This window comes from Monodelphis domestica, chromosome 7 (assembly GCF_027887165.1).
Source record: "Monodelphis domestica isolate mMonDom1 chromosome 7, mMonDom1.pri, whole genome shotgun sequence".
In the NCBI taxonomy this organism is placed as follows: domain Eukaryota; kingdom Metazoa; phylum Chordata; class Mammalia; order Didelphimorphia; family Didelphidae; genus Monodelphis; species Monodelphis domestica.
In genome coordinates this window covers 237,675,638-237,819,816 of record NC_077233.1, presented here as the reverse complement: position 1 = coordinate 237,819,816, position 144,179 = coordinate 237,675,638, and the positions used below count along the sequence as shown (strand labels likewise).

General features: G+C 35.5%; 1 protein-coding gene and 2 long non-coding RNA genes across 20 annotated transcripts; 1 reads left to right on the top strand and 2 right to left on the bottom strand.

Annotated features, from left to right (window-relative positions):
- Positions 1 to 30,282: 30,282 nt before the first annotated feature.
- Positions 30,283 to 36,606, bottom strand: LOC130455634 (uncharacterized). The gene is made up of 2 exons (XR_008913733.1): positions 36,438 to 36,606; positions 30,283 to 35,157 (listed from the first exon to the last, which is right to left on the bottom strand). It is a non-coding gene; the product is annotated as an uncharacterized LOC130455634 (long non-coding RNA).
- Positions 36,607 to 36,687: 81 nt separating this feature from the next.
- PTBP3 (polypyrimidine tract binding protein 3) lies at positions 36,688 to 141,858 on the top strand. 18 transcript variants are annotated; one of them, XM_056806605.1, is made up of 18 exons: positions 37,882 to 38,228; positions 77,447 to 77,522; positions 85,334 to 85,520; positions 85,623 to 85,714; positions 93,048 to 93,078; positions 94,102 to 94,339; positions 102,251 to 102,420; positions 106,875 to 107,021; positions 111,146 to 111,310; positions 114,748 to 114,858; positions 116,873 to 117,047; positions 125,818 to 125,895; positions 128,166 to 128,305; positions 129,761 to 129,794; positions 130,293 to 130,385; positions 133,595 to 133,811; positions 135,398 to 135,475; positions 135,632 to 141,858. In XM_056806605.1, the coding sequence occupies exons 7-18, from the start codon at positions 102,400 to 102,402 to the stop codon at positions 135,762 to 135,764; spliced, it is 1,392 nt and encodes a 463-aa protein (XP_056662583.1). In that variant the 5' UTR covers positions 37,882 to 38,228; positions 77,447 to 77,522; positions 85,334 to 85,520; positions 85,623 to 85,714; positions 93,048 to 93,078; positions 94,102 to 94,339; positions 102,251 to 102,399; the 3' UTR covers positions 135,765 to 141,858. The 18 variants fall into 18 exon arrangements, with proteins under 18 accessions (XP_007498218.1, XP_007498220.1, XP_056662583.1 ...); XM_056806609.1 differs by lacking the exon at positions 37,882 to 38,228 and adding an exon at positions 42,178 to 42,200; XM_056806608.1 differs by lacking the exon at positions 37,882 to 38,228 and adding an exon at positions 42,181 to 42,200 and having other exon boundaries at positions 85,313 to 85,520; positions 85,629 to 85,714.
- LOC103094539 (uncharacterized) lies at positions 44,866 to 60,621 on the bottom strand. Its single transcript, XR_008913732.1, has 4 exons — positions 60,381 to 60,621; positions 52,894 to 53,056; positions 46,081 to 46,141; positions 44,866 to 45,064 (listed from the first exon to the last, which is right to left on the bottom strand). It is a non-coding gene; the product is annotated as an uncharacterized LOC103094539 (long non-coding RNA).
- Positions 141,859 to 144,179: the final 2,321 nt, after the last annotated feature.

Sequence of the window (144,179 nt, the reverse complement as noted above, 5' to 3'; positions counted from 1 at the left end):
TATATGTGGCAGAGAAAGAAAATGACAGTTTCATAAATGATTGGATATGTTGGATATACAAGAAAGAAGAGCTGAGAATGGCACTGTAGTTGTATTCTTGGGTAATTAGAAGAATATTATTTGCCTTGACAGTAAGAGGGAAGTTATGTAGGCAATAGGGCTTTTGTAAGAAAGATAGTGAGTTCTATTTTGAACATAATGAATTTAATTTTCCTTTGGTCCATCCACTTTGAAATGTCTGTAGGCAGTTGGCTATTCAGGACTAGCCTCAGAAGAAAGGTAAAGACTGTATTAAAAATACCTGGGAATCATTTATAGTAGCAGAAATCAGAAATACAAACTAAAAAAATAAAATCAAAATCCAGAAAATCAAATTAGCCACTATATTTGTTATAGGGATTCATAAATGTAAGTGTCAAATATGAATTAAGTAAATCAATGAAGTTATCTCACCTGACTTCAAGTGGTAAGGTGCCCTGATATCAAGAGGGAACTTCTCAATCAAAGACATTAGATTAAGTATGAAATATTCTTGGGTGAACTGGAGTGATGGAGGCAGAAAGAGTATTTGGGATAGCATGAGAAAACTTGATCAAGCTATAGAATCATGATGGTGAACCTATGGCTCGCATGCCATAGATGGCACACATACACCTCTCTGTGGGCACATATGCCAAAGACCCATGGCACCCATCCCTGTGGCACAGAGTTCACCAGAGTTCCAAACCAGAAAGCCGAAAGGAGGAACAGCTGGGCTGCTCCCCTCCCTTTCTCCCTAGTAAGAGTTAGTAAGCAGGTCTCTTCAAGACAATATCCCTTGTAGGACAAGACTGCCCTGTGCCATTCAGAATGAAATGGCCTCTTAATTATCTTTGGACTGAGTGAGACAGAAACAACTTATGTCTTTATCAACAGAAGCAACCAATGTCTTTACTATACAAGGTATTTTGGGGATTTGGGGATGTATCTTTTGAGTTTGTACTTTAAAAATGTTCAAAACTGTAGTCTAGTGATTTAGGAATAAGTTTTATGAACCCAAGGCTAGGCTAATAGCCTCTTCAGCTCCCTTCCCCAGTTTCTTTCACAAGTAACCTATGGTTGTTTTAATTTGGATTCTTCTTCCCCCTCCGCTCTTATTAACACAGCCTGTTCAATTTGCATTCAAAGGGGTGGCTGCCTGAAGGAGAACAGGTAGGCTTGAAGCTGGAAAACACAATAGTGGCTTGTCAATCTCCCAAACAGCCCTGCATCCAGATTAAAACTTGACTTCAATCTTTGACCATTTGCTAAAAAGGTTAATTTGGAGGATACCTACTTCAGGAAGGCTGGAACATGATGGAGCGAATGTGTCATTTAACCTGAAAGTTATATTTTCCTATAAATAAGGGGTTTTCCTATAAGCTGTGGCCTTTTTGCTTTTTATTCTAGGTTTGTGGAGATCATAGCAGGAAGCAGAGTGCTTGTGCCCCTCACCTCTGCCTCTCCCCAAGCCTGACTTCATCACCCACCCTCCTGCCCAGCAGTCCAATGGGAATGCTTTCTGCCTTCCCTGGGTGGAGTAAGGGGAGGAAGCAGTTCACCTGGCACTTGGTGAATGAATAGCAAGGCACAGAATGCTGTGAGAGTGGGGGCACAGCACTTAGCCTGGGGGGTGGAATGGGGGCAAAGTCTGCCATTCCATCTCTAAAAGGTTCCCCATCACTGTTATAGAGTCTTCTATAAGATATTAAGCTAGTTGAGAATTAAGTTATTCATAGATTTATAAGGAGAAATCATTCTATCTACCTTCTCACCAAAAGGAATCCTTTGGAGATAGGGAGAACTAGGGGGGTTGAGGGAGAATGAAAGCACATTGAATATATCCTTGGTTTCTTCCCATTCCTACCTTAGCCAGTGGAGGACCTTTCAAATTTTGAAGTTCTATAGAATTTCCCATCAGTATTTTAGCATTGCTCCCAGAATAGCAATAACTGGTAGTAATGTCTGTATCAGGAGTCAAAGACAGACTATACATATATTCACAGATCTACAAAAAATCAAGCCAAAACAAAATAAAAACAGCAAAGAAACTATATGATCCACCAATTCTAGGTATCCACAAAGTTTCTGTCTTAGATTATTTTCTCTTTTTTCTTTTACTGTTATGCTAAGTGATATCATAAGCTGCTATGATTTAATTATTATCTCTGCAAATGATTCTTAAATCTATTTATTCAGCTCTAACCTCTCAACTGACCAAGGCTTGCTTCTCCAATTGTCTATTGAACATCTCAAATTGGATGTCTTTAATATATCTTAAACTGGGGGCAGTTGGGTGGCTCAATGGATTGAGAGTCAGGTCCAGAGACTGGGGGATCCTGGGTTCAAACCTGACCTCAGATACTTCCTAGCTATGTGACCCTGGGCAAGTCACTTGATCCCTATTGCCTAGCCTTTACCACTCTTCTGCCTTAGAACCAATACACAGCATTGATTCTAAGGTGGAAGGTAAGGGTTTAAAAAAAAAAAAATATATATATATGTATTTATTATTTATATTATGTTATATTATATATATATATACATATATATTAAACTGCACAATCTGAAAACAAAACTTATCTTTCTCCCAAAACTCTTCCTGCTTCCTAATTTTCCTATAACCATGAAAGTCATGACTATCCTCCTAGTCGCCAAGGTTCCCAACTTCTATTTCATCCTTGACTCCCCATTCTCTCACCCCACTCCATATCCAATAGTTGCCAGATCTATTCTTCCTTTGAAATCTCTCTCATATATGCTGCTGCCACCACCCTACTGAAGTCCCTCATCAGTTCATGCCTAGACTATTACAATAGCCTCTTGGTTGGTCCCTTGCTTCAAGTCTCTCCCCATTCCAGTCCACCTTCTGCCTTCAGTTATCAAAGTGATCTACTTATAGCTCAGGTCTAACCATCTCATCTCCCTAGTCAATAAATCCCAAGCTTTCCCTGTTATTTTTGTGATCAAATATAAAAGTCCTCTATTTGGTTTTTAAAGCCCTTTATCTACCTTCCCAGAAAAAGGAGTCCTTCACAGATAGGGTGGACTAGGGGGGTTGAGGGAGAGTGAGAACACATTGGCTGTATCGTGGGTTTTCTCCCATTCCTGCCTTGGCCAGAGGAGGACCTTACAAACTTTGGAGTTCTATAGAATTTCCCATCAGCATTGTAGTATTGCTCTTTTAACATTTGGCATAACTCTAGTCTCTTTCTACCCTTCCATTCATGTCCTGGACACCCCAGTGACCCAGCCTCCTTGCTGTTCTTCTCACAAGACCCTCTGTTTCCCAGCTCTAGTCATTTTACCAGCTGCCTCCTTCTTCCTGGAATTCTCTCCCCCTTTTATCTCCATTTCCTGACTTCTCTGGCTTCCTTCAAGTTTCCATAAAATCCTTCTTCCTTAAGAAACCTTTCCCATTCCTCTTGAATGCGAGGGCCTTCTCTGTGAAATTATTTCCCTATCTACCCTATATCCTGTATCCCATCTACCCTATAGCTATTTCATTTATATACACTTGTACAGAGCACAGGATGTCTTCTATGCATGGTTCAGTGGCAGAATTCTCTCCTGCCACTCCAGAGGCCCTGGTTTGTTTCACAGCCCATGTATAAGTCAATTTTGGGGTAGTGAGGCGGCCCAGTGGAAAGTGCCTGGCCAGAAGTTTAGAAAGACTCTTCTTTCTGAGTTCGAATGTAGCCTCAGGCGCTTGCTATGTGACATTAACTATGTAACCCTTTCCCTCAATTTCCTTGTACATAAACTGAGCTGGAGAAGGAAGTATCTTTGCCAAGAAATCCCCAAATGGTGTTATGAAGGGTCAAATTCTGCTGAAATGACTGAACAACAAGGAGTGGAGAACAGGGACTGGTTTTGCTTTTCTTTGTTTCCTCAGCATTTAGCAAAGTGCTCAGCACACAGTAGACCCACAATAAGTGCTTATTGACTGACTGACTGACCAACATTATGCCTAAGGGGAACTTTTTGAGCATTCCAGGAAGGGGAGAAAAGGACTTCCAAGGAACTAGGTAACATCTCTGTTGCTCAAGTGCTCTTTAAGATCAAGCCCCCTTTCTCCTAGACTCTTTAGGTACTGACAGGAGAGTACATCATAGACTTTGGGCCCTTTTCTAAAATTTACTTTTCTGGTGATTAAATGATTCTCAGTTGATAATCATGGCAAGCAACACACTGGTGGGAGCTCATGAAAACTGCACATCAAAACCACCTCCCAACCCCTCTGGGATAGCCCTAGAGGCCTCGGGAGATGTAATAGCTCCGCTCTGGGGACCTGACTCATCAAGGCAAGTGGGAGGTTGGGGAGTTGCTTCAAAGCATGTGCTATATAAGTACTGTTATTTATTAAAATAATTTAAAATTTTGTCATTTTGCACTTAACATGCATCAATTAACATAAACATTTCCACATAAAAGGAACACGAAACAGGCAAACTTGACTACAAACAGCTTGTCTCTTTTCAAAATATGCATAATAAATTCAGCATGTTCCTTTCAAAGTTGTACCGCTTGTTTATGTGCCTTCCTTTCTCTGAAACGCTTTTGAACGTTTCATTATTATCACTCACCACCCTGTCCCTCTATAGTCCTCCCCTGAACTAGAAAACAAAACAAAGTTCCCCTGTATCAAATAATCTCCACCAATGTATTCACTAGCCATGTCCGGGCATGTATATCTCATTCTTTCCCTATTATTCTTTTTCTCCACCAGAAGGGAGGCAGTAGTTTTGTTGTCAGTTCGCTATAGTTACAGTTAGTCATTGCATTTATTGTAGCCACTCTATAAATTGGGCTCCCAGTTCTGCTTTTTTCATTCTGCCAACAAGTATATATCAAGAAGACTGATAGAGAAGAATGACCACTGTGTTTATACAAATGCTGTAGCTGCAGATAACGGGCAACCCAATAAATTAAAATGAAATCTGAAAAATGTAGAAGATGTCAATAAGGCAAGATCTTTTTCCAGTGAAAATGAGATGCTTTTAATAAGCAAAAGCAAATGTAAAAAAAATCTGTGACAACCAAAGTGTTTCTTATATTGCATATGGCTGGGTACAGAATTACCAAGTGTAAAAGGCCTCATTCAATAACCTAAATGATGCTACTTACAGTTATTATTGTGGTCAAAATATTTGGTGAATTGTACATAAAGAAGCTTCAAAAAGCTTGCATAAAAAATAGAACTGTCCATATGTCAGAAGACCTTTGAAATCATCTAAATGAGAAACGAAAATCTTCCTATTTCTGTACCACAAGCAGATGAAGCAACAGATGCTCTGAAAGAAACTCGTTCTATTAGATTACGTGGTAGGAACAGCATGTTTAGGGTAGTCTGGGCTGGCCCTTCCAGGGCAGTGGCCATTTGGCTTTTTTGCTGCCTGAAGCTTAGAGAAGACCAGCTTTTTGAGAAGTCAATAGTAGATGTATTAGTGAAATTCTAATCGCTCTATGAAGATACTTTTCTGACTTAGGAGGGTCAGTTGCTGATGTAAATAGAGAGATAGAGCATTGTTACTCTTTTATCTGAATTTTACTACTTGTTTAAACCTTAGAGACTTTCTTTTTTATATATATTGTCAACATGGTTTTAGTTATTTTTGAAGGCTCCATAAATGGCTCACTTCTCTTGAACCCTGAACCAGAATCATAGGACAGGCTGGAGTTGGACCAGATCCAGAATATAACATACATACCTACAAACAACTGGAAGTATTCTCTTAGTTTAGGTTCAATATTGGGTTGAAACAAGGCTTTCGAAAGTCATTGAGCAGTGTACTGTGCTCTAATTTGGCAAGGATTTGGTGACACTAAGCTTCTCTGTTCCTCTGGTCATCAGAGCAGGATGTGGTTAAGAATATGATGACTCACATAGTCTTCAGAAATCCACCAAGTCAGAGGGGCTCTGCCACATGTGGGGAGATTTTTATACCCTTTGGTGAAACTAAATCAGGAAAACAAGGGTCAATCAGATCTAGGAACTGCTTTGTCTCCTTTTAGATAAGCCTAGTCCCTGTTATTAGAGGGAAGGGTTATAACCATTTTTCCTCCTCCTTGGTTTTCCTCAAATAGTTTCCCACATACATTTGTTAAAATCATAAGTAATTTTGTGATAAATATAATGTGTGGGCCTAACCCATATTGTGGAGAAATTTTGATGGACAGGTCCTATCATAATAAAAGATAGGTGAATATTTACATATGTATGTATATAAATGTATATATGAATGTAATAGTTGTTGAAATTGATATTAAGGAAACTTACTTTGTAAAATGATTATAGCAATGCCCCACCAAAAGAAATTTTCATTAGACAGTTTAAAAAACGAAAATGATATCACATGGGATGATTTTATTGGACTTGGCACTGACAGAGCTCAGTAGATGTTGGGCATTCTAATTATAAGCGGATAAAGGGCTCATTTGTCATGGACAAATATGATTCATTGGGTGTTAATCCATCCAAAGAAGAATAGTTAATAGATTTATTTTTGAGTATGTTGAAACAAACATTTGAACCTGAAAATCTTATTATGTTTTGCCTTTGGGTAAATTAAGCAGTCTCTGTTCTATCACAGTGATACAAATGTAACAACCATTTGTAATTTTTTGTGTGAAATGGAATTTTTCTACTGTATAAGACAAAATATCCATCTAAATTATCAGTAGAAAAAGAATTATGAGTAGCAGTATTATCAATGGCAGCTTGTTTTGAGAATTTTTCCCAGAAAAGCAAGCCTGTTTATCACATTAATATTATAATGGCTATTTTGTATTATGAATGTAAACATTATTAAGAAATTTGCCAACAAAATATATTTTTTATTTTAGATTTTAGATTTTTGTGCTGTTATAAAATTACAATAAATTCTTTAATTGAATTGAATAAAATATGAGCTAAGAAAATTATTTGAATAGATTGTTCTATAAAAAGAGTAAAGTTATAGTCATTTTCTTCCCCTACTCCCCCAAAAGGTCTATAGCTACTCCTAGGCTGTCCTTATATAACGTTTCGCACATACAGTTGTTAAAATCAGGTGATATTTTGTGATAGTTTTCATTGTGGATATGAGTATGGATCTCAAGTGAGATATAAAACAGAGAAAGGTATGTTTAACTAAGGTTTGCCAGTGTTACAGAGGCTTTCTTCCCAAGAGTCCAAAGAGATCCATTGTCTATTAATGGTTATGTCATTTAAAGTATTTGTCCCAAAATATTTATATTGGGATGCTGATGGTACAAAGATCTGTTTTATTCAATGGCTTTTATACATTTTTAACACAAAATCTTTAATGGGAGGTATAGTGGAAAGAGACCATTGGAATCAGGAGAGATCTAGCCCCTGACCCTTAGAAGTCATTCAGTCTCTCAGCCTCAGTTTCCTCATCTTAAAGCAATTATAATAATAGCTGTATGGGGTGGCTAGATGGGTCAGTGGATAGAGAAGTGAGTCCCGGAGACAGGAGGTCCTGGGTTCAACTCCCTAGCTGTGTGACCCTGAGCAAATCACTTAACGCAACACTGCCTAGCCCTTATCAAGCCTTGGAACCCATACTTAGTATGAAGTCTAAGACAGAAAGTAAGGCTTGAAAAAAAAAACATCTGCAGCACATACCTCATGGAGTTGAGATCTTCATAATCACAATTATTATTATATATCATCATATATTATATTATTCAAATTATTATTATAATTAGTATTTACGTTGTGCTTTAGGGTTTGCAAATAAGGTAATGCTTTTGATCCGGTGTTGTTTTTCTTCCCATTTTTTTTTTGTGTGTGATGAGGAAACTGAGGCAAATAGAGGTTAAGTGATTTCTTCAGGGTCACATAGCTAGTAGGCTTCTGAGACAGGATGTGAACTCAGGTTTTCTTGACTGACAACTCTTATCCTTGGCTGACTACTTAGCTGCTTCATAAATTATGTATGTAAAATACTTCACAAACATTAAAACAAACAAAAAAAATCCCAGCTATTGTTATTATATTTAATCCTAACAATTAAGACCTTGACAACTTTTAAGGTTTTAAGACACTTTATTCATCCTAAAAAAAATTATGGTATGTTTTCTCAAAATTCACCAATAGGTAAAAATAAAAATTTTTAAATTCACATAAAGCTAATTCTTAATTTAACAGCCTGCTCCTCAACAGATGTAACCTAATGATGGACACTTATAATAAGCATTTGAAATTATGTGTATGTTAACAAAGGCTATAGGTTGTTTTTTATAATAGTTTAAAAATAAGTGGGGCATCTGGGTTGCTCAGTGGATTGATCCAGGTCTAGAGATGGGAGGTCCTGCGTTCAAATCTGGCCTCAGATACTTCCTAGCTGTGTGACCCTGGGCAAGTCACTTCACCCCTATTGCCTAGCCCTTACCACTCTTCTGCCTAGGAACCAATACACAGTATTGATTCCAAGATGGAAGGTAAGGTTTTTTTTAAAAAAAGTGGAAAATAATTGTTAACTATCATTTTTAGAATATAATCTTTAATTTATCATATTTTAATGAAATACTTATAATAAATATATAATATTAACATAAGTACTGATTGTTTAATTGTTTTAATAATGGATTAATAATATAATATAAATAATAGAAAATAATAAAACTGTGCAAATGTTTACTCTGCTGATGGATACTAAAAGCAGTTAGGTGGCATGGACTGAGTGCTGCTCCTGGAGTCAGGAAGAACTCAAATTGAAATACAGCCTCAGATCCTTACTAGCTATGTGACTTTTGGAAAGTCACTTAACCTGTTTACCTCAGTTTCCTCAGTTATAAAATGGGGATAATAATAACATCTGCCATTCAGGGTTATTGTTAGGATCAAATGAGATAATATTTGTACAATAAAGTATAATATCTGAGACACAATAGATTATTTTTTCCCCTTTAATAATTCTTACCTTTTGTCTTACAATTAATACTATGCATTAGTTCTAAGGCAGAAGAGAAGTAAGGGCTAGGCAATGGGGGTTAAGTGACTTGCCCAAGGTCACATAGTTGGGAAGTGCCTGAGGCCACATTTGAACCCAGGACCTCCCATCTCTAGGCCTGGCTCTCAATCCACTGTGTCACCTAGTTGCCCTGACATAGGTTCTTAATAAATATTTATTCCCTCATTCCCTCCCTTCCTTCCTCCCTTCAACCCCATTTTTGCCCAGGGCATGGCCATTCTTCCAGTCACCTAGATTTGCAATTCCCAGTGATCAGTTACTCTCTCCTTCACTCCTCATATCCAATCAGTTGTTAAGATGCTTCCCTTCTCCCACCAAGACAGCTCTTGAATGCACCCCCTCCTCTAATTACAAGATTACCATTCTGGTTCAGACCCTTATCCCCTCTCTCCTGCACTTTTGTAATAACCTGATTAGTGTCTCTCCCTCAGTTTTTTCCTTCTCTCTACTTCATCCTTTACCCGGCTTCTATGGAGATATCCTTAACACTAAGATAAGCACCACCACCCTTTCTCGGTACTTGGATCAAATACAAACTCCTTTGTTTGCTATTTAAAGTTCTTCATGAGTGATGCCAGGAACGAGAAAAGTCATATCATTTAAAAAAAAATCAAACGACAGAAGGATATTCAGAAGGAGATACAGATAAACAGGACAGTTTTGAAATTGTGTGGAATTCATAATATGACATAAAGAAAAGCGAGCTAGCTGTAATTGAGGTGCAGTTTCACATGCATTTATCTTTTTCTATCCTTTGTATGTGCAAATGTTCATGCTTGCCAATAACAACAATGAACAAACAGGTAAATAAATGTAGCTAGTAGTCTCTAGATTCACTATTCCGGTGCTAGGCCGGCTGCACGACTCTCTCAGGATTCTAGGGGTCTTCTTGAAGAGTTGGGGTATCTGTTTTCTTCTGTTAGCAGCTCAAGCTTCCAATGGATAGTGGATGCCATTTAACCAATTAACATCACTTAGCTTTCACAAAGGAATGTTTGCTTTGAAGACAGCAAATTCAGGAGTACAAACATTTTCTCTAGCCCTTTAGGAGCGCCCTTTTCCTTGACTCTAGGAAGAGTGGGCTCAGACTTAGCACCGTTTCTACAAATTCACATCAACATGTGGCATTGCGATGGCTGGATTGTGATGATTGATCCTCTTTCCTTTGCATCAGTGGCTTGTTAAACTTTGTATAATTGGAAATCTGTTACCCTAAAAAACTACATTTCCCCAGAGCCCACTGACTTCCTGTCATGAAGTTCTTCCACTTCCTGTCGTGAAGTACTTCCTCTAGACAGGGGATATAATGCAGTGGCATTGCTGGGATGGGCCTCTTTACTTCCAATTGGCGACTGTGGTGGGAAGTGGGGATTTTGAACAGGCTGATTAACCATGGGCATGTGGTGTTTTTTTTTTTGGTTACGTTTTCATTCCTTTGCTTCTAATGATCATTAATAAATCTCTTAAAATATGTTATTTTTATAATTTGAGATTAATTTTTAATTTTTGCAACTTGGAAAAGACTTGACTCCCAGACAGTTTGTTCTCCTCATCTTTCCAAACCTACCACATCATAGTCTTCAGATCCAACCTTTTTTCACCCAAAATTAGAGAACAAATTCCAAGGCAAGTAAGAGAACAGAGACTCACATTCACATAGGAAAGATGCCAATGTTGTTGTTTGGCCCTGTCTGATGATTCATGCCCATTTGGGGTTTTCTTAGCAAAGATATTGGAATGCTTTGCCGTTTCTTTCTCCAGCTCATAATTACAGACCAGGAACTGAGGCAAACAAGGTTAAATGACTTGCCCAGGGTTACACAGCTATAAGTACCTGAGGCTGAATTTGAGCCTTTCTCACTCCAGGCTCTGCACTCTATTCCAACTTCACAGAGATAAGGCTTTGGGCCTCTCCTCTTTACACCTTTGTCTCTAACTGGTTACTGTCCATGAAAGAGTCAAACCAAGAGCAGAGGAGAGACCAACTGAGAAGATACGATGAAGCCTCCCTGCCTCCTCCACATCCCCCAGGTCTGATTCCACATCGGTAGCCCACCAAAGGCTGCTGCCTACCAAGTGGTTAGCGGACATGGAACTACCATCTACTTATGCTCCGGAGTTTCTTCAGACCATTTCCATTACATGCTATCTATCATCCTGACTCTCCCAAAGTAGAATCCTCAAAGGACCAGGCGGATGCATGCTGGCCAGACCCATGAGAATTGAGCCTATTGATTAGTCCTTTTTTACATAAAAATTACTATTAAAAAAAAAGCCCTTCCCTTTCATCTTAGAATCCATCTAAGGCAGAAGAGCAGTCAGCAATGGGGGTTAAGTGACTTGCCCAGGGACACACAGCTAGGAAATGTCTGAGGCCACTTTTGTACCCAGGATCTCCCATCTTTGAGCCTGGCTCTCTAAGCACTGAGCCACCCAGCTACCCCATATCCCTTGCTTCACTCTTCATCAGCTCATAAAAATATTCCTGTAACTTCTCTCTGCTATCCAGCTTAGTAGGTATGCAGAGACAGACTCCTCCCTATTTCTTTCCTTTCAACTTCAAGCCTTTTTGGTTAGGTTTGCAATATTTCAGGCAAATACATTTTTTACAGCCCTCCTCAGCTACATAATTCGGCCCCCCTGGGTCAAGACTAGCTCTTTAACCTACTGGGCAGCATTCTGAATCCCAGTCTTGGGCAGCACTTTCTTAACCAGCTAGCTATACCCTTCCCAGTATCTTTCTCTTCTGAAGTCCTTTGATCACCAACAGTAAAGAAAATACTAGTTAGGTCTCCCACGTCTTTAGTTTCTTTTTTTTTTTAAACCCATACCTTCCATCTTGGAATTGACTCCAAGGCAGAAGAGTGGTAAGGGCTAGGCAATGGGGGTTAAGTGACTTGCCCAGGGTCACACAGCTGGGAAGTGTCTGAGGCCAGATTAGAACCTAGGACCTCCTGTCTCTGGGTCTGACTCTCAATCCACTGAGCCACCCAGCTGCCCCAGGTCTTTAGTTTCTTACCCAAGATTTCATAACCCTTAGGATCTGGGAAGCACTGCTGCTTAGAAACAAATCTATCACCAGAAAGTTTGTTTTTAAAAAATGAAAAGAAACAATCATTCAACCGGAGAAGCAGATTGGAAAGTTCAGTTGCTGGTGTTACAAAGGCCTGGCATACTAACATTCACCAAAAGCATCAGACAAAAGCATTCCACATCTGTTATCTCTTCTTTAAATGCTGTGCATAGCTCTCTCACCTACAGTCATATAACACTTGCATTTGGCAAGCAAAAATCCTACCATTGTTTTGTATTCATTTGTTCAAAAAGCATTTATCAACAACCTCCCCCTTCAGTGTCCAAGACCCCATCTGGAGTTTTCTTGGCAAAGCTGTGGTAGGGCTTTGCAATTTCCTTCTCCAGCTCATTTCATAGATAAGGAAACTGAGGCAAACAGGATGAAGTGGTGTTCCCAGGGTCAAACAGCTAGTAAGTGTCTCAGGTAAGAGTTGAACTAGAAAGAAGAGATCAGGCACTCTATTTACTGGGCCACCCAGCTGCCCTTATTCAACCCTTACTATGCATCAAAACCTTTGCTAGGTCCTGAGGATACAAAGAAAAAAATGATATAATCCTTGCCTCAAGGAACTTGTTTTCTGTTGACCCAGAATATGAATACAAATTCGTTATTACAAAATATAAACAAAGCAATTTGGAGAATGGAAATGGTATTTTTTTTTCACCCTTACATTCCATCTTAGAACTAATTCTGTGTATTGGTTCTAAGGGAGAAGAGTGCTGAGGGCTTAGGCAATGAGGTTACACAGCTAGGAAGTACCAGAAGTCATATTGGAACCCAGAAACTCCCATCTCTAGGCTGGGCTCTCAATCCTTTGAGCCACCCAGCTGCCCCCTGGAACGGGAATGCAATTAACCAAAGAAGGGATCAGGAGCTGCCTTAAGTGAGAGGTAGCATTTGAGCTCTAAAGGACTCTAGCGATGATTCCAAGGCAGAGGGGAGGAAGAATGGCATAGGAGGAGGTAGAGATAATCCCGAATCTCACGGGAGATAAAGCCAAGAAATAGCCAGCAATAAAGCCCATGGTCTGAGACACCAATAAACAAGTGTATTCAGTATGGGTAACAAGAAAAGGGAACTAGAATTCCTTATGCAAGAAGGCAGATTATATTTAAATACAAAATTCTCTATATACAATAAAATTATTCATGTGTGGAAATCTAGGAACTTGGTAGAAATCAATCTGGGTTAAAGTCAATGGAGGTAAAAACAGAAATTACATTGTCCTCCTTTGAAATAAATATTTACTCTTTTGAAAATTGTCTTTTTGTGTCCTTTATTTAAACATTTCCCCATTTGGGAATTGGTACTAACCAGATTTATATCAGTTGATCATAGATTCTGGGTGTCAGGAATTTCTCCTAGTTGTTTGCTTTATTTTGAAAGAAATGCTTTTTGTTGCACAGAATCCTTTTATTTTGTGTAATCAAATTCACTGTCCAGTCATTTCTTCTATTTATTTGAGATAAATATATTCTTCAATCTACAAGTAAAAAAATTACAATTCTCCCTTTCTTCCATTAAAGATATTTAGGTCATGGATGCACTTGGAGTTTATTTTAGTATGGGGAGCTATGACTAACTCATTTTTCAACACATCCATTTTTCACCATGAATTTTATTGAATAATGATTTTTCCTAATTCCTAATATTAGGATCTTGAGTTTATCAAGTATATCTTTATATTCACTAGGTTCTAGTCTTGATTTTCTATTCTTTTCCTATTAATCTTTGCTTTAGTTAATTAGCTCTATTTAATCATATTATTTTAATCTAGTTCCAGATAAATTTTTAAATCACCACTTTATTATAGTATGTAAGGTATGTGTGTATATATGTACACACACACATACACAAGCACATACATATATAAAACTCTTATTGTCTAGCCTAGAATCAATACTATGTATTGATTTCAAGGGTAAAAATGGTAAGGATTAGGCTATGGGGATTAAGTGACTTACTCGGGATCACACAGCTAGAAAGCGTCTAAATCTAGATTTGAACCCAGGACTTCCCATCTATAGGCCTGGCTCTCAATCCACTGAGCTACTGAGCTACCCCCCTTATAGGATATTTTTAAATCTTCCAGGGTAAATCCTATTTCACTATGTTTTTCCTTAGGTCCTCTTTATGGGACGAGGGGAAATTAGGTGGCCCAATGGATAGTGACAGCTGTAGGATCAGGAGGACCTGAATTCAAATCTATCTTCAGATACTTTCTAGCTGTGTGACTCTAGTCAAGTCACTTAACCCTGTTTGCTTCAGTTTCTTCTTTTGTAAAATAAACTGGAGAAAGAAATGGCAAACCAGTCTAGTATCTTTGCTAAGAGAACCACAAATGGAGTCAAGAAGAATCAGACGTGACTAACATCAATTCATTTCCATTTTTCCCATGTGAATTTTGTTAGTTTTATTTGTGTAAAATGATCTATTACTTATCCTTCACTTATGCTTTCACCAGGAAAACCAGTCCTCTAATCCTACTGGTGTTACAATAGACTGGGGATGACAAAGAATAAAAATAAAACTAAGCTGAAAATAAAAGCAACAGCAAAACAAACAAACAGGGGGAAGCTGGGTAGCTCAATGGATTGAGATCCAGGCCTAGAGATGGGAGGTCCTGGATTCAAATCTGGCCTCAGACACTTCCCACCTGTGTGACCCTGGGCAAGTCACTTAACCCCCATTACCTAGCCCTTACCACTCTTCTGCCTTGGAACCAATACACTGTATTGATTCCAAGATGGAAAGTAAGGGTTTAAAAAAAAAAACAAAACAAAACAACAAAGAAATAAAATGCTACTTTAGTTTGCTGATTGGTATTGTATTAACCTAGACGTGCCTCAGTATCTTTGCCTGTAAAATGGTGATAATAATATCGCCTACCCATGGCTTGTAATGAGGATAAAATGAGATAAAACTTTATAAGCATTCTGCAATTCTTAAAGCCCTATATAAACATATAAATGCTAGTTATTATTATTTTTCCTACAAATCAATTTGGGAAACATTGACATTTTTACTCTATTATCTCAACCAAATAAAGTTCAAAGAACTGTCATGGGAGTGCTGTAGTGGATAGACATGCACCCACAACACTCCCAGGGAAGACAATGGGAAAATCCCAACACACCCTTGCAAACATCTCTGAGGTCTCTGTGGTCTGTTTGCCCATCTCCTGGGCCAAGGCTGAGAAATTCCCAAGGATCATGACGATCGAGCCTTGAGTCCAGCGAGCCCTGGAAGCAGAGCAGACTGGCTCAGGTACCTCCTGGCCCTGTTTCTGATGCTCCCTTCCGGGCCTGATGTTTATCTACAAGGTGCAGCCACAGCTGGCTTCCTCTACCCCATGCTTTCTGGCTCTCTCTTCCTTCGGTCAAAATCCTTTTGGATTTGTTTTCATATACTTCTCTTGTGGGCCTTAGTAAGTTAATGCCTCTATATTTAATATGATTGATTGTTACCGTAACTAGCTCTTTTTTCCTAGTAGTTTTGCCCTTATTTTGTTTGGGGATACATAAAAATACAGATGATTTTTGTGGGTTTATCTTCAACCTTTATCCCTTGCGAAAGTAATGTGTTTCTGTGCCACAATTTTCTTGTTCAATTTCAGATTTTCAAGTTATACAATAATGTTCTCTAAAATAGAAATATTTTAATCTTTTTTTGTTGTTGTTGCTATTGCTTATCTAGAGGACACAGTGGCTAGAATGCTAGGCCAGTAATCAGGAAGCCTGGAGTTCAAATCCAGCCTGACACATCCTTGCTGTGTGACCCTGGAATAAGTCACTTAACCTCTGTTTATCTCAGTTTTTTCATCTGTAAAACAGGGATGATAATAGCACCAATAATAGTGTTGTTGTAAGGAATAAATGAGATAATAATTGTAAAGTGCTTAGCAGAAAGTTTGGCATATTATTACATATTAGCTATTATTACCCTATTGTCATTTCTAGGATTATGAAAAATGGAAATGTCAGTAACAAGTCTGCTTTGCAGCCTACTTTGAATCAGAATACCTCTAATATTTCTTCTTTGTATATGATGTCTGTTGTTGTTCCGTTGTAGCCAACTCTTGGTGGCCCCCTCTGGGGTTTTCTTGGCAAAGATACTGGAATAGTTTGACTTTTTCCTTCTCAAGTTCATTTTACAGATAAGGAAACTGAGATAGAATGAAGTGACTTGCCCAGGGTCACACAGCCAGTAAGTGTCTGAGGCCACATTTGAACTCAGGAAAACGAGTCTTCTTCATTCCAGAGCCCAGCACTCTGTTCACTGTATCCCCTAGCTCTTAGGTTTCAATAATTTAAAACTGTGAATCTATTAATATCGATAACTCCCCAGTGGGAAACTCCCTCTTCTGAAGGAAATCAACAGCTTATATATGTAAATTTCTTGGTTAAGTGCCAGGAATCACAGAGGTCATTCTATGATTTTAGAAGATTCAAAGATATTATAGAAAAAACAAAACAGGCATATTTTGCATGATTAATAGTTTGACTTTAAGATCATTGATCTGATCTTTTCCATTATTTCATAAATCTCTAAAATCTTAAAAATGAATCTTGGAGAGACATTAAAATTGTCACTTCCACCCCCAGCATAGATTTCTTTGGTATTTTTCTGGTGCGATCCAATTGTTCTTCCTGACTTCCTCATGTTACATGGTAATGTGAAGCTTTCAATTTCTATATGGGTAGTGAGGTTGTGAAATAATTGTTGTTCCACACTATGTTTGCAGATGATAATTTAACTCTAAGGAAAGACCAGAAGATATGTTCTGATTCACATGTATTTATTGTCCTTCTACTGTCAACCACAAATGTTTTTAGGATTATCTGACTTAGTTAAGCTCTCTGCAGGATGATTTCCCCCTCTACTTTTTGGCATTTTATTAGACTATATTGCTCCAATCTTTTTCTTAACATTTTCCAGATAGTTATTGTTGTTCAGCCATTTTTCCCCAGTTGTTTCTGACTTTTCTGAGGAAACCTATCTGAGGTGTCCTTGGCATGGATAGTGGAGTGGTTTGCCATTTCCTTCTTTACCCTATTTTACAGTTGTGAAAACTGAAGCAAAGTGGGTTAAATGACTTGCCCAAGGTCACACATCTAGTAAGTATCTGAAGCCAGATTTTAACTCAGGAAGATGAATTTTCCTGACTTCTACCCCAGCACTCTAAACACTACAATCACTTAGCTGCCTTTCTAGGTGATTCTGTATTCTAAACCAGTGTTTCTCTTTCCTGGTATATCTTTCCACTTGGCAAGGCAATTAAATGTTTGTGGCTCTTTCAGCCTCTTTTTCATGGTCAACATTTTGATCACTTCAACTTTTCTAGAAATGATGCTAACTAGAGGTAATGTCTTTTAGTTTTGCCCACTTCCCATTTTGGGAGAGCCAATTTGGGTTAGAGCTATAGTACTCCTGGTTTCTTCTCATCTTATTTTTTCTTTTCATTGATTTTTTATGAGCTCTAGCAAGTCAATGATTTAACTTCAACTAGATAGCTAATTCTGATATGAATGACACAAGAGTAACCTGCTGTTTTTTAACTGTTAGGATGTAGTGATCCTTATTTTTTGGTAATATTTGGAGCTCACCATGTCCCATTGCCTTCTGAATCTTCTTTTTAAATGTATAAAACAGATGTAGTATGAACTAGCCTTTTTATACCAGAAACATATCAGTTACTTTTTCTTTTCAAGGAGATTAGAAGAGCAAAATGGCAGTGGAGTGCCAATAGCTCATTTACTCATTCCCAGACCATCCTGTTTGACTTTGAAGGGATTCTGATACCTGAATCTATCTACCTCCTTGGGGACAAACCCAACACATTTTGTTTTAGAATAGAGACTAACATGAAGCAAGAGCATTTAAACGGGGTACTCTGTAGCATTCAAGGTCTTATTTCTGGGTGTATTTTGTTTTGATGCAATGGGTATTTCCCAATATACACATAAATAACCACTGGCCTGATGTATAGTCCTCCTCAATTATGACTAAAAACTAAATACTACGATTATGACTAATAGTCTACTTTTAAGACTAACAGTATTACTTTTATTCTTTTGGAGATTACTAGTTGCTACTAGTTGTTGTGAGCTTTGTCTTTGATGAAATAGTATTAATATTGTTTTTTTGCATTTTACCTGAGTTTTATTGCTTCTTAACATGGACTTAATTTACATTGGTTACTAATATTTTAGTTGTTATAAGAGTAATCAGGAGAAGTTCCCCTTACCTGATGGCTTGGCACCTGTGGGAGGGCAGGGTGGGTAGTAATCAGTGTAATCAGTGATTTTTGGGACTGGGATCTGCTGTGGGGTCATTCCATGGAGCATGTGTGGAGCTGAGCCATTCTGGAGGTATTCCTTTACTGTTTGCCACCAGTGCCCAGTGCCCTAGGCTCATTTAAACAATCAACATTGATTAGTTTTTAAATAGTAACCAATAGGCTGCAAATGCTTTGGTGATTTAGGGAGATGTCTACCCCAGGCATGTGAAGACTTCCCCTGGTGGAATGAGCAAAGGAGAACATGTTCCAGTGGCCATGAAAGGGGCTGAAGCAGGCCCTCTACAGCACTTAGAACTTGGTCACACATCCAAGATGCCAAGGTGATCCACTGCGTAATGGGCTATCGCCAGTCATCTTAACTTTTGACTTGCCCCTGCATTTGGATGACCACTTCTTGCAACGCTGCCTCACTTAAATCCAGGTCACATGCAAGTCATGACATTACCCATGATGTTATTTGGTCCTCTTTAAAAAAGGACAAATAACAGAGAGAGCTATTTACTTTGAAGATACAGAAAGAACACACATACATATGCATATATACACACACACATAAATATATATAAACATCTCCACCTCAACACCTCCAAGACACTCTCTTATGACTTCAGTTTCTGGGAAAAGAAGGCTCAGATTCAGCACAGATTCTACATAGGATTGGTCCCATCAAGTTCATTTCCCAATATAACATATCTCTGTGTGAATTATTGTCCCAGTTACCACTGGGCTGGGTGCCAAAGGATCAAATAATATTTGTTAAGTTCTTAGCAAAGTGCCTGGCACATAGTAGACTCTGTTTTTCTTTCTATGGGCTTTAACATTACGCCAAAGGGGTCTATCACACACACACACACACACACACACACACACACATTAAGAAATCTTGACTAGATCTAACTCATTGAGTGCTCAGATTAAGAAACAAATTACCACCCCTACCACCTCCCAAGCAGTGACACTGCTTGCAAATGATTATTACATCTTCCCCCACTCCCAATTTAGGCTGATTGCAAGTCCTAGCATAGACTCAGGCCAGAGAAATCAGATGGCTCACCCTCCTGACCTTTCAAAATGGACAAGTTTGTAGCCTCCAGATTAATCTCCTTTACCTAGAATGAAAGGAAATATCAAGGCAAAGAAAGGAGACCTGTATTCACAAGTCACATGTTGGCAAAGGTGCCTGAGGGGGCTGCTCTCCTCTTCTCCACTTTGCCTGAGGGCATTTCTCACATGACCCGCCCTTCTGCCCAGCAGCCCAATGAGAGTACTTTCTCCGGGGTAAGGCAGAGGGGTGGGGTGGGGTGCTCACATGCAGTTTGGGCACTCAGTCTCTAGAAGGTTTGCCATCACTGGCTTAGTCTCTCTTCTCTCAACAGTATGCAATCAGGAAGGAGTCAAAACCAAAAAAGGGATCAAAATTAAGAGTGACAGAACTAGGTTTAATAATGCCTTTCAAGTGGATCACTAGTTCTTGCTATATGGCCAATCAAAGAGGCTTCTCTTCATCATGTGATAAGCAACCTACATCCAGTTTCTAGAATGTCCATACATGTTCTAAAGTTAGTCTCAGGAGGAGGAGGAAGAGGAAGAAGAGGAGGAAGAAGGCAGGAGGAGAAGAAGAAAAGGAAAAGGAGAAGGAAAAGGAGAAGTTGGAGAAGAAAGAAGAGGAAAAAGGAGAAGGGAAAGAAGGAGGAGGAGTAGGTCTGGCATGTACCTTCTAGATTTTGGGAAATGTAAGGAAAATAGAAGCATGGGCAAATAGTTGAAGGTAGGTATGAGTGCTGCCTGGCCCTTTAAAAATAATTCCAGAAGACTTAAATTTTAGAATGAGTTGGGGCTGTCATGGCAAGCTAAGAAGAACAACAACAACAACAAATGGCTTTTAAAAGCCATATTGGGAGAATAAAGGGATTGAAGGATAGATAAGCATCTTTCTTTGGGTGGATAGCCTCATAATTGACAAAAAAGAGAAGATATAGCTGCTTACTTCTCATTTTCCTTTCTGTCAAGCTCCATGAGGGAAGTTAGATGGTTCAGTGGATAGGTTCAGTCAGGCCTGAAGTCAGGAAGACTCATCTTCCTGAGTTCAAATCCAGCCTCAGCTTACTAACTAGGCGACCCTGGGCAAGACACTTAACCATGTTTGCCTCTGTTTCCTTATCTGTAAAATGAGCTGGAGAAGGAAAAGGCAAGCCACTCCAGTATCTCTGTCCAGAAAATCCCAAAAGAGGTCATGAAGAGTCAGAAACAACTGAAAAAATGTCTAAACCACAAGGACAAATGAAGATTGTTTGCCTTGGGAATGACAGGACAAAAGAGTTAATAGAGAGTCGATAACCAAGGCAAGTAACAGACGGTGACTGTAGCCATGAAATTAAAAAACGTTTGCTCCTAGGAAGGAATGATCTGGCAAATCTGCACAGTACACTAAAAAGCAGAGATATCACTCATCAACAAAGATTCATACATCTAAAACTGATTTTTTCCAGTAGCAATATATGGCTTTAAGAGTTGGACTATAAGGAAAGCTGAGGGCTACAGAATTGATGCTTTTAATTTTTCATGCTGGGGAAGACTTTTGGGAATCAAAAGAAATCAAATTGGTCAATACTTAAATTAATTCAGGATATTCATGGAATGGTCAAATACTGAAGCTGAAACAAATATTTTGGCCACCTAATGAAAAGTCAGGGTCAGGAAAAGACCCTGATGTTGAGAAAGATTGAAGGTAAAAAGAGAAGGCAACTGCAGAGAATGAGATGCATAGATAGTGTCATGGAAGTGATGAACATGAGCTTGGAGAGATTTGGGGAGATAGTATTAGACAGAAGGGCCTGATGTGCTATGGTCCATATGGGTCATGAAGAGTTGGACATGACTGAACAAGAACAATAGCAAGAGAGCATCTGGTTTGATGAACTCAAGTCACCCGACATAGATGAACTGGCAGATATGGTTGCTGAGACATTGTCAGTATTTATAGGTGTGTATCACCATGCACAGTGGAAGGTTCTTTCAAGAAATACTTTTCTTATTCATTGTTCAAACATTATCATCATCTGATATCCAAGATATCAGGGAAATAATCCAGACATTTAATACCAAAAACCATTTACCAAGGCGTCAGTGGATATTAAGGAAAAATTCTCAAAAGAATTGCATACTATTAATAACCATAAAAAAGAATGCTCAAAAATGATAACTAAGAGCAATATAAATTAAAACAACTCTGAGCTTTTACCTCACACCCCTAAATTGTCAAGGATTCTAAGAGATGGGAATAATCAGTGTTGGAGAGGCTACAGAAGGATAGACACACTAATACATGACTGGTAAGCAAATGAATTAATCAGTCATTCTGGAAAATCAGTTGGAATTAGACTAAGACAGTGATTAAAATACTATTGTTCTATGATTCTGAGATTCTACTAGTAAGTATAGAACCCAAGGAGGTCATCTATAAAAAGACTAGACCCCATATACATCAAAATATTTATAGCTGTGCTCTTTATATTAGAAACAAAGCAGATGCTCATCACCGGGAAATGGCTAAGTAGATTTTGGAATGTCATGGAATATTACTGAGCCATCCTTGACACCGCCCATCACCAATGGCTAATGAACTACCATCAATGGACAGGCAAGCCCAAGAGGTTTGGGAATAGTAGCTGGTCCCATTTCCAGCCTGGCCTCCACAACCAGCCAGGGAATCAGCCCCTATGGAGGGGAGTCTTGGCAACTGCTTCTGCAGGTGTTAGTCCCTGCCTCCTTAGCAGTCCTTAACAATTACTGAAGACCTGGAAAAGAAAAGAGAGTTCTTGCTATCAAAGTCTGACACTGTCAAATGATCCAGCATCAGAAATGGTCATGGTTTTTATCAGTGGAAGGAATAGTTTTTAAAAGATGCATTAGGGGCAACTAGGCAGCTCAGCAGATAGAGTGCCAAGTCTGGCATTGGGAGGACCTGGGTTCAAATATGTCCTCATACACTTACTTACTCTATAAAAGAAGGTAAAGATTAAAAAAAAAAAGACACTACCATTTTCTTTGCCTTGTCATCCCAAGGTCCATGAGGCCTTTTCATCTGACTTACAATTAAAACCTACACTGTAGAGTTCCTGCAGGTCAGGGACTGCTTTGCTTTTGTATTATTATATGTATGTATATTGGAGGTAGCTGGTGGTGAAATAGGCAGATCTCAGGATTTGGAGGTAGGAAAACCCGAATTCAAATTTGGCCTCAGACATTTTCTAGCTATTTGACCCTCTGTCTGCCTCAGTTTCCTCAACTATAAAATGGGGATTATAATAGTATCTATCTTGCAGAGATGTGAGGATCAAATGAGATATTTGTAGGAAGTACCTAGCATATAGTAAGTTTTTTATTCATCTTATTCCTTATTCCCTCCCACCTCCCCATTTGTATCCCCTGTGCTTAGCAGAGGAAGTACTGCTTGGCACATAGTAAGTCCTTCAAAGCCCATTCATTCACTTACTCATACAAGAGGGCATGAGAAGACTTATATAATGCCAAGTGAAGCAAGCAGAACCAGGAACAACATACATAATGACTACAGTGATGTGTAAGGATGCTGAAGCTTAAGATCTCTTTCCATTTAAGAAGAAATAGAGTGGCCACTTGGGAGAATAAAAAAATTCTCTGAAAAGACACTTCTACATTTAACTTAGAGAAACATGTAGAAAGAGATGCCTATGAAGGGATGTAAGTTAAGAGAGTGATGTGTGATGGACTGAGGAGACTCCTTCACTCTGTAAATATCCTCATTCCTTGGGAAACAACAGAAAAGAGGGGTAGATATAGGAGAGCAAAAATAAAGTGTACCCCAACAAATGAATGCCAAAGAAATTCACATAGTGCTTCACAGGTAGCCTCCTTCTTTCTCCTTTCAAGCTGAACTGATTTGTATTTGCCCTAAAGGGTTTCTCTCTCTCTCTTTTTAAGACTAAAAGATGTTTTGATTCACTTCAGTTTATTTTAATCTCTTCCTTTTTATACTCTTTCCTGTAAATCAACTTTGAGCAACAATGAGCTGGCTAATGAATAAGAACCAAGAGTGATAGAAAAGGTTCGTGAACTTCTGGGGGAAAGACATTAACACTTTGTCACCTTTCCTTTACTTATTCTACTTAGAGACCAAGTGTCTCCCCACTTTTCCTCATACTGAACAGTTTTCCCACACTCAATCTAAGGCTCTAGCATGGATTATGCAACAAGGACTAGAGCAATTCTGTTCCTGACAGTAAAAGCACAAAATGGCTTTCTGCTTAGTTTCATTTCTTCCTCATGGGAAGAAGAGCTAGGCCTGAGAATAGTTGTTCAGTTAGAAGAATAGTAGCTTTCCCAACTTTGAGGTATGGGGGACAGGAAAGATTTCTGCAGATGACTTAGTCGTTATTTATTGTCCTTATTCCCAAAGCAACACCCCCTCATCAGATTCAGCAGTGATAATATAGGAGCTGGTCACAGACTCTTTGAAAAGAAAAGTTGTGGGGTGAGGATGAGGCAGAATGTAACACAAAGTGTATAATGCCAAGATGGAAGATGTCACACGATAAACTTCCTTGCTAACTTCTATTTCCAGTGTCTTTCTCCCAGATTTCTCTGCGACAAAGACCCTAAATCTTACCTTTCTACAACGCCAAAATAGATCCTGCTACAACAAACTTCTTTGCTAACTTCTATTTCCAGTATCTTTCTCTCAAATTCTCTACGACAAAGATCCCAAGTTCCACTTTTCTACAGTGCCAAGATGGAGGATGCCACACAACAAACTTTCTCCCTAACTTATATTTTCAATATCTTTCTCTCAAAATTCTCTACGACAAAGATCCTAAATCCCACCTTTCTATAATACCAAGATGAAGGATGCCACATAATAAACTTCCTTCCTTCCTTCTATTTCTGGTGTCTTTCTCCCAGAATTCTCTGTAACAATCCTGCCTTTCTATAATGCCAAACAGGTGGATTCTAGAATTATAGTATGTTGAGGCAAGTCTGGAGAGTTTGAAAAGCCAAAAAGAACATTTTATGGCTCATTCTTGAGTCAATAGAATAGGAAAATGACATTTTCAGTCTTATGTTGGCGAAAAATAATTTTTTATTAGTTGTGTGGGACTTGTCATAAGGTATGCTCTGTTGGTACAGCTTTCAAAAAATCACAATTGATTATAACAAGCATTTAGAACCTCATAATAAAGCATGCATTTATTAAATGTCCCTCTTGTTTCACTGACTTATTTAGATGTCTGATATCAAAAGTAACAAATTAGAGGTGGGGAAATATTAGAATCCTAAAAGTTTTTTTGTTAGGGGCCTGAGAAGAAAAACATATGGGCTCATAATTAAACAATAAGTATTTGGTCTAGGTGGTATTGATGTTATTAGTAGCAAAAATATGGTGACAATAGAACTACAAGTATGTTGCCTTGTGATGTTGAAAGGATATTATTTATGTGGCATTGTGAGGAAGATTCTCTCAATTTGGGCTGATGTTGCTTCTCTTGGACTGTTCATCTCAAGCTATCATATTGTTGTATATTCAGTTTTAGGAGGAAGCATTACAATCAGGCTCCAAGGCCAGGCATCACTTTTTTTTTTTAGTTAATACTATTAGTTTTCTCATCTGTAAAATGAACTGGAAAAGGAAATGGCAAACTACTCCAGTCTCTTTGCCAAGAAAATCCCAAATGGGGTCAGGAAGAGTTGGGCATGACTAAAAATGACTCAACAGTTACTACTTGAGAGGCAGCTAGGGAAACACGTACAGTGCTAGATTTGGAATCGGGAAGCCATGATTTTGAATCTTCCCTCAAACACCTATTAGCTGAGTTACTAATTACTCAAACTCTCTCAAGGTTAGTTCCTTCATCTATAAAATAGGGCTAATAATAGCACCAATGTCCCAGGATTATTGTAATGATAAAATGAGATAATGGATGTAAAGCATTTTGTAAATACTAAAGTGCTCCACAAATTGTTATAATGACTATTCTTTAACTTTTCTCCTCATCCAAAGTCTTTCCTTGTAACATAGAAGTAAAAAATACATTGGCCTCTGTCTGGGAATGTATGTCTCATGTTGTACTTCTAGTCCATAACCTCTTTGCCAAGAGGTCAGAAACAGTCTTTTGGATGCATGATTGGTGTTTCTCTTGATCATAGTATTAAATCATTCACAGTTATTTTATTCTATAGTTGTAAATACTGTATAAATTGTTCCATTGGTTCTGTTCATTTCCTTTTACATCTATTCATATAAAAGTCCTTTTAGGTTTCTCTGAATTCATCCCTTTGATAATTTTTTATGGTATAATATTTCATTATGTTCATATACTATAATTTTAAAAATCATTGCTCAATGCATGAAAGCCACTATTTCCAGGTCTTTTAACAGCACAAAGCAGTGTTGTACATGTTCTTGCCCATATAAGTTTTTTCCTTCTTTCTTTGACATAGGTTAAAGGGTATGAACAGTTTGGTGTCTTTGGGGGAATAGTTCCAATACATTTCAGAGTGGTGTATAATTTTCATAAAATCCAAGATTTAAAAAAATTTTTGAGAAAACATTTTAGGAAACAAAGCTTGATAACTCCTTGAATCAAGAAAATGAACTGTTTGGAGAAAGTGCCATGAAGAAACCTCCGCTGCATCAAGAAGATCCAGAATGCACTTTGGGGTGTAATTGATTGAACTGAAGGGGGTTGAACACATTTATTCTGAGTATAAACTCTTAAGCCAAAGGGGACTGCCCCTTAATTGGATTTTTTGTCAATGTGCCTAGCAAACATTGGTTTTATTCTCTCTCTCTTCTATTTCCCTCTTATCTCTATCTCTGTAGTTTCCTCTTAGAAAAGTGCAATACAGTATGCACTTGTAGCTAGAAGATCTTTAGAAGTATAAACTGGTTATATTTAATGATTCATTGGGGAAACTAGTATCCCAAAGAATCACAGGGGGAAATTGTGAAGTGAGAATTACACTTTCTTTGTCTAGCATCAGCAACTTTTAAATTGATCAACCAAAACTGAAAACACCCCAACTCTACACATTGTAAGCCACAAGTCACTTACTTGGAGAGCTCCACCCTTTTAACCCAATCAATAAAAAACTTGTGAATCCTATGATAAAAAGTTGACATCTTCTGAGGCCTATGATGAGAGTTGGCCCCTTCAGAGGATGAGAGGGATGAATCCCGGAGACACTGCCCCCCAGGGGAGTGCTAGGCAATTTGGAAGCTGTGATTGGCCCCTGTGAAGAGGGGAAGGGACAAAAAGGTCTATAAAAGTCCTGATATTCTTAGGCTAGAGGTCATGGTCATCTTTGGTAGTCATCTTCAACTGGTGACCTGCCTCTTGAAGACTGCCTCTTGGGTGAGTAAGTAGCTGGCCTTCTTTTCCTGGTGTCTGAAAAGAGATTAGTTTCAGAGAGGCCTTCCCTTCTTGGAGGAGGCCATGTGGATGGAACTCTGGGCTGAGCCAAGCAATGGAGCCATATTTAGTGTGATAGGGTAGACATCTTCTCTACCCTCTTTTTGTATTTTTCTACTTTTATTCTTTCCACCCTTTTGTAATTAAAAGCTATTAAAAATTATTTTGACTTAAGCTATACTATTTTAAATTGGTGACCACCATATTATTTTAGAATTCTCACATATTTTAGTCAAACTTTTTATTTAATTCCTTACATTTTGTGAATTCTCTTACTTGATGGCTTACAAAGTGTTAAGTAGGAGTGTTTTCAGTTTTGGTTGCTCAATTTAAAATGTGAATATTAAATTTAACTCTACCCTGATTGTGAAGATTAAATTGTAACCCCTGACTATTTTTAGAACACCTTACTTAAAAGTTGAATATAGAGATCTGCCCATTTTTAGATCTAATCCCCAAAAGTATAAATATCCCATTTAATCATTTTAGTGGGAGGTCTGTGACCCATGTGGGTGATGAATCAGAATTGACTGACTGCCTTCTGGGCAGTCCTAGAGCAGAGAGTCAACTGTGATTGGTAGACCTAAAATTAGGGGAAGACACAGGAAGTGACACAATAGAAAATATATTTAAAAGGGAGTGACAACTTCCTGAAGAAATTCAATTCTTCATGCTTTTGAGTTGAGGCTGGTGAAGAGAGGCAGAAGGATCTGCTGACTAGACCTGAGATCCTGTTCTTTTAGACTGACACATGGTGAATGAAAAGCTGACTCTTAATAGCTGGATATTCAGAGGAGACTAACCTCAGGAGAGACCTATCCTCTTGAGAGAGATTCCCTGCATCCCCAGGGCTTCGGGCTGAGGTCCCTTCAGTTAAGAACTAACTCTCCCTGCCCTGTAAATTACTTAGTGTTAAGGCTAGATATCTTACCTTATCCTCTCTCTGATTTCTTACTTTACTCTTTCTATATTTTGTAGATAAATTGTAAATAAAATCTCTTTGGAATTAATTAAATCCCTGGTGACCATACTCTTAAATAATCAAATCCAACCATTCTAAAATTAACCCCATTTCCCCCATACATTTTAATTGGCAGACCATGTTGGTTGTGACGAAATACCCTCAATCTTCTTAACTTTCCTAAACTTTTCCTTTACTTTTGTGACTATCCCTAAGTCAGCTTTTATTAGCTTATTTTGAGTCTACACAAATCATTTACGGAAGGTAAATTCAATTTTTTTCCCCTTTTTTCTCTTAAAAACAAATATAGCACAACTGCCTTTAATTTTCCCGGCTGGACCCTGAGGCCTCACCTGGGGAAACTAATTCCACCCCCCAAACAATCCAATTAGCAGAACCTCAAGTTCTCACCTTGAGAAAGATTCTATCTTTTAGCTATGTTGTCTTGTCTCTTAATTAGCTGTGAGGACAAAAACCTGTGAGGAAAAGCTTTCACTCTTCTTAAGAGGGGTAAAATAGTCCTCTATTTGCCCCAACAGAAAATCTGTTTTCTTTTTTCCAAATCCCACAGTCTATAGAGTTTAACTTAAGTGAGAAGTAAAACCTGGAGAGATCAGTGAGGAAGAGTAGTGTTAAAGTAACAACAACAAAAAACTGGTCCTCTTTACCCTAAGAGGCTTTCACAGCCCAAATAAGGTAAAAATAATTTATAAAAACCTTTTTGACATGTGACCAACTCAAGAAAGCTGCCCAGAAACTGCTTCCTGTAAGCAGGAGGTAGAAGCACATGATTCTAGTGTTTTTCACCCTGAGGGGGAAGTCAGCTGCTTCTAGCTGCCCCTTCTATACTTAGCCTACAACAAAAGGAGTTAATTCTCTCCCACCCTCCAATCAAGAAGTTAATCAAATCAAGGTGTGACATTCTTAAAGGGACTACACCCTTACCTTTAATTTTCACACCTTGACTTTAATCCCTAGCCATAGCTCCATCTACTGACTAAAACCAGAATTATAAGCAATTTAAGAAATAAAAAATATATATATAATAAATAAATTTAAAAAATGGATGCTATATTACATGAAAGTTTTCTGGATTTTGAACAATTAGGAACCTTAAAGGTTTCAGAATGCCTCCTATTCCTTATGTTCTTAGGTAATTTTATTTTTCTATTCCTAAATGTTGTGACAAGAAATGCTACCATACTAAAAATTAAAGCTGTGATGTAGGCAGACACGCAAATCCAATTAGACAATTTCAGATGCTTTTTACGTGGTCAAATGGCAAATACTGACCATACCCAAAACATGTCTGATTTTTACAAGCCTGTTCCTGAACCTCTAAATGAGTAAAGCCCTTCCTCTGAAATAAAGATGGAAGACCCCTCTCCTATAGCTCAGCTGCAGAACTACCTCTTTTGTGCTGTGCAATTCTTGATTGACCTTACTTCCCAAGATCCTTCTCCTGAAATCCCATCTTCTCCTGTTTCTTCTCCCACCCCAAGACCAATTCCAGCCCTGAGGAAATCTTATCCTTCTAACAAAACTGTTCCTCCCCAAGCTGACTGCCATTACCTAATTCAAATAAATACCTTTTCCCCTTAAGGGAAGTGCCTGAAATAGGATACAATGGGGATGTGATGACACTAAGACATCATATTCCTTTTACTCCCCAAGACATAAATGAATTGGCAAGCAATGTATCCACTTTTGAAGCAGATCCCTTTGTGATAACGAAAAAGACAACTGACATATTTTTTTTTGTTATGATCCATCTTACACAGATGTTGAAAATCTACTCCAGGATTTCCTAATGGGAGGTGAAAAAAAAATGAAATAATTTCTCATGTTAATAAAATCAGGGGGCACAATGCAGCACACTGGCCATCACAAGATCCCAGATGGGGCTATAACATCTCTGAAGCTTATTTACAACTATATTGTTATAGGGAGGCCTTTCTAACTGTAATAAGAGAGAGTGCTCTGAAAACCACAGATAAATGGACAGAATTTGAAAAAAAACTTAAGTAAAATGATAGAGACACCCTCTAGATTCATCGATAGGCTCATTGAGTTTGGGAGTTAATACCTAGACTTTGATCTTTCTAAAGAAAATTACACAAGACAAATTAGAAAATGCTTTGTCAATAAGTCTTGCAAAATGATCAGGGATTATTTTAGAACTCATTGCCCAAAGTGGCCTGAAATGGATCTTGATGAATTGAGAAAAACTGCTGTTTATGTTTCAAAAGGCTGATGCTACACAAAGAAATTCTGATTCATACTTCACAGTGGTTAAGATCATTTCACTGAATCTTCAACAATGTAGTAATGTGTTTTTACTCTAAAAGAATCTCCAACAATTGTAATTTTCCTCTTTTGTTATCCTTAGTATCATAGGTATATGGTAGAACCTCAGGCTTGTTTTAATTTGCACCTCTCTTTTTCTTAGAAATTTGGAGCATTTTTTGTATACTTGTTGACAGCTTGCCTTTTTTCCCCCTCCTTCCCTTTCTCCCTCCTTCTTTTCCTTTCTCCTCCTTTTTTCTTTTCTTTCATTATATTTATGTCCTTTGACTATTGATCTATTTGTAAGTGAATGGCCTTAAGAATTTTTATACTGACATTTATTTCCAATATCTATATATGTCATGCCTTTAGCAGAATAATTTTCTATGAAGAGTTTTCCCAGTTAACTATCTCCCTTCTAATTCCTACTGCATTGATTTTGTTTGTGCAAAAACTTTTATGTAATCAAAATAGTTCATTCATCTCAAGTGATTTTCTCTAACCCTTCTGTAAGTAAGAATTCTTTCCCTATTCATAGTTATGAAAGGTACATTCTTTTCTGCTTTTCCATTAGTTTATGACAATATTAAATATCCAGGGCATGTCTCAATTTAGAATTTAATGGTATTTGGTATGAGTGGTTTATCTAAATTTCATTTCTGCCAATCTGCATTTGAGTTTTCTCAGCAATTTTTGTTTAATAAGAATTTCTCAACCCAATAGCTAGAGTTTGTGGGTTTACTGAACACTATGCTACTCAATTTGATTGCTTTTGTGACTTGTTTACTTAATCTCTTCCATTGATAAACTCTTGTGTTTTTTAACCACTACTAAATAATTTTGACATTTATTGCTATGTAGTATAGCTTGAGAGCTATTCCTTTTATAGCCATCTTTTTTTGTTATTTCCCTTAAAAATTCTTTGACTTAAAAAAAAGATTTACCCTAAGAATCTTGACCTTTTGTTCTAGATGAATTTTGTTGCTATTTTTTTCTATCTCTTTAAAGTAAGGTTTTTTTAGCCAAGAGTTTATAAACTTTTAAAAATCTTTCAATAGCTATATTTCAATATAATCATAGATTTTCAGTCATTCAGCCTTGGTAAATATCCCAAGGTGTCTGAGTCACCACACTCTACCTTGCTGACCAAAGTTTCATTAACTAGAGCTAAGTTCTACATCCTTGTTGAATATCTTTTTTTCTATGCTATGGCTAAATAAACCAGTAAACCTCCTTTTATTAACTGTTGAAATGACCTATAAGTGTTTCATTCCAGTATGAGACTCAAATAACTCAGGGAACTAGTCTGAGTCAGGTTGAGCACACAATATTCCCCCCTCCCCCCTGCCTATTTTTTGACAAATAAATTATGTAATATTAGAATTAAATTTTTTTGAACATTTGATAGAATTTATATGTAAATTCATCAAGTCCTAGAGACTTTTCCTTCCTGACTTGTTAAATTTATTTTTCTGAGAGCAGGGTATATAAAATTTCTATTTCTTGTTCTGTAAAATTTTGTATTTTATAAATATGTATCCATTTGATTTATCAGCTTTGTTGGCATATAACTGGATAAGAGTCTTGCTTATTTCCTTTTCACTGTGAATTCTTCATTTTCATTTTTGACACTTTCAGTTTCATTTTTCCTCTTTAAAAAAAAGAAATCAAATTAGCTAGCAGTTTATTTTATATTTGTTTTCCCTCCAAATTCAGCATATTGGCTTTTTTGCTTCCACATCATGCTGTTAATTCATATTAAGTCTGCAGTCCACACTACCCACCTAAAATTTTTTCAGATCAACTGTTGTCTATTTATACCTCTCCCATCTTATACCTAAGAAGCTGATTTTTTGTGCCCAAGTGTGACTTTACATTTATCTTTCTTGAATTTCATTTTAATAGATTCAGCCCAATGGTTGGCCCTATGAAGTTAATTTTGGATCCTGACCTATCTTTTGTGTCATCTGCAAACTTGATAAAAATATTAAATAGCACAGAACCCTGAAGTATTCCACTGTAGACATTTATTTTATATCAATCCATTAATAATTATTTTTTTAGTTACATCGTCTAACCTGATCTGAAAATATGATTGTAAAATTATTCTATAACTTAATTTCCTCCACAAGAATAGTAGGAAATATTTTATTTGTAAAGAGCTTTTAAAATTTTAAATATAAATGTCAAGTATTTTTATTATTTGTAATACCCGGATAAATTAAGAATGGCTGGTTTCCATTCATTTTTTAAAAATGCTGGGGGTAGCTGGGTAGCTCAGTGGATTAAGAGCCAGGCCTAGAGATGGGAGGTCCTAGGTTCAAATTTGGCCTCAGACACTTTGCAGCTGTGTGACTCTGGGCAAGTCACTTGACCCCCATTGCCTAGCCCTTACCCCTCTCTTCTGCCCTGGAGCATTGACTCCAACTCAGAAGGTAAGGGTTTTAAACAAACAAAAAACAAAAAATGCTTACCAAACGTTTTAGAATCAATACTATGTATTAGTTCCAAGGCAGAAGAATGGTAAAGGTGAGGCAACAAGACTTAAGTAACTTGCCCAGGGTCACACAGCTAGAAAGAGTCTGAGGCCAGATTTGCCAACTAGCTGCCCTGTTTCCATCCTTTTTTGAACTTGATCTTATAAGATTACATATGTTTTTCACAAATCTGCTTTGATATAAATATGTGAGTATTCTATAATCGATGGAGTTTTTCAGATGAGCTCCCTATACTCAAATAATTATACTGCTTCTTCTTTTTACAGGTCATAGAAGGGCAATCCTGCCTCTAAACTAGAATTGTTGTGGTCCCAGAACCCCATGGGGTCCCGGAGACCCTTTCAGGGGATCCTCAAAGTCAAAACAATTTTCATAATAATTCTAAGACATTACTTGCCTATTAAAATATTCTCCCCCTTTCCAACTACATAGCTCTATGGGGCCATATTTTCTTTATATGCTTTAAAACAACATATCCTAACATACTGAATGCAGAAGCAGAGAAGAGAATACAGCTGACTTCTATTAAGGCAGATATTAGAATTGCAAAAAAATATGTAAGACAATGCCACTCTTTTAACTAATTTTTTGTTTTGGAAAATATAGTTATTTTTCATAGAAATGTTATTTGTGTTAATAAGTAACAGGTTTATTGTCATTTTAAATGAATCAGTCAAATTATTTTAATGGATCAATTTAAATGTCTAATATGATAAATATCATTCACATAAACAAAAGCTTTTTGAGATATGAATAATTTTTGATGGTATAAAGAAGTTCTGAGAACAAATAGTTTGAGAGCTATTTATCTAGAGGTCAGACAAACTGTCTTCATATTTTCCTTGAATATATGCTTGCAGATATCAACTCTTTTTTCTTGTTACATGAATCTGTATATGCTATTGCAGGGTCAGGGAAGGCATTCTGTGGGAAAACTTAAAAGGTGGCAACTGAACTTCTTTCTCTTTGTTAAAAATGTCTAGCAAATAAAGGAAAGGGATCCTGGGCCCCTTGCCCCTTAACTGTTGCTAGTTCTAGGGGAGGGTCCTGAGGTGACCCTGACCCTAGCTGAGCTGGTCCTAGCTCCAGGAAACTACACTGATGCAAGTTCCATTCATTGTGGGAAGTGTGCCATTGTAACCATAGCAACCCAGACTACCCCAGCCACCTCTATATCAATTACTCCCAGAATGATTTGTCTTCCACTGCCATCTGCTTGCCACATGAGAGGAATGGTTTCCCAGCACATTAGCCTTTCCTTTAAAGGTCTTCCTATTTTAATCACCACGTATTCTGGTGATGTCTCACCTCTGGAGGGCCACTCTCCAGTTTCTCAACAAATTCTAGGCAATCTATTACCAAGATGTTCCAAAAATATAGTTTATTATGGGGAGCCTGGTTCTTCATATTGTATTAAACCAGATGCTTCCCATATCTAAAACAAAGCCTACGACTTTTTCAATGCTCCTGACACTGGAAAAACTGGATTTCTTCCTGTCTTTCGCTACTATGGATTTCCTTGGTGACCATTTAGTTCAGCCTTCCCACATTTCTTTTCCCATTTACTGGTTTATTGGGGAAACCTATAACCCTTTTTTAATGCTTCTCATTTATCCCTAGGTATTACAGGGAGGTAGATAAGTTCTGTTAAGTCCTATGGTTCTACTTACATTGCATTGACCATGAGATGATCAACCCTCTCCTGAAAATATCAATTAGTAGCCACTCTTCTCCGTCCAGGATAAAGTGGTCTCCAAAATAAGTTGTCTGTCTAGTTAACAGTCTCTTCTTTTTAAATCCCAACCATTAAGATCATAGCATTACTCTTTCTGTCCTCCTATCCAGAATAGCAGTTCATTAATGATGAGCTCTCCTTTCTTAGTCAGACTGTCCAAGCAAGCATGGATCCCTCTCTGCCAATGACAAATATCATTTGTGTTTGACTAGTAGCAAAGGTTCAGAGCTCCATCTTAAAGTCAGCATACTGTAGTGGGCTCTGGCAGAAGGGGAACCATTCCCAGGTGAGAGGCAGTCACAGTCTGCCTATCCCTTCATTGGCAATTCCTGTCTGAGGTCTGCTCCCCACTCTCCCCACTTTTATGGCCTTTTTTTCAGGTAAAGGGGAGATGGGCAAATAACTGCCTTCATGATCAATGAAGATGTCAATGGCAGGGCACACTTTCCCTAGCCATGGAGTATGGAACTCAATGGTGAAGAATCACACACATGGCTCTGACCCACCATCTGCAGGGCCTCTTGACACTCCTCGGCTTTCCTTTTGCTATTTGTTCTGTGACCTGGCTTCTGAGTGGGACAGGAACCCACCATGGATCTGATATCTGCAAACTTCTTGGATCCTTGCTTTCAGCTTTTCCATTCTCTCTAAATGGAAAGAGTCAGGTTCGGCTGAGCAGGGTGTACTAGTACCCCAATGAAGGAACTGCCAGGGCGACTTAATGCCTGTTGAGTCAGGGTCGAATCTCTGATGTCATTTCTTATGTCCAGAAACAGTTGAGCTTCTTCATCTTGTGCTTATTACCAGTTTAAAAATCTTCAAGAGAAATATGCCCTTTTTTAACCCGGACTCTCCTTTTGAAGAAAGACAACAAACAAAAAACAGTGCATTTGAACAGTGCCTTGCTGGAAAAAATGGCTCTGATGATCTATAATAGGAGGTGACTATGATATATCCCGGTTATGTAGCTGTGAACGACTAGTGCAGAATGTATGTCTTAAGAATAGATTGTCCACTTCTTATCCGTCCGCTTCTTATCCATTCAATTAATAAAAATAATTCAAAAGGATGAAACTCAGTTTTAGCAGAGTCCTGAAGAAAAAACTAACTTCATTACTGGTGGAATTTTAAAGTTTGTAGAAATGTTTTGGATAGCAGTTTCGTTTTACCCAATAAAAGTTACAAAAATTCTTTTTTAATACAAAAGTTTACCACTTACAAAAGTTTCTTTTTATTTTTTAATCCCACTATTGGACCCTGAAAGTATAATAAAAAACAAAAAAAAATTTTCCTGGCAATGTTATTTTGTAAATGCAAAAAACTGGAATCAAGCTAAATTTCCTCCAGTAGTAGGTTTATTGTATATTATCTAATTTAAAATTAAAATGCAATTAAGACTGATAAGCATGAGAACTATAAAAAAAATCTAAAAAGGACTTTATAAAATAAACATCTCAATATGTGGCTACTATGTGAATTACATTATTTTACTACTTTATTGCCTTATTCCATATGAGGGATATACAAAGATAAATTGTCCCTAACTTCCAGGAGTCAAAAATTAAGTGTTTGATCAAAGTTAAAACTCTTTAGCCTGGCATTCAAAGCCCTAGAGTCTGGTTATAATAGTATACAGCACTACTTTCCTTTATATGCAATCTAGCCAAATTGAAATATTGTGATTCCCCAATACAAACTATTCTCCCACCTCAAACCTTTACTACTCTTTTCCCTATACCAGAAATCCCCTACTCCCTCCTCTTTTTACCTAGCCCATATCAATTTTTAAAAAATCTTAACCATAATAATAATAATATCGACCTCACGGGGTTGTGGTAAGGTTCAATTGAGAGGTATGTAAAGCACTTTGCAAACCTAAAAGGATTATATAAATATGAGCTATTAGTTTCCACTTAGCTAGCTAGACACAGCAAGGTGTAGTGGTTAAAGAATTGGCCCCAAGTCTTTGGTACCTCCGACACAAACTGGCTGTACTTTGGTTAGTGGGTCAGATAAAAGTGGGAGCCAGCGAAGATTTGAGAGTAGTAGTGTGACGAGACACCTTTATAGTGTGAAGACTACAGAATCTCAGCCATATAAAAGAACCTTAAAGGATATCTAGTTCAAACCTTACCTGACCAAGTATCCCTTCTGTAACATCCTCAACAGAGATCATCCAGCCCTTCTGGGAAAGGGGGAGCCCGCCATTTCTCTAGGCAGGCCATTCCACTTGTGCACCGCCCCAGTGGTTAGAACTTTCCCCTGAAGTCCACCCTAAATCTGCCTCTGAGCAATTCCTACCACCTGGTCCGGATCTCTGGGACTAAGCCCACGAAGTCTATTCTGCCTCTTCCTTCACGGTATTTTCTAGGCTGAGCAGGGTGGGAAGCTATCGGGGATGGGCGAGTTGGGGAGATTCAAGCATTGCCTATCTTCAACCCAAGCTTCTAGAGTCGATCTCCCATTTCATGACGCATCCTTAACTCGGATAGTTTCTCCATCTTACATTTTAATTCAAGCTTAGGCAGTAAGTAATAGGAGAGCAAGCACGAGGCTAAAAATAGGCTCAAATGTTCTCGTGTTCTGCACCCAATCTTTCTGTCATTCTATGATTTTAAGCCGCGCACATTGATTTGAACTGCCAGAATCCACGGCTAACCGTCTGATTCCAGCTTAGTTTAAGCTTCTTGTGCTCGTTTGCTTTCTTGCCCTTCTTAGGTGCCTGATTGATGCCTGTTGAATTTTACAACCGAAACTGCGTTTCCTTTCGAGAAAGCTACATGGATATGGTGACGCTTCAGTCCTGGGAACCTCAAAAATGGGGCATTTTCTTCGGACAGGAGCGGTTTGGGGTAAGTACCAAACCCATCGGGGTGTGTTAGCTGTTTATCCGCGGTTTGACTGCCCCTCCCTTCCTGGTGGTGCCTGACTACAGACTTTAGAACGTATAACTGAAATGAAGGGCTATTAGGAGCCCCAGATTGTTCTGAGCCGACACTGCTCGTTCTTTACCAAGAGAAACCCTTAGACATGGGGCGTGGGTGTGTGTGCGTGTGCAGGGGGGAATTTTCCAAGGCACCGCTCCTGCCCGGCCAGGAGTACCTCCTTCCAGAATCACGGGTAGTGGGGGGAAGGAGGGGGTTGCAATTTCTCCAGGTGGTAGGGACACCAAACTCATCGCCCTTTTCTCTTTAGGTTTAGGTAGTTGGGTGAAGTAGAGTTGAATGTTCTTCCTGGAGTGGGAGTTGGGAGAAAAGGGAAAGACGGAAGGAAGGAAAGAAAGAAGGAAGAACAGAGGCAGAAGCTTGCTCGCTCGTTTCTCCACGAATCTAAGAAACAGGAAAGGAGGTGGGGCGCGGCGGGGGAGAAGGGAGGTTGGGGTGGGGCGAGCTAGGTTGCACAAGGATGCGCGCACGCGCGCGCCGGCTGGGGCTGGGAGGGGTTGTGGGGAGAGGCGCGAGTACGCGCTGAGCGTCTGGAAACTGGGCGGAGGAGGGAACCTGAAAGGCTCGCGCTCGCGCAGCCAGGCGGGGGTGCAGAGTCTGTTCTCGTGGGCGGGGACGCGCGCGGGCGCGCCTGGCAGCCTCGTGACGGGCGGAGGAGCTGCCGGTCCCGAGGCGGTGACGGGGGCGCGCTCCCTTCTCCGCTCCTCCTTCTTTAGCTCTCTCCTTCCCCGGCTGGCTAGGGGGCTGGGTGCTCTGGAGAGAGACACCGCTCCCCTCCACCCCGGAGCGGCCTGATCTAGAGTCCGGCTGCCTTTTCCTCCCAAGGCTCCCTCCCCTCTCCCGCCGCCTACGGCGTCCACGCCCTCGAATCCCTGGGCTGCTGCTCATTGTGCTGCGCCAGGCCCGCCGGCCCGAGGACTTCCCCCGTGGCCTCTCTCCCTCCCGCCCGAGCTATCCTGATCTTCCTGGGCCATGGATGGGTAAGTGCAGGCGGGCTCCCTGCTCCCGAGTGGAGCCGGCTGGGGGAATGCGGCTGAGCCCCGCTCCCTTCTTGAACCTTTCGCCCCCCCAACCCCCCAGCTCCCGCCATCCCAGCGCCAGCCCCGGCGCTTTGCCGGATGGAAGCTGGGGAGAGGGCACTGGAGTCCCCTCATCTTCTCGAGACTGGGCGCGGCGCCGTGTGTGCGGGGGAGGGGGCGTGGGGCGATGGGGGTGGTAATTCTCCCGCTTCCCCTTTGGTCTCGCTCGGCTTCCTCTCCGCGCTCTGTTGTCTCCTCCCTCCCCCATACACCCCCTCTTGGTAGTGCGGGGCGCCGAGGCTGAGAGGGGGCGCCGCTGAGCTGGGGGCGGGGGCGGGGTGGGGTGGTTGGGACTGAGGAAGGGAAGGAAGAAGGGAAGGGGGTGTGTGTGCGCGGGTGACTGAGGTGGAGCTGCTGCTGGCGGCTGGGCCCGGGCGGGTGGGGTGATTGCTGTGCAGCTCTCTAGGGAAAAGAGCTAATCCCCGTGGAGCTTTTCGTTTGGGACTGAAGAGGATTCGGACTGTATCGGGACTTCTTAAACACACTTTCCCTTTTTGCTCTCCCTTCTCTCCTCTCTCTTCTATTCCTTCTTTCTCCTTTTCTCCCTTCCACCCTTTTTTCGCCCTTCCTTCCTCCTCGTCTCCATTTCCCTATACCCTTCCATTCCTTCCTCATCTTTTTTCCCCTTCCTTTTCTCCATCTCGCCTTCCTGCTTTTCTCCCTCTTCTTTCCCTTTTCCCCTCCCCCCACTTCCCCGTCTTTCCTCCTCCCACTCCCTCTCCCTCTTCGCTACCCTCCCATTCCACGCCCCCTCCAGTCCCCTCCCCTCCTCGCCCGCTCCAGGTTGGGCACGGAACTTCTGTGATTAGAGTAAGTGGAGTGGTTGAAGGCGAGTCCTCCAGGTCCTGTTCTCTCCCCCTCCCCCTCTTCCCTTTCCCCCTCGGCTGACTAACCAGAGTCACGTCTTGCTGTGTTGAGACATCTGGAAAGCCAGAGATCCGGAGTTGGAGTTGGTGTTCCTTCCCCACTGCCCCCAGATCACTTCCGCTTAGAAAATGGTGTGTATGTGTACGGTGTTTGGAGAGCTGGGGAGGAGGAGGAGGAGCCGCTGAGCCGCGGCTGCTCTTGCTGCTGCTTGGGGTTGTGTCTTGGGGGTGGATGCGACTTTCACTTTTCTTTGGGAGTTGCTCTTTCCTGGGTAGATGAAGGAAGCTCGCAGGTTTGGCTCTCCCGGGCCCAGCAAACTAAAGCAAATTATGCGGAAAGAGGAGTTTGTGTAGATCTCTTTTTGGAGGGGAGGGGGCGTATGCTTTTAAATATTGGGAATAGATTTCGAATCCATAGAAAGGCACCCCTTTTAACTGGGAAACAAAAGAGAAACGCTTTTGGCCTTGAAATGTGCTTAAGTCATGGACTCGGAATATTTATGGAGAAGGTTCTTGGGGGAAATGGGGAAGTTAAGAGGGAAGTGAAGATTTTTGTCCTGGATTGGGATGTTAGGCCATTGGTGAAAGGGTGAGTAGGCTGCAACGCGTTATATATATATTTTAAACCCTTACCTTCCGTCTTGGAGTCAACACTGTATTGGCTCCAAGGCAGAAGAGTGGTAAGGGCTAGGCAATGGGGGTCAAGTGACTTGCCCAGGGTCACACAACTGGGAAGTGTCTGAGGTCCGATTTGAACACCGGACCTCCCATCTCTAGGCCTGGCTCCCAATCTACTGAGCTACCCAGCTGCCCCCTATATTTTTTTACGTAATAAGAACTGCAATGATAATAACGGCTGCTACTCTTACAGGAACGATAAAATCATTTCACTCTGGTGTTGAGTTTTGTTCAGCATTCCCACAGGTGGTCAATTTCTGGTGAAAAATTTTTGAAAAGTCTTAGACGTATAAAGAAAATAAAATTTTGGTGGTTTTACAGTAAAGAGATAAAACAGTAATTAATACACTGCTAATTAAATCTTGTGTCTAGTGTTTACTATATGGTTGTGATGGTAGTTACAATGCCATGTAAAAAGTTGTCTCTTTTCTATAATGTATACTCATTTGATGTTTCCTGTAGGTTTAGTATGCTAAGCCCTTCTTTTACTATTTCTGATTAGCTCAGTTGACTGCAGAGTGAATATGGATACAGGATATCACACAAGTAATTTGAAGATTTAAAAAAAAAACATTTTTACAATGCTACGACTAGTTTCATGACTTAATAAGTTTAGCAAGTGTCTTCAAATCATACTGAAATGACTTAGAATTTTGTAGACTTGTTTGCTTTACTTGAAGTGCTTCGACTTGAAGGTTGTTTTTTTACTAGGAGCAAAGTAATGGGGATTCTGTTCAATTAGATGAGTGGTTGATGTAAGTTAACTAGTTTTTATAACTTGTCAGTGCTGAGACAGGAGGGCTGGCTCTCCCTTTGGTTTAAAAAAAAAAAAAGATGAACTAATGTCCTAGCCATAATTGAAGAAGCACCACAGCTGTGTTAGAAAGTGGGTAGGTAAAAGCAACTGGTATATTGGGATCTTTTAATTGTGAATGTGAATTGTTAAATTATAATTCAGATAATTTGACTGACCTTTAATGAAAACTACTGACTTCTTAATTGTAGTATTGGGGCTCGTCCAGCAGGAGGTGATACTTAAATACTAGTACATTTTTTTTAAAGCTTGGTATGAGTTTTTTTAAAGACTTTAAGAGTGGGGCATTTGATAGGTACATACTGAAAAGTGTTCATTGTGTAATCAAAGTAAATATATATACTTTAATTCATATTAGACAAAAAGTAATTATACAAAAACTTGTCATATTAGTGTAAAGTAAGCCAAAGTTGAGGTTATTTAGTAAAAATAATTTTTTTGGTCAGTGAATTTTAAGATTCAAAATCAGGTGTGACTTTTTTGTTTTCAAACAAACCCTTTTATGTTGTAGGGCCTTAGAATTTCAGGTGTGATGCTCACTCAATATGTGGAATTTTCAGTTTGTGCAGTTACAGTTTTCTCTTAAGAGTATATGGAGATATGTTTTAATTGATGGTACTCTGCTTATGGTTCAATAGATTAATTTTGTTGGTATGTCACAGAACATTAATTATAAAGGTCCTGCCCCACCTTGAAAAGGTGTGGTTCTAGACCTTTCATGATTTTGTCCTGGGGGTTTAATTAAAATTTTAGGGTTTCCCACAGCCTGAAAAAAGCTCTGACTATTTGATTTAAAATGTTGGACCATTAATTCAAATTTTGAGTTACCCTTTTTTTTTTTAAGTCACTATGTATTGCCCAAGTCCCAGCTGAATTACCTGAAATTCAGAATTGCCTTTTTTCCCTTTCCTTCTTGGAGCTGTTTGGAGTTTAGGACTTTATTAATTTGTATACTTTTGAAAATAATGTGTTTTGGAATCATTTGTGAAATTTGATGTTTTATTGATTTAAATAATGACAGTATCTTGTTACTATTCTAGTGAGACAAGGGAATTCTAAGTCTTTTGAGTTATTGTTAAACCTTCAAAAATAACATATCAATTTGACTTTGAAGATAAAAAATTTGGGCAGTTTTTATTTTGAAGGCCAGGTTGAAGAATAAAGGCAAATGGCTAAAAATTTTAACTAATATTTCTACATAGGTAACAATTGTGGTTTTTTTTTTTTGTAGAAATGATTGCAAGGAATTTGATTTACATATTTCTTATCTATCTCTTTAGAGCTTTGCTTTGTTCTTGTGTGTTACTAGTCTGTCAGTCGAATTTCCTTTGCAAAAACATTCCACTACTCATCACATTTTCACTTTTATTTACATTATAACAATGTTTTTCTTTCTTCCTTTAACCTTATTTACCTCTGCCCTTGTAATACTTGCTCTCTAACTTTGTTTTCCATTTTCTCTTCATTTTTTCCCCATACAGTGTTGTTACAGATCTTATAGCAGTCGGTTTAAAGGTAGGAATCTTTTTCTCATCTTTCATATGCACTTAATTTGTGGCATTTTTCCATTCAGCAAAACTGTACCACTCACATATCATTTGTGTGCTTTTTCCATATCACCGGTGTTCTTTTTTTGTCTTTGATTTAGCTATTAACAATTTATTATGATATGTGTTTACAGCCAATTTTTGATTATACATATTCATTATGGGGGGAGACTTAGTCTTATTTTTAATATATGCAGACATAAGTGAAAGCAAAAGATTATAATATAAAGTCATGAACCAAATGAAACTACTAAGAAATATAGCAAAGAAAAGGATTTTCCTACATCCTCCCTTTGATGGACAATAAAATTAGTGGTAAGAAATAAAGGAAATTTGTCCATTAATAAATCATGGTTTTAAAAAACCTTAAAGAGTTTACAAATTGTTTTCTGTTTAGCTTTTAAACAGTATGTAAAAGAGTTAAGACTTATAAAAGCCAGCTGTTTTTTTATTTCACATAATTGTCTAAAATAATGCTTATTAATGTCAAGTTTTAAAAACATAATCTTTAGGTTAATTTAGAATAATAAATCTCATTTATATAGTGCTTTAAGGTTTACAAGTTCTTTTCCTCCCAACTACAATGAAGTAGAATGGAAATGTAATTAGCATTAACTGAGGCTGTGACTGATTATGGCCATACAGTCAGAGAATGTTAAAGCAAGGATTTGAACAGCAAGTCTAGTATGCTTTCTATTATGTTTCTTAAAAGTTCTGAAGTTTCATTAATATTCCAGTAGATTATTTTGAATCTTGAAAATTTCTATTTACCAAAATGGAAAAGTAGACAAAAAATTTTTATATCCTTTCCATCTTAGAACCAATGTATAGGTTCCAAGGCAGAAGAGTAGTAAGGGCTAGGCAATGGGGGTTAAGTGATTGCTCAGATTACACAGCTTGAATGTGTCTGAGACTAGAATTTGAACCCAGGACCTAGGCCTGACTCTCAATCTACTGAGCCACATAACTGTCCCTCAAATTAATTTTTGATGTACTACTTAAAAAAAAATATGTTGTAGACTGATGATTATTAGGGTAGTATTGTTTTTTATGGTTGTACTTTTTCTCCCTTGGTTTAAATATTTATATAAACATTTAAGTTTGAAAATGGTAAATATTCAGTGGACATAAACTGCAGTTTTTATTTCCACCCCCCTGGATCAGTATTTAGAACATTTAATTGATTTAGGCAGAATTATGGAATTGGGACTGGGGATGAAATTTATGCCCAAGGTTCCTTTACTTTTATTTGAAAACTTCTCTAAGTCTAGAATTACATCTTTAGAAATTGTATAATTATAGTAAAAAAAACTACTTCGGCATTGATTGTTCATCTTTTACAGATAAATATCCTTATTTACATTGTCTGTTGCAAAAAGTTAAGCATAAATAAATGGCTTTAGAAATTAGACAATAAGAGATATTTTTAGGCATGAGAACCATGTTTTGGTGCTTAGAATTTTAATTGTGTAACAGACTTTTAAAACCATAGAAAGGAGAAATACAACAAACATTAATGTATTTGCTCTGAGGAGAGTGTACATTAGTCAGTGGGGACACAAAGCCAAAAAATTTAAGCATTCCCTGGCCTTCCCAAGCTTGCTTTCTAATAGATGGTACCACAGATAATCAAAGTATTTTGAGGAAAGAGTAAGTGCTAGCAATTAATTACATGTGGCAAGGCTTTGAGTGGAGGGCTAAATTCAGCAAGCTCTGAATCAAGCTAAGAATTCCAAGAGGTGGAGGGGTAGGGGAGTACATGAAATGAGTGATGGAATGTTGAGTTTGGAGTAACTAGTCCACTTTGTCTTAAAATAGAGAGGAGGGGGAAGTACTGTGAAATAAATCTGGAAATGCAACCTGGAGCTAGATTTTTTTTTTAACTGGAAAATTTTATTTAATTAATTTAGAATATTTTTCCATGGTTACATGATTCATGTTCTTCCCCCCCCCCCCCCCCCCCCCCAATGTAGCCAATGAGCAATTCTGGAGCTAGATTTTGAAAGGCTTTATATGCCAGGTTGTGTATGTTATCTTACAGACAATGGATAACCTGAATATTTTTTGAGTTCAGGGAGTAACCTGCTCCTACTTGAGCTTTTTAGGAGGATTAATTTGGCTACAGTGGGCAAGGGAGAAAATGGAAATAAGAAGACAAATCTGGAGGCTTTTGTAGTAGTTATTGAGAGGTGATATAAAAGCTTGATTTATTTAGGGCTGTGTCAATGGGAGAGAAGGGAACTGAGGGAAGAAAAGTTGTGAAATTATCACAGACTAGACTTATCTATAGATTGAATATGGGGTGGGAAGGAAAGTCAGAGATATCTCCTTTTTGTGAGTCTGGACTATTGGAAGTCTCTTGGTACCCTCAACAGAAATTGAGGCATTTGGCGGAAAGGTAGATTTAGAGGGGGTTGAGTAGTTCTGTTTCAGGCATATTATTTGAAATGTCTTAAAGATATCATGGTGGAGATGTCTAGATGTCAGTTGGTAATATAGGAATGGAGCCTGTCAGGAGAGAGACTTGGGCTACAAAGAATAGCATGAGATTATTTTCACTTGATTAAGCAGGCCATTTTGGCAGGAATGTAGAGGGCATAAAAAAAGAATATGTAATTAGCTTGAAAAGATAGTCTGGAGCCAGAGAAGTTTTACATTTAATCCTTGAGAAAAGGGAGCCACTGAATCTTCTTGAGCATGAGGAGTAATTTGGTCATACATCAGCTTCCCCCCTCTCCACCCACTTTGACAGATGTTGCAGAGGGTAGAGACTGGTTGCAGAGAGAACAATTAGGCCATTGCAGTACTCCAAGTGAGAGGTAATGAGGCTCTCTGTAAGTAGAGAGAAGGGGTTAGTTCAAGATACTTTGTAGAGGTAGAATTAATAAGACTTGGCAATTAATTAGATGTGTGAGGGTATGGGAAAGAGGATAGTGTGAACTGAAGTGGTAAACCCAGGGGATTGGAAGGATGGCAGTGCCCTTAACTGGAAGAGATCAATTAAACACTTAGTAATGTTAGCTACATTTTTGACACAAAGATGAGTAAGTTCTCATCCTAGGCAATACAGAATTTTAGAATCAAAAAGGGACTTTACCTTCAAGCCATTTGTAAACTGCTGCACAAGGTAAAAAAATAGACAAATAACTATGATACAAATTAGAAGTATATAGCTCTGTGTATAAAAAACCAGTAATGCATCTATCTCTACACTGAGATAGTGTAGAGAGAATAAGGCCTCAGGCAAAATCTTGGTGGACACAGTCTTAGGATCATAGATTTAGAGGTAAAAGGACCCTAAAGACCATTTACTCCATCTCTTCCCTCATTCATTTATTTATTCATTCATTCATTCATTCATTCATTCATTCATTTATTTATTTATTTATTCATTCATTTATTCATTCATTCATTTATTTATTTTCATAGATTGAGGTCTTTTATTTCACATTAAATAATTATAGTCTGGTTTTATATACAAATATATAGGTGCATATGCATGTACCTATATAGACATAATACACACATATCACATATCATATTATTACAGACAAAAGAGTGGTAGCCATAAATTGTGACCGCGAAAATATGGTTTCAAGACTTTGAATTGCCCAAACTGTAAAGATAATTTTTTGTGTCTTGATTTTTATATTAAAAATAAAGTGGTCGCCATGGGAAAAATTCCCAAATACGAAATACCCAAGTCAGCTGGGTTTTATGGAGATTTTAATTAATACAAATAAAAATTAAGGAAAAGGAGAGAGAATAAGAGAAATACAGTAGGAAGGGTATAGTATGAAATATAGTATGAGCCTTAAGAGAGACTAGTCAGTCTTTTATTAACTCACCACAAGATCCTTCCAAGCAAAACTCTAGTGTTCAGAGAGACCCTCCAGTTTAGCTTTCCAGCTACAGAGAGAGAGAGAGAGAGAGAGAGAGAGAGAGAGAGAGAGAGAGAGAGAGAGAGAGAGTGTGTGTGTGTGCAAGTGCGCGCGAGAGCGCTTCAGCAGCCTCCTCTAACTCCTGACCTGCAATTCAGCTTTCAAGGCTGAATTTTTCTTTCAGAGCCCTCCACTCCTTTCTTTTAAAAAAAAAAATTCTCCTATGTCATCTCCCCTAAATTTCTACATCTATCTATCACAGTAGAGGTTTTCCAAAGGACTGACCATTCTTAATTCACACCTGAGTAGACTAAAACTTTTGGGTAATTCACACCTGAGTAGACTAATCTTGTCCTTTGCAAGTTGCCTGATTAATTTGATCTTCATAGGTACTTAGCACCCCTTTGTATTAGATCTAAAAATAGACCTAGCTTAAGGGTTCTTGATTCACTTTAAGTATGGGGTTGGGGACTTTTCATTGTTCAATCAGGAGTTTACAACTTTATCTTCCCCTAAAGTATGCCTAAGTATGGGTGGAGTAATGTTAGAGTTCCCATCTATATTCCTGACCAGAGTCCCTTCATTGTTTTAAAATGGGGAATGGTCCTAACCAAATGTTCTAAGGTAGAGTCTGAGAAATTTTAAGATTCACAATATATATAAACATGTAGCATAGTAACGTTAACACTACACTTAATCCATTATATATACATTTACATATATGCACACACACATATATATAACACTAGTAATAATACATATTCTGGTATTTATTACATACTTTGTGACTTTTGACAAATCACTTTATCTTTTTGAACTTCCCATTCCCCACTGTAAAATAAGGGGTTTGGACTACATGGTTTCTGAGGTCCTTTTAAGCATTAGCTATTGTGATTGTGCTCATTTGCTAGGAGCCATCACATCCACGCTGTCTGACATGGTCTTGGTGGGATCTGGGGGATTGCAAAGATTCCCCAGGAAGGATGGAAACATCCACTCAGACCACCCCCATGTGACTTCTCTCTCACTAACACCCCCTATTATTGGAATTGTTACAAATTACTATTCTCACTCAGCTCCAGAAAAACTCTACCCTTATATGTAATGATATAGAAATTCCCCTTAGAATATTGCCAAGAGATTCTACTTACAAAATCAGACCTAAGGACTCCTGTGTACCCATTTAGATAAGGGATTATACATGGGACCCCTTTTAGGAATAAGCCCCCCAAAAACGGTACTGTATATTAATTGTCTTTCATTCACCCTAACCTCACCTCACTGGATTGTTTTGTTAACTCTGTAGGCAAGGCAATATGTAAAATATTGGAGAATGAAAAGTTATTACTAGAATAATATTCAAACTGGTTTCTGTTGATTATATCCTTTGACCCTGAAGACTAGGCTTCAGTTGTGTTAATTGTATCTTTTAAAGTCCGATTGATTATGTAGTTGATTAGTGTAACAAATAATTATTCTTAGCTTAACTGCATGTCTGGTATCTCTTGGGTTAATGAAAAACTGACCTCTAGTTGAGCTACACCAGTGACGAACACATATATCTTTTAAGCTTTGGGTTTGTTAGTTCTTATTAGTATCTATAAGAACAAAGAATGTAGGATATAGAATGTCAAATGATTTGTTAAAAGTTAATGTATGACTTATTCCATTACCTGTAAGGAAGCATGTATGTTGAAGAAAAATGAAACTGTGTGCCAAGTAGATATGTACTCCTTGAGTGTATAAATAAAAAAAGTCACCCCTAGCCAATTGTAACAGTTTTCTTGTGACCCCTGGCTGCAGGTGAAAACTGTCTCCTATCTCTTCTTCATTCACTGACACAGTCACACCACCAAGGACCCCTGGCCCATGACATTCATTTGACAAATGTTCTCCCTTATTTTAGAGATAAGGAAAGAAGAAATGACTTATTCAAGGTCACAATAGTAAATAGGGTCAGGATTCAAATACAGTTAACCTTTCTGCCGATTTCTATAAATTAAAGGAATAAGACAACACTAATAGCCCTGACACACCACATTTTAAAAGCAACAAAAAGTAAGAGTGACAAAAATTGATGGAACCAGTCATTTGGGGCTCAGGTAGGAGAAGGTAATAGGGGAAGACCTTATGGAGCACGAGATTTGGACTTAAGACATGTAGAACTTCAGGCAAAAGGAAAGGAGGGAGGGTATTTCTGGCATAGGGAACATTGTCAGCAAAGTTAAAATGGCATAGGAGCATAGTACATTAATCAAACATTATTAAGCACTTACTATATATGTCAGGCTCTGAGTTTTAAGTGCATTGAAAAATAAAATAATCATTTATACTTTTGCTGTTGGGGAATTTACATTTTAAGGGAGAGACAACATTTATAAAAATGGGTACATTCAAAATATACTGAGATAAATCTTCTAGGAAGTAACCTTTGAGGGGAAACCTTAATAATTGGAGGCACCAGGAAAGTCATTCTGCAGATTGAGTTAAAGGTTACATCTTTAAGAAAGCAAAGCATTCCATGAGGCAGAGATGAGGATGAGATGATTCCCCTTATAAGGAAACAATCGGTACAAAGGCAGAGAGGTGTGAGCCCTATAGCAATTAGGCCATAGAATAGAGTTATGTGGAGGGTAGTTAAAATGGAAAGATAAGAAGAAGCCAGGTCATGATTAATTTTGAATGCCAAAAGTTTATATTTCATTCTGTAGGTAATAAGGAAATGGGATAAAATAGTCCTACCTTTAGGGAAGTCACTTAGGCAGCTCTGCAGAATTATCAATTGATTGTAGTAAGAGACATTGAGGTAGGTGTTATTGGGAATCAGAAATATCACAGAAAATAGAGACAAAAATAGGGATGTGCAGGAAGAATTTTAGCAAGTAGTCTCTATGGACAAAAATTAATGTATGCAAGACAATTCTAAGCTTTATCTGCATTATTAATACTTAAGTTCAGGATTAATGAAACTAATAAATCAAATTTGTAGTGATTGCCTATTTCTAAGTTGTAAATGCTCATACTGAAATTTTAATAGTGGCCTCTAGAAAGCTGTAACTGGCTCCAGTACCACCTTGGAACAGTGTATGATATAAGCATCTAATTTTATGGTACATATATTTTTGAACTAAATGAAGTATACAGAATTAACTCCTATCTTGATAGGCTCTATAGAGTGACCTTAACTATGTGCCCTATGAATAAACACTTTTTGACAATGTTTCTCTGATACATATATTTGCAAGTTACATACAGTTTATTGAAATGACACTGTATACATTATAGAGTGTGCAGCCAAGTGTCAATGGATAGAGTGCTGGCCTGGAATCTGGAAGGCACATCTTTATGAGTTTAAATCTGTCCTCAGACACTAGTGTGTGACACTAGGAAAGTCACTTTACCCTGCTTGTCCATTTCCTCATCTGTAAAATGATCTGGAGAAGGAAATGACAAACCACTCTTATCTTTTCCAAGAAAACCCCCAATGGAGTCAGGAAGAGTCAGACAACTGAAAAATGACTGAACAACCAATATTATAGAGAATATACAGAAATAAGAAATAAAAGATAAGATAAAGATTGACACTTTTAAAATAAATTTTCATTTTAAGTAATTAAAAATATTTTCTTGCTATAAAAATAGCAATAGTTGTTTATTTTAAACTCTTTCTGTCTTATTAACAACTCTTAAGACAGGAGAGCAAGGGCTAGTCAAATGGGATTAAGTGACTTGCCCAGGATCACATAGCTTGGAAGTGTCTGAGATGAGATTTGAAACCAGGTCTTCTTGAAAGCCAGGCTTGGCATTATGCTATCAGGCTGCCTTCAATCTTTTTTTTTTTTAATGCAAATAATGGGATTAAATATGTATGTTTCATTACCTCTGAAAATCTTGACTTAATCTTTTGTGATTCAGTATCATGTTATTTTGTCAGGAAAATTCATATACATTTTTTGTCCTTCTGTTCAAGTACCAGAGAAGAAGTCTGAATTTTTTCTTTTTATCAAGTGTTTACAGTACCTTATTATAAAATTTGGGTTAACTATTTGATCATATATAGGCCAATGTTAAGATAGCTACACTTCTAGCCTTTGTGTGTTGTCTGCTGACTTTCATGTTCTTTTCTTAAACTTTAGCTTTTTACTTTAATCTTAAAAAGTAATTTGTGTATATTTATATTATTAAATATTATGTAATACTGTACATATATTTTATGTATTTTTGAATTTTTCAACTTTTCTTTGGCTTCTTCAAAACTTCTCCCAAAATTTGTCTTTTCTTTCTTATGTTGTGACCTATGATAAATTGAAACTGATGTATGGGAAGGGATACCTGTAACAGATTTGATTTACATAGTGTTTTACTCCTGGAGAGATAAGAGAGCTTAATTAAGATTTCTGACATTTACTCTGTCAATTAATAAGATGCTTGTTTTAATTTGTTAGGTACTGTGTTAAGTCCTGTGGGGATATTGAGAAAGGGAGAAAATCTTCCCTGTTCTCCAAGAGCTCCTAAACTAATGGGTGAGATGACATGAAACACAACTATGTACAAAAAGATATATGCGAGATAAATAGGAGATAATGAATAGAATGAAGGTGTACTAGCAATTAAGGGGGATCAGGGAAGACTTCTTGTAGTAGTTTGGTATTTTAGCTGGGACTTGAAGGAAGCCAGGGGGTGTAGGTGTAGGTGAGGAGGAATAACATTCCAGGGATGGGAGACAGCCAATGAAAAATGTCAACAGTCTTGGTAGATGGTTTGTCTTTGGTGAGGAACATCAAGGGAAAGGTAGGAAGGGGACAGGTTTCGAAGGCCCTGGAATGTCAAATAGAATTTTATATTTGCTCCTAGATGAGAAGGAGACATTGCAGTTAAATAGGATGGAATGACATGTACAGATCTAAGATTTAATTTAATTTGACTACTTGAATAGAGGATAATTTCACAACTTAGTGGAGGATGAACTGGAATGGAGTTAGACTTCAGGTTGGAAGACCAACTTCTAGGCTATTCCAGCAGTCCAGGTGTGAGGTAGTGAGCTGCTGCACCTAAATGATGGTGTCAGAGAAGGAGCTATGCAGTATTATCAATGGCAGCTTATTTTGAAAAATTTTCCCAGAAGAGCAAGCCAGTTTATCACATTAATATTATAATGGCTATTTTGTATTATGAATGTAAACATTATTAAGAAATTTGCCAACAAAATATATAAGTATTTTTATTTTATGTTTTAGATTTTTGTGTTGTTATAAAATTACAATAAATTCTCAAATTTAATTGAATAAAATATGAGCTAAGAAAATTGAGTAGATTGTTTTACAAAAAGAGTGAAGTTACTAGAGACTTTATAAAGATAAAATCTACCAAAGTTGTAACAGATTGGATATAGGAGGGATCAGAGGGGAGAAATTAAGACTTGATTTAAGGCTGGTAGCCTGGGAGGATGGTGATGCCCTTGAAAATAAATAGGGACATTTGAAAGGGAGAAGGGTTCCGGTGGGAAAATGATCTCATTTGTGGACATTTTGAGTTCAATTAAGTAAACATTTATTAAGCTCCTATTATCTCAGGCACTGAGACTACAAATAAAAAAAAAGACATTTCCTATCCTCAAGGAGCTTACTGTCTAGCAGGAGAAATCAACACTTATAGATGGAAGCTGAAATGGGAGGAAGCAAGATGGGAGGAGGAGAGGATCTCCAGGAGTATGATGTTCCTTGGAATAGAAACCAAGCAGAGGCACTGATGGAAAGTGGATCATTATCTGCAAAATCTGAGCCCTCTGTAAAGGAAAGTTTTTGAAGGAGTTTCTATTGCTCTGCCTTCCAGCCTCCAATCAGATGGGAGATGCAAGTGAGGGAACTGAAAAGGTATTGAATATCATAAACTCAGACAGTCAATTTGAGGTGTCTAATAGATAGAGATGTGAGTTTGGAGGTCAGGACTTGCATAAGAAGCTGACATTTAATGTGATTAAAAAAATTTTTTTTTAGCAGCTTTTTACATTTTATAGCTAAGGAAATGGAGACTCAGAGGTTAAGTGACTTACACTAGGACAAACAGGTCCTGAGTGGCAGGACTAAGCCAAAATATGAATGTAGGTTTTCTGACTCCCAGCCTAACACTATACATTTGATCCAGAGTATATGGAATATGGAAGCAACATGTTTAGAAAATCATTTTGCAAATTGTGTAAAGAATTGACTTAGAGATGAAATTTTAGATAGGGAGACCAATTAGGCTATTGTAATACAGGTCTGGGATCATGAAATGGGGTGGCAGTGTGAAGAGAGAAAAAAGTCAGTCATGAATATGAAGGTAGAAATGACAAGATTCAGAAACTTATTAGATATGTGGAGATGGGAAGACTGGACTCCTAGGTAGTGAATCCTTGTTGATTGTAGTTGATGCATTTTCAAGAGTAATAGGAAGTTTGAAGACAAGTGGCTTTTTTGTTGGAGGAAATGTGATGAGATTTGTCAGTTGACTCAATCTGTGTCCCACTCAAAACAATGCTGAGGAAGGGTTGTAAAGTTGCCTACCTTAGCTATGAAGTGGTGGTGGTGCTGGTGGTGGTGGTGCTGCTGCTGCAGTTAGAACCTAATTAATTGTCCCCAAATCCTCTGCAAAATTGTTGCTGTGGGTACTTTATTAGCAGTTGGGTTCTAACTCTGTGAGGGGCCCATATCTAGCTCTTATGAGGGAGGTTGTACAATTACTTTTTTCCATCATACTTTTGAAGGAAAAATGTAAGACAAAGAAGTTTTAGACAAATACCTCAGAATGCTTCAGATATTTCAGAAGACCAGATTCCCATGGTATTATTAGCTAGGAAGATAGAGATCCCCTTAGTTCCCTGAGGCAACCCCAGTCTGTTTTTTCATGGTTCAGTGGCAAGGAGAGAAGCAGCTTGGCATAGTAGCCAGAAGGCCAGGTCAGTCTGAAGAAAAGAAAAGAAAAAGAGTAAAGGTCCAGCCTCTGTGGAGGTCAGAGCTGGTTTTTTGACCCTGGGTAAGTTAGTTCTTAGTAGTTCCCTAACTAGCAAGTCTTAAGAATTATGTTAGAAACAAATTGAGTTGACCAGAGGAGATTGATTAATGTAAAGTTCTCTGTTGCCTTAAAATTGTAGTTCTAGACTTAGCTAAAGTGTTCATTTTCCCATACATCAGGTCTAAATCTACCTCTGGAACTTTGACCTGCTGTTTCCAGTTACCTTCTGGGGCTAAGCAGAACAAGCCTAATCTCTTTTCCATGTGATTTTTTTTTTCCCCCCTAAAACCCTTACCTTCAAATCAATACTGTGTATTGGTTCCAAGGTAGAGGAGGAGTAAGGACCAGGCAATGGAGGTGAAGTGACTTGCCCAGGGTCATATGGCTAGGAAGTGTTCGAGTCCAGATTTGAACTTGGGACCTCCTGTCTCTGGGCCTGACTTTCATTTCATTGAGGCACCTAGCTGTCCCCCCATGTGACTGTTTTTCAAATACTTAGTCTGCTCTTGTTTTTTTCTAAGTTTTCTCTGGGTTAAACATTCTCATTTGATCTTGAGACTTGATTGCCTTCTTTATTTTGTTGGTATTCTTTCCAAATTGTGGTGACCAAAACAACTAATATGCCAGACATTGTGCTAGAGATTTTTTACAAATATTTTCTCATTTGATGCTCACAACAATCCTCTGTGGTAGGTGCTATTATTGCAGTTTAGGAAACTGAGGTGGTCATGTTGTCTGGAGACCAGGCCCAAGACTATCTGCTGCACTACCAATGTCTTTGAATATAATGGGATTGTCAAATTACTAATCTTGGTTGTGACCATACTTAAATATTTCAGTGGTTATTTTTATGACTATGTGATGTCACTGATGTAGGTAGGCCCTTTAAGATTTCTTTTCAGTTTTTGGAATTCCTCCTATGGTGAATCTTTCTTGACAAGCAGTCTAATCAATGTAGAAGACAAAGCCTTCTACATCTCTTTACAGTTCAAGAATACTAATGGAGTATGTCACTTTGTGACCCTGTTAATGTTTTAAAAATAATCTCTCAGAGGCAGCTCACTGGCTCAGTGGATTGAAAGTTAGGCCCAGACATGGGAGGTCTTGAGTTCAAATATGGCCTCAGATACTTCCTAGATATGTGACCCTGGGCAAATCACTTAGCTTCCATTGCCTAGTCTTTCTCTTCTGCCTTGGAATGAATTCTATTGATTCTAAGACAGAAGGTAAGGGTTTAAAAAAGAAAATCTTATCTCATGAAATCCTTTATGCCACATCTCAACTAGCCAAAAACATTTAAGTATTTAGTATGTACCAGACATTGCTAAGAGCTTCTCCTTTGTGGCTGTTGGGTGATCTATGAATTGAATTCTTCAGAGGCTGATAGTCCATAATTTCCAGCCATACCAATATCACTCAAAGAATATTGACTTAAAAAAGATGAGCCTCTGTTTGAGAGAAAGACAGAGACAAGACTCACTGGCTTGCAATCATAAAAAAAGCACTGTAAAATTTCCCAAGGACAATCCAGCCTACTCCTACTTCTGTTAAATTATGGACCTTGCTTATTATTTATCTGTAGTGTTTGCTGAAGATAAATGCACTGCTAGGTCAGGATTAATGCTAGTTAGAATAATGGAAAATGTGATTTAGTTCAAATTATAAAATATCAGGTTGTATTTAATGCAAGCCAAAATCAGTTAATGCCATGTGTTTGAGCTCATTGAGGATTGTTATATGCTCCTGTGTCATCAGTCTTCACATCCCTGTCTTCTCCAATGGATGTGATGTTTTTTTGTTTACTATATTAGCAACAATTATGTAAATTAAAAAAGATCCCTTCATAAAATGAATAAAAGGAAGAATTCTTGGGAACATTGCTAATGCAGAGAGGCTTTTATTACATTAGAACAGAAATCTGAATACTGAATGGGGTGAACATGATCTTAGTAATTCTAAAGTAGCATATGTCAGAATGCCTGAAATAAATGAAAAGTAACATTTTTGTTATATTAGTATAGACTTATTTTTCAATAATTTTTGCATTTTAAAAATAGTGCTTTCTGATTTATTTGTAATAAATTCGATTCAGAAATACATTTTTCTTATGCTTTACTCTTATGCTAATAGATAAAACTTAATTTAAAATTTTCATTGAGTATTTTCATTGGACAAGAGCCAATTACCAAGTTTTACATATAATTCTAACATGTTATAAATTTGAATAATGTGACTACTTCATGACTGTACTTATGGACCACTGGTCCTAGGAGTTATCCATGCAGCTTCATATCATAGCTGTGATAGGTGTTTGTTCACTTTTTTTCTTGTATGGAGGATTTTTCTGAGAAGTAATGGATCTCATTTGAGAAACTAGTTTTTAAATGGACAATGCTTCTCCCAATTTTTTGTTCTCAGGACTGTCTTACAGTATTAAAAATGATTGAGGACCCCAAAGAACTTTTGTTTATGTGGGTTATGTGGCTATTGATATTTATTGTACCAAAGCTATTGATTTTTGCTCCATTGTAGACATTAAAACTGATAATTTACATGTTCAGATAAATAACATTTTATTTTTAAGTTTATTTAGTTAATTTAGAATATTTTTCCATGGTTACATGATTCATGTTCTTACCCTCCCTTCCGCCCACTTCCTCCTGTAGCCAACGATCAATTCCACTGGGTTTTACATGTGTCATTGATCCAGACCTAATAAATTAATGAAAAATAACTATATTTGATGGAAAAAAATGTGGTTTTCCTTCAAATTTCTTAATGTCTGGATTAGTAGGAGATAGCTGGATTTTTTCCTATCTGCTTTTGTATTCCATCTATTGCAATATGGCTCTTTGGTTGAAGTATATGAAGAAAATCTGGCCTTACACAGATTAATTAAAAAAGGGAAAGACAATAGTCAAATAACATCTTAGTATTATTAAAAATAATTTTGACCATGCAGATTCTCAGAAAGGAGTGGATTAGACCTTGAAAACTGCTGTTATAGGGCCTGATATAATCTGCCTAAAGTTTATTCCTAATGGGAACATGTAATGAAATGGAATCTTTTTGGGATTTGAACTGTGCAGATCTTTGAGTATAAGTCGACTACTTTGTTCCTTTATCCTCTAATAATCTTATATGATTTCAACATGTGTAGAAATTTTGTTGGAGGAGATCCATCTAAGGCACCATTGTGCTTTACCAAGCTTTTTATAGTTGTCAAATAATTGTATTCTCTCTGCCTTTTAGTTAATAGTATAACTGAAAATGTAATTTGATAAAGAATTCTTTGTGGAAACCTTTTTTCCTTCTCATACCTTTATTAATGATATCTTTGATACTTATATAGATCATGCTCATAAAGATTTCATAGAAATACTTTTTTTCAATAATAAAGTCTGTGATTTCCCCTCCCCCCAAGTGTTTATATATATTCCCAACTTTCAGATATGTTGAGATTCAATATCATAACACTCTCAACATTATGTTGTTTCCAGCATAGATTTCCTTGATGGATACTTAATTGGTTCATTTTCTCTTTCCATCTTTGTTTTCATTTTAGTGCCATTTCCACTTATTCATGCATCAGAATTGAGGATTGTGATGTTATAATCTAAATGTAGCAATTCCATTTTTATGATCCTGTCAAAGTTTACTTTAGAAATCTTAACCTTCTCCCCCTTTTTGTTCTTCCAATTTAATTCTTTAAATGCCATTGCTACTATCTGACATAACTGGAGTTCTTGCCAAGTTTTCCATAAACTCATTTTTCCTTTCTTTACTAATAATATTAGGGTTCTCTATAGTCTCTAAGCCTCTGGCTTCATTTTTCTTCACACTGAACCATATTTTCAAATTTTGTATTGAAGCCATATCATAATCAGAGTATATATATTGACTTAATTTGGAGGCTATTACTCAGTTCTTTATAGAATTTGTATCTCCTCATCTTTTCAAACAAATGTTGGTGCAGAGGCAACAATTATTTTCTTGGTGGTCTTGTTGCAAGTGAACATTAATATAGAAGACTAATCCCATCAAGTTTATCTTGTTGATTTTGAATACAGAAGTATTCTCCAAAAGAGAGTCAACTTTCTTTTTGTCTTTAATGAGAATGTCAAGATTGATAACCTTCAATAGCTTGTCTATTCATTAGACATTGGAAGGAACTCACAAAGTTAGAATACTAAGAGTTAAATTTATCTATCTCAGTTTTAAATCTGTATTGTTTAACAATCCTCCACTCAGTTTCTGCACCACCACTGCATTAAGAGAAGATTGGATGTTTAGGACTGATAGCTATTGTGTAGTTGTTTTGTGTTTTATGCATTCTTGTGGCCAAATAATTATCACCAAATGGTCAGCTTACTGGTGATGAGCCTGCCTATGCTTTACTAGTTTGCTGTGTTCAAAAGAGGTTTAACTTCTGTCAGGAATAAACCTGTATTCTTTCCAGCATGGTAGATTTTATCAGAGTTTGTATTCTGGTATAACCTTTGAGGAATCAAGGAGAATATGCTTTTCATACAGCCTAATATTTCCTTAACTTTTTTTGGTCACCATAACACAGTTGATTATTGAGCTTGCAATCCCTTTAAAGGTGACCCTAGAGGAATTGCCGAATAGTCATGTGAAGTAATAGATCAAAATAACAGGCCGAAAAAAAACCAAAACAGGCCGAGACTATGTAATTTCCTTTCTTTGTGCAAGTATGTGTTTGAGAGACAGAAAGACACTAGGGACAATCAGCTGTTACTGATTCTGATGGCTTAGAACTAAAACTTTGTTTTGACTGACATTCTTTGGATTTTATGTCTTTTTAACCTTTCCTAATGGACGGATACAAAGGTTTTATAAAAAATAGAATTTGTTCTTGAGCACTTGTTTATAAAATTATATAGCTATATGACAAAAGCAAAAAATAATTGCAAGAATAAATGAAAACTTTGATTTAAAAATGGCTCGGGGCAGTGGGGTGGCTCAGTGGATTGAGAGTCAGGCCTAGAGATGAGAGGTCCTAGGTTCAAATGTGGCCTGAGACACTTCCCAACTGTGTGACCCTGGGTAAGTCACTTCACCCCCATTGCCCAGCCCATACCACTCTTCTGCCTTGGAGCCAATTTGGCTTCAAGACGGAAAGTAAGGGTTTTATTTAAAAAAAAAAAAGACTCAGCTGGATTCCTTCTAACTTTATCTGTTATCTCAACTTTTCATGAATGGTTTGATGATTCCTTGCAGTTTTCTTGGTGTCAAGTTTGAGCTAATGTATAAAGGTTGTCACTTGAGTGAAACAATAATTATCCTTGGGCTGTGATTTTAGCACTTCTGCTAATAGATTCGTGTTATGTCAAATTTGGGGAGTTGCAAAGTGATGCTCTGGATAGAATAGTTTCATTCCAAGATATATGCTTTTTGGGAGGAGGACTGGGTTTTTTTTGTTCAGTTTATACTGTTGCTGGTCGGCCTGATTTTGTTTTTTTCTTTTCCATGATGAATAGTAGTTTTGTAGTAAATTTACTTTGCTAGGTTGAAATGGTCCTTTTAGTTCAAAGTAAAACAGAGTGAAGGTTTCTGAGTATCTATCTCTTTTGTTGGACATCACTTAAAGTGGACAAATTTTAGTTAAAGATCCTTGATGATTTATTTTCATGCTCTTTAAATTGAATTTTGCTTGTTACAACTTAATGGGTCAGGTAATTTCTTCTCAAACTGTTTCTGTAACTAAGTACTATAGAAAGTCCATTTCCAAAATTAAGTGTAGGGTTTGTAGACAATTGTAATACCTTTACATCCCAGTGGATATGTTGGATCATACATCATAGATTTGAAAGGTTCTTAGAAGTCATCTACTACAAAACCCATTTTTCAAAAATGTGTATATAGACTCAGCTTCGGTCACACACATACCAAATAGAGAGCTAGAATTCAAACTCAAAATTTGGAACTCTATATTCAGCCCTCTTCACTGCTTTATGCCTTGTGGGCAGACATTTTTCTTGCCCTCTTGGACTTTTGATCCAAAAGAATTGTGAGGGAGTAAGGATATGGTTTATAGTTATTTTAAAATTCTTAAAATCTCTGCAGCTTAGGCAGCTAGGTAGGTAGTATGGTAGATAAGAGTATGGAACTGCTTCAGCTCAGACATCTATGAACTTTGTGGCCCTGGGCAAGTCACTTAACTTTTCTTAACCTGTATTTTCTCATTTACAGAATGGAAATATTACTATCCAAAGCTATTGAGAGACTCACAAGAAATATATTAAACATTTTAAACTTTGGGTTATATAAATGTTAGCTATTATGCTATGAAGTACCTGTTATCTTCTAGACTATAATTCGAGGAATATTGTATTTTCTCTCTTCCCCCTTTCTCCCAGTGTTATTCCATCTTTATTATCAGATTATGGACATGGAGCATATATGCAAGAATAAATCATTGTTTTCTGGACATCTAGGAGTTTGTTATTTTTAAAGCAGTTTATTGATAAAATGTTTTGTTTTCATTTTGTTTATTCAGCCATTTCAGTTGTGTCCAACATTTTGAGATCCCATTTGGGATTTTCCAGGCAGATACTGGTGTGGTTTGCCATTCCTTCTCTAGCTCATTTTATAGATGAGGAACTGAGGCAAACAGGGTTACAGGACTTGCCCAGCGTCACAGAGCTAGTAAGTATCTGATGCCAGATTTGAACTCTGGAAGAGAAGTTGGTCTTACTTAAGGAACCATAACACTATCTACTTAATCACCTAGCTGTCCAGTTTAATTTTGTATGAATATCTTTTTTTTTTTTTTAAGGAAACCAGGTACATTCTACCTTAAGTTGTCACTTCTATTATTCTTGACACAGAGTCTCAGATTTGCCTAGAGCATTGGGAAGTTAAGTGATTTGCATATTGTCATATAGTAAATAGGTGTCAGAAATGGCACTTGTTTCCAAGTCTTCTGAGCTGCCTCTTATCTCATTATAATCTAATACTTATAATAATTATAAAATTAAACTATGTAAGTTTGGCACACATTTAAAAATGTTGGTCCTCATATATTATATTTTAAAACTTTCCCCATTCCATTAGGAACCATCTCATCTAAGTGTACATCATTGCCGCATAGAAGGAACATATATTTAATTTTAATAGACAAGGAGAGGGAAGGTAAAAAGGGAAAGAAGGGAGAGGGATCTCCACCCTCTAAATATACACACTATCTAACTTACTCTATACTAAACCCTAAGTTATGTAAAGGCAAATCAAACAGGGGACTAGTATCTTACAAAGAGTCTCTGGGGAGCCAAAACAGGAATCCCAGGTGAAATGTCCACAGATGGTAATTCTCCAAGTTGAAGTCAGTTCCTCAATCCCTGACCAGAAGATGATTGAAGAATAACTCCTCACCACAGCCAAAAGATATTCATAGGCTAGTATCTAGGTAAATGAGCTACTGGAAGATGTAGCTACACATCTCTCCTTTCCTCTCCCAGGTCCAGAGTAACAGTTTTTTTCTAACTGAATCCTTGGGATTCTAACTCAACCAGGCTCAGAAGATTCCGGTCTCATGTCCCAGTTCATCACTCTTATGGCCTAAATATTAATTTCCTATTGCAACAGTGAGTTTCTACCTCTTCCCCAGACACATTGTCTGAAGGCTCTGATACACATGAATCTGTCTTTGTTCTTCATTTGACACTTTAAACTATTTGCAAATTTGATCTTATATTTCCTTTTATTATTTGTTTAATGTGTACATACCTTTTTTATATAACTATTGTAAACTTTTGGAGAGCAGAAATTTTCTTTTACTAAAGACATACTTGTATGAATAAAAATATTTTCACTGTATTTTAATTATTCTAGTGTTCTAGTTTGTATTTTGTAGAGTTTGCATTTTTGGATGTGTGATACTGTTCATCATCTATTAAATTGGACCTATTATCATCCCAGTAATCCAGGCTTACAATCGTATTATCATCTTTAATTCCTCACCCAGAGTATTTTATATTATTTAATAAACTGTCCAAAACCAAGTAAGTTATTTTTTTTACACCACTTGTTATAAACCTTAATTATTCTAGAAGGCATATCTTTATGTGGTGATCCTTTAATGCCTCCAATAGGCACATGAATGGTTTCTAATTTTCTTACTGGAAGAAGGAAATTCATAGTTCTTCTATGATGAAAACTAAAAAATTTGGAAATGTATTTAGTTAATAAAAGAAAACATTACTTTTCTAAGAGAAAAGAACTAACAATTCATGGATATGTATAATTGTAAGAAAGCAGACTAGTCAATGGAGAAAAAAATTCAGTGTATGTTCTGTGTCCTTTTTTAATGCTTGAATTGTCACTGAATTTCAAGTATCTGATATAATTTTATGTTTACTTGTAGAAACTTAAGGAGAGCTTACAATACTCAGTACATGTTAAGCACTTAATATGCACTTACATTAGAAAGATAAATCTTAGTTTACATCTAAATAGAACTTCTTATTATTACTACTAATTTCAAATTAGTAGAGTTGCATTTACTTAAAAAATACTTCTGAGCCTTGATTAACAAAGGAAAATAAAAACTACTTGACAATAATGTAGGCTTATGAATCTTTTCTCCCCTCTTCCTCAATGTGCAGGGATATATTTAACTGTTAAGATTTTAGTAGCTAGGTAGCTCAGTGGATTAGAGAGTGAAGCCTGGAGATGGGAGTTCGGGGGTTCAAATTTGGCATAAAATACTTCTTAGCTTTGTAATTCTGGGCAAGTAACTTAACTCCAGTTGTCTAGCTTTTACTGCTTTTCTGCCTTGGAACCATATTGATTCTAAAACAGAAGATAAGAATTCTTAAGTGGAAAACTTTTTAGAAATACTTTAAATCTTTTAGGAAATTTAATTAAAAACATAGGAACTAATTCTTTGTTTCATAAGTCCCCAAAAACCATATTTAAAAAATTAGATTCTACTAGTATTTTCCTACAGGAGTGAGAGACAGAATATAATAGTCTTCTAAGAATTATAAGTAAATGTAACATTTTAGACAGTGGAATGGTGCATATTGAATGTGAAAGCATTTGCAGCATCTAACCCATGGGGAACTTTGTAGAATAAAATTGTAAGATGTTATCAAGAATGTATGACAGCAAGAGATGATTTGGTCATGTGGTAAGGAATCTGGTAGACAGATGGACAGCTACAGTGCTCTATTGGCAGTCTTGTGATGACAGGAAAAGGGAAGAAAGTTTTCAGTACATTAGGTAAACTTTCTATTTCTTACATGGATAAGTGTATGGAGTTCAGGAAAGCATGTGTGAATTTTGATCTTCACTGTATCAAAATTCATCTGTGCTTTCCAAAATTATAGACTACATATACATATGGTCAAAATATGATCCCTGATCCATTTGAGTTTGAGAGGATTAGACTATTTTGATCTCTTAAGAAGCCTGATTTTCACCATATTTCTATAAGTTTACTGTGACCTTATTACACTTGATGAATTTGATATGCCAGGTAACTCAGTCAAAATGGATTCTGTGCTGAATACTGTCATCCTATTTCAGTTATGCTTCTCTGGAGAAGAGAATGATTTTGGTGAATTGTTCCTAATTGTTTGCAGGTAGTGATGGTCCCTGAGCAGATGAAAAAACATGTGATTTTAGAACACTGTTAAGTTAGACTTTCTTGATCTGATTGAAAGAATACCTTTTTCATAGGTTTCCCCCTAGATAAACAGTGTGTTGTATGTTTCAGGAAAACTTAAGCATCTTTGGTAACAACTGTTAACTTTTTAGGTAAATTAAAAAGTTTTAACTGAACACACTGCCTGCCACAGTATAAACGTCCCATCCCGTTCCCCTGCATTTATTAGGGATGGAGAGGAAGCAACCTGAAGATACCACAGAATCATAATAAACTCTCAAGTCTTAAAGGACTGTCCAAGATGATAGGTATGTTTTCATATGTGAAGTATGCTTTTTGAATAAGAAGACAAATTGAATTTTTGCTGCATTGAGAAGGAGAGAGGATTGTACAGTGAAAGAAGGTCTTTAATTGAGAAATAATATTTGAATGTGACCCTCTTTAATTCAGCAAGTAAATTCATCTTTTTAAGCACTATAACATAGCATCGTTAGATACTGGTCACAAATTGAAAATATTCCTTGACCTCTAGTTACTGATATTTTACTTGGGGGGAGGGGAGAATAGTGTATATACAGATTTATATATCATGCTTGGTAAATTTAGTTGGGAGAGAGCATTAGTATGCTGAAGGGATCATGAAAAGGAAGGCTTTAATAAAGGGGAACTTGAAATAAGCTTGGAAGATAAAGAAATATTAAATCAAATTTATCTTGGTAAAGTGTTTTTTTTTTCTTCTTTTGAGTGGGTTGCTTTTCAGGGAAGGGTTAAATATTTTATTACTTCCCATTAAAATATTTTTAAAATTAAAAAAATTGTTTTTAGCCCATTTATAGTATGATTTGAGATTATGGGTCATTATACCCATTATTATTTCCTTTTCAGTTTAACTAATTTTTTTTCTTACCTAGAACTTTATTTTTGTTTTATGTTTTTAGCAAATGCTAATATCTTATGTGTACAAAGTTCTGTTTCAGGATTCTTTGCTTCAAATTTATATATTCTGTTTCTATATTTAAAAAATCTAATTGGCAGTTTTAAACTATTGTCACTTTGTAATAATACTTTTTGGTTTATATTAGGCAAATCTTCAAAAATTAAACTTCAATACTTACTGCTTTAATTCTTTTTTCATTTTTATGGATATTCTTATTCATCTGTTCCATATGAATCTTGTTATTAGTTTTATTTAAATTATTTGTAATTGTTCATTAGTATTTTGGGATTAGTGTTAAAACTAAATTAATTGGAGAAATAGCTGACAATTTCTTCTCATATGTACAGAGAATATAATTGCTAAAAAATTTTTTTTCCAGTTTTCCCCTAAGTTCTATCAGTCATTTAGTTGGAGGTGCTCATCAGTTCGAGGATGGCTAAAGAAATTATGCTATATGAACCTACATTTATTCTCTTGCTGTCCACTTAACTATATTCTTGCTAATTTTTAATTTTCTATCTCCACTTCTCTTGCTTTTGTCCCCTTCTCTTTATTTCTATAGCTATCACCATAGTTCATAGTTTTTGAACCCTTTTCTCTCACCCTGGAGTATTGTAGAGGCCTCCTAATTGACCTCCATGCCTCCTTTCCTCATGCTGATAAATGACTGTTCAGCCAGCTGCCACTTGATCAAACAGTAATTATTTTCATATTTTTTCCTTCTTAACCACAAGAAAAATTGGAAAAATTTAAAAAGCTTTAATTGATATCAGATGTTGCTTCTAGTATTCTCTTGATATGCTTTTTTAAATAGCTTATCAGAAAAGGAAAATAGATTAGTTGCATATGTAGAAAGGGAAGATGGAATAATTATTCTTTAAAATGTTGTTTATAATGTATTTTGTGATAATTCATTTACATGAAACTATATTTTCCATGAATTATTGTTTCTGTGTTTTTTATTCAGTAAAGAGAGAAGTTATAAGTATGGGATGTGCACAACACTTACATGACGTTAAGGTTTTTTTCTTATTTAAAAGCATACTTTCCCCAATGATTTAGTAATTTAAATAAAATAGGCTTGAAGTCATGCTCCATTTTCAATGAAATGGTGCATGTATTTTCTTAGACATAACTATTTTGATTATTTGAAGAAATACTTCTGAAGAAGAGGCAATTTTAGGTTTCTATTGTGTCATATACATGTTGGGAGCGCTTAGCTTATCCAAAGATACTAAATTATATCATTCATGTATGTGATAGTTATTTTAAATGAACCCACAGTCCATCTCTAATTTAGTGGAAATGTCGAGTGAAAGTTGTTTTAAAATTGTTCATGTTTCTTAATATATAATATAATATATAAAAATAAAAAGTTCATGTTTCTTAAATAATTAAATTTTCAAGCTCATGTTTATCATAATTCTCTAATTTTATACATAATAGATTCTTAAGTTTAATATTAAAATTCTTTTATTGGCTCCTTATAATATTTTTGTTTTTTCTTGCTGTATTTCATTACTGAAATTATGGAGGGAGCTTTAATAATTGATGCGTCAAACAATGATGCTTTCAGCTACCTAGTCAGTCAGTGAGGTAACAGATCTTTTGAACAGTTGCTGGCTCTGTAAATGTCTAACCAGGTTGCTTAGGAGATTTCTGATCAATTTGATGAATGAGCCAGTATTCTGTTTTCTTTGATGTCTGCCCTCAATTCATTTTGTTTATTTGGTTATATATAAGGTTAATTCAAACTGTGGTATAGTATAAAGAGCACTGGAAAAAGTCCAGATGACCAGTTTTTTAGTTCTAGCTATTTCACTTAGTGACTGTGAATTTGGGTAAGACATTTTCACCTCTTCTGGCCTCTTTCTTATCTATAAAATGAGGATGTGGGAATTCTTGCTATGAGATAGCTCTTGACCAAAATCTGAATCATGCTAATGAGGCCAATTCTTTGTAGCATTAGATATTCAGTGACTTCATTTTCCTGCCTTAATCACTGGACAAAAACTTAATTTACAAATAATACTATTGTGACTGTACAGTTTAACTTTCAGAAGATTTTATAGTGAATTGTGATCTACAGCTTTAGGCAGCAGTTTGTGTTTTTGTTAGGGTTGGACATTAGGGGTGGTAGGGAAAATCAAGAAAGGAATCCTGATGGGAAAGAAAAGGGTTTTTTAGAAAGTAAACTATATATTTTTGATGGTTGCAAATCTGCTGTTTTCATCTTCATCATAAACTGGTAACATTTAAAAAGAACCCTATGGTAAAAACTTGTTCTCCCCCCCATCCCCCCAAAAGGTATGTTGCCATTTCTTTAACTTTCACAGCTAGTAGCTATAACAAATGTAAATCTAATATTTCCAGGTTAAACTCTTTTTGAAATAGAGATCTGAGATTAGATAAGAATGTTTCTATTACAAACATATATAAAAATAATGAAACTTATTTCGATGAGTGCAACATACTGTGAGGTAAGTACTATAGATATATGCTTATAAAACTCCTGAAGAAACTGAGACATGGAGAAATTAGTTGATCTCATATTCGCAAAGTTTCTACGCATTAGGGTTAGGATTCAGGTCTCCTCTGACTCTTAATGCTTTTAATTTTAATTTTTAATATTATATTAAAATTTAATTTAAACAAAGTTTTCCAACTTAATATTTTTCATTTTTGAAGTACTCAAACAGATTTGTGATTTTACAGATTTTGTTGTCCCCTCAGGTGATTCCAACCCACTTCTTCCTAACTCATTCTTTGTGACTCTTTCCTGTTTTCTACAAGTTCATAACTGGGGGAAAGGGAAATCATGACAATACCTCAGAACACTTGAGCATTTCTTATTTCTCATTGTCACCCTCTTGTCTAGATATTCTCTTTTCCTGGATAAGATCCTTTATTTCTATTCTTTGAAATTTCTTATTTCATTTTGTATCTTACATTTACCATATGTATCTCCATGATGGTTATCCTCTTGTGCTGCATATCCCAGCCATGTAGTACCAGTAGAATGTAACAAAAACTTTTTTTAACAGAAAAAACTTTAAAGCAGGTTTACCCTTACATTAAACTGCTTGAGGATAGAAAGCCTTTCATTGGTCATATTTTTCTACTTGGCACTTTGTTGAAAATGAACACAATGTATTTTAAAAATGAATAAATATAAAAAGATATGAACTCCAAAAAGATCTTAGACCGGACATCTGGGCTGTATCCATTTAGATGAAATTCACTAGTGATTAATGTAAAAGTCTTAGACGAGTTCAGAAAAATCAGTTTTACAAATACAGGACATTGGGGAGATGTACAATTAAGATACCTTTATCTGCTAAAGAACTGGTGGCTTTAGTCAACTGCTTGTCCAGTAGTGTAATATGGCGTCTTAGTGATAGTGACATTAGTCTGCATTAAAAGAGGCATAGCTTTCAGGAATTAAGAAGTTGATTTCTTTTTGGTACTCTTATCTTAATGGGTAGAAAGTATTGTGTTCAGTTCTCAATTTTGAAAGATAATCTAAAAGAGTGCGTAGAGGATGGCACCAGAATGATAAATGACTTTGAGTGCAGTTTACAAGAGGACTGTTGAAGAAAGACTGGGAGGGGATGCAGGCTTCCAATGTTGGTGGGCAAATGTGCCTCAATACCTGTTTCAAATATTGGAGACCTCAAAGGTGGGTAAAAGATGAAATGTTTTAACCTAGAAGATCAGAGATGAGCAATGGATGGAAGTTAAAAAGAATCAAATTTTCCAACAGTTAGAGCTCTGTAAAAGTGGAATGGGCTGCCAGGGAGAGATGGGTTCGTTTCACAACTATATGTGTATACATATGTATCTATTGTATATTTACTATATTCATTAAATTTTTTTACTTCAAATTCTTTCACTTCTCCATCCCCCTACCCATTGAGAAGGCAAGCAGTATATCAGTTATCAAGCATCTATGTCTCAGGAATTTTCTGAAGAAATGTTTGACTACTGCATTTTAGTTATCAAAATAATTGTTAGGAATTTAGTCTTTTTTCTTGCCATTTAAAATATGTCTTGATATGGTCTAAGACAAATTGCCTTTTTGGTTTATAGTTACTAGGTAGGACCTGCTTTATGAAACTCTTTAATATAAACATCAATTTAATATAAACAACAACCCATTTTATATGAGATACTATCTAGATATTAAACTTTAAAACTTATTTTCCATCTAGTTCTGAGTTTTTTTAAACTCAGAAGTATGATTTTAAAAAATAGCCAGTCTTACCCCTTATTCTATGAAGTTATGTTTAACAAATATATATATGTGTGTATATATATATATATATATATATATATAATTTAGACTAGTGTAGTTGAAGGAATTGATAATTTCTGGGAAATATTTTATGGCAGCTTATTTTGCATCATTTTAAGTGGAAGCTTAGCATAATCTCTGAAAATGTTACAGAGGAGCTATAAATGTAATTAAAGGTAACCTGTTTAATATTTAAAAATTTTCTTTGGTTGAAGAAGAATCTGGGTTTTTCGTAACCTAATATATCTTTAGTAAAGATGTCTTTTCATATAAACTTGTTGGGTTACATCTTTGTTGTGATCATTTAATGTTAGTTTTGCTGCTTGATTTCTAAAATGAGGATATGAATATCTAATTGGAATAAATTTGGGTAAAATCTGTGCTGTGGAAGTTAAAGATGATTTTTTAGTGCCTTCATTAAAGAATTTTATAATGGAAGATCCTTGAGAATAAGAAGGGGTATTTTTTTGGGGGAGGTATGCTCATTGCCTTTAATGGATATTTAATAAATGCTAGTTGATGAGTACTCTGGAGCATGTGAGTATTTATGAATGTTTCTTAATACTTTTTAGCTCTCTTTTTGGCAAGGACAAAGACATTATTTAGGAATCTAAGAAATTGAGTTTCTTGTCACTTTGTCCTAGACTAAACTTAGAGATAATTGGCCTTTGGAGTCTGGGTGTTGGGGGAACCAGACATTTAACCTCTCAGTGCCTTAGTCAACTTAATAAGACTGAAAGTAGTTGCTGATTTTATCAACATATATGTTAATAGATGATATTTCTTGTATCAGAGTTGTACTACTAAAAGAAAAATGAATTGAACATTTTTATGGTTAGAAAAGAGTTGCTGATTTTAGAGTCAGAAAACCTAAATTCAGAGTTCAGGCTCTATTATTAGTGACTGAATGGCCTAGGCAAGTCATTCATTGATCTCTGAATCTTAGATTTCTTAGGAAATTGGATTGAGGTCTAAAGTTTTTTCTAGTAACCAGATCTGTGATTCCATTAAAGTGAGTTTACTACTTGCACAATTTTCCTCATTGCATCGAATGAAAAAAAGCTTTTATAAAATTTTATCCAAATGTGAACTATTGCTATTACTCTAATACCTGAAATTTACCCTTTTTCTTTTTATTCTTTAAGTTAAAATATTTTTTTCCTAGAGACCTCAGGGAAAGGAAATAAGTTACTCAGAATAAGGGTAACCTAGAGTAGTCTGTTAACTGTTTGAACTGGAATGGGACTGCATATAGACCCCAAAGAGTATGAGTATTTTTGTATGGGGTCACCAAAAGGAAGATAACCAAATAAAAAATGGAATTTTGAGAACAAAATTGCATTTGCTTTAAGACACCTATCAGTTTTCCAAGGGCATAGGCTTCAGAACCAGAAGTAGCCTTTGAGATTGTCTTATTTCAGACCCTTCTTTATTGGGGAGGAAGCTGAGGTTCTGAGAGAGTGAGTGACTCATAGAACATAAGTGGTAGAACTGAGGTTTGAGGGGTGAAGACTTCCCTTTGAGGGTTCAGCTTGTGCTTCTGTGATACAAACACTTTGATTTGGGATATGTTATTTTTTCTGCTAATACATTATTTTGAAAACCATTTTGTAAACTTGAGCTACCTAAAATTAATGATTGTTTTTGCCGAGTTGTCTGGGTTTTGCATCTCTTTTTCTTGCTGTTATGTTTCAGAGTATTGAATCTAACCCTTTTTTTTTTTTAAGAAAAAAAGTTATTCTAAACTCAACCCCTTCAATAATGTCATATTAGACATCTTCTGGAAATATAGTTGGTTATTACATTGATCAGACATAAAGTTTTGGTATCCTTGTATAAATTGTTTTTTTCTGGTTCTACTCACTTCCATTTGGGCCAGGTCAATTGATACTACTCAGGATTCCTTTATCTTTTGTTATTTTTATGGTACAATATTCTGTTATATTCATATACCACATTTTGTTAAGCTGTTTCCTGATTATCTATTCTAGTAATTTGCTTTTTTTTTTCCTCCCCACCACTTCACTCTTAAACTCAGATTTAGGATCCTGAAGTTTATTTTGCTTGTGATTGATTCACTATTCCTCCCCTTATTATTTCCCCTCCTAACTACCCTCCTCCACCTTGTTTGCCTATGAAGTTTGATGTATTTCTACCCCAAACTCTGTATGTGTTTGTTCTACCGGCTTTTGTGCACTTGAGATAAGACTGAGATTTATCTAATGCCCATTCCTCATTCATTTCTTTATGATTTTGTATACTTTTCTCACCTATGCCCTTGACTACTAAGTAGGTCATTCTTCCCGCTTTTTACTGGTGTATTTCTCCTGTTATTTTTACTCTTCTCTTTCCTTCATTAAACACTGAACAGAACCTTAGTTTACCCCCAAAGGAACCCCTCCCCCCAACCTTCAATGATAAGCTAAAAGGACACTTTCATTTCTTTTCATTAAATTATTAGCACATTATCAGTTTCCAGTTACTCAAATTACATTTACCTTATTGGTATCTGTAATTGTTCAGTCTTATCCTATTTGTGACCCTGTAGACCCTATAGGGTCTTCTTGGCCAAGATACTGGAGTGACTTGCCATTTCTCCAATCGATTAAGGCAAAAAGAGGATCCACTTCTGTGCTAGTGTCTGAAGTTGGATTTGAGACTCCATCTAGGTTTTTCTAGGCTCTCATATGTCAACTCTAGTCATTTCATCAGAATTGCTAGAAAGTAATCTTTCATTAAAATTCCTTCTTCCTTCTCTCTCTCAAGCTATTTTTAGTTGTAAGATGTAACTTTTGCCTTTCAAAATAATTGTCTTCCAAGATCTCTTTGTTTTTTAGTGGAAACTGCCAGGTGTTGTCTGATCTAGATCATAGTTCTTTGTTACTTGAATTTCTTTCTGAATACTCCTAAGTGATAAAAACTTTTAAATATCAGAAAAACAGAGGTTTATGTTTGCTCCTAGAGAAAATAAGTAGCTGCTAGAATTTAATGAATGAGGAGAAAGTTTGGGGTTGACATGATTACATTCACCATCGCTTGAGCCTGTGTAGAAGAAGGAAGATTGACATGAGAAACCTGAGACAGGGGCACCATCAATTAGAAGGCTATTGCAATAGTCCAGGCAAGAAATACATGCCCAAGAAAGGATTGTGATTTGTGTGAATTGAGAGATAGAGATTTAGATGAGAGATTTTGTAAAACTAAAAATGACAAGGTTTGGCAACAGTTTGGATATGTGGGTGAGTGAGAGTGACAAATTAAGGATGACTTTGAGGTTGTGATGCCTTTGACAGCAAAAGGGAATTTGAAAAAGAGGAGTGAATTTGTAGAGGTAAATATAATGTTTTGTTTTGGACATGGACATGTTTTGGACATGGACAATTTAAGATGATCTTAGTATCCATTTTGAATTACCCAAGAGGCATTTGGTGATATGACATGAGAGCTTAGGAGAGAGAAGGACCAGATTTGGATAGATTTTGAAGTAATCCACATAGACATGATCCTTGAATCCTTAGATGGTGACCATCAAGTGAGAAATTATAGAGAGAAGAGAGAAGGTCCAATTAGAGAGAAAGGCACAGTCAGTGAGTGTTTCTTTGATCTAAATTGATCTGTGGACACTAAAGAAAGGTCTGGAAGATAGAAGAACCAAGATACAACAGTCACAAAAACCAGGAGCAGATATGCTATGTAAGGAGGAGGGGTTGGTGGATAGCAGTACCAGATGGTGCATAAAGGATGAGAATTGAGTAAAGGTCTTAAGATAAGTATGGACAGTAAAAGGTCATTTGAATGAGGAAGTGAAAAGGCAGATAATCTGTGGTTCTAGAGAGAAGTAAAGAGGATGTAGAAGGCACATAGGGTAGTTGGATTTTTTCCCTAGCCCTTTAGCTGAGGGAGGGGAGTAAAGATAAAGGATGATCGAATGAGTGTTTTTTAAAGGATAGCAACACTTGGATAAAGGACGTTAAAAAGAAGAAACAATCATTTAGGATAGGTTGAATATTTGGGGAAGTGAGTGGTTGTGGTTACTTGTAGGGCTGACCTGGCAAGGAAAAGGACCACCAACCACATCTTTGTTATTTTTAAGCACTTATTATGTATTATTTCAAATTGTCACTATACTAAATTGCAGAGAATAGGAAGAGAATGAACTATCTGCTGTCATGGAGTGTGCATTTTATTGTAGAGGCGATATGAGGGTGGAGAAGGAACAGCATTATCTGTATAAGTGTATCTGAGCAGCATAGTTACCAAGACCTGCTGTAGATGACTGAAACTAAGGATATAAGTGAGCACCTGCTGACTCCATAGGTAATGTGATTTTCTTGTACATAGATATAATATTAATTATATTAATTTTTATAAATAATGTTTAATATTAATTAATGTTTATTAAAATAAGACAGGCATTGCCAGTGTTAATACTGTAGTAATAAAGTACATTGTACATTATTATATAGTATTCTACTCTCTCAGGGTATATGAAGGTTTGAGGAGGACTGGCGCTTCTTGTGTAAGCCCTTTCAGGGCTGCTCACTCACTCACTTTTAGTGTCTACCTGGCACTCAACTTTTACCTGTGGAAGCTGTAGCTGCAACAGAGGCTACACTACCCCAGTAAAACCATTTTGGCAGATGGGCTAAGATCATGCCTCAGACCCATCAGTGAGTTAGGGAGGTGTTCACCCCAAGAATGTGAAGACTTCATTAGGTAGAATTGGCAAATAAGGCCGGTTTGCTCCAAAGTGCATGAAGGCAGCTGAAACAGGTGCTATGGAGAGTTTAGAACTTTGTCAGACATTGAAGATGCTGAGGTCATCCACTGCATCCTGAGCCATTACCATTTGTCCTGATTTCTGTCTTGCCACTGGATTTGGATGACTCGGGAAAAGAGAGTGAGGCTAATGCCTTACTTAAATGTAATTTGTGCACAAATCAAGATATCTCACCATTCAGCCTTTTGAAAACAGAGGACACAAAGAACTACTACTTCTGCTGGGCTTGGTGATGTGTGCACCCCCTCCCAGTTGTGTCTTGGGTTCATGGACTTCACTTTGCAGCCTGTACTCACTTGATGGTCAGTGTGAGACTTTTGAGCTTCTCTCTCATTTCCCCCTTTGTGGTTCCTGCAGGTTACTGAATCAGTGAATACCTCATCAGTGGATACAGGGATGCTACTGTATATACAAAATGAATACAAAGTCATTTTGAACAGGAGACCTTGGCAGCTGAGGCAATAAAGAGAGACTTTTTGAGCTAGTGATTTTAAGAGATAAGGAAAGGAGTACATTTTAGGAAAGAGCACAGTTTGTGCAAAGGAACAGAGAGGGTCTCAAGGAGGAATATCAAGCAGGCCAGTTAGCAGAATGGGTAAGGTGTGCAAAAGGGATAATGTAATTTGGCTGGAAAGGTAGTTTGGAACAAGGTCACGAAAGCCTTTAAATGCCAAAGAGAAAAGCTATAGTTTGTGGTGGGCAGTGAGAAATGGTAAAATTTACATCTTTAAGATCAAATATATGTAAATAAAATACAATAATAAAAATTATATATAAATATAACGTATTCCTAGTTGGCATTTAAAGTTCTTTGCAGCCTTCTCAGCCTTACCTTTCTAGCTAGCTTCATTATACTTTACTGCTTTTTACTGGGCTATCCAACCTAGCTTTTCTATTCAACTTCTCCTAAGTCCATCTCCATTTTCTAGTACTTTGCACTGATTGTTTGCATTTTTTGAATGTATTCCCTCACCTCCATTACCTGAAATCCTTCTTGAGACTTTTTCTCACTTCCCTACCTCCCAACTTTAATTTTTTACCTTCTCCCCCCACTTACTTATATTTATTTTGTGTATGTGTACTATATAGAATGTAAAGTCCTGTAGAACAGCGACTATTTCATTTTTGTCTTTATGTCCCTAGCACTTCTATGGTTTAATAACAAATATTTTTGAAGGATATATCAGAAAGTTAGTGTCATATGCCATAATCATTATAGTTAGCTTAATTATGGGCAGTAGTTTTTAATGCTGTATATTGTTTTAAGATGCTGTGGTTTTAACTTGGTTAAAAGGTCCTAGAAAATCAGTAATAATCACTAAAATTTTATTAAGTGGCTATTATGTGCTAGGCATTGTGCTAAGCACTAGTGATGCAAAAAGAGGCAAAATATAGTTCCTGCCCTCAAGGAACTTAAAATCTAATGGGGCATGCCAACATATATGTACAAATAAGCTATGTAAAGGACAAATAGGAAATAAGTAGAATAAAGACTCTGGATTTAAGAGATTCTCTAAAAGACTGTGTTAGAAGGGGTGTTGGGGAAGGTTGGCATTTTAAGTAGGACTCAAAGAAGACAAGGAAGTCAATAGATAAAGTTGAGGAGGGAGAATATTCCAGGAAATAGGAAGATAGCTAGAGAAAATGCTCATATGCTATAGGGAAATTTGAGTAAGACAAGAGCAATGTTAGCTGTAGAAGAGTAAAATAGTTTAGAAATGGAGTTTTAGATTTCATCTATATTTACAAATAACTGGAAACTGATATCATGAAGTAGTTCTTTAAACGAAGCTAAAAGATCAATAGGTTTGCACAGTTAGGGTATTTCATGCCTTTGGAATAGCATAAACAAAAATATCCTTAGAGTAGAATGGAGAGTGAAAAGGGAGAGGTTTTTGAGAAACTTCAATAATAGACTGAGGAGTTTGAATTTATCACATAAGCAATTTGGAGTAACTTTAAATTAAAGAATTTGGTTTTGTGTAGAATAGCAGGTAAGTGTTTACAATATGAGACTTATAAGTCAGCTATATAAGAAAGGAAGTTGTTTGAATAGACTTTTTCTTCAGAAACTAAAATGAAAAAGGTTTAGCAGGAAAAGAATACATAAAACATTTGACAGACATTTCAGAATGACTGATACATGAGATCAGAGTTCATTATTCATTCATTCATTGTTTCAGGGGAGTGTAAAAAAATATTCCTCCTAAATGTTTTGGTTTTTTATTCACATACTCTTACCACTTGTAATATGATGACCAGAGTCAGTATTTTTGAAAAATTTCTAGTATAGTTACACTGAGGTCAAATAAGGATGGGGATTCCCCTTTATTTAAGGGTATGTGTGTGGTAGTAGGAGTTTTTTTTTTTTCCTGCAGTCTGACAACTGCTGTCACCATCTTTTTCTTAGAGTTTTACTAATGGAGGAATAGAAGATTTTGTTTTATGCATATTTTGATTTAGACATGGTTTGAATTTTTAAAAGGAATGGATAAATAAATTGAGCAGCCAACTAGGTTTAGTAGGAAGATGTATAGTGCCAGATTTGAATCTTGACTCCTTATACTAATTGTGACATTGTGCAAGGCAGCCTCAATGAGGGTCTCTTTCCTCCTGTGATTTGCCTCCAATCACACAAAATGGGGAAATATAATATCTGCTTCCAGGGTTGTTGTAAGGAAGTTTTTGAAAGTATTAAATCCATGAGTTTAGTACATGTATAAAGGTTATGGCTATTTTAATTTAAAATGAAGGTACTGATTGGAGGTTAAGAGTGTAGGACAAAACTAACTGCAGTACCTTTTTCTCATTTCACTGAATGTGTGTGTGTGATATTGTAGATCAAATCAATCAAGTTACTTGCAGAAGGTCAGCTCAGGTGAGTCTTCCATTTCATTTCCATTGATCCTTGGACTGGTCTTAGAGCTATTGTGGCTGTTTTGAATCTCATCTTAGCCTTTCATTTTTCCATTCTGTAGTGCCCCCTCCCCCTTTTCATTTTGTTTTTAAGTCTGTGAACCCCTCATTCTCCCCCCACCCCCACTTTTTTCTTTATTGTAGGTCTCTGGGACTCCAGTTCCAAGTTTTATTCTCTTTTGTCTTTTTGCCCTCCCTCACCCCATCCCTCCTTAAGTTCTCTATTGACTTTTTTGGTTTTCCTGAAGCGTATAGAATCATAGTTCTAGAGCTCATAGGGACCTCAGAGAACAATCTAAATCCTTCATTTAAGAGATGAAATGCCAAAACCTTAATTTAACATAAGTAATTTGTGAGATACACAAGTTGATTGTTAAAGTTGGTTTTATCCTACTTGCCAATGAAGGGGAGTTATTATGGAGTCTTTATCACAAAAGTTTTACCACATTAAATTTATTATATAGAAAAATGCCACCCCCCCCCCCCTTAAATCAAGGGAAGATAAAGGATACCTAACAAATACTTGAATGTGCTTATGGTATGAATGCAAAAAGCTATGAAAGAGAACCTTGCATTACTTGATTACTTGGCTTTTTTGGAAGTTATACTTTAAAAGGGGGAGAACCTTCTTCTGCCTGTGGCTTAATACATATGGGTTTTTATGGAAGTCACTTCATTAAAACGAGTTTCAATTTTAGCATCTTTTAAATTATATAATAGAAATGGGTGGTTTTTCAAGATCCTTTCTACTCCTAAATCCTAGGAACTTACTTGCCATAGCTTATATTTTAATCTTCCAAGGAAATAAGCAATTTGACCTAATGTATTATTTTTGTTGTGATTTACTGTAACATTATGCAGTAAAATTGTTTCTTGTGTACTTTTTTTTCACATTAGGAAATTGTGAAAATCATTAGCCTTAATTTTTTCCCCCTTTTGGAATTTTGATCCCTGGTATATGTTATTTCCTCATTATAGGACACTTAAAATGAGTTTGAGAAAAATCATGTTTTAAATGTCATAGTGGAGCTTGCAGTTTTAACAGATTTGTGTTGGAATCTTTTAAAATATCATCCCATGATTTCCGAAGTTTGTAGCTTAAGGATTTAGTTTTTGAAAGGTCCTTAGAGACCATTTAGTTCAATTCTCTTTTTGTATATTTTATTAGGTAGGATAAAGTTATTTGTCTATAGTTAAACAGATATTAAACGAAACTGTAATTTTAATTGAGGTCCTTTGACTCCAAATTCAGCATGTAGATAAAATTTTGTAAAAACAAGATTTTTTTGGTGGCCATTTACTTTTTGTCTTTTTTTTTTAACCCTTACCTTCTGCCTTAAAATTAGTACTAGGCAGTTGGGGTTAAATCCAAACAGCTAAGATTTATTTGAGGCCAAATTTGAACCCATGGCCCCCTGTCTCCAGGGCTGGTGCATTATCTGCTAAGCCATCTAGCTATCTTGTGCCAGTTAACGTTTGACAGTATTGTAGAAAGACTTATGTAAAAACATTTAGTGAATTATTCTGATCTTAAGAGTTCTGTATAAATGGGAAAATAAATAATTTTGTAAACTGTAAATAAATTTATTTGAGAAATACAGAAAATTCTTAAAAGTGTAAAATTATATAAAAATAAATAAAAAACAAAACGGGGCTTTTATTTATTTATTTTTTTTACTTTTTGTGTAATCAGAATAAACCTTGTTTATTATAAACTTGTTGCTTAGTTAAATAGACCCATTGTAGAAAATTCCTTCTCACTTTTTTTCCTTCCTTTTTTAGCGGGGATCTGATGAGCTTCTTTCTTCTGGTATCACCAACGGGCCTTTTACCATGAGCAGTTCGACTCCAACTACAGGTATAGTAAAAATTTGGTTTTAATGTATTGTAGAATAGTTTTTTGTACATAAGTCTTAATTAAATTTGAAATTCTTTTTGTTCTAAAATCTAAGGAAGGATCAACTGTGACATATTTAGAATTTTTTAAAAAATCCTTAAATATTTGTGTTAGAATCTTGAGCTTAAAGCATATGTAGATTTTATTAAAGCCAAAGCATTCATCAAGTTAGCACAGTTGCCAGAAATTCTTTGAAGAGATGTCCATTGCTTGATGCTTTCATTCTCAGCCATAATATGACTATTCTTTTCTTTTGAAATATTTTAGATTAGGGCAGGGATAGGTAAGCTACTGCCCATGGGCCAATTCCAACCCACCGCCTGCTTTTGTATGATCTGTGAGCTAAGAATAGTTTTTACATTTTAAAATAAAGCCATTTTTGTCCCTGACTATAATTTGCTGACCCCAGGATTAGAGAAATTAAACTCTTTACAAAGCATTCTGTATAAAATATCCTAGAATTTTAGGGCAGGAAGGTACCGTAGCAAATTTCTAATTTAGCCCTTTCATTTTATAGCTAACGAATTGGTGCTCAGAAATACTGATATATCAAAGGCAACTTAGGTATTTTTAATTTTAGGGGAACTAATGGGGTTGGCATAACAATAGAAAAAAAGGGACCAAATTAGTATATGTTTTATCTTTTCAATATTTTCCAAATAATATGAATGTCAATTGTGCCATATGCTATTGAAATCAACCCTTTATTGATCATGTTACAAAACCAACGCTGTGCTAATCATATTAGGCATTCAGACTCAGTTACCAAGCATTTATTAAGTGCTTTCATTGTCTGTGCTAAATACTATGAATATAGAGATAAAAGTGACATAATCTTCTCAAGGAGGTGACATTCCAACAGAGGAGAAAGCATGTACATACATGAGACATGGGTAGTTGAAAGGGGAAGGCACTAGTGTCTGGAGGTCAGGGAATGGAATTCCATTAAAGGCCTCCTATAGAAGGGAAGGTGGTATTTGAGCTGGTTCTTGAAGGAGGTGGTGATTCTTAAGAGGTGGAGGTTTGCATGGAGAGCATTAGAGGCGGTTCAGAGGCAGAGTATGGAGGAAATGGCATGCCTTGTGTTAAAAGGAAAAAGTCCAAGATGGTTGGATTGTAGGAGGGCCAGGTTGTGAAGATCCATAAACATCAAGCACCTACTCTGTACCAGGTGCTTTGTTAAGTGCTGAGGATACAAAGAAAGACATAAACCAGACCCTGTCCTCATGGAAGTCACAAATCTAATGAGAGGGGGAGGTAGGGAGAAGATAACACAGAAAAAAGGTTTCTAGAGAAGGGGAGTTGCTGTGGGAGTATCTGTGGTGGGGTGAAGATGATGAGGTCCTTCTCCAAGGGTGACTAATAATCGAAGGAGAGGTGTAAGTTAAGAAGTTGAGTATATCAAGTTCTGATAATTATGATGTCTAGGAGAGCAGCTGAGTGGGAATGAGGTGAATCCCTGAGTGTCTTTCTTGAATGGTCTGAGGATTTGGTAGAAGTTCTCCACTGTCCATTCTTTACCCTCTCTAATCAGAGGGAGGTAGTAGGAGCCCCAGGGGGTAGGGGGTACTAAAGGAAGTATCTTGTAGAATAAATTTCTGAAGATCATGAAATCCTGAGAGCAGCCAAGTGGAAAATAATGATAGAAAAACATTAAATGACAAGTTGTGGTTTATATATGATGAAATAGGGAGTCTTTGTAATTTCATGGGGAGGAGATGGATGGACCAGTAGGATGACGTGACATCTTTCCCATAGTGTGAAAGGTGACTTGGTGTGGAGAGGCTTGGAGCCAAGGAGGTCAATTAGAAATACAGTAGTGATAAGTCTATAGAATTAAAGGGATTGGCCTACCACATTAAGTGCAGAGGTGGGGGATGTATAGAAATATAGAAGTAAAAGGACACGACTGATAACTGGATGTGTGGGGTAAGTGAGGCTATAGGGATCACACTTGAGTTTGTGTGAGCCTGGGTGATTTGGGTAGTGCCTTTGACAGTAATAATAAAGTGTTGGAAGAAGAGTGAGTGTTGAGGTGGTAAAGGTAATGGATTTTGTGAAATGTCCAGTGTACAACTGATTATTCAGGGCTAGAGATCAGTAGTAGAGACTAGGTCTCGACTTATAGATCTGGGAGTAATCTGTATAGAGTTAATTTCTGAACCCAGTGGGAACTGAGCTGAGTAAGAGAGTAGAGGGAGGAAGGGAAAAGCACAGAAAAATTAGTGGGATTGACTTGACATACTGGGCAAACATTTTCATGAATATATTAACTAAAGGCTGGGGTTGGTAAGGGAAAGTTTTGTGGAAAAACAGCATTTTTTAGTGTGGTTTTGTAGGATAAATAAGCTTAATCAGGGAGGAGGAGGGGTACATAGTAGATGAGTGGGACAGAACAAAAGCATGGAGATAGAGAACTGAGTCACTTTTAGAGTTGGAGAGTCCAAGGAGATGGTTATTTGGTGCTAACATTCTGAAGATACTTTGGGACAAATTTTGGAGCAATTTGGATACTCGGAAGAGTCTAAACTTTACCACATAGCATTAACTTGTTGCAAGTAATGCTTATAGAAATTAGTCAATAGATTAATCTCAGCAGAAGTTACAGCTATAGATTTTATTATCTTTTGCTCCAGAAAAGTATACTCTAGTACTTAAAAAAAAAGTACTTGTTTTAAATAAATGTTATGAACATGTATATTTAGTCAGATTTCCTCATTGGCCATGTTCAAAATTTAATTTGTCTAATTTTATATTCTGAGTGTTTCTTCTCTATCAGGAGATTAATAGCTTTATCATTAGTCTTAGAATGGTTGATCTTATAGGATTTCAACACAATGGTATTCCAGGGAGTATTAATCCCTCCCTTAATTTGCCCTCTCTTTAATTCCCCTTTTTCTTCTTTTCCTTCTGTTTCCTTGTATTTCTGTATCCCAACTGTTTGCATGAGTTCTTTTTTTCTTTTGATCAGTTCAGATGAGAGTGAAGTTCAAGTGTAATCTACTCTCCTCTTCCTGAATTCTTCCTCCTTTTTTGTATTGGTGCTATTTTGTGTAGCCAGATTATAAAATAGTTTTTTCCTACTCTTCCTTTCCCATTTCGCCAAAGTCACTTCTCTTTCTATTCCTTTCGTAAGATCATTAAGATATAACCAAACCATTTTCAGGCTTTGACTGACTGGATTCCCTTTATAAACCCAGATGATGATAGAATTCTGAGGAAACATCTCCTTATATTTGAATGTAAACAGTTTATTTTTGTTTAGTTCTTTATCACTATACTTTCATATTTACCCATTTAATGTTTCTTCCTGTGTTTAAACTTCAAAGTTGTTTTGCATTGCTGGTCTTTTCATCAAGAATGCTGGCAAACCTCTTTTTCTGTGCTTCCAAAGTGTCTAATCTGGGCAAAGAATGATTGTTGCTTCCCTAGCCTGCAAATTCTTGACCTAGGTTTGGATCTGAGCAATACTAGACTGGTCCTAGACTCAGTCCTGATCAGCCAGTTGACATTGGTTCAGAGTGACAGAATTGTAGGTTCCCCTTTGTTCTGGGTTTCCTGCCTCTGAAAGCTGAGCTAGCTTCTAAAAGTGAGACCCTGCTCTTCTTAGCTTGGGAACTGAGCCAAACCCCTGCTGCTGCTGACTTCTGAACTTCCTTCTATCTCAGTATACCACTCATGGCCAACTTGATTGGAAATATCTCTGCCATATAATCTGTGATGGGAGACTAGGTTGACAAAACTGTTTGCACATGTCCCTGTCATAGAACATGGCCTACATGGGTCTAGTGTGCCCCATAAGAGACCTTCTTTTACTCTAGTGCCTATCCTTTTCCTCATCACTGGAATGCTCAGTGTATGTGTTCCTGGCCCAGCTCTGTCCCTACTTTCTACATATCTCCCCATCTGTCTGCTTATGCTGGGCTGCACTGAACAAATGATTCACTGTATCTTGGGTGATTGGGGCACATTATATTTTTCCATCAAGATTTGATCTGATATGTTTTCTATATCAGTCTGGAGAAGTTTGGAAGAGAGCTCACCATGCTGCTTCCTTTCACTTTGCCATTTGGCTCTGCCTCCTCAGTCAGACATTCTTTTTTTTTTTTTTAAATATATTTTATTTGATCATTTCCAAGCATTATTCGTTAAAGATCATTTTCTTTTCCTCCCCCCCACCCCCCATAGCCGTCAGTCAGACATTCTTAACTTTTTTTGTAATTTAAAAGCCAGCTAGTCCAAGCAATCATAAATCTTTGTGAATTACTGATAGTCATCTGTTCTCTAATTGCATTCTTCACTGTGATATCCTTCTAGTAAATAAGTGGTGATTAATCTAAAAAGAGTTTTTATGAAACAAAAAACTTGATTTCTGTATTTCCTACTCCCAATGTTTAAGGATTACCACTCCTTAGCTTTTTGTTACTTCCTCTTCAATGTTAATAGCACTTACTTTTGACTTAAGATACTTTTTTTTGCCATTTTGAAATGTGAAAATGCAATTAATAACTTCTGGCTCTTTGGTTACTTAGGTGATTTGAGTTAAGAAGAAAAAATAACAGACACTATGCTGAGCAAGATCTACCTAAAGAGCCCTCTGATAGTTTAGGCTTCATAAATGCAGCTCTTGTAGGCCATTCAATAATGAACAAAGAGAGATTTACTTAGTTATAGCAGGATATTCCACCAAGAAGAGGCATTGAGGACCTCATTGAGTTAACTCTCTTCCCTAAGTTACCTGTTCTGATCTACCAGCTAAGCTATCAGAGTTCTCCTAGATATTTTATATTTTAATTAGATGGAAGTGACATAAATAACCCAAGGTTTTAGCCCCATGAGTCAACCAAGTCTCCAGGAGGGTTTCAATACCTTTTATTGGAAAGACTAATTTAACTTTGGGGGGGAAGGGGTTAGGATATCATTTCAAGTTACAAACATACATACATATATACATACATACATACATACATACACATGTCATCTTCTATTTAAATCTTTATAAACAAAGGTATTACCAATTTATACTTAAACATTTTTTTTTAAATTTCAAGTATTTATTCTACCTCCTTCTGTTTAGTTCCTCTTATCTGTCAGGATGTGGGTAGCCTCTTTTTCCATCTGGAATCTTGGTTAATCATTGCATTGATCAGAGTTCTTAAACCTTTCAACGTTGTTTCCTTAACAATGTTAGAGTATAAATTGTTCTTCTGGTTCTATTCACTTCACCTTTCATCCATACATAGAAGTTGTAGGTTTCTCTGAAGCTGCCTTTCATAATTTTAGTGGCACAGTAGTATTAATTACATCCATGTACTATACTTTATTCAGTCTTTCCCAAATGTAGACTTTCTCCTACTAATTTCCAATTCTTTGCTACAAAAAGAGTTATTATATTTTTTTGACATATAGGACCTTTCCTTTTTTCTATGGTCTTTTTCAAGTAGAGACGTAGTAATGATATATCTGGGTGAAAGAGTCAGTTTAGTAACTTTTGGGAAATAGTTCCAAATTCTTTTTCTGAATGGCTGTACCAATTTACAGCTCCACTAACAGTACATAAATGTGCCTGTTTCCCTGTATTCCTAATTATTAGTAGAGCATTGATTGGCTATAGATAACTTAATTGTCTTATTATATACTTTGCTGTTTAAAGAATTACTAAAGGATATATTAAAAGAACAGTAGGGGGCAGCTAGGTGCTTAGTAGATACAGAGCCAGGCTTGGAGTCAGGAGGACCTGGGTTCGAATTTGACCTCAGACATTTACTAGCTATGTGACACCGGGTAAGTCACTTAACCTTAGTTGTCTAGTCCTTACCTCTCTTGCCTTGGAAGTAATGTTAATTCTAAGACAGAAGATAAAAGTGTTTAGAAAAAACACCAGTGAAATTAGTTTATTTTTTAACCATTCTACAATTTTAAACTATGAGTTAAATCTCTTGTTGAGATGGGGAAATTGTCTTAATTTTTATTTCATAATAGAAGTTGTTTTTTCCTACAGTAAAATTTGCCAGAAATATATTGAATTGAATTTGTACTGAGTTAAGGATACACATTGGAAATTTGGTAATAAAATAGAATAGTAAATGAATAAGATTTTTTCATCTTGTTCTTAAAAATTATGATTCTGGTTAATCAGGGTTTTTCTAATTTGGAATCCTTTTTATAGTTTCATGTCAATGTTATTTAACATTCTCAATTGAGTCATTAGTTTCAGTAAATTATTTTCAATTTTATACTTGTAGTGAAAACTCAACAATTTGCACTATTTTACAGGCACTATGGTATGAATGAGTGAAATCTAATCTAGAGAATATTTTAAGAAGATATAATGTTTTAATGCATTCAAGTCCATGCATGAACTGGAACTAAGCTTCAGGAACATTGACAAATAGAAGTACCTAGGAAATTTTTATAGTTAAGAACTCTTGAATTTAGCATAGTAGAATCATGTGAGAGTAGTTGTGAAGTTGTTTTTGAGACTGGAGAAGAGATTTGAATTGGGAGCTATGAAGAATCAGATTAGGGAGTTTATTAAGATAGAGGTAGGTTTTTTGAACACCAGAAAGGGTCTAAATCAGCTTATATACATTCATTTCCCTTAGATGGCAGGCAGGATGCATATCCAAGGTGAAAGATGGGACATGCCAGAAAGAAGGGAGATGATAACTCTTTGCGACAAAGACTTTAGAAGAAGAAGACTATATGGGTCAGAGAATGTCATTCAAAGCTTTGAGTGGCCATTCAGTTCAGGAACTTCATTCAACACAGTGGACCTATTGCTAAACAGATGCTTGATGGCTGGATAGGAGTTAGAATCAACAGGACTTAGACATTTAATGGAATTGGGAGGTTGAGAGAGAATGAACACTTGTCAAAGACATCAAAGCTTCACTGTTGGAAAGATGACGACAGTTTTCAATTAAAATAGTAAAGTTTGGAGGAGGAGACAGGTTTAGGAGGAGAATTTCATTTTAGCTATGTGGAGTTTGAGGTATGAGTGTCACATTCTGGTATAGGTGTCTTAAGTATTGACAGTTGGAGATTCAGGACTGGCATTCAAGCAAGACAGTTGGGCCTGTAGATGTGGGTGCTAAATGAATCAATGGGAGGGATTTACACAATGAGGGAGGAATGATATGAAAGAAAAGAGAAAAGATGACTTGTGAGTTTGCACTTGACTTAACTGGCCTTAGCCATCTATTCTAGTCTATCTTCCTATTTTGCACATAGTAAACACTTAATAAATGCTTTTTCACTTTTTCATGTCATCAAGTGCATACTCCATTTTCACCTTAATTCACTGTGAATGCTAATCCAGATAAATGCTGCCTTTACTGCTGGAATGGTTGTGACTGTATGACTCCATTTTTCATCCCCGTGACTTCACTGTTCCTTGGTCACTATCTACAATTATGTATGTCCTGTCTCCTCATTAGAATGTAAGCTCATTGGGGGCAGGAACTATCTTTTTTATATTTGTATCACCAGTAATAGTGCAGTGGCTGGCATTGCATCCCTTGAGGATAGAATTACCTTTGACTCCTGGTTGTAACCAACCTTTTCCCTTTTTTAGATCATGCAAAAAAGAACACCATTTATAGTTATTGAAAATAACAAGGCATTTATAATTTAGGGTACATATGTATCTTTCACATGAAATTTTCTCTTTAGATCTCTAATTTTTACATTCAAATATTATTGTAGACTTTACAGGAGGTACAGTAGTTTATGTTTCTTTTGGTTCACAGTGATTGCAAATATCATTCCAGAGTCACATGACTGAATAGACCATTGAATCCAAGAGGGGCCCTCATTTGTTCTGACTCATGCCATATAATTCTTGGAACCTCTGGTGGCCAGATATCCCAGGCTTCCTGCATCCTTCACTTTCTTCTCCAACTGAAATATAGGAAGACTATAAACTTTGGCGGAATGTTTATTGCTGCTTGAAAATAGGTGAAAACTTTGTTACTATGAAATTTACTTTCTGAAAAATTGTTTTGTATGTGTATATTAATATATGTATATATAAAATATTTTCTTTTTTTTTTTTTGGAGAGGCAGCATGGCGTAGTGGATAGAGAGCTGGCCTTGGAGCCAGGAAGACCTGGGTTCAAGTCCTGCCTCTGACATATACTGTGTGACCCTGGGTAAGTCACCTAACCTCTCAGTGCCCTAGGCAACTCTGTAAGACTGTTACGTTGCAGAGAGGGTGCCGACCTGCATTGGTAGAGGGAGTTTCCTCATTCATGGAGTTCGCTATACCAGTGAAATCACAGGTCTAGTTCTTAATCCCCATTGTAGTTCTCTTTTATGATATCTAGTTAATATATTTTTATTTAGAAGCTTTTTCATCTTAAAAAATGAGGGGATTAGACTAAGTGATCTCTAAGGTCCCTTCCTGCTCTAATGCTTTAGGATTTTTGGTTGTTCAATATAGGATGATCTACAAAATCATTTCAGTTGAAACACCGTTTGTTTCATTCAAGCTCTACTGCAATGATTTCCTTTCCCTTTCTCATGCTGTTATGATGTGAACTACCAAACTTGGGGGTTTAATAAACTGCAATTAATAGTTGTTGCTAAGCTTCATGATTTTGATCTAAGCCATGGCTTCTTAGAGAGGGTCTGTAAATTTGATTTAAAAATATTTTGATAGAATTGGTTACTGTTGCAATTCTATGTATTTTATTTTATGTATTTAAAAACATTCTGTGAATAGTTCAATAGGCTTAAATAGACTACCAAAGGAACCTGTTTTAAAAAATAAGTTAAGAATAACTGGAACAAGCTTTCTTTTAAAGTTAAAGTAGGAGTCGGGGAGGAGAAACTTGCCCTGAGAAAATTTCAATTAATTAGATCTGAAGGTTAATAGACCTTACACAAAGAGTGAATACAATTTTGCCAGATTTCTCCAGAGGTTCATATTTCACTACTTTTTTTAGATGTTCTATCAAAAATGCACAAAGTAAAAATAGCATGATAAATATAGTACAGGACTCACAAGTCAGAAATCTTGATTTTTTTTATGAACTGAAGAGTCTTCAGTTCTAATAAGTGAGTATATTGATATTAAGAATGTAAATATAATGTTCTTTCCCTGTTGAAGGGCAGTAGACTAGTTGACATTGATAGGATAAAATCAAGTGATCTGGCCATGTTGTAAAAATGCCATACGGAATCTTGGAATTGGAAGGGACCTTAATTATCCAATCTTTTACAATGTCTTTGACAAATGATACTTCGACAAGTAATAAGTAAATACTAATAATGTCATTTCTAGTAACTGATACCCATTCCATTACCTTTGTGGCCAAACAGATGATTTCTTTCATATTCAAAGAGAGACTAGAGAGAAAAGAGAAGAGGATCCAGGACAAAGCCCTATAATATACCAGCAGCTGAGCAATTGGGATTGGGGTGAGAGCAGGTGGTTAATATTCCATTTTTGTAGTTTAATTTTAGAATTTTAATTAAAAATTGTTTTTAAAAATCTTTACCTTCCATCTTTGAATCAGTACTGTATATTGGTTCTAAGGCAGAAGAGTAATAAGGGCTAGGCAATGGGGGTAAAGTGACTTGCCCAGGATCACACAAGTAGGAAGTGTCTCAGGTCAGATTTGAAAGAAGGACCTCTTGTCTCTAGGCCTTACTCTCAACCTACAATCACCAAGCTGTCCTCTAAATTACTATTTATTAAAAGAAATATATGCTAGAACTTCAGTATCAGCCTCATATGCATTATGTTAAACTTGTTGCTTTTAATGTCTTCATTTACATCGTACTACATTGTATATATTTTTCTTGTGATCTACTTTTTTGACTTTGCATTTATTCATCTGAATTTTCCTATGTTTTTCCAACTTATTAATATTTGTTGTTCCTTACAGTATGATAGTATTTCATTAAATTTATTTACTGCATATACTTCAGCAATTTTTCAAACTTACACTTTAACATTTGATATTAAGACAAAAAACTTGGTTATTTACCATAGTTCATTCTGAGACTAATATAGAACTTTTACAATGAAGCATCAGTTGGATTTGTAAATTTATTATGCACTGGATTTCTCCGGTTCTTTATCAATTCACCTATTATCATATAAGCTATGAGCTTTTAAAGCCTAAAACTTCACCAAAACTTTTGGCATGCCCTACATATGATCTTCATCAGTTCATATAAGTCATATGTTTATTTTTTTGGATAGGGTGTGGGGAGGATGGTGATTTGTGTTATGACTATTGAACATCCAGTGCAAACATGGAACCTAGAGGAGATAGGAGTACATATGTAGATCAGGAAGTTGTCTGGGCAGAGATCATAATTGAGCCAAAAGGACTTAATGTGTTCACCAAGAGAGAGTGATGAGATGATCCAGCAGAGCTTGTGGTATAACCAAAGGTAGAGTGTGTCATATGGATGATGATCCAATAAAAGGGACTCTGAAAAAAAAAAAAGACAGGTTGGGAGAACCAGGAAGGAAACAAGATGGTTCTATGAAAGGGATTCTGAGGAACAGACAGATTAGGAGAACCAGGAAAGAGCAATGTCACAAAAACCAAAAGAGGAAAAGAGGATCCAGAAGAGGGTAGCCAATAATGTCAGGTGCTTCAGAGAGGTAAGGAGGATGAGGATTATGAAAAAGCCATTGGATTTGGTGATGAGGAAAAATCATTGGGACCTCTTGCAAAGAGGTTGATACAAAAAGTTCCAACCAAGACCATAGCCTTTAGAACCTACTCCAGAGTAATGACAAATATGAAATGTCTTGGGCAACAAAGCTGCCAAGTTCTGTAGACTTCCAGTGTGGGGAAGTGTTTGCCATAAGACTGGGCTCGAGCCATTGTACACACTAGGATTGAGGCTTACTTTCTAGTTAGGGACTGTGAGGACACATTGCTGGTCCCCAGGCATTTTCTTTGTTTATAAGGTAGAGAGGCAAGAACAACAAAGTTGAAAGCCCCAAACTCCTTGTTTTTTTCCAAAAACTGAGTTAGTTTTAAAAACTATAATAGACAAACCATTATCTTATTAGATCAAGCAAACCAAATTTCCAAAATCACAAATTGGCATTCATAGCACATAAAGGAAATATTGCAAAAATATTTTTGTAGTATTTTGCCAATAAAATCATTAGCTTAAAGTAAAACATATTTACAAAAACATAAAAATATCTGAGTAAAACAAGTAGAGATTTTAAACAATTCAAATTCAGAAATAAAAAAAAAATAAACCATAAATACACAGAGAACATTTTGATTTATTTATTTAGGATTTAAAATGAAATATATTAAAATTTACAAGAACAGTTTACTTCCAATATTACTTAAGTTGCATACTCCTCCCCTCCCCCATCTCCCTTTCTTTTTGACCCCACCCCCCCACCCCCAACCCGCACATTTTCATTTTGAGGCAAAAAGGAATATTTTTCAGCCAGATCAGGAAGAGATAGGGCAGAGAAAAAAAACCTATAAATTAATATTTGTAATGAATATTGATTTAAATGTATTGAATAAAATATTTGCAAAGGCTTTTGTTGTATATTCAAAGCTTTTTGAATATGAGATTTTGTTTATACTAGAAATACTGAATTGGTTCTGTATTAGAAAAATCAGGTAGACCATATCAATAACAAAAATAATGAAAATGAGTTACCTGAATCTATGCAGGAAAAACTTTTGATATAATATATACCTATGTATGTTAGACATTTAAAAAATCAAAAGAATTAATAGACTTTTGCTTAATGTGGTTGGCTTTTACTTGCTTCAGACCTTGTGTTGCCATTATCTGTAATAGAGAAAATTCAATAATAGCAGGAATAAAGCAAAAATAGATCATTCTTTTCTACTTTTATGTGATCAATTTATAGAATATCTGCAACTAGCAGTCAGGCAAAGATGAAGGCTGCTTATGCCTTCATAGACAAAGAGATAAAATTATAGCTCTAGCTCTAGGCAGCTTTTTATTCTCTAACCATTTTGGTGCCCTGCTACCTACTCTTTTAAAATATTGAAATTCTCACATGTGGAATCTGATCCTCTTGGTGAGCATTCAGCTTGTCTCGATCTTGCTTCAGTTGCCCCATTCTACTTTTCTTCTCTAGCTTTGAGAATAGTAATTTACTATCACTACCATTCTTGGGAAGACTGTCAATTAATTGCTGTGTGACTCCCGTCACGATTCCATTGAGTTCCCTGCTCCCTAGTCCTCCCCATTATTGTCTTCCTTCATTAGAATGTAAACTTACTCATGGACTATTACTTGCTTATATTTATAGCCGCAATACTTAGCAGTGTTTGTACAAATGCTTTTTTATTCATTTATTCATTTATGTGTTGGTTTAGATAACCCAAGAGATTTAACTATAAAACAATTACAAGTTAATGTAGTTGGGTACACAAACCCTTCCCCCCTACAAAGATGATCAGCTTGTCTATTATTAGCAGAACCCTCTAAGAAAGAATGAAATTGCAATCTGATAAATTGTCTATGAAAGAATACGATGGCACTATTCAGACTTGTGTATGTAACGATAAAATACTTTCTAGAAATAAAGACAAATCATTGAAGAGAATGATTGTTCATCAGTCCATGTTAATGCAGAAAAAATGATCTCAATTTAAATACATACATATATGTGTATAGATTTGCCATATCAATAAAAATTACCAAAGTGGGGTTACTTTACAAAATTAGAAAAAATAAAATTTATTTATACAAAGAGAAGATCAAGTATCTGGAGAGAAATGATGAGACTGGTACAAATGAAGAGAGCTTAGCATTGCCATACATGAAACTATAAAGCATTAGTCCAAAGTTAACTAATTAAAAAAATAGAAAAGTTGACCAAGAGAGAACACATTTGCTTATTTGCTTTTAATTTATTTTTAACATTTTGAGTTCCAAATTCTCTTTTCTCTAGTGTCTTTCTTACCTATTGAGAAAACAAGCAGTGATATCCGTTATACATGTGAATTCACGCAGAACATTACAGAACACATTTGTTAAATAATCTAAGAGCAAATGCATATAACATCTAGTTCTATAACCTCAAGTATTTCCACCACTGAAATATAAGTACTCTCTGTTACACAAAAAGTGCTACAAAATATTGAGAGAAGTTTAGTAGAAATTGGGTTAAGATTTTAAGATCTCATAATTTAAAAGCTGTTATAGGTTCCAAAATGATATTACATAAAATTGAAAAACTTTTGCACAAGCAAAGTCAACCCAGAATTCAAAAGGAATCATTCAGCTGAGAGAATAATCTTGGTTGTACATCACTGCCAAAGATCTGTTGGTTAGTAAACAAACAAATGCACAATACATTTAAAAAATTGATATACTTAATGAAGAACAAGTCCTCTACCCAAGTGGCCATGTGATCAAAGGATTAAAATACATTTTTTTTTTTCCAAACAGAAAAAAGTACAAGGCATCAATAATCTTGTTAAAGAATACTCCAGATCAATTATGACAAACTCGAGTAGAAACAGATCTATGCATTTTGTTAAACATTTATCACTTACAATCTGGCTCCTTACAAGCCCTTGGAAATCTTGGGGGGCAGTAAATTTGTTATTTCTGCTCTAAATAAGACAATTGAAAATTAAGTCATTCTTTGTGTAAGTGTGGCCTCTTTTTCTCCTTTGGACTTGAGAACTATAGATGTGGGATATTTATATATACTGTAGGACTGAATTGATATGTGTGTTTTCATGATTTTTTTCCTTTTTTAGAGTGGGGAAGGGGGAACATGGGGAATGAAGATGATGTCGAAAATTATGTAAATAAAAAACTTAAAAATCACTCAGATTTTACTTTGGACAGGGTATTAGATAGACAAAGATAATAGGTGAAAAATGTTAAATGTTGGAGGAGGAGGACAGGTAAACTGATACATGATTGGAATCTTGTTTGGATTAAGCTGTTTCAGGAAACAATTTGTAACTTTGAAGATATATTTCAGGGCCTTGAATTTTCACAAGATATAATTAAATAGGACGGAAATTCCACAAAATATGATACAATATATAAGTACAAAAAAGTGGGCCAAAGTGATATGAAAAATTTGAGAAAGGAAAGACTGCTTTGGGGATGAAGGGTTAGGAGGTCAAGGTAGTGACTTCATGATGAAAGTGGTATCTTGAACCTTTGAATGAAGAGTTATGAGAATGGCAATCTATTTGAAACATGGAAATGGTGCCTATAAAGTCTTAGAGATAGGTAGTAGGCAAGAATGAGGACAAAGTTCAATTATTCTGAAACAAAGCACGAAAAGTATAGAGTACAAGTCTGTAAAAGATGTACTGGAACCAAATTGTTGACAAGTCTTTTAAAAATATAGAATTGATTACATTGTATTTTATTCTAGAAACAATAGCAGACCACCAAAGTTTTCTGAGTAGGACAGTGATAAGAAAAGTGACCAAAGAGAGGGATATACTGATTTCTAGAGCATTAAATTCTAGCTAAGTAATGAGGATTTTAAAAGTAGTGGACTAGTAAAAGGAAAAAAAAAACAAGAGGATAGATGAGATTAGAGAGTTAACAAGGACTTGTCAACTGCCTTGTTTTAGTCACACTAGCTATCCAATGTTTTTGAAATGCACTTAATGCTTTAAATTATCATCTTTTTCCCTTGGACCTGTGATCAATCTTATTTAATAGCATTCCTAGCACCATTTCATTCTATGTGATTCTTGTTCCATGTCTTAGAAATTGTCTACTGAGAATGGAATTTTTTTTAAATTACCTATTACCTTCCATATTAGAATCAGTACTAAGTGCTGGTTTCGAGGCAGAAGAGCAGTTAGGAGTAGGCAGTTGCAGTAAAGTATCTTAACCAGGGTCACACAGTCTTGAGGTCAAATTTGAACCTAGGACCTCTTGTCTGTAGGCCTGGCTCTATCCATTATGCCACCTAACTGCCCCTAGAATTCTTTTTATATGCCTCTTGCCTACTAGAGTGCATATGGACCATCCTTCTGTTAACTCTTGCCTTCTCTACAAAACTGAGCCTTTTCTTGTGGCCATGCATCTTTTACGCTATTTCTCCATAGTTTTCAACCATTAATATGCTTACAACTACCATGTGGTTTTCCATTGCCCTTTTAATGATTCAACTCTTAATTCATTAAAAACTATGACTCAAAATGTCATAATATTATCAGAAGAATGTTGGTAGAGGCAGTGAGTAGTCTGGAGATTAGATACATATCTGGCCTCAGACACATCTTAGCTGTATGACTGGGAAAGTCACTAACCTCAATTGCCTACCTCTAACATCAGAAAGGTTTTTTTGTTTTAAGAAGAAGAATATTCCTGATTAAAAAGATGGACTTTTTTCCCCAATGGCAAGTTTAAGATCATTAAAAACATTACCTAATAATAATTATACCTGACACTTAATGTAGCACACTAGTCTTTGCCAGAACTTTTATATACATTTTCTCTCATTTTCCCTCCTAAATTTAGTATTTTGCTGCTTACCTCCTTTGTGACTTGGGTAAGTAACTTAGTGTCTCCAAATTTCAATTTCTTTATCTTTAAAATGAAGGGGCTATTTAATTTTGTTGAATAATTATATTCATCTTACACAACAGAAAATTGAGTCTTATGGCATTTAAGTAATTTGCCTAAGGTCATGTAGCTAGTAATGTTTGAGTTAAGATTTACTGCTTTTTGGGGGCAGCTGGGTAGCTCAGTGGATTGAGAACCAGGCCTAGAGACGGGAGGTCCTAGGTTCAAATCTGGCCTCAGCCATTTCCTAGCTGTGTGACCCTGGGCAAGTCACTTGACCCCTATTGCCTAGCCCTTACCACTCTTCTGCCTTGGAGCTAATACACAGTATTGACTCCAAGACGGAAGGTAAGGGTTTTTAAAAAATTAAAAAAAAAAAAAAGATTTACTGCTTTTCCTGGTGTGTACTGTTCTACTTCTCAAGTGCCTAGATGTGTATTAACTGGAGTAGTAGGTTTAAGGAATACTGGTATTCTGCTTCGAATTTGTGACATTTTAGATGCTAGTGAAGCTTTCACATGGAAACATCGTTTAGGAAGTTTGATTTTAATAATTTGATGTGGCAGTTTAATCAATGTAAATCAGTTGCCATAACAAAAAGAAGTGAAGAACCTAAGCAAATACTTGGCCTACTTGTAGAGAGAGATGAATGCCATGGCAACATATTTAGAATATATCTTAAAAAATAATAAATTAGTATTTTATTAAATATTTTTTGAACATTGAAAAATAATTTTCTTTCCCCTAATAATCATTTTCATGATTTTTTCCTATTATTCCACATCTTTCCATTGAGAAGGCAAGAAAAATAAAACTCTTGCTATAAATGTGTAACATCAAGGAAAGCAGATTTCCACATTGCCCATTTCTCCCCTAAAATATTTTAATCTATATTTTGAATCCATCGTCTTTCTATTGGGAAGTGAATAGCCTGATTCATCATGACTTCTCTCAGATTATGGTTGTTTGTTGTGTTGACCAGTTTGTAAAGGGAACCCCTTCCTCCCAGGGTCGTGAACTTTCTGCTCTTCCAATCCAGTCCATTAGTGTGGCTGGAACTCTCCAGAGACTTTGGTTCCTGAGATGTGATAGACCAGCGCACCGGGAGAGGAAGTGATGTGGAGAAAGAAGACTGTAAAAAATGAGACCATAGAGGAGGTCGGGTTCTTCTCTGCAGGTCTTTGACTGGGGGGTCTGTTCTGCGATTCGGCATTGATGGCTCAGGCAGAAGACACTCTTGTGGGCTGGTAAGATTAGGGTGGTAGCCTAGGAAGAAATATTTTTCCATTTCCTTCCCTCCTTGTTTCTTTCTTAGACTATATTTATATTAAAATTGTTAAAAGCTACTATCATCCTTGTGACTGAAGGGTTAATTATTTTGTAAACGGCAATCACAACAATAATTTTAAAAACTTATTTGTAAAACCCATTTTTAATTATTATACCTGAGTTCCAAAGTATTTGTTTTTATAGTTTTGTTGTAATTGTATAAATTGTTCTCTTGGTTCTGCTCATTTCCCTCAGCATAAGGTATTCATAGTTTAATCATTTGGGAACCTTTTTTGTTTTCATTTCCTTTTCTCTGAATAGTGATAATTTTTTTTCATTGACAACTTTGATTTCTTCCTCCAAAACTGCCTGTTCACATCCTTTGACCATTTATCAATTAAGGGAATGGCTACTATTGTGAATTTTAATTGGTTTCCTATATATCATAGACATGAGACCTTTTTTAGGAAAATCTAATAAACAAAAATCCCTTCAAATAGCATGGAAATTCTGAAAACCAAAGAAGAAACAAAATTCAAAACAAAAACATTGGATCTTTGAAAATAGCAAAACAGATAAAACATTAGCTAATCTGATTTTTTAAAAATGAAAAATGGAAAAGAAGAAATTTACAAATGAAGAACAAAGTAAATTATTTTCCCACCTCTAGAATTAGAGATTAAATGCCAATATAAACTAGATAAAATAGACCCATACATATTTTTATTATAAAATCATCATTAGGATTATATTTTGTGAATATGTGAGAAAGAGGACAGCCAACTATTGTGAATTGTATTTTGTACCTTTATAGCACAAAATTGCCCTAGGAGTTTTTTTTACAAATATTATCTCATTTGATCTTCACAATAAATCTGCAAGGTGTGAGTGTTATATTAACTTGTTTTACAATTGAGAAGTCACAGAATTTAAGTGATTTGCCCAGGGTTACACAGCTAGTAAGTATCTTTGCCAGATTTGAACTTGGGTCTTCGGTGATTCTAGGCCTAGCACTTTTATTCACTTGTGCCACCAGCTGTGCTTTGAGCCCAAAGTCCAAAGGGAAGAGATTCCCTGTAGATGATGAGATAATCTCTTAAATTCTTGTTTTGTAGTAGTATTCTGCCAGTTGCCAAGAAAACTTCAAGATGGGGTCATGAAAAGTCAGACCTGAGTGAAAACTGAAGGATCAACAATCACCAATAAGACCGTTAATCATCAAATGAGTTTATAGACTTTTTTAGAAGGCAGCAGGACCCTACTGTGATGGCTCTTTTCTCTAATCTCTGTTTTGGTGGTCTTGAACCCATCTCCCATCAATTCAGATTTCTGTGCTGATATTTGATTCACTTGTAGATCTAGTGCTACTCTCTCCTGAGCTTCAGTTCCATATAACCAACTGCTTATTTGACATTTCCAACTGGATGTTTCATAGATATCTCAAATTTAATTTTTGCCCCCTATTCACTCCTCATTTTAATGATCATCCAGACTGACTCTGTAGTCTCTGGTATTACCCAGTTAACCAAAAAGCATTTGCTGCATGTCTGTTTTGTGCTAGATTGTGTGCTAATTACCATGGAGGAAAAAAAAGATGAAGAAAATAGTTCCTGCCCTCGAGTTTACTTTCTAATGAGGAAACAACATGTATATATTTCTCTATGTATACCAATACATAGGTAGGCAAATACAAAGTAACCTTAGAAGGGAAGTGAGAACCCATAGTTGAGTTTAGATCAAATAAATATGTAGTTGAAAAAGTCAATATGGTTTTATAATTTCCAGCTTCATTCAGTAAGTTAATACAGTCAACCAAGGTGTATTTTGTGTATAATTGAGGGTTTGGATTTAGCACAATGTGACCAGTGCTAGAACAAGGGAGTAAGAGATTCAAGAATAGAGGAGAGTATGTGGTTAATCTGGTTCTTTAAGGAATCAGGAGGGGAAAGTAGAGTCAAAAAAGGGGTGATGACCTGGAAAAGTACTGAGTGTTTGATGGATTAGAGGTGAGAGTAAAGACAATAAAGTCTAGGGACTAGTAAAGCAGAGAAAGAAAAGTTAGAATGACTGAAAATAATGTTTAGATAAAGGAATTTTGGAGTGTTTGAACATGGAATTTGAATACTTGTGGATGAAGGCAAATTTCATGGGTGTGATCACCCCTTGCGTTAGCTAAAGTAGATTAGAGAAATCATAAGTTTTGAGTAAATTGAAGAATTAGGAATTTAGATTATTTGAGGAAATATCTGTTTCCATGTTGAAGTCCATAAATATGAGGGCAGGAATTTGGATGGTGAGAGACTTTAAGCCAGACAATGAATTATTGAGAAATGAGAGGGAAATACTGTGGATCAGATAACAGCTTCCAGAATCTACCCTGGATTGTAGAATGAATTTCAAAAGAGGAAAGGTTGCTGAATGGTGTTATTAGAAAGACTTGGAAGTTGCATTGGGGAACAAGGATTATTCCAACTGATACCTTTCCTATTTCATCTCATATTAATTTATTCTTTGTTCTCCAAATATGTCATATGCCTTTTGTCATATGTTCATCACAACAATAACATCATACCTGGAAATGCCCTTCCAAATTCACTTTACCTGCTGAAAATTTGTTACTTAAAACTTAATTCAATTGCCACCATTATGAAGCCTTACACAAAACCTCCAGTTAGTAACATTCTTTTTTTTCCTTGCACTTGATTGGCAGTTTTTAAATGTGCTTGTCATTTCATGTATGTGTGTGTGTGTATTTTTTTTTTGAGGTTTGTGTTTTATCCCTTTAGTCTTAGTCCATGCATAGAATATACTATAATTGTATTAACTATACTTTACATTTTGTCCAATGTTGCGTCAATGTTAGTATTCTTGGTGTTCATTGTAGTGCCTGGCATTTAGAAGATGCTTAATGCTTATTGATTGGCTGTGCGAAAGGAAATATTGTGTACTAGCCTAGAATGGTAGACTGAAGACAGATTATGAAAGACTTTTAAGTGTCAAATAGGCAACAGTCAAGCACCATTAAAGATTCCTGAGGACAATAGTCAAAACATTTTATTTGGAAAATCAATGTAATTGATAAGTGGAGGGTGGATAGGAGAGAAATTTGAGGCAGGGAGACTACTGAACTAATGTAAGAGTCCCGGCAAGATTATTATACTTCATTCCCCAACTCACTGATAAGAATACTGTTTGGAATAGCAATGTAAATATCATTTAAATTTTGAATATTATTGTTAGTTTTTGATACCTCACCTGGGAATAAGACCATATCTATTTACCTCTAGAACAGTATGCCTTAAAGCAATGAAAGTGTTGAAAATTAACTATGAACATTGTTTTCTTTTGGATCTGGGAAATCATCTTCCATCAGATGTACTCTATGCAGTTGATATTCTTATTCTGCTGCTTGTCTTCAGTATATAGAAAATGTAATAAAATGCAAATGTTTATAGTTTATACTTCGCTTTGTAAACTATTGCATAGTTTCAGTGAATCACTGCAGAATATAAAAAAATCTCTAATATTATAAAATTCATAATGCATTATTTCACATTTTAAAGATTTTTTTTAAAGCCTTAAAAATGTCTGAGAAATCCCTTCCTTGTTTCTACATTTATTTATTGATCTTTTATTTTCCTGTATTGTAAGATCTCCAGGCGATATAATAAATGTTGAGAACATAAATGTGGTCAGGTGGGGATTTCTGGAGGAGGATGAGACCAGCTTTGCATATGGAGTTTGAAATATTGTTAGCCAAGGATTGGAATACAGTATGAATATGATGATGTTTAGCTAGTGTGGAAATTTTCTTGGTTGGAAAGGATAGTTTATATGGGGAAGTAGAGAGAGAATTGTGTTTGTTAGATTATGGAGTACCCTTAGTTCATTCAGTCTTATCTATTCACCAAACATTTATTAAATATCCATTGTGCCCAGAGAACTATACTTAAGCAATGGAGAAAATCCACGTTTAGTTAATATATTCTGTCCATACCAAGTTTACAGACCAGTAATGAAATAAGATAGAATAGCTATAATCTATAACATGATGTAAGTACACTAGAGAGTTGGAAAATAAGGTAAAATAAGGTTCTATATAAGGTCCAGGTTAGAAAAGACTGTTACCAACAAGGTTTTTGGAAAAGGATACATGAAGGAGGTCACTTTGGAATTGACTTTTAAGGGAAAAGTAAGAATATAGAAATAACAAAAGGGACAGGGAAGGCATTCTAGGCATGATCAATGAAGACCATAATGCATGCTGTGTTTTTGAAGGACCAAAAGTAGGTTATTTTGACTGGCTCATGTCAAAAATGAATAATATCAGAAAAGGATAGGAATTTTATATATTTTTATATACTCAGAAAGACGCACATACACATGTGATTTTTAATTTAATTTTTTTAAATTTATTTTTTAAAAACCCTTACCTTCCGTCTTGGAGTCAATACTGTGTATTGACTCCAAGACAGAAGAGTGGTAAGGGCTAGGCAATGGGGGTCAAATGACTTGCCCAGGGTCACACAGCTGGGAAATGTCTGAGGCCAGATTTGAACCCAGGACCTCCCATCTCTAGACCTGGCTTTCAATCCATTGAGCTACCCAGCTGCCCCCCTAATACAGTCTTTTTTTTTTAAAACATTATTTTATTTGGTCATTTCCAAACATTATTCATTGGAAACAAAGATCATTTTCTTTTCTTCCCTTCCCTCCCTCCCACCACCTCTCCCAAAGCCATTCCATTAGGTATCACGTGTTCTTGATTCAAACCCATTTCCATGTTGTTGGTATTTGCATTAGAGTGTTCATTTAGAGTCTCTCCTCAGTCCTATCCCCTCCACCCCTGTAGTCAAACAGTTGCTTTTCCTCGGTGTTTTTACTCCCATAGTTTGTCCTCTGCTTGTGGATGTTTTTTAGATCCCTGCAGATTGTTCAGGGACACTGCATTGCCACTAATGGAGAAGTCCATTACCTTCGATTATACCACAATGTATTAGTATCGGTGTACAATGTTCTCCTGGTTCTGCTCCTCTCGCTCTGCATCACTTCCTGGAGGTTGTTCCAGTCTCCATGGAATTCCTCCACTTTGTTATTCCTTTTAGCACAATAGTATTCCATCACCAACATATACCACAATTTGTTCAGCCATTCTCCAATTGAAGGGCATCCCCTCATTTTCCAATTTTTGGCCACCACAAAGAGCGCAGCTATGAATATTCTTGTACAAGTCTTTTTCCTTATTATCTCTTTGTGGTACAAACCCAGCAGTGCTATAGCTGGATCAAAGGGAAGACAGTCTTTTATCACCCTTTGGGCATAGTTCCAAATTGCCCTTCAGAATGGTTGGATCAATTCACAACTCCACTAGCAATGAATTAGTGTCCCTACTTTGCCACATCCCCTCCAGCATTCATCCCCTAATACAGTCTTAATGAAAAATATTGCTATCTTTTTCTGTGGCCAGAAGGAAAGAAGAGAAAATAGATTATGTTCATAAATTTTGAGACATGGCAAAGAAGGGTAGAAGGTATTCATGACATGACCGGAGTCTTTGAAATATGAGGTTAGAAGGGTAGATAACAGTTATGAGTTGGGGTGGGTTAGGTATGAGGTTTAGTTGAGCACATAGGTTTGGAATAGATATTGTGAGACATGAACTAATAATTCATTAATACTATATTATTAACAAGCATGAGTCAGGTTCAGCTAAGTGCTACGTAATTTGGACAATGAAGTCAGATGTGCAGGTGACCCAGGAATGAAACCACAGTTTAAGAATGGCAAGAGTTTTAGGGACAAGTTATTTTAGGGTCATTTGAATATGTGGGGGTGTTGGGTTAATATGAAGTAGAAGGGGTTGAGAAACTGATTGAAGGTTCTGCTCTGTCCAGAGGGTAGATTTATTATTAGTGAGAGAGCGGGGAAGTGTAATTTCATTGAAATTAGGCCTGGAAGACATTTTAGAAAGCATCTATATCACTATCCCCCTTTTTGATAGATAGGAAACGAAAAGATCTAGAGGTGGATGAGAGGACTTCCAGAATTGCATGACTACTGACAAGTAAGTTATCTAGGATTCAAACCATGAGGTCTATAACACCACATCTGATGTCCTTTCCCATCTAAGCCAACAAGAGAGATGACAGCATGATTTAGAAATGTCAGTGAGAACAAGGAGTATGCCTACTCCTCGTTCTGGTTTTGAGTCAGTGTTGTCAGATGTATTCACAGAGAGAGCTACAATGGATAAAGTATATTCACTGGAGAGAGGGCTTCAATTAAAATAGTGATGTGGAAGAGGTGTTGAAAAGTTTTAGCATGTCTGGACATTTTTAAATGTCAGGCTGAGGAATTTGTAATTATTTTTCCTCTGTGCTGGGAAATTAAGGTTTTGAGCTATGCTGACAAAGTGGTTTAAAGGAAGATGAATGCAGAGACAATGTAGGATATGAATTAGAATAGGGAGAAATTGGAATTAAATGATAGTCATTAAGAGGTTCTCAGTGAACTAACTGATTTGAGGGCTTTGACTCATTTGGGACTAGAGGAAAGGAAATAATCAATGTAACAGGCATTTTAAATGAAGATTTGAAGGAATTTGGGAGAAAGGGTTGAGTGAGAGATGCTTTTGCAGTTAGGAGTCTATATATGAAAGGGTAAGTGGTAATCCTGTTGTTTGAAAGTAAGAAATTAGGAGTAAAAATTGCTTTTGGAAAAAAACCTACAATTAAAGTTTGGGGCATATTGACTTTTGTGCTATATGGACTGTTATGATAACAAACATAGGTTTCTTAGAATTTAACATCATACTAATTTGTTTTCTTCATATGTACATGTGTGCGTGTGTATATATATATATTTCCATCTTGGAATTAATACTGTATATTCTAAGGCAGAAGAGCAGTAAGGACTAAGAAATGGAAGTTTGGAGACTTGCCCAGGTTCACATAACTAGGAAGTGTCTGAAGACAGATTTGAACCCAGGACCTCCTGTCTTTAGGCCTGACTCTCAATTCCCTGAGCCATCCAACTGCCCCCCTATGGTGTATATTAATTTTCCTCTAAAATCTAGTGTTGTCATAATCTGATATTTTCCAGAAGGTCAGAAAGAATTGATTTTTAAGGTAATTTTAGCTTGTAGTGTTTGACGTGAAATGCACAAATCACATTTAAAAATACATAGTTCTAAATAATGTGTGAATTGTACTTGTTCTTGTTGCTATTTTCAGGGAGACAGACAGACAGACAGACAGACACACACACACAAATATATAAATATCTGAACAGCAACGTTTGGATATTTATTCCTAGGGCTATAATTCTGAATCAATATAAATCTTAGGTTTTAGGCTTCTATAAATAATTGATTTTAGCATTAAGCAGACACAAATGATATATCCAAATATAAACATATCTCAAAAATGAAATCTTTTAAATGGATTAATTTGTAAATCGGTTCTTGATCAATTAGCTTAAGTTTACTATAGGTAGGAATTCGGAAAAGAGCCTTTAAATCTAACACAATTGTGGGAAAATAAGTGTTACTGATATTTCCCATGATTATGATGATGAAATGCTTGCTCTTCCACTTGTAGACTTTAAAAATAATATTAATAGGAGAGAGGAAAACAACAAAATTGAATATTCATAATGAAAAATTGGTGGAATAAAATAAGTTTTTAATTTTTATTTTAAACTTCATATAGCTGCACATTTAGTAATAATAAAAACATAGCAAACCTTTGTTTTATTTAAAAGCATTTTAAATAGTTCCTTGAATTTAAATGCATGATTTTATTGTATATAGTTAAGTGTACCAATTATGACTATGTATGATAATGCAAGCATGAATTAGCAGTAATTTTTAAAAAAATCTTATTTTTTAGCTAATGGGAATGACAGCAAGAAATTTAAAGGAGATAGATCTCCCTGCTCTCCTTCTCGTGTTCTTCATCTTCGTAAAATTCCAAATGACGTTACTGAAACAGAGGTCATATCATTAGGTCTACCATTTGGCAAAGTAACCAATCTCTTGATGTTGAAAGGAAAAAGCCAGGTATGTAATGCTTAAAAAAATATCTCCCCCCCCCCCCCCCCATTTCTCTATTTTGATATTTTTATAGGAAAGGGAATTCTATTTTGGTGGTTTTTGCCATTATCATTTAAAGACATTCATGTGTGCTTTCCTATGTAAGAGAAAAAAACCCACATAATTCCTGAAAAGTATGTTATAAATAACCAGTATTTCTTTAAATGCCCTGATAAAAAATTTAAGGGAAATAAATCATGTCTTACTTGGCAAAAGAAGGAACTGACTGTCCAAAATGTGAATGCAAATGAATAAAGTAATTTATATTAACTATACTTTGTGTGAATGAGTAGGGTTAGGGATAAAGATAGAGACTGGATCTGCAATTTCATTAGCATAGACTGAGCTCCCAATGAGAATCTCACTCTTTAGCTTGCAGTCTTAACTGCCCAGAGCACAAAGAGGTCCACTGAGTTACCTAGAGTCACACAGCCTGGATTTGTCAGAGGAAGTACTTAAAGCCAGATCTTCATGGTTTCAAGGCCAGGTCTCTCTTCCCCTATTCCACTGACTGACTCAGCGTGTAAATGAATAGTCAATATTTTGAAAAAAATACTTTTTAGGATGATAATAACAAGAGCTACTAATATTTATCTAGTGCTTATTATGTGCCAGACTGTCACAAACACTTTCCAATTATTATATCATTTGATTTTCACAACAACCCCAGGAGGTAGATACTATTATTATCATACCCATTTTACAGATGAAGACATTGAGGTAAACAGAGGTAAAGTGCTTTGCCCAGGATCACACAGGTGATTTGAACTCAGGTCTTCTTGACTTCAGTCTTGGTGCTCTATTGACTGTGCCACTCAACTGCCCTAGGGCAAGACAAGATAGGATTTGCAAATTCAGTCTTTTTTAAAGAGACTTTTTTTTTGCAAGATACATGAACAAATAAAATTTTCTCTGTTCATTAGTACTTGGAGAAAACCTAGTGATGAGGGTGCATACATATGACCTGTTAAAAAGAAGCTGCATGTCAGGTCAAATTTGATTAAAGTAATTTCCATCTTATGTTGAATGTTGCTCAAAGGAAACTAGGGTCCCTATGCTAGACCTTAGAACTCTTCCGTTAAAAGATTTTCTTTATGCTCTCTTTTTAAAATTCCATTTAACCATTAAGCCTTAACACTATTAATTATCAGTATCATATTGGTGATGAGATACTTTTGTGCTGTAAGGAATGATGAACAGGATGATTTCAGAAAGAGCTGCCAAGACTTTCATGGACTGATGTAGAATGAAATAAGCAGAACCAGGAGAACATTATATACAGCAATATTGTGGAATGATAACTGGTAGATTTAGCAATTATTGGCAATACAATGATCTAGGACAGTTCTGAGAGACCTATGACAAAGAATGTGATCGACCACCAGAGAAAGAAAGGCCTGTTAGAGTTGGAATACAGATGAAAGCATACGATTTTTCAGTTGTTTATTTGGGTTTGGGTTTTGGGGTTTTGATTTTATAAGATTACATGCTTACAAAAATGAACAATATAGAAAGATGTTTTGCATGATAATACATGTATAACCTAGATAAAATCACCTGCCAGTACCTTGAGGGGAAGGAGAAGGAGAAGGAGAAGGGGAAAGGAGGGGAGGGAGATAAGGTTGATCATATTACTTAGGAAAACTTGTGTGGAAAATCAATATTATATTTAATTGGTTAAAAATAAAAATATTAAAATGTAAAATATTAATATACTTAGATCAAAGGGAATTTGTTTTTTAAAAGAGTCATACAGTCTTTAGTATATCCTGACAAATATAGGAAAATTTACACTGTCAAAATTGTATCTTATCAAGAAATTGAATGAAAGGTGTTAAAAAAGATGTTTTCACATTCTTTTTGGGTTATGCACAAATCAATGTCTGTAGTAATAGAAACAAAACAGTGATACTTTAAGTGTAAAGGAGTCCTAATGAAGTGTTCATATTCCTACCTGTCCAATTTGACCTCCAGAGCAATGAAAAAGGAGCAAGTGGTACCTACAAAGAAGTAGATTTAGGTTTGATGAAAGGAAAGTCTTCAAAGAGTGAGAGTGACTTGTTGATATGGTATAACTAGAAAAGATTTTTGATGAGGTTAAGATCTTTCAACTCTTAGTTTTAAGATTATGTTTTACATCTTTTTTGTCTTTGGGTAAGTAAAAGTAGGTATTGAATCCCATTTTCCCACAGTTAGTCATATTTAATCAAAATGTTTACTACCACTTAATTTTTGTTAGGAGATACAGTAAAAATTAAATATTTGACAGAAACTCAGGAGAGATACTTTATTCTCCTTATTCAGCTTCATTCTGATGACTAAGGAAAGTTTGTGTGCCAGCTGGACAGATAATAGAAATAAACAGTCTGAAAGATATATCTTCTAAATGAATTTCAGTCTGTTGTACCATCAAGATAATTTTCACCCAGTAGTAGTTATTTTAAGGTCAGTTTATCCTTCTGAAATAATGGAAAATACTTCTTTTCAGTGTGATGTCTGAAGCCATGTTCTATTACCATGTACTCTGGAATCGTGTTGATTTGCATGGTTCCAAATATGTGGGTAATGGATTTGAATTTTGGTATATTTTCTAAAGATAGCAATTCTAACATTGAGATGTTTTTATTTTTAAAATGAATTCATCTTTACATTGAGAGAAACCTTAGTAATAAACACATACATTCATTAAGTAAATTTATAGTTAACAAATAAATTTAAAACAGCAAGTAATTGCAATAACTGATCCTACCTAGCTAGAAGTTAGGATCAGTTATTGTCTCTTAATTAGATTAAAATTCATAAACATCCCATTTTCGAGTTTCTTCCATTTCAGATTAATGAAGTTTTATGACAAAGGAAAGGATGCATTGTAACTGCATATTTAATGTAATATAGTACGGGCACTGTGTAGCTAGCCATTAAAGGGGAAGGATATTGAGGAGGAAGTGGAGGGAAGGAGACATCCCTAAAGAACTTATGTGCTCTGATCTTATCCCTAGCATTATATTGAGATATCTGAATGATTAAAAAGTTTCCACAATCCCTTTTCAGCACCTAAAGCTTTATTCAATTACTGTTTGACATTAGTGTTTATTCACTAAAAAGATGGAGTATTTTAACATGACTGAAATGGCTCATTATAGGAAGAATTCTGCTATGATTTGTTATTGTCATTTACATAGCCGATTATTTCAGAGATTTCCAACTGTTCTTTGGGGGAGGAAGAAAAATATGGTATTGAAAGGTGCCAGATAGTGAGGGGGTTCTGACAGGGAAATCCTGCTGGCATATCACAAGGAACAGGCGATGGATATTCAGGGTATGCCAGTTCCCACCGTCATTTCTACCTCAATTACTTCTGAGAGTAAAACATGTCATTACTTCCTTCCTGGCAGAAATTCCAGGACAGAAGGAGGGGCATACCAGTAGCCCTTGGCCATATCTTATTCTTTCCAACTTGAAGACACTAGAAATGCTTGTGTACTTCAGACTTTGCACACTTTGTGTGACTCTTCAGCTATGTAGGCAAACATTTAAAGCTTATGGGATCCCAAGGAGAAGGGGGTATTAACTTATAATTCTTACTATGCCCGTTTTTGGTAGAGTGTCTATTAGATACCATTATAGTCTTCTGGATAAATTGATATTTTCCCTCTCTGTATACTAATACTTTTGAAAATTAATTGTTGAAAAAATTAAAAGATATTTCACTTTCGCGTGAGAACAAGAAGTTAATTATAATTTTAATAAATATAGGCTTTAGGGTCCTTAATTCTTTTTATCCAACTGTTACTAAAGTAGTTTATATGTTTGGAGGAATGTTAATGATCATTATTATAGTGTGAAATAAAGTTAGATAATTTAAAGGCTTTGAGGACACTTAGAGATTATCACTTTTAATGAATGGAATTATTCAATCTATATTCCTCCAGGTTTGCTAGTCTTTCAGAGATCTTTAAGCAAATGAAAAGTCAGTAACTTACATATTTAAATCACTATTTTTGCAAGAGCGTTATGATAGATATTTAACTTCTCCCACCTCCCAAAATCAAATGAATATTAGGAATAGGAAATAATATTACTGTATCAACTTGGCATCAAGCAGATTCTAGTAATGTGAAATTAAATATATAATGTGAAAGTTATCTCAAATATTAGTTTCCACTTAGTAAATCATAGACAATACAACTTTTAGTATCCATTTAAATAATGGATTCTGAAAAAGTTCTAGAAATGGAAATTGTTACATTTTAAAATATAATAAATTGCCTTGAACATTAAACTTATTAAAGAATAGCTTCCAAATCATAAACTCAGTGTTTAAAATCTACCGTGTCCTCATAAGCTTTATGAGGGGAATAAAGTAACAGTAATTTTGAAATGTTTTGCAAACTTTTAAATTTGTTTTGTGTTGATTGCAGGCATTCTTAGAAATGGCTTCTGAGGAAGCTGCTGTTACTATGGTGAACTACTACACTCCAGTTACTCCTCACCTACGAAGTCAGCCTGTTTTTATTCAGTATTCTAATCACAGAGAACTTAAGACTGACAATCTACCTAATCAAGCTGTGAGTACTAAACACTTTCACTTTAAAAGTATTAATGAGAATATATGGCATTAATTTGATTTGAAATATATTTAGGTATTAATTGATTTTGTAAAGTGTAGAAATATTTTATGTGACTTTCTAATAGATTCAGTGTTTAGATTTGAAGAAATTATTTTTTAGAAATAGTTGATTGTATTTGGAATAAAACTGTAGAATTTTAGAAATTGAAAGTACCTCAACTCACACTCTCCTTCCCACTCCCCATCTCCTATTCCTCTGCCTTTTTTTCAAATGAACTCAGGTTGAGATCGGCATATCTTTTGCCACTTACTAATTGAGCATAAAACTATCTTGCAGTTTGTAGATGTTATTAAATTAAACAATCCTTCAAATGTACATGTAGGCTAGATCGAAGTCAAAACAGACTCATCTTCTTATGCTTTTACTGTTGCAATTCATATTTGACAATGTAGTCTGTGACATCTGTCTCAAAGGAGAGGAAGGCTCTGTTATAGCCCTTACACTAGCTTCTCTATCCAAGATTTATCTGATTACTGTGTTGAAAGATATATGAATTGTTTTTCATATTATAGATTGCTTTAGGGAATAGAACATTTGGCCTTGGGAATCTGAAAGATCTGAGCTCACATATTGCCTCAGACATTTATTAGTTCTGTGACTGTAGAGAAATTACTTCACCTCTGGGCCTCAGTTTTTTCATCTGTAAAGAGGGGATTGGACCTGATGATCTCCAGTCCTTTCCTACTCTAAATCTTTGATTTTCTGATGGGAGTTTCTGATTATAGTGTACCCTTTACCCTCTCCATCACTACCAAATGAACTGAGGAAAGAGTGACTACATCTGACAACATAGCATATCTATAGCTCAACTCACCACAGCCAAAAAGAATTGTGTTTGTTTTCATCTTTACTCAGGATTGTTATACTTACATAGCATTATACTTCATAGTGTTCTTTTTTTATTATAGTAATTATGTCATTTTGTCAGTTATTGCTTTGCACAAATTCATGTTACGTCTTCCCATATTTCTTTGAATTTCTCATTTTTATAGTATCTTTCAAAAATAATAATTCCATTTTTTTCAGAGATGGCAGTTTATTCAGTTCTTTCCCAAATGATAGATGCATAGATGATTTCTGGCTCTTTTGCTTTGCACATAAGAACTAATATAAATATTTTGTACATATATAGGACTATTCTTTCTATCTTTGATCTCCTTGGGGTATATATCCGTATCTGGTAAATAATTAATTACTTTTCTTGCATAATTACAATTTTTTTTCTTGTTTGGTTGGATTATATAAATTCATTCCTCCAATTACAGTGTGTTAGTCTTCCTAACTTTGTATAGTTAGTCCAGCATTGATATATATTCAGTGTTTTGTTACTACTTTTAGTGTTGCTTCTTTTTTGGGGATGTAGGCTGTTAAACTTCTCTTTAGTGATTTGGAACAGTCTTTCTTACAGTTGATGATAGTTTCCAGTTCTTTTTAAAATTCTTTAAAAACTTCAGTATCCTGGGCTTGGAATCAAGAAGATTTCACTGAATTTTGTCTTATGTAATAATGAATGATTTTTTAAAAATTAAAGCCCTTACCTTCTCTCTTGGAATCAATACTGTGTATTAATTCTAAGGCAGAAGAGTGGTAAGGGCTAGGCAATGGAGATCAAGTGACTTGCCCAGGGTCCCTGGGACAGCTGGGAAGTGTCTGAGGATGAACAATTTCTTATCTATAATGTAAGGATGACAACTTTACCTGCTTCTGAGGCTTATTGTGAAGATAAAATGGGAAACCTATAATATACATGTCAATCATTATTTTTGTGGTAGCTTTCTTTTTAAGAAGGCTACATGACCTTTTGTATGCTGTGTGGCTAAAGATACTTGTACTTTCAGAATATGACAGATACTTTGTCATAGTCTGAACATAGAATGTTTGGAGAATGGTTTTATGGCAGTGATGGCGATCTTTTTAGAGATAGAGTGCTGGGGGGGGGGCAGCAAATTGCATACTGTGCCCCTCCCTCCAACCAAGTGCTGTTGGCTTGGTGAGATCAGGAATGTCCTCAGTGAGTGTAGAGATGGGGAGGGAAGTAGCCTGAGTGCTTGACCCCTCCTTTCCATCTCTGCTACCTGTGAGCCGTGTAGGTACGTACGTACGTACATGTGTGTGTATATACACACACACATCCATTGACTGCTAGGCATAGGGGTGAGAGATGTGAAAAAATGTCATCAGGCATGTAGATGGGGAGGGAAGCAGCTCTGCTTGAGGCTTTATGCCTTTCTAATTACCAATTCTGGTGGTAGAGGGTGGTTGAGCACCCACAGAAAGTGCTCTGTGTGCCATCTTTGGCACCCATGCCTTAGGTTCGCCATCACTATTCTGTGGTATATGTTTTACATGATTCAACTGTCTTTGGAAACTTGTGGTAGCTTTCTTTTTAAGAAGGCTAGACATAGCAGCTAAGTTTTACAATATGGGATAAGTTTTCTTTGGGTTTCCTAATAGCTTATCAGTCTGTCTTGAGAAATCCTTAAATGAAGTGATGGTAACTCTTCAAGATGTTCAGGAAGATCTTTTCCCCCAATTAAGTGTTAAACCTGCAGAAGAATTTAATTCCTATTATGTCACTGGTGTAATATTATATAGAATATAATTATATATAAAATAGAATAGATTACACCAATGAAGCCAGAAGTGAATGTCTCACATGATGAGCTAAAAGAATGACAAGAAATAAAAGAAATGACCATAAATTTCTAATTGACATTGATGGAATTTTTTTTATCTTGTCACAACAATTAATCATAAAGGGTAGGAGTATTTATTTGCTACAAAGGAATTTGAAAGAATATAGCTACAAAGGTTTGCGAAAGAGCAGGTGCTTCATGTGATATGGTAGAATTTTTCTTAATATGACATGGTGCTATGGATTATTTTAAACATCTGTGTTTCTTTTGGATTTCCTTTATTCAGTAAGCATTTATAAAGCAGCAGTCTTCCATTTTTAAACGTGTTTTTGATGAATGGAATGTGGTATAGTGGAAACAATGCTGAACTTAGAAGTCAAGAGAACAAGACTTTTATATCTACCCCAGATTGGGGTACTGTTCCCTCATGTGTAAAATGGAAGTAATAATACTCTTATTTCATAAATTTGTTACAAGGAAAATTTGTAAAATCAAAGTGCTACAGAAAGATGAATTGCTAATGCCATATCATCACCTCTGATCTTTCCATTTAAAAAGGAACCAGTTTTATATTTGAATTCTTAAATAATTCCATACCTAAAAGATCATAGATTTCTTCTGTATATAATTGCTTAGGTCCAGCCATTTGCTAACTAATTGATTCCTGATGTCAACTTCTTAAGTTCCATTTCTACTTTATGTATCATACATGGAATGTTGAGGTGAGATAGAGGCTAAATGTGTTCACTAATGAAAAGAATAGATTATTAAGTCATGAGCTACTCAAAGGCAAGGATTGTCTTTTGTTTCTCTTTATATCCCTAAGTGTTTAGTTCTGATCCTAGTATATAGTTGGTGTTTAATGAGTTTTACTGATTGATACAATTTTTTTTTTCCAAATTGGTGTTTCTAACTCATTATTTATTGTCCTCTCAGGAATAATATGGCTTAAGGTAGGCCTCATGTCCAATTTTCTCCTCCATTGCCTTTTGTTGGATGGCAGTGAGGTGATACTGGTGGTGACTTTTCATGTCATTGGGTTTGTCCCAGGTGTACTCAAAAAGTTACTGAGGTTTTTTTTTAAAGGAACTTTTGTCATTTCTACTCTCCTTGCAGTGATATATAAGGATTTGGGTGGTAGGAACAAAAAATTATTATGGGAGAAAATAAAAATAAAGTCCTTATGAGGAAACTGCCTGCCTTGGACTAGTTTTTGCCTCTTTTTAGAGAGAAATGGAGTGATTTTTCTCCAAGTTAAATAGTTTTTGGGATTTGAACCAGAATTCAGATGGACCTAACTTGCAAAAAAAAAATATTAATGTCTTAAACTTATACGATCCCATTTTCTGCTTTACTTGTATGTTTGCATGTAAATATCTAATGGCTTGATTTTATAAGAAATTCTCATTTTTGATTGTTTGCCAGCGAGCTCAAGCTGCATTGCAAGCAGTGAATGCTGTCCAGTCTGGAAGTCTGGCTCTTACTGCAGCCCCAGGTAGTGAAGGTGGAGTTCTTCCTGGGCAAAGCCCTGTTCTTCGAATAATTGTGGAAAACCTCTTTTACCCTGTTACTCTTGAAGTACTCTATCAGGTAAGGAGAAATAAGAAAGAAAAGTATTCAAATCTGACCAATTAATACTTGTATCAGTTATTTTGCTACATTTAAAAAAGTGTCATTTGCTTTTTTCCTTTTTTAAAAATAACAATTTTTTCATGATGACACCTCAACAGAATCCCTCTTTTTAACAAATAAGTTCAGCTAAGCAAAACACATACTGGACAGTTTTGAGGTCAATGAAGTATTTATTCTTCAAGTATCTGAAAAAAGAGACAATATCAAAGACTTTTTTATTCCTAGGAAAAAGGGCACTTGAGAATATTAATAAGTTATAACCCATTATTTTCTCATTTATGCAAATTTTTATAAGAATAATTGACATTCATTGATAGTATCCTTGATTTAAAAGAACAGACTGTCATAAGGAATTTTCCACAGTGAATAATGTCTTTGCTATCACAAAATTGGCTGAAAAACTAAAGGTAAATTCTCAGTGTATTCATTGTTCCATTGGTGATAAAAATGCAATTGATTGAGTTTGAGGAAAATGCCAAGACTATCATTCAACAAGGTATCTCCTATGCATATGTCAAAATTGTATAAAATTCCTTGAGAGATATAACAACACTGATTAAACTGTTTAGTGCTTTTATTCATTATCAATTGAGACTTAAAGTGGAAGTATTCTTGCCTAGGGGTGGTTTCCATTGCAATTTTAGAGATACGCCACAGAGTATAAGTAGAAGAAAGACTCCCTATGAAGAGTGAGGTCCTCTGGACACTTGTTTGTAGATGATATTGTACTAATTGTGTCAAGCCATGAAATAATACAGAACTAATTAAATCCATTCCTTTTCTATATAGATTGGCCTAATCATCAAGAAAGGAGAAATCCAAGTGAATAAAGTATATTTTCTTGATAAGGTGTTAAAATGATGATCTGTAGAGCTCTCCCATTGTCATAATATATTTTAGGTATTTACAAGAATTAAAGGGTAATGAGATCAGGTCAAATTTAAATCACCTTTGGGAAATTGCAAAGTTCTCCTAATGACTCCAAATATTTTTATTAAAAAACAAAAGGCTTATGTTTTCAAAACTAGTATTTCTGTGGTGGTGATCTATGTCTTAAATTCATGGAACTAGAGAGGGCAGTGGAGGAACCCTTACTAGGCAAGAACAGTCCTAATGCATTATGGACCAGAAATTATGCTGGATAAGTAATTATTGATGGGTGTCATCAAAGAAATGTCCAATTGAAAAAAAAAGACTGGTCACATGCCCACATGTACTCTACTTGTAAACTCATGATGTGTATGAAAGCTAGCAGTACAACAAGAATAAGAATCACACGGAATATCCAGATAGGCTGTGATTTGTATCCCTTGAGCTTAGTATTGTCTTTGAAGAGGTCATAAATCCATTGTAGTATGTTGGAATTTATTAGATGATACATTTTTTTCAAGTAATTGCAGTTTAGACAATTTTATAGGAAATCTTAAACTTGATTAGCTGTGTAAATGCATATATTAATATATGTTTTAGTAAGCAACATCATTTTATTTATAACCCATTTTGGAAATGATAATATTTTAGGAATTCTTTAATAACTATATTTCATCAGATGTTGCTTCAGATTTAAGACTATTTCCAACTCATAACAGAAACATTGTTACTTATGTACTTTTTCAAAGTTTGCCTATTCATACTACTTTCTGAGAATCATGGTTTCAAAAACAGGTTCCACTATGGCTATTTTGTATGCCAATATAAAAACTTTTATACTTGGTGTTTTTCATGAACTTGCTTAGTTATAATTGGGGTATGTATATGTATACAAACATGTATATACATACATATTTGTGCTCACCGTATATGTGTACATATATAAATAAAATTGGGATATAAGTTATATCCATTCTAGAATTTTGTTTTGTGGTGTATTGCAAAAATACAAACCCTGTGTAAAACACTCCATCCCTTCTAGTGTTTGCTATAACTCTTTGATTCAGCAAATATCTAAGATAGCCTGATATTATTGCGCATTTGGCTTTCTTAGGCATAGCATTATGCCTAAGAAACTCATAGCAAGAAACTCAACCATTCATTTTCTACATGAGCTTAAGTGACATCTGAAAGTAATTTTAGTGGCATTTAATAAAAGAAATCAACAATATGAAAAATATAAAATTCTGTCCCTGCCCCCCCCACCCCCCCTTAATGCTTTGTAAACAAGTTGTTACCAGGGTGCTTTATTGTAAGAAATATTTTAATCTGTTAAGCCCTTTATGAATAAGTGCCAGTAATCTTTTTTTCTTAGCAAATTTTGCCAGGTTCTATCTTAAAGTAAGACTTATTTTCATCAAGTGTTTAATCTTTAATGCATGATTAATCTACTTCTTATCTGAAAAACAATAATATTAATCATATGAGTTATTTAGGTTTTGTGAATACATGGATTTATATACTGATAAACAGAAATAAATTTATTGTTTCAATTAGAATCAAAAGCTGCTGAATTTAAAAAGGAAAAATTCTTTATTCGTAAACATATTTGGATGATTTAAGACCAAAATTTTTTTGTAATAATGAAAAGGCAATAATATGCCATAAAATGATCCCTGAAACTTCCATTAGTGAAATACCTAACTGAATTAATAATAATTAGTGAAATTTTAGAAACCTTGCCTTCCCCAGCTATTATGATGCCCGCAAATCCTGCCTGCCATTAAAATTCCTATTTGAAAAGTGTAGTTCTAAAGACTATTACTGCTGACTCAGAATGTGGATCTGTTGATTGTTGTTACCAGTAATGATCATGTTAATATTTGGCCAGAGTTGTATGATTTTTCCATTCATCTACGGATGGCAGTGGTAGTTCCCTAGATGTTAAAAACTTGTGAGAAACATTGTAAGATACAGTACTGTACCAGGAAAGATTCTTCTCAAATAGTGATTGATCTTTTGATGTCTGAAGAGCCAGATTCTTCTGCTTTAACTATGTCAGAGCACTGCTTTTCTGCATTTATCAGTAAATATGAGTTACCACTATATTACCAAAGATAATCAGAAAAGTAACAAAACATTTTTTCATTGATACATATGCATTTGAAGGAAATATTACTAACTAAACTTCAGTAAGCAAAAATTAATTCATGATCGGTTGTGTGATTTTTGTCAATTTTTAAAAAATCCTAGATAAATTTTGAATTAAATTATCATCTTTTCAGTTCAAGCATTATCTTCAAAAACAAATTATTGGTTTGATTTTATACCCATAAAATAAGACTTTCTTTATAAAACAAAACAAAGAAATGAAATGAATATAAAGAATTCTTATGAGACATCTTTTTACCAGTCCTAGAATTCCCTACATTATTCTAGACCTTTGTTTAGCAAGCTCTAACTTAACTTTCTTAGAAGATGGTTTTTTCCCTACACTATATCTAAATTTGTAATTTTTCTTTCAGATTTTTTCCAAGTTTGGAACAGTCTTGAGGATTATCACATTTACAAAGAACAATCAATTTCAGGCCTTGCTTCAGTATGCTGACCCACTGAATGCACATTATGCCAAAATGGTAATCATAATCAGAGCCCTTTAGAATAAGATTTTTTTAAGAAGGTCATTTTATTGTTTCTATTTTTATTACTAGTATCAGAATTAATGTCTTAATGATGTCACACTTGCCATTTCATGGTTTAGAGTTTAAATTGATTTGACTAGAACTGTGTTACTTCTGATATTTCCCCCAAAATTTCAAAGTAAGCAGGTAAAATTTTATGTTTAAACAAATATTTTAGTTCTTGCTAGAAATGTTTTGAGTTTTTTTCTGTTGTTGGTTTTTTGGCACAGTTTTAGAAATATAATTTTATTTGTTTTTTTTTCTTTTTTTTTCATTTAATTTGTAGATGTAGGTATAGATAATTGTCAATTTTTGGTAATCTCTGAAAAAATCTTTGCACCCTTGTGTAAAATTAGGTGCTTAAATGTTATTGAATTGCTGTTTTAAAACAAAACAAAACACTATTCAAGTTTATTGAGAGGACAGAGCTTCTGTGTGATTTCATCCCAAGTGGTAAGATAATACAAACCAAGAGGAAATGAAAGGATCTAGAGTAAGGTGGTTGGTTATAGGTATTCACCTTATATATTAAAGTACATAATACTTTACATCTGATTTTTGATGCACAATTTAAAACATTTTTAACCATACAAGGTAGACATAGTGTTCATTATACCTGCTTTATTCTTAGCTTTTTTTTCCAAAATACTTTTATATCAGAATGTTGCCTATGTTGTAGAAATGGAGTAGTTCATATTCAGACTTGATAATATCTTAAGTTACAGGTATCACAAAATAAAAATTCATCAACATTAATTGATTTCTTATACTTTAACATAGCATCCTTAAAAAAAACTGTATAATCACCTTACGTATGAAGCAGCATGTTATGTAATTGAAAGAGTGCTTCATTTGAAATCAAGAGAGCCTGGATCTGAAACCCAGCTCTGCTACTTAATATCTTTGACCTTGGGCAAGTTGCTGGTCCTGTTTCTGCTTCTATAAAACAAAAGGTTTAGACAAAATTCTCAGGGAGGGAGGGAGGGAGGGAGGGAGGGAGGGAGGGAGGAAGGAAGGAAGGAAGGAAGGAAGGAAGGAAGGAAACAAGGATTTATTAAACTGTGCTAAGCACTTTACTACTATTATCTCATTTGATCCTTCACAATAACCCTGGGAAGTAGGTATTGTGATTAACTTTTATATCTATATCTATATATCTATATCTATATATATCCCCTTAAAGAAACTGAGGTATTTAGAGGTTAGAAGACAGTGTCTTGACACTGAGACAAATCTGAGACTGGCTTTGAACTTGGATCTTGCAAACTCCAGGCCTAATGCTCTATTAGCCATGTGCAGCAGACTTAGCTGCATCTTCTAAGGCCTGTTGTAGCTCTGAATCCTATTAACATTTCTTCAGGAAGTTGCCCTTCCTGTTAATAGCTAAATTAAGTAGTATGTAACTACTTTTTAAGATGTCCTGTGATTGTAAGCTATTGATACTCAGAGGGAAGAAAAGTAGCCTTTTCTCCTATTCTCAGATTTTTCTCATTATCCATAGCATTTTAAAGGCTCTTCAGGACAAGAAGATTCTATGGCAGAATAGTTTAATCTGAACATGATTTATTGAGCATCTTTGAAATTAAGGAGATGTCCTATAAAAGTAAGGAGAAGGCCAAATATTTGGGTTGGGAAGGACTGGACCTTGGTCAAGTCCAACCTTCTTAATTTTAAAGATAAGAAAACTCTGTCCCAGGGTCACATAATTTGTGTCTTGAGGAAGCTCAACACAAACCTTTTCATTCCAAATTTGGATCGCTTTTGTATACCAACATGATACTTTCAAGAAAGGAGAAACTTGTTATACTTTTGGGTGGGTAGGGAATTAACAGATGAAGAATTTAGCCTCATAGTAGTTGAATGGAAATGCAGCAAGTAAATGGAATCCACGTTTTAAAAAAATGACAGTTTAACATGCTAATTTAGTAATACAGCCCCCAAAATTAGTATTATTCTTCAAATCCTTTAGACTCTGGATGGCCAGAATATCTATAATGCATGCTGCACTCTGCGTATTGACTTCTCCAAGTTAACCAGCCTTAATGTGAAGTATAATAATGACAAAAGCAGAGATTTCACTCGCCTTGACCTTCCTTCTGGTGATGGCCAACCATCCCTTGATCCTACTATGGCTGCTGCTTTTGGTAAGTAACTTTTTTTCTGAGTCACAAGCGAGTTGCATACTCTAATTCTAGACCCATAGATTTCTTTACCTACTAGCTTTTTCTGTCATTTTTAAATAAAAGGAATAATAGATAAGACTGGAAGTAAATCGGATGATATTTCTGAACATTGTTGCTTGGTGAAAATGTCTACTTGAAATGGCTTGAAAGTATATACCTGAAATCTTTTCTTTTATATCAACCAAACTGAATTTATTAAGAACTCTAAAAAATAAAGGAAGAAACTATTTTAAAGTGTTTTATAGACTTACTTGTTCTCTCCCTGTTAATCTCTGGATTTGATGTTTCAGAGTATAGTTGGTTTTTCAGATGAGATAATATTTTTCTGCTTAAATCTTTGATTTATTTTTTCAAATAGCATTGTAAGGTAAAAGACATAAATTTAAAATCTAGCAAGGTGAAGCAGTTTGCTTACTAAATTGTTAAAATTCCTATTTTATTTGAATACTTTTTTACATCAATACTGAATAAGATGAATCTCATTTGCTAGAGTAAAGCCATTTGTGATGACTCCTGCTGTCACAAGTGATGATAGAAAATAGAATTGCAAATCTCTAAGTAATATTCATATTGACAGAATTCATTAACCCATGCCTGTACTACAAGCACATGATATATAAGTGTTGGTTAATTGATTTTAAATGTGATAGAATTTTGTTAATACAGATGTATATGTTGTGTGTGATAATATTTTTTTCCTAGTAATTCCTTCATTATGCTTAGTTGCAAAATCATGGATATATCTTAAAGATTCATAATTCTCCAGAGGAGCATAGCTCTTTGTGACATGATTCAAGATAATATATCTATTCACAATTCTATAAATATACTTTCTATAGTAATTACTAATATAACATTAATAAAAATCTGAAACCATAAAGAATTTACGCTTTCAGGATTCACAGCTAAGTGTGGAGTTGGGTTATGTAACAAACATTCTCATTTTGATTTTTGACTGTATTCAAAGAAACATAGTCAAAATTTACTGTATTACCTTTTCAGTACAGAATGTTGTAGTATGTATAATTTCTCCCTTTCCAAGATTTCCTTTATTTTTACTTATGGTCAATCACCATAAGACTGTGGCTTTGGGACAGCAGAAGTATAAACTTTTATTAAAATGATGTTTTGGGAGGCAGCGGAGTGACTCAGTGGATTGAGAGTCAGGCCCAGAGATGAGAGATCCTGGGTTCCAATCTGGCCTCAGACAATTCCCAGCTGTGTGACCCTGGGCAAGTCACTTAACCCCCATTGCCTAGCCCTTACCACTCTCTACCTTAGAGCCAATACCCAGAATTGATTCTAAAACAAAAGATAAGGGTTTTTAAAAAATGGCATTTTGGTCACCAGATGAATTCTAGCAATATTAAAAGATCATTAAAACCAGTGCTCTGTTCCTAAGTAGATAGGCAGGCAGTCTTTTTTTTTCTCTGTGGTGCACAACTTGCTAAATGTGACATTATCAATAGATGTCCTGTTGTTTCAGGCAAGGTTTTTTATTATCTTTATTCTAGTGGGACATTCTTAGACAATATGTAGTTTTCAGTGGTGATTTAACTTTTTTACTAGAATTGAGAACTTTAGACAGATTTGAACTGTAAAATTGTAAAGTCTCCATGGTTCGTTTAAGAGGAAGTATCAAAACACGATTCAGAATTACAGAATCACAAACATTTATATTTGGGAGGAATCTTAGAATGCATCTAGATCAATGCCTTCATTTAATAAATTCAAAGCCCCACATGTACTGTGGGTTATGCGAGATCACAAAGTGGAAGATTAGAGATTTGAAATCAGGTCTTTTGACTCCAAATAAATTTAGTACTCATTTCACTGCATTTTATTTTGCCCTAAGAAGTAGATATTCTCCCCTGCCCCCAGAATCTTCCAAAATGTGCCTCTTCCAGAAGCATAGCCGTATTTCTACCACTTATTTGGCAATTCATTATATACTGCTGGTGACACTTCAGTATTATTTTCTTAAATTGTTATTGTCATGTTTTTTTAATCCCTAATTAGTCTTTGTGAGTTCCAGGATTACCTGTACTTGATATGTTGCATCACACACAGGGCTTTATACACTTAACAGAGAGTTATTTCTAGTTTTGATTCCTTGCTCAGCATTGAGATCCTGGAGACCTCTGTTTATATCCCATTGATGACATAGCGATACATCATATAATGCATATGATACGTCTGTACAATTAAGATAACTGTAGCACTTTCCTATGAAATGGAAAGATCCATAGGGTCAGAAATAGTTTTTCATTTTGCTTCAACACAATGGAATCATATCATGTACATTGTGCTTACTAGAATTTAATTGTAGATGGTGACAGTAAACTCATGAGAGACAGGGACAAGACAGCTATTCAATGAGTAGGATACCCCAGAGTGAATGTAAGATGGGTAATAAGAAGCTACTGTTCCTTCTGCTGGTGTATTTGCCTATTTCTCATCATGTGAGCATCTTGGGAGTTAAGTGTGATTCTAGAATCTTCTCTTCATTGTACTCATAGAATCAGCAGTCTGTTCATTTGGCCTAAGCTGATCAAACTGCTTCAGAGGGTATGGGGAAAATAGCCTTAATTAGCTTTTCTATAATTTTTGGTCAGTTAAAAGTCCTTACTGTGTTCCCTTGCTTTTCTTCCCATGATGAAGGAAGAAGAACCTGTTATATGGTGGTGTGATTAATAAGCTTTATGATTAAAATAAGCCCTTTTATTAACTTCCAGGAATATTTTTAATCTATTTTCTTGTTATCCTTCAAAGAGAAGTTCTTACTAGCTGCAACAATTAAAAGATCTGGGCTTTTAAAGAGATTAAAAAAATTTTTTTAATAATTTTTTTCCATGTTTACATGATTCATTTTCTTTCCTTCTCCTCTTCCCTCCCCTCTCCCACAGCCAATTAGCAATTTGTTGTGCAAATTTTACCATTTGATACCTATTTATATATTATTCATTTTTGCAACAGAGCCATCTTTTAAAACCAAAACCCCATATCATATACCCATATAAACAAGTGATATGCTTATATTTTTCTTCTGTGTTTCTGCTCCCTCAGTTCTTTCTCTCCATGTGTATAGCATTCTTTCTCATAAATCCCTTGGGATTATACTGGATCATTGTAGTGGATCATTGGATTGTTACCAGGAGTAAAGTACCTTATATTGGATAGTTCTACAGTGGTTAAATTACTGTGTACAATGTTCTCTTGGTTCTGCTCATTTCACTCTGCTTCAGTTCCTTAAAGCACAATAGTATTCCATTACCACCACAATTTGTTCAGCCATTCCCCAATTTTTTGTCACCACAAAGAGTGCAGCTATGAATATTTTTGTACAAACATTTTCCATTATTACCTCTGGGGTACAAACTCAGTAGTGGTATTGCTGGATCAAAGGGCATGCATTATTTTAATGTCCTTTGGGCATAACTTAAAGGGATTTTCAAGGCTAATTTTGACTATACAGTTTCCATCTTAGGAATTTTGCCAATTTGTACATTTTAGGGTTCTGCTGCTGCCCACAGACTGCATGGCAACACAAATAGGACCTAGAACTTATTCATTCTATTAATCAGTAAACATTTTTAATCATCTATTCTGTACCAGACACTATATTAAGTAAAAAAGAACTAAAAGCAAATATCACTACTCTCATGATACAGTCTAGGTAGCTCTATTTAGCTCTATTTTTATTTTATATTTTCAGCAGATATTTTCTGTTTTATTTCTTGATTAGAAATATGCTTTTAAAGAACAGAACCAGCTAGCAGTTTGTGGTCCTCCAAAAGAGAACTAGAAATAATCACTGTCCTCTAGTATATGTAGTAGATATATATAAGCCTCACTACTTGGGGTTTTAGAAAAAAATTTGTTTGTGCTTTGGAAAGGTCACAACCTTTCATTGGAGAATTTACTGGAATCTCTTGAGGGGTAATTTCAGATATTCCCCTCCATTTTAGCTCTGAATCTCCAGCTCTATTTGCAGTGGAAATTAAACGGGACCCTAGGCAAGTCACTTAAACCCCAGTTGCCTAGCCCTTACTCTCCTTCAGCCTTGAAACCAATATTTAACATTGATCCTAAGAAGGAAGAAAGGTAAGACTAACCAAAAAAAAAAGGTAGAGTAGAGATATAGAAAGTAAGCTGTATGCCTTTTCGTGTTGTTTTGCTTTTCCCTCCTGCAGATTTGAAACCCATATGGAAGTGTGTATTTTTTTTTTAAACCCATACCTTCCTTCTGTCTTGGAGTCAATACTGTGTATTGGCTCCAAGGCAGAAGAGTGGTAAAGGCTAGGCAATGGGGGTCAAGTGACTTGCCCAGGGTCACACAGCTAGGAAGTGTCTGAGGCCAGATTTGAACCTAGCACCTCCCATCTCTAGGCCTGGCTCTCAATCTACTGAACTACCCAACTGCCCCCTGGAAGTGTCTATTTTTAAGTCTTGGAGGTCCATCCATCTAATTTTATATTTAATTCTCAGAATCCTTGACCAGAACTTAAACTTCTTCTTGTAAAAGAAAAAAAATATCAATACTGTATCATTTCTAAATTTCCTTTTCAGGAACATCCATGTTCTATCTTCTGTCTGTGGGTCTCCATCCTGGGCCCTCTTGATCTCATTTTACTCCCTGAGCCCAATGAGCTTTTCTTTAAAAAGCCTGCATTTGGTGTTCAGTTCAAATCCCAGCTCCGCCATTATTACCCATGTGATCAAGGACAAATCACCTAATCTGGACATCAGTTTCCTTATTTGTGAAATGTAGGAGTTAGATCTAAGTTTCTTTTCCAATTCAAAATATCATTTCCTAGACCTCAGAGTTGAACAAGATGAGAAAATATACATGCATTGTCATCACCAATAGGTGGAGTAATCATATCTGAGATCACAGATCCAGTGAACTATTGTAGCAATCAGTCAGCAAGTTTTTAAATGCTTGCTGTATGCCAGTCTCCATGCTAGCAATTGTAGACACAAGGCCAAAGAATGAAATAATCCCTACTCACAAGGAGCTTGTGTTCAAATGGAGGAGACATAGACAGCATGAAAATAAAGTTAATAAATACAAATATGTACAAAGTAAAAAGCTCATTTATATAGCACTCAAATTTTACAAACTACTTTCTTATAATACTGTTTCCCTGGTGGCAAGCTTCTACAATGGAATATTTTTTCTTATTTCTTAAGTGAGCAGTTATATTTGAATCAATTTGTGCCAAAATTTTGATTTAGATCTTTGATTTGATCATATTGGGTCATTCTCAACATGGAAACTCAGTATAAACATCTCAAGAGTTGCCTAAGGCATTTGCTATATATGGCCTCATATATAGCAGAAGGTGTCAGAAGAGAGACTTGAACCCAATTCCTGACTTCAAGGCCAGCTTCTAACCACCATGTCATATGTTGCCTCTTGTGCCAGAATTTACATATAATAGTTGTTCTTCATTTCTAGTCCTCTTATTTGCTTCAGTTCTATTGAACAAAATAACCTATCCTTGGGCATTTAGTGGTACAGGCTCTAAATTTATGATCCTATTGACAATAGCACCAACAGGAAAATACTCTCTTGTAACTGTTCCACAAACAGTTCCACAAGCCAAAGTAATGGGAATTGAGCCTGAGGGTGTGGATAGATATAAGAAAGTGGGATTGTCCAGGTTGTAGTTCCATGAGTTTTTCTTTACCTTCAGAAAAAATTGAGATAACAATTGTAAAGAAAAGCACCATGTTATGTGAGGTAAGCACCTTTTTAGGACTTCAAAATTGTGTTTAAAATTTAAATATGGTCATCTGTGAGTAGGAATTGTTTTATTCTTTGTAATTACTATCTCCAGTCTGGTACAGAGCTTGATACGTGGTAAGTGCTTAATAAATAATTGTTGGTTGATTGAAATGCCTGTGTTTTCATTATGTCCTTATCAGCATACAAAACAAATCAGATATTACTAATTAAACCAATGTGTGAATCTTCACTTGTCTGCTTTGAATCTGCCAGGAGTTGAGAACAAAACTCAAACTCTTTCCTCTGTCTTGATGGAAGCATAACTCCTCCTTGTCCTGCTGTTCAGTTCAATTAGCATTTGCTACTTTACTAGGATGATTTTTGGCCTCAATTCTTATTTTTCTTCCTATAATTTTTTTTAAGAGAGTGATACATTTTCCCCTCCTGCTAATGTATTTCACACAGCTATTGCAAGGAGGGAACTAGAAATATATATGTACAAGAACACTTTAAAAGCTATAAAATATTAATACAAATTTAAGGCCATGTATTTACTAGCTATTGGGCTAATTTTGTCATATTTTATGAAGTCTTTACTTCCTACTTAGACTTAAAATTGTTCTGTTATAAATATCTAGATAGACACAGTAATTTCCATTTGAGGAATTATTAAAAAGAGGCTATGTAATTAGTGAGAAATGTATTTTCTGTATATTTAACAATCTTCATGAATAAAAGACATACTTTTTAGACATTTTAGTCCCAGAAGGGGTTTCTGGCTAGGATATATTTTAATTAGCACATACACTTTCTGGCTTAATTGGTTCTTAGCAAGTATATCTAAACCAGAGCCTTAAAAGTATGTGCAAGCTAAATGATTTCCTTCCTCCGTGTAGTAATTATTTTTAATATAGAATTTCTCATTTCTTTCTACACTGAAAAATTTTACTTTCATTTTCAAAATTCAGTTGTTGATCTTCAGGATTGTAAGTTCTTCTGGAGTTTAGATTTAAGGCAAGACATTCTGTCATTCACAGACGGGATCCAGGAACCTAGATTACTTGTTAGATTGCCACCTTTAGTTGTTTTGCATTTTTTAATATGAAAAAATTCTTTAGGTAGAATTAAGGTGCTTTTTCATTATTTAACACAAGCACAATGTCATTCTTTAGGTTTGTGCTTCCATAAAGGAGACACTGGTAAGGTAAAGCTGTTTAAAGTATCTTTTTTTTCCTTTAAGGGGAGTGGAATATATTTTAAAACCATATATCTTGCTTCCCCATTCCCCCATAGAATAATATTTTATTCATTTAAAAAATTAAAAAAATTTTTTAAATAAATTTCCACATGAGTTTTCCAAAGTTATATGATACAAATCGTCTCACTCCCTCCTCCTGGAGCTAACAGGCAGTTCAGAATGGGTTATTACATGTATTACCACACAGAACATTTCCATATTATTCATTTTGTAAGTCAATAATGTTATAACACTAAAGCCCTAAAACATACCCAGATAAACAAGTGATAAATTCAGCAGGTTCAGCAGGAAACAGGAAATGAATTCATCTAATATATGACTAATATTTGATATTTGGGAAGGATGATTCCTTTAATGAAATCAATACATAGGTAAGAGTGTCAAGTAGTTATGGTCTAAGAAGGGAACGGCATTTCTTATTGGGAGGGGGAATAAAAAACAGTTTGTTTTATTTGCCCACTAATATACTGGGAGGAGAGTAGCAGATAATCTAAAAAAAATTTTTTTTACTTCATTAGTTTTGCCTTTATTTAAACGTTCATTTCAACTGTATTCTGTTGGGCATTCTTTTCGAAGAAATCTTACATATTAAAAAAAAGGAAATAAAACAGTTGCCTTAATTTGAGATTCTCATTGTTTTGGCTTACATAACATTAATAGCTCATATTCTTGCTTTAAAGAGTATCATCTCATTTGATTCTCACAACAGTCTTGAGAAATAGATACTACTGTTATTACACCCTTTCTGAGGAACTGAGTTTGAGACAAATTAAGTGACTTGCCCAGGGTCATATAGCTATTTAGTATCTGAGAGGGAATTTGGACTCAGGTCTTTTTAATTCCAATTCCAGCATCTTCTCCACTGTGCCTTTTACAGAGAAATAGCTGTGACTGACCCAAATCCTTGGATCTTGGCTTTTTTCTGTTCAAGAGGAACAATATTCCTAAACTTATGACATATTATAAGTACTAATTAAAGAGCCATATTTTGATTTAACATTATGCCAGATATTTACACAAACATAAAAATGGGGGGTATTATTTTTAACTTACGTTGATAAAGGTAATTATGAAATATTGTCCAGCTGGTAAAAACTTTGAATAGTTGTATAATTAATTTTTAGGAGCAAAATGCCACAAACAACTTGATATTTATTTATAACCTCATATCTTTACAAAATTTCCCTTTTCCAACCTTTCCTTTCCCTCCCTTCTCTTTATATCCTTCTTTAAGCTTTTCCTATCTTAATAGTCCCTTTTTTTAAACTCACATACTTCTTTGGCACTGAGTGTTTCTGCATGTGTGTGCAACGTTATGTTTCTTTTTGCACACCTAATCAGTCTTTCTGAATAAACTATGAACTTTTTTTAGGGTTGGGTCCTTCCCCAGTCACTTTGAATGGTTCAAAAATGATGATAGATTTCTATCTAGCTCGTGAATTTTTTTTTTTAATGCAAAAATTAGCTGAATTATATAGTAGTGGATCCTTGCCATAGATCACCATTCTTTTCTACCTGGCATCTTGAAGTTGGTTATGTCCATGAGAGGCTTTAGCTATTGCACTGCTTTTAGAAATAGCAGTCATTTATTTGGAAAGGCTCTTTCTAAACTGTATTCATAAGTTGGGGAGCTGGCTATGTAACAAGAATTACAAATAGTAATTGTCATTGCTTATAATATTTCTGCTGATAGCCTCATTGTCAAAGGTATTATATTTCTTTTTATTGTCTTCTTCTGTTAGGTGCGCCTGGTATAATTTCTTCACCATATGCAGGGGCTGCTGGATTTGCCCCAGCCATTGGATTTCCTCAAGCTACAGGTAAGTTTTATTCTTAAATTCATATCAAGAGATAAATAAAATTTATAGGAGATATCCTATATTTAAATCTTACTGTATACATTCAAACTTGCTTTTTATAATCCTTATATTTGTTCTTATATACATGTAATTTAACATGGGACTAGAGTTTTCTCTATGTATTTAATTGTCTTCTACCAGCTTCTAGGGCCTTTCATTCAGATTGTGGGTGGTAGAAGCTGATCATTTTATAAAGATCAGATTAACACAGATAATTGAAGATCAACTACAGTAGGTAGTCTTAAATGTTAAAATCTCCATCATTGATAAGGTAATAGTTTTCATTGTTGGAATTAGATAGCATCAGAAAACCATTTCTGTCAGTGGTTTTAGTAAAGAAATGTATGAATGCTTGTTATAGGTTCCTTCCTGCCTCCCTCCTTCCCTCTTTCCCTCTCTCCCTCTCTCCCTCCCTCCCTCCCTCACCTTCCCTCTTGGAATCAATACTGTGTATTGGCTCCAAGGCAGAAGAGTGGTAAGGGCTAGGCAATGGGAATCAAGGGACTTGCCCAGGTCACCCAGCTAGGAAGTGTCTTGAGGCCAGATTTGAACCTCGGAACCTAACCCCCCCCCCCCCCCCCCCCTCCGTCTCTAGCTAAATCCACTGAGCAACCCAGCTGCCCCCTTGTTAGAGGTTTCTGAGGGAATTTTTTTTTTCCTATATTTGGTATGAGAGATTTATTCATCTTTCTGAAATATTAATGAATTCACTTTTAATTGAGGAAAAAGGAAAATTAATTCATTTTGCTTCTCACATTCTTAAAAACAACCCTAGTAGATAGCAGTTGTCTTAACTGTTATTTGGGAAATAATTGATACTTGTATAGCTGGGGTTTAAGATCTCTAATCTCATCTAGAAGATGAAGTGTATAGTACTCCACGTTTTTCTTAAGTTGAAGCAATTTTTAACTGCTTGTGATGTTTGTTCTTTAAATAGTTATATGGAATCTTTCCATAGTGTAGCCTAGGCCAAGGATATTCCTATCCTTGGGCTTCATGTAGCTATAGAAAGGTATAGTCTTTAAGTTATGTAAAACAAGAGTTTTTGAAATACTCCCACACTACCTTTCTGCAGCCCTTGATTTTCTAGACAGTGTCAAAATTTAGTATAATAATCTTCATCCCTTTTCTTTCATTTATGAGAGGTTTGGCCATTGGGATTCAGAACTTTTCTAGGGAGGGGGCAAAGTGAATTTTTTTTTTAAGGCTTAAATTTAAGTCACTTCTAATGAGATATAAGTATGCTTATCTTATTAAATGTTCTTTTGAAGTAAGGTTATATGTTGGTTCCTTAAGTCTTTAAGTAGTTTGGTTTAGGAAAAATAATTCTGAATGAGAACCTAGAACTGATGAATTGAAGAATTAATAGCTTTAAATGCAGTTTTAAAATTAAAGTATTTAGGGTCTAATATTAATAGGGTGTTTGTACATTATGAATACTAAGGCAGAAAGAGGAAAAGAACAAAATTCTACTGTTGGAATGGCAGGATTAAAAAAAATTCAAGCCTGTTAATTGGGGTAAGCAATCTTCCTATTATCATTTTTTTAAAAGAGATTGGATTAATTTTTGACCCAAGCAAAGGTTGATGGAAATCATATAGGATGCAAATAACCTTTCAGAAGTTTACTTTTTGGATAAATTTGCTAAAGTGAATTCTTCAGAAAGTGCTAGGAATACTGATATTTTATATCTTTCTGCTAGGTAGAGCAATGATTTTTACAAGGCATTTAAATCCCTCTCATTTGAAAAAGAATAGACCTAACAGCAAACTATTTTTTGAGCCTGTACTACTGATAAGACTTAGGCTCTGGAACACATCCCCTTTTCATCTCTAATTGATTGAAATACTTTTCCTTAAAGAGCTTGTTAAAGTATTGCCCTTTGATTTCCTTAAGAGTACTTTAAGGATTTCTTTTATGTTAACCATTACATCTTACCTTCTAGTATACTTTTTCCTGTATGTGTCATCTCCCTGAGTAGATTTTTAGACCTTTGTTCTTTAATTTTATATCCTTACTACAGGGCCTTTCACATTGTAAATATTGAAATGTAGAAATATTTGCTTATTGAATCAGTTCTCATAGGTTTGACTCTCAGGGAGATCTAGCAAGAAAAAAAATCAAGAAGTTTTACTGTGTTTATTTTCTAATTTTTTTTAATGGAAATTCTCTAAAACTGTTTTAATGTTCCTGATAACTAGACAAATGAAATATCTGAACATTCTTTAAAGGTCTTTCGGTTCCAGCTGTTCCTGGAGCTCTTGGTCCTTTAACCATTACAACCTCTGCTGTCACTGGAAGGATGGCAATTCCTGGGGTTCCTGGTGTACCCGGAAATTCCGTTCTGCTTGTCAGCAACCTCAATCCTGATGTGAGTTTAAAAGCAATATATGTAAGAAATTTAAGAAGTGTGACAACTCGTATATTCAAATATAGTTTCAAAATACTTATTTTTTAAAATCAGTCACCATTAAAGCAGTCTTCTTGGTATGAGGCTTTTGTGGTCTTTTTGGGTAAAGATACTTACTACAGGTAATAACTATTTTCCACATAAGTTTTCTCAAGTTATAATATCCAAATTGTTTTCCATCTCCCTTCAGTTTCCCAGAGATAGCAAGCCATCTGATCTAGGTTATGCATGTATTGTTGTGCAAAACATATTTCCATATTCGTTGTAAGAGAATAATCATATAAAGCTTAGAAATCCAAATAGACTAAAGTGAAAAATCATATACTTTGATCTACATTCTGACTTCAGCAGTTCTTTTTCTGGATGTGGATAGCATTCTTTGTCATAGGTCCCTCAGAATTGTCATATTGCAAAGAGTGGATAAGTCTTTCACAATTGGTCATCCCACAATATTGCAGTTTCTGTGTACAGGGTCTCCTGGTTCTGCTTATTTCACTCTGCATAGTTCATGTAGGCCTAGCGCTTTCTGAAATCATCCTGTTAATCACTTTTTCTAGCACAATAATATTTCATCACGGTCATAGACCAGAATTTGTTCAGCCATTCCCCTATTGATGGATATCCTTTCAATTTCCAATTCTTTGCCACCACAAAAAGGGCTGCTATATTTTTGTACAAGTGGGTTGTTTGTCCCCCTCCCCTTTCCCCAGCTAGCCTTGATTTTGACTTTGAGTAAGTTTGTACCATCTTAAAAACTTTTAGTTTAGTAGAACCTATCAGCATGTTCTGCTGATCTAATGGCCACCTAGGTTATGATAAAGCAAGACAGGACTTTTGTTGTGTAAGCAGGGTGTAGATCTTAGCTGAAGAGCTATTACTACTACAGAAAAGTATATATTTTGATCTCTCAAGAGGTGTCTCCAAAATTATTCTACATTAAAAAAATTCACATGAATGTATATCTGTCAAGTACTGCTAATAGATAGCTAAATGGCCTAATGCTTCTGTTGGAGAGATCTGATGGGTTCCTATTTTTTGTTAAAGCTCATTTTCTTTTTGCCAGAAGTTTTGTAGTTAGATTGTTAAAATGTGAATGCAGTTGAAGTTTTTTTAAATGATTTTATTGTATAGTACATAGAGCCATGTTCCATTGATTAAATCAAATGGAAACATGTTTCAAGAAGAAAAATTATTTTCATTGTCATCATGGATTTTTGCAAAATTGTCATTACAACAATAGTGTCTTGGTAAAGATGAAGAATTTTGGAAGAGAATACCGTAATTTCTGGTTCATTTTAATTGAGCTCATTCATATATATAAGTTTTGGCATTTTGTTGGCAGATTTTTTATTAAACTTTAAGCATTTATTATTTGAAAGAAAAGTAAAACTTGTGCTTTTTTTTTAAAAAAAATAGGCTATCACACCACATGGACTCTTTATCCTGTTTGGTAAGTTCGTTTTTTATTACTTTTAATAAAGCTTACAATAGAGAAACTTTGAGCTGGCATCATTACTGTGTTTGAAAAGGCTGAATTTTGGTTTGTGTAATTGCAATAATGTTTTAGGCTTGCATCTCAATAAAGAATAAACATGTTATTTGTTTTAATTTTAATGGCATATGACAGGACTGTCGTGTGGAGGAGAAAGAAATAGTAGGATGGGTACTGTTGTTAATTGAAGGATGGGTATAAAATAATAGAATTAATTGATTTTATTTAGCTGTTATATAGATTGTACTATTTTACAACTTTTTATAATTAGGATATTGTGTTTTGTATTTCACAGTCTTGAGTTTCTTAGAAATAAAATTGAGTTGGATGACAAATTCTATTGTAGATGATTAATCAGATAAATTTATTTAAATTATTTAAATATGCATATCAAAACAAATTAAAGTTTATACCAGTATGTACTAGAAAAGATAATATATTTTAAAATTTCCACAGGAGTGTATGGTGATGTACAGCGTGTGAAGATTATGTTTAATAAGAAAGAAAATGCCTTGGTTCAGATGGCTGATGCAAATCAAGCTCAACTAGGTATTAATAAATTATGTTCCTTTTATTTGTGTTCATTATGGAGCTGGTTTAAAATTGCATTGATAATATCAATATACGAAATAATAGCATTAGATTTTGCCTTTTGGTCTTACATGCATTTTAATTGGTGATAGTCTCTTTTTCAATGAAAATAAAATCTCAGGATTGACAGGAACCTGAGGAACCATCTAGTTTATTCCATACTCTATATAATTACCTCCCTTCTATAGCATTAGGACAAGAGGTAATCTAATCTCTGCTTAAAGAAAGCAAGTGAAGTCAAGCAACCCAGCCCACTTGGGGGTTTGGGAGGCTTAGAGTTGTTAAATTTTCTCTTGCATTCAGCTCAAGGCCATACCTCTACAACTTCTACTTTTTCTTTTAGTCCTCTACAACTTCTACTTTTTCTTTTAGTTCTAACTTCTAGAGCTAATTGTGGAAAATGTAAATCTTATTCTACCTGCTAGGCCATCAGATACTTGAAGATAGCTATCAAGACCCTCTTAAGTCTTCTACAAATTAAAACATACCCATTTCCTTTAGCTGATCCTTATATCTTGTGTTCTAGGCCATTGGTGGCAAATAGAGAGAAAACAGATGTTTGTAGACTGTGTGTTTATTTAGAAAACCACATGTTAACATTATATTTCATTGTATTTTTATTTTGTTAAACATTTCACAATTATGTTTTTTTAATTGTTTTTTATTGTTTTTTTTTAAACCATTACCTTGTGTTTTAGAATCAGTACAGTGTAATGGTTCCAAGGCAAAAGAACAGTAAGTTAGGCAGTTGGGAAATGAGGGACTTGCTCAGGGTCACACAGGTAGGAAGTATCTGAGGTCAGCTTTGAACCTAGGTCTCTGGGCTTGGCTTTCTATCTACTGAACCCCCAGCTATACTTTCTCCCACTCCCACGATTACATTTTAATCTTGTTTTGTAGCTTTTGAACATTTGTGGACAAGGTCTCTCACTAATTTAGTTACCCTTCTGGTTGCATTCCAGCTCCTTCTTAAAATGTGGCATCTAGGACTACAGATATGTCTTGCCTATGGTAGACCACCTGGGCTATCTCCTCCCATGATCTGGATACTGTTCTTCTCTTGTACTTGTTGCACTTGTTGAGAGCCAAATTAGTTTATCTTTATGTGAATTATCTTTGTTGATATTTAAGGCTTTGGCTGACTAATGATCAATAAAATGATTTGCCTCTTAAAAATATTATTGTATTTTGTTGCATATATTTGATAGAATTGATTAAAGTAATGAAGGCTGCTACTTTCAATTTTTAAAAAATTATCATTGATAATCACCCTTTTTGATTATAACACAAAAAGGAGTGGATGTAAGTCTTCTAATCTAGTGGTTTCTTTTTTGGTAAGATTTTCTTTCATTTTAGCATTCAGAAAGAGTTCTTTATTCAAATTAGTTATTTTGTTTGTTTATAATGGCATGGTTTTTGAGAGCAAAAAAGACCTGTTACTACAAAGGGATACTTGTTATTGATAAAAATGTTGCCTAAAAAACATGCATGTGATCAGTAGTGCAACTTAAGTATAGTTGCAGAGCTCTTTTTTATTTGAATGTTAACAAAAAAGGGAACTCTGTAGATTAGAATACTCATCGCTTTTTGCCACTTTTTATATTACTAATATGTATAATTATCTATAATTATTACTTGTTTAAACTTTGAGCTATTTTTTTCCTACTATATCTAAAATTGTTAACATAGCAAAAAAATTATTCATATAATTGCTTTTAGTTATTACCTTAGTTAAATTCTGCTCAATCTATGCAATGGAATATTGATACATTTAAAATTACAGAATGCCATTTTTACTCATCTCAACTTAAAAAACTGTTGCTCCGTAGTCACAGCTCTAAACACAAGTACATATAAGAAAGATTAGTCTGTAACAAGTGGTAAAGAGTGGTAAAGAGACATCGAGTGTGAGGACACGTCTGTATCATGCTGATTGATTTGTGGATATCATAAAACTAGAAGACTAAATTGTTAATAAAAAACATAGTAATTTTAATCTCAACATTGTTCTAGGTAAAATGTATTGTTGATAAGATAGAATAATAGAAAAGATTATCCCACCGTATACTATCCTGGTCATACCACTCTGGAGCTAGGATGGGACTGGGAATGAAAAATTCATTTTGTGCTTAGTATATGTCAGGCAATGGGAGCTACAAATAGAAAAACATGACAGTTCCTGATTGTAAGAAGCTCATAATCGAAGTGGGGAGACAACACATAAACGGAAATCCAGTTTAGACCAAATGACAGATGACAAGGCTAGAGGGTTATAAGTCCTCTTTCACTGGAAGGAATTGAGTTGGAAGGGAGAAGGAGTCATGTGATATGAATCAGTCAGCCTGGATAGGTTCTGAAAGAACTGGATATTTAATCTTGAGTAGAGAAGATGTAGGTGTTCAGCCCTGGAAAGGGGATGGTGATAGGCAATCATCTTGAAGTAGTAGTTAAGTTTTTACATTAAGAAAAATTAAATTTCTTTTTTGTGATCTAAAGTTGGAATTAGGATCTATATAAATAGAAGTTACAAAGGGAGATGTTCAACAAAAGGGAAGAATATTAGATCATATATTTAGAAAAGGAACCCATAGAAGTCATCTAATCGAAACACTTTTATTTTTCCCAATAAGGAAAATGAGACCCAAATTGTTTGTGATAGGCCATAGCTTCCACAGGTTATAAGTGATAGAGGGAAGATTAGGTTATGAGTTCTTTTGACTCCAAATACAGCATTATTTCCATAACACTGTCACCTCTCTTAGTAATTAGTTGACTTTAAAACATAATGAATTGCTTTGGAAATCATTTCCTCCTCACCTGGAAGTTTTCAAAGAATATAAGTGGGGTAATTGTAGGAAGTGATTTCATATATTTCACCAAGAAATTGAATTCGATAACACCCAGTGTGATCCTTCTAACCTTGGGACTCTGAGTATATACTTAAATTTGAAGTAGTTTTCAAAATACATTTTGCCAGGTTTTCATTCTGCCCTGTATACCTTTGTCCCTCATGGGCCAAATTTGGAAGATTTCAGAGCATAAGATTATATATTATATACTTTATTATATATATGTATATATCATATACTTTTGTATATTGATTTTGACAGAATATGGCTTCAAACTTTTCATTCCCAAACTTGAATTTTCTTCTCCCCCAATGCTAGCCATGAACCATCTGAGTGGACAGAGACTTTATGGAAAAGTGCTTCGTGCAACTCTATCAAAACATCAGTTAGTCCAGCTTCCTCGTGAGGGCCAAGAAGACCAAGGTTTGACTAAGGATTTTAGCAATAGTCCTTTACATCGTTTTAAGAAGCCTGGATCTAAGAACTTCCAGAATATCTATCCACCGTCTGCTACCCTACATCTTTCAAACATCCCGTATGTAGCTGGTTTTGAATACAGTTGAAAAAACTTGGTAAATTGTGAAATTGCTTCTGGGAGATCTCTTCCCAATCTTTAATTTTTTGTGACATATTAAATGCCATCTGGAAAATATTGTTTCCATAATAAAGTAGGTTGTGAAGTTTGATTTTAAATGTTTAAATTCTTTTGTTTATTTGTTTGTTTGTTGCTAAGTGGTCGAATAATTGCAGGATCTTGAGACATAGGTTAATCTTATGACTATTAGAAAGCAAAAACATATTTTTAGCCAGATTATTCCAATGATACATATCTTTTATGCTGAGTAAATAAGCACCTTTCTCTCCCCTTCCCCCTTTAACCTGTAATATACTGTGTAAAAGTTAAAATTAAATCTCAATAATAATATTATATTTTAAGAGGTTTATTAATGATCATTAGAAATCAAGGATACAAAATAAAAGACCACATGCCCATGGCTGGTTAGCCATTTTTAGCTATCCTCTTTACCTGGGTTTTGAAAGATAGGATGGGCTGATATAGTAGTCCATGTTGAACAAATGTCTAAGGCTAAGAATATACATGATCTTCTAAGGGAACCATCAGTAGATTGTCTTGATTAGTGCAGGGTATATTTATGTTGATCAGTTACTAGGAGAGGCCATGTAGTTAAAAAGCCTGAATCTCAAGATGAGTCTGTTTTTGATATAATAGACAATTGGGAGCCATTCTGTGTTCATGGTGAGTGAGGATGAAGGTATGAAAATATCAATTTAAGCTATGATTTGTTTTTACAAATTTGTTTTAGCAAAATTGCTCAGACCCTACTATGGACCTACTGTGGTCCTCAGGAAAGCTAAATCCTTATCCAGTATGCTGTCATTTATAATAGGGCACTGGGAAGTAGGATTGAACAGGGACCATCCATAAGAAATGTTGAAGATAGTATTATCAGGACTTAGTGAGTGATTACTTTTACAGAATGAAGTAGGGGGATAAGTAATTTATAATTCCTAGGTTTTTAGCTTGGAAGATAGTAAAAATAATAATACTTATTAACAGTAGATAGGAAAGGCAGAAGGAAAAAAAACATGGGGAACTGATGAATTTTTTATGGGAAGACGGCAAGAAGACAGACAAGGAGCAGTCAATGAGAGAAGGAGAATATGAATTTGCAGAGTTTTAGAGAAGAGAAAATTTACGGAAGGGAAAGGGGATTGGGTTTGTCAGCTGGAAAGGTACTAAAAGTCAAGCTGAGTGAACAGTGAAGAAACTAGAGACTGTTGAATGAATGCAACGGTTACAGAAAGCAAAAGCATGAGGTGAACAGAAGCAAGTGAACACCAGCAGTTGGAAAGACGACTTTGAACCTGTAAAACGGAAGGCAGTGGTTCTTATTGGTTATTAAGATCAAATAGAATTACCTGTGTAAAATACTTTGTAAATTTATTTGTATGTTTTTGAGGTTCTTTGATTTTATCGTAATCTTAATATTCAGTCATCATGATTTATATACATATTATTTTGTTTTAACTACACTATAAGTTAATATTTAATTTGAGGTAGTCAGGAATGAAGCAATTGTTTGTTTGTTTTTTTCTTAGACCTTCAGTTATGGTTGATGACCTGAAGAATCTATTTACAGAAGCTGGATGTACAGTTAAAGCCTTCAAATTCTTCCAGTAAGTTCTTTCCTCTTAAGACCTTATTAGCAATAAATTTAAGTCCTTTTAGATTATGTGTATGTACATGTTTTAGTTCTGAAGAGAAGACTCTAAAATGATATTTTTAATATATGAAATTTACACTTGTTGAGACATATGTGTTCTCTTCACCAGGAAAGATCGCAAAATGGCACTCATCCAGTTGGGATCTGTGGAGGAAGCAATTCAGGCACTTATTGAGCTTCATAACCACGATCTTGGAGAAAACCACCATCTCAGAGTCTCCTTCTCGAAATCAACAATTTGACTTTTCTGTGAACTTTCCTTTTAAGACTGGACCACAATTTCAGTAAAACCTTCAGACAGAGACTGAAGCAGCTTAAGAAGAATTCTGCCTCTTTTACAAAATAATGAATTAAACTCTTGCTGAGTTTGATGTTTGAGTGTATTCATACACAGTAAAGAATCAAGGGATTATCTTTTTTTCCATTATTTTCTGTCAGTATGTGGTAAAAGGTTTATTATTATTTTCCGCACCAGAGTTTCTGTGGGAAATATCCTATAAAAAAAGGAATATTTTTTCAATCAGATGCCCTGTGTTAAATTCTATTTCAAGGGACAACCTTTTAGTTTTTGGTCCAAATCAAGCTTACACATTTCCAAATTTCTTCATGGTTTTGAACTATTTAAACATTACTGCTTTTAAATCACTTTGTGTAAGCAAAAATTCTTATTTTTGTCTCTGACTAGAAAATGACTCCTGTACCAGAGAGATTTTAGTTCATGAATTCTGGATCACTACTTTGTGACATATCATAATGAATTCAAAGGCAAATTGAAGGACTCTTGATGTCTCGAAAGGAAATTTATAAGTATAAATTCCTAATGACAAAACGGTTGAACTTTTTTCCTCATCCATTGGACTTTTCTGAGTCTTCTTATGTTCTTAATTTTAATTGCTTATGAAAATAAGATTATTTGGAGAAAGGCAGTGCCTAACTCTCTCCCCATGTCAAGTTGGATTGAGATAGAATGAAGACCTGTTTAGAGGATTAATTAATGCTTTTATTGAGTAAGAATCATGTTTTATCTGAATTCACAATGGCATTTCTCTTGTGAAGTGATATGTAGTATGATTCTGGAAAAATTAAAAGGAAAAATAGTCCTGATTAAAACTACTTTTTTACATTTGTTTTCAGATAATAAAAAAGTTTACAGTCTTAAGGAAAATATTCAGGTCTATCATATGGTTTGACAGATTTTTTAAAAGTTATTTTTGGTAAGGTCTTCTTTTAAAAAAAGTAAACCTCAAGGGTTTTTTGTACCACTATAATCTAATACTTAAATCAAAATTACTGTGTATTTACTTAATTTCTTATTACGTGCCTTATTATGTGCTTATAATGATACAATAGCTTAGAGTTTTATCTAAAGTATCTTAAACTATTGTGGGCTTGGTAAGAGAGATTTTTTTTTTCTTTTTGATCTTTAGGATTTAAAATGTTTTCATTGTGATTTTTAAAAAATGGTTTTCAATAAGTAGTTTGAATTCAAATTTTTGGTGCTTTGGTGCAGAAATAGGGTGGGGGGAGGGGTTGCGGGATTGGTAATAACTCAGTACATACCCTGTAGGCCTCTTCAAATTTTATCTGGTAGCAATTAGTGCCAGTTCCCTGATAATTTTTCGCTGTAAAGCATGGTCCCAATTTATTGACCTTGTGTACACCCTTCAGAAATTTGTCTTGGGATTCCTTGTTTGCTTTTTTCCCCCCCTCAGTACTAAAGAGAGAACTTGCTTTTCTTTGCTAATATAGCTTCATTATTGAATGCCCACGTATTTGGAGAGTAAGGGAAGATTGGTTTGGGAAGAGGGTGGTGTCTTCTCTTTATTTTGTTGAATGTAAGTGTATTTTGATGTTGCTTCAGTAATCGCGTAATGTGACATTGGTTTCTTTTTTTAAGCAATTCTTTTGGTAAACTATTTCTTTGATGCTTGATCAGATTTTAAATGCATTTTTCATTTTTAAGAATTCATTATTTTCAGCCCTTCTTACTTCAGGTTTTAGGAATAGATGTTTTAAGTCTCAATACTTGTGATTCATCTCAGTTTTTCATTCAACATGTTTCCTTGACATAACACCAGCCATTGATTTTAATATAGTGATGATCTTGAGAAAAATTTCTTACGGTTGTTTTTCTCATAAGAATTCAGAGATTGAAAAGATTATGGCATTCAAGTAGATACAACTTAAGTCATTGATATTGGTAATTATATTGGTAGAGTAGGAAGGAACATGAAATTATGAAGTGGACCATTTTAGCCTTGGTTGACGAGGTAGCCTTAATCATGTGATCAAGTGTGTTTTCTTACAATTATAGAATTTTTTTTGTGTCAACTATTAAAGACAAACTAATTTTTTAGGTGACAAACTAGAATTTTATGGGTGGCTTTTTTTTGTTTGTTTTGTTTTTGATCCACACAGTACTTAAGAGTACTGAAAGAGCTACATTACTCCATGACATATATTAATTGGAACATTTTGTATTCTTCCTTTGGTTTGAAAATACCACATAATTTATGAAACTTATTCTCATGAGATATTCAAGCTAAATGTGGCAAAGGAATACTGATAGAAGAAGGCAGATCATAATGGAATTGAATGTAGTTATGAAGCAGGTCTTTAAATCTGAGAGAACATTTGAATCCTTATCAGGGACTTTGTGTATATATGTGTATGTATGTATATACGTATATATTCATACATACACTTTGATATTGTATATACATATGCACATAACATTTTAATTTATTGACAAAGAAAAATCTAAATTAAGATCTGGAAAAGACATATTCTTGTATAAAAATAAGGTGTTTGGAAAAATGCAATTTGTGTCTAAAATTAGCCCAGCTATATGGATTTTGTTCATTTTGGGCTTATTGTTGTTTGAATTATAGAGGTCTACAGTCTATGTGTTGGCACAGGTTTTGAAAAAGAAAAAAAATTGGGTGGTGGGAAATCAAGATCTGTGTGCTTTTTTAATTTTGGCATGCATTTATTCTCCTCTAAGCATTTTTTTTTAATTTTTGCTGTTGATCTGTAGTGTTATTAATTTTTGAAGTTTATGTACCTTATTTTAAAATAATACTATTTCACTTTTGGAGGTCTCTTGGCTTTTAGATGAAGTGCAGGCAGATGCAGATTTCAAAATAGCAGTACATTTAAAATGCAACTATTATAGGTTATGCTGAAATACAAGTTCTTGTTTTCTTAGGAAGTTAAAGTAATTTACTAGTCAGGTTGAAAAACAGAGAACAGAGTACAAATAAAAAATTCCTCTGATTATTTTTCCTTACCAGCCATTTTTGTTAATGAAGAGCATAATGTCCTGATAGCTCCATTGTGGCAGTCTATAAAATGTTGGGTATTGATAACTTTTTCAAATGATTTACAAATGACTGAGAGACAAAGGTTATGTTGTTCCAAGAAATTTGGGCTTTTGTGGTCAGTGCAGCTCTCTTAAGTCTATAAATTGTTGAGCTGTGCCCAAACCACATTTGTTAATGGCAGTGAAATCATGTCAGATCCAAAAAGAATATCAGTGACTTCAAAAAGAAATGTTCTGCCTTTTTTTTTTTGGTAAAGAATTTAATTCCATTTAGCACAAGTGTCTTAAATGCATGACTTAAGAAATTTAGGTGGAAAAATTAAATGGCTCGAGTAATGTTCTTATTTGATATAATAATCTAACATTACCTTAATTTTAAGTAAGAAAATAAGTCTTACAGATTTTTATTTTTCTTGGAAATGGTACTTGGAGAACACTTACGAACTATTTAAAAGATTTATGAATTTCATAAGTGTGGGTACTCCTTCCAATGATTCAGGTCATCCATGCATTTTAAGGCCATGCCTCGGAATATGAGTTGACATTGTTGCCACCCCATTCCCTCCAGCTACTTTGTGGCCAACTTTTTAGTGATGTGATCAATCTGGCTGGATTTTAAGTGATTAGCTATATCATGTGACTATGTTTCCTTGAAACCGTTTCAGCTTGGCGTTTATGTCCATAATTTGTGTTAGGCAATATACACAACCTTCAGGAATCCAAGATAACACCTAGGTCTTAATGAGGCAATGAAGATTTCAGTAGAGACTTGAAAAAGAAAAATGGAATTTAGCTTGGTATTGCAATCTTAATTCCAAATGGAATAAAGATTAAAATTATTTGAACCTAAAAGATTTCTCATGATTTAAATAATAATTATCTTAGTTTGAGTGTTTCTACTTTGACTTAATGTTTTTATTATTTTAAAAGTTGAAATTAGAGATTGAATGTCAAAGGAAGCTTTGGTGATTTTAATACTTATTCTTGATTTGATTCACTCATGAGTGTCTTTGCATTAACCCCATTTTGTGTGCAATAATTTTAAGTGATTAGAGTTTTTGAGCCTCTGTATTTTAAAGACTAAAGGGAGCCATCTCTGTTATGCACTGTATTTTATACATAACTTTGCAAGGAAACTCAATATATCTACATCTTGTAGAAGTTTTACCTTTATACATTTGGTAAGTTTGTCATCTCATCCTTCCCAAATTTGCCCAAAAGATAACCAGAATTGAGAAAAATACTTCTGAGTCACAATGAAAAAGTTTGCCAAACTTAAAGACCATCTCTAGGAATCCCTTCTGTGTACTGCTATTTTAAAAACCAAGATATGAGAGAGTACACCTGTGCTTAAAGCCATTTTTGTTTGCCTTTTCCTTTGTCTTGATCTGTTGTTACCTAGAATAAAACTGCCAGATTTAAAAGTTTTACTGTTGTGCTGAAAGAAATATAATTCAAATTGCACAGGGGTTTCCTTTAAGCAAAATTTAACTGCTGTCTTTTAGAATATGTTTGTTATATACAAGACTATTTGTAATTTTCTTTTTTCAGAGCAAAAATTCCTAGCATTGTTGTGAATTGCTAGAAGAAAAAACAATTGAAAATATACAATTTGACTTGGGGGTTTTTGTAGAGGGGGAAAAACACAAATCAAAACCAGGACCAAAAGTTTATGTGCCTTCGGTAGTCTTACTTGTCCTTTTCCCTCCTTATTTCGCACTTAATTAGAAACTGTGTACTATAGAGTTTTTTTGTTTTTTGTTTAAGTTTGCCCACTGACTATCCATACATACAAAGAATTGCAACTATTTAAATGAGGTCTCAGTTACTCCTTTGCCTTTACCATGTAATATTCATTGTATAGCATTGTGCAGGAATCTAGGAATAGAGCTGCTTCAAATCTTTGTACTGGTCATGGTATCTTATATAACTTAGGGCATATGGTCAGATGAGATAATGGCCTGGCCCAATGTCATCTGAGATACTAGTTATGATCAGAAACTTCTTATCGACAAGCTTAGATCAGCACTGTAAACTTTTTCTTCAGTTCTTGGATTTCTGCATTGTTTGTGATATTAGTGAATATTTAAATAGCTACTTTCATACTGTCATTTTAATCACATTCCAGTCTTCTGTTTGTTGTTGTTTTTTTTAACATTGTTACCCAAATCCTTCAAAAGTTCATCCCAGATATATAGCAGCACAACTCATAAAGATTGCTGACCAAGCAAGTTCTTGCATTGGAATGTCACCTCATTGCTCTGACCAAAGACTGTTCTGGTTTTACTGAGACATTCTGTTAGACTTTCCCCACTGTCCCCCAACCTCCTTTCTAAAAAGAAGACCCAATGCAAAGTGGCCTTTTATTTGTATTTTCTATTTGGTGAATGGACCACTTAGTGAAAAATGGGAGTTTAAATGTGAACAGAATGATTTGGGTTAAAGGCAAGGGATAATGGATTATTTTCAGTACTGTATTCAAGAAAAAAAATAGCACAGCTAGGAGCCTCTGACATTCTATCGTGTTTTACATGGTCTGTTCATAAAATTCCCTTTTTCAGTTTGTAAGAATGTTCATCTAACACAAGAAAATGCTGTAAATATTTGTAACAACATTTTTTTACCTGGCAAAAAAAAAGGTTTTTGGGAACAAGTTAAAGTATAAAGTGGTTTTATATAAAAACATCAATTGTCTTGTATATTTTGATAAGCAACAGTACCAGCTTTCATTTGTAAAGCAGTTTGTGGCATTGGGGGAAAAAAGGATTCCATGTCTGTTGAAATGACTTATGTTATAAATGCAAAGAGAAGATAAAATATTAAAGAAACATATTTTCTAACTGCGTAGTGCATGGTTAATTCTCAAGCTTCTGTATACTACAGTATATTCCATTTCTCCTAAGTTTGTGTATTTGCTGATTATTACTACTTGATTATCTATAACTCTTTTCCTAACAACTCTAGTGTTGTAGCATGCCTTTTAATAAATGTCATGACATCTGTACTCTCTTAAATTTCCTGCGTTCTTGTCTGTTGCTTTGGGTTTCCCCCTTGTCTAATTGTAACTCTAATGGTGTCTTACTTTCATTTTTTTCTTATAGCCATCTAAACTAAAGCCTTTTATGCTCTTTAGAGAGAAGAGAACACCCATGAATGAAATGTATGAAATATAATCATACAAGTCAAAAATTTTTTCATGACTATTTATGGGACAATTGTCATTACAGGAGATGCCAGAAATTTACCAATATTGTTTTGCCACGACCTGTATGTTTATATCTATATTTATCCTCTACCGCAAGCAACACAGCAGTCTTCCCCCATGCAGTATCAAGCTCCCTAACATTTGTTGTACATCATTAATATGTTAGAACAAAATTTTACCATATTATGAAACTCCAATGTAATGATTAATCAATATATAATATTCCTATAGAATAACTGCCTTTTTGAGTAGTTTTTTTCCTACATCTTTTTCTAGAACCAATTTAAAGAAGTTAGGTAGGTGGTATACCAATATATCATTTCAAAGATGCAGAACAAGAAGAATTTAGTTTGGCATAAACATATGATGGATGCTACTGCTATTGTTTTTTCCTTTTATAAGTAATCCAAGATGGAGGAAATTGTTACTAGGATCAGAGAATGAACTGAGTCACCATACATAGCCCAGATTTTGTATCATTTCTCAGGAGTGGAAATGTATTCCAAGTGTAATCAATAAAAACGAAAATTACTGATTTCTTCCTGTCCAGTACCATCACATTGAATTTAGGTTTTTCGGAAAGCTTGGTTTCATCTATTCCATGGATGTCACCAGCACTGGCTTATTTTAAGACTGCTGAGCCTCTTAAGACATGGCTAATACCAGATGAACCTTTCACATAAAACACACCACTTGGTTTCCTATGACCAAGACTGAAGGAGGTGTTTATTGCCCTTTGTGACATTCCTACGATATGTCTGGGGTAGGAGACACTTGCATGATGTTAGAAGATCATCTGGAAACTGCTAAACACAAAATTGGAAAAGCAAGTGTTCCTTTATGAAAGACAGCCTTCTTAATTTTCCAAAGAGATCTTAATAGGCCGCTTAATACAGAGCTGTGTTAGCAATTCTACAAAGTAAAAATGCTAAATGTAGCTTATGTTAAATAGCAAAACAAACTGCCATAGTAGGTTTGCACCCATAGGAAGATTATTTTTTTCCAGAAGCTGAAATTAAGCAAATGTCATTAAAAAAACAACTTTGAACCCCACATAGTACATGACACCAGGAACTTGGAATAAACAACATCTACTGTTTAGTAGACAACATTAATTTTAAAAATAGGTGACTGTCCTTTCAGGTATTATAGCAGTAATTAAAAAAATAAAAAAGTGGGTGCAAACAGAAGTTCTTTCCATAGTTAAAATCTTTAGATTCTTCTTGCATGCTTGTTTTTACATGTCTTTCCAGCCTGTCTCTTCTGTTCTATTTCAACTTCTCAAGAGGTCACTATGCTTCAAGTTTGTATTCTGCACTCATTTTTGCGGACAATGGGATTGGGTTACTAAGTGATAGCATTTATTTCCCTCCTAACTTCCGTCTGGTACAAAAATCAAATCATTTTGAACTGGAGACCATATTAAATGAACCAATCTCATTTCTGAATACATAGTATGCTGAACACAGGTTAGGTTTGGGTCACATTTTAGTGGGGAGTGGGAGAAGAGAATAAGCATTTGTTAAACAGTGTTAAATACCATGCTGAACATTTTACAGATATATCATTAGATCCTCACCACAACCGTACATGCTAACATTCCCATTTTGCAATTGAAACAACCGAGTCAGACAAGGCACTATTTAGGACTAGATTAAAATTCGGAAATTTCCTGATTGCCCAAGACCAAAGGTTTATCCCAGCTGTTCTGTTTTAGCAAAAACTTGAACTGTAGAGCAGTCAGAAAAGGGCAACCAGGACAGTGAAGGGGCTGGAAATAGCTCCATAGGAGAATCAGTTAAAGGACTCTGGGTTTTATCTGGAGAAAAAAAGGCTGGAAGGAAGGGTTCCATAATGACTTCAGTTAATTTGAAGATTGTCCTATGGGAAAGGGATTTTATTTGGGCTTGTTATTGGCCCCTGAAGGAAGAAGTAGCAATGAATGTGAGATGGGGAGAGGCAGGTTGGAGTCTGTAAAAGGATTCCTATTCAGATGTGGATTATAGCTGGCCTCCGAAGTCTTGCGATTCTGTCTGCCACAAAAATTGTGCGTTGCCCTATCTTCCCCAAGGGTGCTGGGACTGAGGAACTTCAAAAGGACAAGCAGAAAAACCAGTTACCAAAATTTAT

Bases quoted from the DNA above. Each gene is read 5' to 3' on its own strand.
- PTBP3 (XM_007498156.2), top strand. From the start codon at position 37,033: ATGCCTGTTGAATTTTACAACCGAAACTGCGTTTCCTTTCGAGAAAGC. The intron at 111,311-114,747 runs GTAAGGAGAAAT...TTTTTCTTTCAG, and splicing joins CTCTTGAAGTACTCTATCAG to ATTTTTTCCAAGTTTGGAAC. The intron at 128,306-129,760 runs GTGAGTTTAAAA...TAAAAAAAATAG, and splicing joins TCAGCAACCTCAATCCTGAT to GCTATCACACCACATGGACT.